The following is a 120,623-nucleotide window of genomic DNA, read 5'->3' on the forward strand; positions in this document are numbered from 1 at the left end:
GACATTATAATACAGTATAGTATGCGCGCGGACCGCACAAGCGACTAAAATTTTTGGGGGACCCCTTCTGTGGAGAATATTACAATAATTGGCCTTGGGGGTGCTTAAGCAAACTTGAGGGCAGAAATGGGTTTTTGCTATGATATAGTTATGCTTGCAGCATATTGTGATTATGGGGTCTTGGCAAACTATGGTGATATAGTTGGATATCGGGAGAGTAATTAATTTAGTGTAATTAATTTAGTCTTCTCTAAAAAGCGTTATAATTGTGTGCACAGGAGGACAAAAAGAAAAGAGAGCGTTATGGAATTTGTAAACAAAAGATAAGAATGCTGCTTCTGCAGCGAGCGTGAAGGTCACAGTCAGCGGCTAAGGGCGCGCTTCCGTTTAAACATTTTAGAATGAGAACAAAACATAGTCTGCAAGAGATGCAAGGTTCCGCGATTATCTTCGCATTTATTTTTGGGATTTAATCAGAAATGTCTTTCGAGGTGATAGAAAATCTGTTTGGCAAAGATTCATACTCAACAACACGTCACCCGGTGGGTCCCTCACCCAGGCCATTAGTGGCCTGCAGATCCTCAACCGCAATATGAAGAAGCATTCTGGAGTCGGAGAATTCCGCCTTGGAAAGCTGGTAGCATGTCCTTTTGATTTGGCCCAATTTGTTGCATTTTCCGTAGCCCTTTTTGCTACGATTTTGACATTATGTGGGTGTTGTATTATTCCCTGCTTAAGATCTTTGATAAGCCGACTTATGACCACTGCGATTGCCCCTACAAATTCTAAATTGCATGAATTATATCCCCTACTAATGAAACGTGCTGACAGCAGCAGTGAATTTCAGGCATGGTAATTCCGAGGATGATTTGGGCGAAAATGATTTTGTTTTCTGCTTTTCAGACCTGCCGAACGAGTGGGGCCTAAGCGGGTAAAATTAAAACAGCCAACGGAGATATCATTCTCTTCTTGGATTTGCCATAAAATGAATAACGAACATATAATAAAAGGGGGGAATGTTGGGTTCATTCTGGGATGTTACTATATGTTCATTTGGAATTAATGGAATAAAGCTGAAAGGAAGTTTTATTAAGGGGATCATGTGCAAATTTATAATATAGGGGGGAATGTTGGAGTAATCATTATTATAAATGTGTTTGCAATGAATATAAAGCCTTATAATATACATGCTTACTATATTAATCAATATATTTGCTTATTAGGAATAGTAATGCTCATCCTAAATGTGTAACTATATTAAACAATATATATATGTGTTGATCGCTTTTATGTTAGAGTTGAATTAATATGTGAAGACAAAAGCTTACGCCAAGGTCGCTCTCCAGGACAGCTGGGTCCAGCGAGAGATACAAGTTCGCAAAGACATAAAACAATACACTGAGTCCTTGCTCCGAGGACTGATTACTGGAAGATACACCTCAACCCTTTCCCCAGATGCAAGTTCGCAATGAAGATCTGTGAAGGACGCTTAAATTGTTGTTGGTTCAGAGGATGGGTATCAAGCATATTGTTTTAATTTGTGACGCTAGGTTGACGCTAGGTTTGCTTGATTATGGAATTGTTTTGTTTCTTGCTTACGCAATTGGATCGAGTCGATAACCTTGTAATTGTTTTGATTTGAGGCCTTAAATGGGCAGGACATAATGCCACTCGTTAGAATAATCTTGATCGGACGAGCGGCGGGATGTATTCTCTTCTTGCAAGAATTAAATGGTGATTGTGACTACAGATGCCTTTTTTATTGAAAGCTCAATTGGAAAAACCTAAGGATAAACCTACAATTGGATAAACCTAACAACGGCATAATCTGCCTCCAGGAAAGGAAATAAGGGGGGTTGATAGCTTAGGGAGCACTCGAAAGGGGACAGGTTGTAGGAGGAGTTAGGGTGGGAGTTGTAGGCATACTCGACCCAGGGCAGCTGGTTGCTCCAGGTGGTTGGGTCGGCATGGGTGGCGCAGCAAATCGCTGCTTCCGACTGCTGATTTGTGCGCTCACACTGACCGTTAGACTGCGTATGATATCCCGAGGAGAGGCTTGCTGTGATCTTAAGGGCCGAATAGACATGAGAAGTGAATTGTGGACACCGGTCAGAGACGATGTCGGCCGGGATTCCATGCAGGCGGAAAACATACTGCGTAAGGAGGGCGGCCGTTTCCTGGGCTGAAGGTAGTTTTCGGAGGGCGATGAAGTGGGCAGCCTTGGAAAACCCGTCGACAATGGTTAGTATGATGGTGTTACCCTGGGATTCAGGAAGGCCCGTGACAAAGTCGACCGCAATGTGTGACCAGGGACGGCCATGAATTGGGAGTGGAAGGAGTAGACCGGAGCTCGGCTTGGTGGAGGATTTGTTGCGTGCGCACACTTTGCAGGCAGATACGAAAGATCGTGTATCTGCCCTTAACGTCGGCCACCAAAAGCATTGGCACAACACCGCCAGTGTGCGGGCAACCCCCGGGTGGCAGGTCAGGTGGGAGGTGTGGGCCCATTCTAGCATCTTGGAATGCATTGGGGTTGGAACATAAAGGTCCTTATGGGTACCTCATCTTGGGTCCGGCTCCAAATCTTGGACCCTCAGTACTTTGGCCTCCAGCCCTGTCCTCATACTAGCCACAATGCAGGAGGGAGGGATGATAATTGGGGGCTCCTCCTCCGAGTTCCGGGAATGGAAAACGCGGGATAACGCATCCGACTTCTCGTTCCTGGAACCTCGGATATAGTTTAGCGTGAAATTAAACCTACTAAAAAACATGGTCCACCTGCCCTGGCAAGGGTTCAGCCTCCGGGCCGACCTGAGGTATTCAAGGTTCTTGTGGTCCGTTAAAACCGTGTAAGGCTGGCTAGCCCCTTCCAGAGCCCTCTTCACCACGAGCAGTTCCCGGTCCCCAATGCCGTAGTTGCGTTCTGCTGGAGACAGCCTACGGGAAAAGAAGGCGCATGGGTGCAACTTCCCATCCACCTGTTTGCGCTGGGAGAGGTGCATATGTTGGCGCCCCGCTCCCATTCGGTGCTCGCCCAGGCCAGTGCCTTATCTCGAAGACAGCCGATAAGGTAAGTGATCTTGGCTCGGTCCGTGCTGTAGGTAAGGCATTGTTGTTCAAATACCAGATGCCACTGAACAAGGAACTGCTGACATGCGCCGAGGTTCCCACTGTAGGGTGCGGGCGGCGGGACCATAGGTTTGCGGCGCGGCGATACCGGGGTTACCTCTGGCGAGGCTGGAGATTGCCGTGCCCTCTGTGATTGAGCCAAGGGTGTGACTTGTGCCTGTATGGATTTGAGGGTTTGAGTTGTCCTTTATACCTCAGTCAGAGGGAAGTGGATTGCTTGGCTGTGCTGGTCCATGAGCGCCGCTGGTTGATCAGTGGGGGCTTGGTTTGAGCCCGCGGGGTCAATGTTGGCTGCATCGTGCTGTTACGATCGGGGATGGAGGACCCCAAAGCAGGCAAGGGCTGCGAGTCTGGTTCTCGAATCTTTATTAGAATCGTCCAAGAGACGGGCAAAGGCACAAGAGGGGATAGCGTAGGCGAGTCGTAGAAGGAAGGTCGGCAGCCGTGAAGTCCGTCGTGAAGTGAGTGGAGGGTACAAAGGGCGAAGGCGAAGTCGTTGTCCATGGTCCGTGGTCGTGGGGCTAAGCGTGGTCGGAATCCTGGGAGCAAAACAAGAGCTCGTAGGACGTAGATCAATAAAGGCAGGCAAGGAGAAAATATGAGAGGGTAACTAACAGTGAACTGATAAGACGATCCAGCGGCGTGGTCATGTTCCTGGTGGCTTTAAGTACTCCTCACTGGCTAATTACTCACCTGGAAGCGCTTGAGTCATTAGTGGCTGGGCCTGTGATTGGATGGCAGGCACAACCAGCCACCAGTCTGGTCTGGGGCCTGACAGTTATGTTCTATTTGCCGGTTCATAACAAATAGCTTACTGTATGAATGTATGAAGTAAGGGAAAACCCCATCCCTGTTTGGTTTCAGTTCCAGCCGTCTTGAGAGAATAATGGTGAATGTAAGTCGTCTGTCTCGGTGCATTTGTGGACGACAGCCTTGTCTGTGGGTCACCTGTGCCCAGAATATTCTGTAATAAAAGCTTCGAAGTTACTGTTCATCGCCTCCAGCCTGTATTTGGACAACCAACATCTTACACATCCGAAATTAATCAGACCCGAGGAGGAAGATAGAGCGCTCTTCCTCAACAACACTAACACTAATATTCATTCATTTTTCATACCACTTATTCTTACAAGGGTCGCGGGGGACACACCTGAATCGTAGGGCACAAGGAGACAGACAACTATTCACGCTCTTACTCATACTTAGGGGCAGTTTAGAGTGCTCAACCCAGAGAAAGCCCATGCAAGCCCGGGAAGAACACGCAATCTCCCAACAGGAAGGTTCGGACCTGGGATCAAACTCTCAACCTCAGAGGTGTGGGGCCGACGCACTAGCCACACTCTCATCGGGCCGCCTGTTGCGATCGTGGGGGGAAGCAGGCAACACAGTGTCTTTATTGATTCAAGGCAAGCTTTGACGAAAGTGACAGAGCCATGGATTAAGCAGGTCGGTGAACGTGGCGTGGAAGTCAAGAGCCGTGAGGTCGGTGACAGAATCCAAGGCGAAGGTACAGTAGGGTTTGGAGAAGACATGGTCTGAAGGAAAAAAACAAGAAGTCAGAGATCAAGCAACAAGAAATAACACAAAAAAAGTGGCACTGATAGTATAGACACGATCCAGCGACGTGGACGAGCTCTGGCTGGTTTAATGTCAGCGACGATGATTGATGACACCTGTCGCTGCTCCACCTGTCTGGTGCTGGGACCGTGATTGGGTGACAGACCCAGAATGATTCATTAATTCATTAATTTTCTGAACCGCTTTATCCTCATTAGGGTTGTGGGGGGTGCTGGACCCTATCCCAGCTGACTTCAGGCCAGAGGCAGGGGACACCCTGAATTGGTGGCCAGCCAATCACAGGCCACAAGGTGACAAACAACAATTCACGCTCACACTCATACCTTGGGGGAATTTAGTGTCCAGTCAGCCTACCATGAATGTCTTTGGAATGTGGGAGGAAACCGGAGTACCCGGAGAAAACCCACACAGGCCCAGGTAGAACATGCAAACTCCACACAGGTGGACCGACCTGGATTTGAACCCAGGTCACCAACTGTTAGGCCGACTAATAATTACATTTTTAAAGCATTCTCAAGATTATTTTCTTTGATAATACTATTTTCTTTGATAATACTAATAAATAATTACCGTTTTAAAGCGTTCTCAAGATTATTTTCTTTGATAATACTATTTTCTTTGATATTACTAATAAATAATTATCGTTTTAAAGCGTTCTCAAGATTATTTTCTTTGACAATGTACTATTTTCTTTGGTAATACTAATAAATAAATACCGTTTTAAAGCATTCTCAAGATTATTTTCTTTGATAATACTACTAATAAATAATTACAGTTTTAAAGCGTTCTCAAGATTATTTACTTTGATAATGTACTTTTTTTGATAATACTAATAAATAATTACTTATTTTAAAGCGTTCTCAAGATTATTTTATTTGATTATGTACTTTTCTTTGATAATACTAATAAATAAATACCGTTTTAAAGCGTTCACAAGATTATTTTCTTTGATAATACTATTTTATTTGATAAATTAAAGCGTTCTCAAGATTATTTTCTTTGAAAATACTATTTTATTTGACAATAGTATTATCAAATAAAATAGTATTATCAAAGAAAATAATCTTGAGAACGCTTTAAAACGGTATTTATTTATTAGTATTATCATAATACTAATAAATAAATACCGTTTTAAAGCGTTCGGAGCATCTTGCTATCATGACGCTCTCGGTAGGTGAAAGGAGGCCGCGCCCACTAAGTAGACCGGAAGAAACTGGCCTTTCACATGCGCACGATGATGCACGCGCACCCTGGTCGTGTGCGTGCGGAACCTTCACGCGGTCGAGCCACATTCGGCGGGGGCTCTAATGTGTCTGCTTCCAGGGTTGCTCGTGAGGGTCTGTCTGCCACTGCTACAAACCCAGGTGGGCACAGTGCTCACGATGTAGCACCGCGAGGCCGGTTATCCCGTTTGAGGTGGGTAATCGGTTCAGCAGCCCATTGTTTCATTCCTGCTTTGTTTCACGACTCTGTGACCAGAATCGTGTCGGCTCCAATGTAATCCACCTCCCTTATCATCCTGCACTACAAGACTGCTCGCTGTCGTTTAGACGGGAGGAGATTCACACGTCGATGTTTGCAATTTATTTAGTGAGAAGGCAGACAGCAAATTGGTACTTGCCTTACTATGTTATCGTAATCTAAGTGGAATATAATAGACAAAAGTAACCACTGGGGACGATTAATGGTGTCATACTTAATGTAGTAGGCCTATTTTTAAACGTCCAGTTGGATCAGCTCAGTGCGCCAGATTTCACGAGCGTGTAGTTCAGTTGCTAACATCGTTATAGTAGCTCATGTTTGTGGGAACGCCGACGTGACTGCCAAATTACACTTGGATCCGTCAAAGGAACCATTGTTGGTATGGATTTATTACGACTGTAAAGCCTCTTATCTCAAATATGGATAGGCGTAATTGTCAATTAATATCCAGATTCCTCTAACGCAATTTCTGTCGTATTTTCGACCTTGTTTGTACATTTTGTTTTGAGCATTTACTGAAAGATGTCCACTCAGAGATGTTATACATGGACATATCATGGACAGCTCTTAAATTTCACTCTACATCTGTCATTTTCTGAACCGCTTTATCCTCATTAGGGTCGCGGGGGTGCTGGAGCCAATCCCAGCTGCCCGGCCAGAGGTGGGGGACAACCTGAATCAGTGACCAGTGATTGCAGGGCACAAGGAGACCGACAACCATGCACACTCACACCCATACCTAGGGGAAATTTAGAGTGTCCAATCAGCCTACAATGCATGTTTTTGGAATGTGGGAGGAAAACGGAGTACCTGGAGGAAACCCACGCATGGAGAGCATGCAAACTCCATACAGGTGGACTGACCTGGACTTGAACCCAGAACCCCAGATCTGTGAGGCCGACAAACTAACCACTCGCTCCACCGGGTCGCCCCACTCTACATCTGCCTAGTTAAATATAAAGTATATTTTCAGATTAAAAAAAACGTGCTTGTGCTTTTTCTATCAATGTTGGAAATGTGGAAATAAAGTGTTTAAACTAATCAATGTTATTAACAAAAAAAGCTACATTCAAGTCTAATTGATTTTTAATTTCACAGGACACAAAAGTTCCATGCTGACAGAGTAAGCAAAGCAAAAGAAGGATCTGTCCTTCATGTCAAGTGTCCAAGATGAGTACAGACAGACCGAAACGGAATATCATCAGGAAGAAATATGTAAGGAAAATGTATTCTTTACTACTGCAATGATTGTGCAGGCATATAAAGCAGTCTGTGTCAGTAAGAAAATGTATTTAAAAGATGGAAATTCATATTTCACAAAACCTTGTGATCCGTGATCTTAACTACTAAATTTACCAAAACACCTCTGTTACATTCACCCGCAACAACACTGGTCATTTATCAACATTGTCAGGATCTTTGACTAATTATAAATATCTTTGTTGCAGTGGGGTGTAAACAAACTACCCTATTGACAAACATTTATCATGTTTGCACAATTATTTTTAATTTGATGCTTAACTTAGTATGATATTTTGTGTGTAGACTATTGCAAATTAAAACCCCACTTGCAATGAAGTTGAGGTGTGGTAAATACAAATAATTGAATTGAATGCTTTTATTGTCATTATACAAGTACAGTGGTACCTCGAGATACGAGCTTAATCCGTTCCGGAACTGAGCTCGAATGACGAGATTCTCGTAACTCGAGCGGACGTTTTCCATTGAAATGAATGGAAAACAAATTAATTTGTTCCAGCGCTCTGAAAAAACACCAAAAACAGGATATTGGATTGGAATTTTTTTTTATTTCTTCTAATTCGCCATCTATTAACAAAGTAACACATAACTAGTGGTTTAATAGTAATAAAATGTGTTTAATCTAACTAAAATTGGGCAGATTTCGCCGACGGGAGACAGAGACGTTTGGGGGCGTGGGTGGGGGGTTCCTTTTTTTTCCCACGACAACGCACTCGTAAACGGAACAAACAAATTTAAATTAACTTGGATTAATATATACAGACACTCAAACATGCGTTAAATGTAACTTTACACAAAACTGAATTCTAATTTTGTTGTAATCTTTTGTTACCTTCGTTCTGGCCGGGTTGGCGGTTTGCCACGCCTCCACCCTCACTCACGTTCGCTATCGATGGACTGTTTGCTGTTGTATTGCCTTCAAAATATTCCCAAAATGATGCACACAAATGTCCTCACAACAGGATAACGCACGACCACTTGCCAACGAGAAATAGTCTTTAAGGAACGATCGCGGGACCTTTCCTAAGAAAGAATAACAGGAAATGACATAGCTGAGCTTCCCACGTAGGGATTGTGGGTAATGAAGTTTTATTCTGAGAAAGATTGCCATTGCCTATGGGTAATGTGTGCAGTAGTATACTTCATTACCCAGAAAGCCCTCTTTTTGCATGCGCGTTGTGCGTTTCCTGGTCGTATGAGAAACTCGTCTGAATTAATTAGTTCCGTGCTCGTAAATATTGTTATACACGAAAGATATGCAAAAAAGACCTGGCTTGGTCGCATCACGAAATTTTGACCACATAACGGGCGAATTATTCGATCGAAATTTCCCCCGTAAGACGAGCATTTTGTATGAGGAGCGGTCGTATGACAAGGTACCACTGTATAATGAGATTCAAAGCTTTCACCACACAGTGCACAAATAACAACAACAAATAGACATACATAATCAGTAAATAAGAAATGAATAAATATGTAGTCCAAGTGAGATAAGCACCACGGAGTGGTCTTGTTTGTTTACAGCCGTTAGCAGGAGGTTAAGTGCCGTGTTAACGTTAGCATTCGGAGGTATATAGATAGCCGTTACTATGACGACAGTTAGCTCTCTCGGTAGATAATAGGGCCTACACCGTATTGCCAATAACTCTAAATCCGGGGAACAGTGAGTGTCAATGATCCTACTGTCACAACACCATTCATTATGTATAAACATGCACAGTCCTCCTCCTTTGCTTTTGCCTGTTAATTCTTTTGAACGGTCGTTCCGAAAAAGCGTTCGGCTAGCTAGCGATACCGCAGCGTCGGGGATATGCGGGTGTAGCCACGTTTCTGTGATGATAATAATATTACAGTTTCTAACAAAGCTGTTGGTAGCAATACGAAGTTCCAACTCATCCATTTTGTGGGTGATGGATCGGGCGTTGGTCAAAAAGATACTAGGAAGCGGTGCTCGGTGTGGTTGTTGTTTCAGTTTAGCAGCAAGGCCCGCCCGGCATCCACGCTTCTGTTTTCTGTCCCTTCGCCGCCTTCGACGTGCTTTTGGTGGGCTGGCTAGCCACGGAGATCCCGGAGAGTTTGTTGAGAAATCGGATGTATCGCATACCCTCCGGATAGTGATTAAATCCTGGCGACTGTAAGATAACGAACGACACCGAACTGGAGAGCATAAAGCCGCTGCGTCAGTGCGCGCCGCCATCTTCTGTCTGAAGTCCAGGATGAGTTCCATAGTTTTAGAGATGTTCAGTGCCAAGTTGTTGGCTGTAAAAACGGAATCCAATGATTTGCAATTCATGTTCAACCCATATTGAATTTAAAGACCACAAAAATTTAATTTTAAAACTGATTATTATTTTGTTTTTGCCAAATATTCATTAACTTTGAATTTTATGACTACATCACTTTATAAAAAAGCAGGTAGAGTGCACAGCATTATATCACGTAACAACATACAAGAAACATCTAAGAAAAGAGCACATTTATTGCCGAAGCTTAATAGGTGGAATCCTTTTCCATTCTTACCTGATGGACAGTTTCAGCTGTTCTAAAGTCGGAGTGGCCTGTTGTATTTTGTAGTCAGTTTGAACTGTGATCTCATCACCCCATCACAACAATTTTTAATTTGTCATCTGTACATTTTAGATAAGCACGGTGTCAAGTTAGGGGGAAGGACCCAATTTGCGGTGAGGCAGGCAAAGACGGGGAGTAGAATGGACTAACAAAACTTTAAAACGTGGCAAGGGTCTCAAAAACTAAAAGACTTCAAAATGAAACCTGAGGGCTGGTCGAGGAGACGAGCATTACAAACACAGAAGAGCCGACCAGGACTGACAAACACACATGGTTTAAATAGACAGACATGGGCTGACGAGACAATCACATACCTGTCAACCTTGGCCAATTGCTCCCCTTATAAATGATTGCAATTCTCCTTCTTAAGGAATAATAAACCGTACAAACACAACGCAGCACATATTTACTCACATAGGGCGCACTTAAAAGTCTGAAATTTTCCCCAAAGTGGACGGGGTGGCCAAACAGCCTTTTGTATGCACTAAATTCAAGATTCTGTAGATGTTGCTGTATGTCGCCGACAGCTTGACTGTCTGGGTGCATTGCTTGCTGATGCGCTATATTTATATAGTGAGAAGGCGGAAGTGATTCATATCATGCTCAAAGCATGACAACATTAGCAATCGATGATGACGTTTTCGTCTGCTACCAGTGACCGAGACGATCCGGATTAGAGCCGAAATGGGGAAAATCGAGAAGGGTTTTACAAAAAAATGTACTTTTTAAAAACTTCTTTTGACCCCTGAACAAAAGTTGTTATACACTGGACACAATTTGAAATGATCAAAAAACATAAAATACTGGAAAAATGTATAAGTTGACAGATATGCAATCAGAAACACCTGAGTCACACGAGGCAGCAAGCAGGAGATAAACCATGTGCAGAAAAACGACAGGTGAACTCAATGGGTAATCACTGGGGGAAAAACATGGCAAAACCAATCCCTAACATCCAGTATCCAGTGGCATTTCTGGGTGAAAAAATGAGCAGCTGTGCGGTGTCCTGCACGTCTGTGCTCTCAGCCAATGCTAATGAAAAAAAAATCAAATTATTTCGTCTTCTGCTGCAGCTGGTCATAAACAGTAACACCCATTTCTTAAATGCTCCTGGTGATTGTACTCGCTGATATACTCACTGCATTAAAGACATCTTTCTTTTCGGGACACACTTCCTCCCCGACAGCGTTCATGCATTTCTTGACAAACTCTCCATTGGTGAAAGGTTTACCGCTGCTTGCTATCACTTGAGGAACCCGAAAGCTGGCTGGAACAGATAGATGACTGTTTAGGATTTGGGCAGGTTTAGGATGGGGGGGGGTTGCCAGATAGGGGCACAGGGTCACGTGATGTGCGTGTATAAAATAGTTACAAATAGTTAATAATGAAAATGGTTCATAGCTAATGAACATTTTATTGCAAAATCCAACCTTATTAGCAAATACAAATACACATAAAAAATCTAAATGCTCTTTGGTATTGTTCAAATGTGGATGTGGGCCGTATTTTGGGGACCCCTGCTTTATTGGTTCCCAAGTGGAAAATCAATTTATCCTGAAGCTATATTTGCCTCCTGGGCATGAGTTTTGTTGTGGGAGAACTTACACTGATCTATGCATTTGACTTCGTAGGACATCAGCGATGGGATGCCCTGGTGTGAAGAACGTCTGGTGCGCAAAGTTCTTTTCCTATCCCTCAGGGAATTCAGAGACACACATCGAGCCACACATGGACACTTGCCTACACATGGACACAAACGCAAGCCTGCATCAAAAACTAAACTTTCTCCTGAACCCCAAAATTCAAGTCAAAAGCCTCGGCAGCAAAGAGTCTCATGCAGACTGCAAAATAAGCAGAAGAAAACACATGATCTACAAAACGCTCAAGTTAAATCAAAACAGCCCAGGGACCACAGGAACAAGGTGCTAAAAAGAACCTCATCTCAGGATACATTTTCACAAAAACGAAAAAGTTCTCATACAAATCAACGCATTTACACAAAACCAAAAATGTGTCGCGAAAAAACTGTGCTACACAACAGCTTACAACAACATGCGCACAAAAGTTGTGTTTCAACCAGGACATTACGGTCATATAAAATGTCAAACTCCTCTCTAAAGTTAACATCTAAGAACAAAAACACTACAGAACAAACACAAATATCTCTGCATAAGCACTCAGTTAAAAATAAGAGGCACCCCAAGAATGGTCAGGCACTTGTGAAGACTCATGTACCGGCCAGGAATCAGAGGTCAAGCTCTCCCAAAGGCATCAGGGGTCAGTACCAGTACTACTACTTTAAAACATTGCTCAATCAATTACGCTATTACTAGGATCCAATATTAGTAATACAAAGTAAAGTCTGTGTCAGGCCATTTTTCAAAAGGTCTAAATTGTTAAGATAAATGTACTGTCGTATAATCTACATTCTACACAATGGTGATTTCATTTTGTGATATGACAGTATTCATTCATTCATTTTTCTGAAACATTTTATCCTCACTAGGGTCACGCCGGGGTGCTGGACCCTATCCCAGCTGACTTTGGGCACAAGGCGGGGATACACCCTGAATTGGTGGCCAGCCAATCTCAGGGTACGATGAGACAAACAACCATTCATGCTCACACTCCTGCCTAGGGGGCAATTTAGATTGTCCAACCAGCTACCAGGAATGTTTTTTGGGGGAATGTGGGCGGAAACCGGAGTACCCGGAGAAAATCCACACAGGCCATGGAGAACGATCAAACTCCACATAGGTGGACCGACCTGGATTTGAACCCTCAACCTCAGAATTGTGAGGCCGACACACTAACCACTCAACCGCCGGGCTCCCCGATGGGGTAGTGGTTCTTCTGCCTGATTTTGGCGCGGGCGGTCTGGGTTCGATTCCCACTCGGGATTGTGAGCGTGAGTTCTTGTCTGACTCTCTTTGTTCCCTAGGACTGACTGATGACCAGTCTAGGGTGTAGTCTGCCTTTCGCCCGAAGTTAGCTGGGACAGGCTCCAGCAACCTGTGTAACCCTTACGAGGATGCGCGGTACGGAAGATGAATGAATAATGTGACAATAGTCAACGGAAAATAAAGCCTTTTTTATTTAACTTTCGGGCCACTATTGTAATTTTCTCTCCTTTTTCTCATAAATATAATTTTAGGTTCCTTAGTCAATGGCACTAGTCCGTCCTCGCTTTCAGGAAGCTTGGGTTGGAGCTGGCCTTTGCAGACACGCCTTCACCGCCCCCATGTCAGCCTCATTTGTGACAAGGATGACCCACATAGCAGGAGGTTAGCTACCTTTGTGTGTGTTTTTTAAAATTGTTTCGCCCTTGTTTGGTTAGTTGTGTATCCCCCAAAAACTATTTTGGCAAGTTTATATGTTTGTTTAGGCCAAGGCTTCAAGCGCAAAGAAAGTTTGCCCAGTCTCCACCTAGTTCTCCTGGCCCTTTGCTGATGTCATCAACACAATGCAGGCACAGCCACAACCTTGCAGTAGTCACCAGTCTAACGAGACTTCGACCAAAAACTGAGGACTTTTTATCCTTTCTCTGCCTAAGAGGTACATCTTTGTTCGTGTTACACTATTCATTTTAATCTAGAAAAACACTTGAGAGAGGCATGATTGTCATTCCTCGCCACTTTACGGCTGCACAGGTCGCGACGATCATGGTATTTTTTTTATAGGTACCCAAAATCCAAAAATGTTCATAAAAATTAAAAAGTTCACGCTGAAAAGCCAAACGCGGCTTAGACGGATGAAGCTGTAGCCTCCTCTTGGAAAACGATGTGTGTGTGTGTGCGGGTGTGTGTGGAAAATATGTGCCGCATTGCATTTGTACGGTTATTATCGCTTAACAGCGACGGGCTGTAAATTTCAATCCGACGCCTTCAGTGAAAATTTTTTTTGGGGCTATAAAACCTTTACTGCAGCTACAGCTGCGACATAAAAAAGCATCAATAATAACCTCATACAATTGAAATATTATTTAGGAACATAGCCATATTTTACCCACCAAAAATCCTTTTTATCTGTACAAAATCCATCTTCCTCTTCTATCGCCATCGAAGCTAATGCTGAAAGTCGAGCCTGTCCTGTCGTATTTCTGGCATAAGTTTTTATTCGATTTAGTGCTGAAAATGTTCGTTCCCGGTTGTGACAGGCTTGCTTGCTTCGGAGTTGTCCGACATTTCTTAACTATGTCCATCTTTTCTTGAAATGTCCGCCTTGAAAATGGCTTTGACAGTAAATCTGCAAACAAATCAATTTCTTCTTCTCCTTCAGCCATTGTGGGTTGACAAAACCGCTATTAAATCAACACAACAATATATTTGCTTGTGCAGCTCGCTCTAGATACAGTTTGGTAGCTCTGGCTAGTCCACTCTATTACTACCCAATCATAGTTGGTGAAAGCGATGACGTATCCCTACGCCTGCGAGAAGGCATTGGTGTCTTCAACTCGAAATCTGATTGGTTAAAGCAACAGTTTTATCGACGCTTGTTTTATGCAGCAGTGCCTGCAGAACTGTTTGTGAAGGCCTCAAGGCAGATTTCTGACCCTGGCAACAAATAATGGCTGAAATGTGATTGGTTAGATGCTTAAATATGGAAGGGAAAAAGCAATGAAAGGAAGCTGACAGACAATTAGGAATTATTTAAGTATTCATGGACAAAACATAACTAACATCGGTCTGTGATTCAGATATTTTTTTAGGCCAGCAGGTCCACCAATGTCGGTTAATAAGGGGAATTGCAATCATTAATAAGGGGAGCATTTAGCCGAGGTGGACAGGGCATGACATGTGCATTCCCCTTTGACCCGTCCGCGTCAGAAAGCCATCAACTTTGTACTACATTTTAAGACTTTTATAGTGAGGATAAAGCGGTTCAGAAAATGAATGAATGAACGTGTTCCCTGTGTGTGTATGTGTAAATATGTACCACGTTGCATTTGTGCGTTTTTTTATCGCTTGATAAGGGGAATTGCAATCATTGATGAGGGGAACATTTAGACGAGATTGACAGGTATGTGAGAGAGAATCTTGAAACATGGATAGTGGTTGTTGTGAGACAGCTAATGAGAGCATAGTAGAGTGTAGCAAGGTTCTAAATTGAGAATCAATGCATCCGCGACAATATTTTCAAAAATAAAATAACGGATAAGAAAATACATACAGATCACCTTATCGTGGTGGTAGGGTTTGTGTCCCAGTGATCCTTGGAGTTATGTTGTCTGGGGCCTAGGGTCACCCATGGCAAACTGGTCTGAGGTGAGGGACCAGACAAAGCATGACTCAGAAGACCTCTTATGATGAGCAATATTATTGAACGACGTCTTCCCTTGCCCGGACGCGGGTCACCGGTGCCCCACTCTGAGCCAGGCCTGGAAGAGGGGCGCGATGGCGAGCGCCTGGTGGCCGGGCCTACACCCATGGGGCCCGGCCGGCCGGGCACAGCCCGAAGAGACGACATTGGTTCCCCCTCTCATGGGCTCACCACCTGTGAGAGGGGCCAAAGAGGTCGGGTGCGTCGACAGTTGGGCGGCAGCCAAAGGAGGGATCCTTGGCGGTCCAATCCCTGGCTCCAAGAACTGGCTCTTGGGATGTGGAATGTCACCTGTCTGGTTGGAAAAGAGCCTGAACTAATGTATGAGGTTGAGAAATTCCGGCTCGACATAATTGGGCTCACCTCTAGCCACAGCTTGGGCTCCAGTACAACTCCTCTCGAGGGCCATTGGACACTCTTCCACTCTGGAGTTGCTCACGGTGAGAGGCGCCGAGCGGGTGTGGGCATACTTGTTGCCCCCCAGCTCGGTCTAACCTAACTGTTGTTTGTGCGTATGCACCAAACAGCAGTTCCGAGTACACACACTTTTTGGAGTCCTTGGAAGAGGTGCTGGAGAGTGCTCCTTCAATGCTCACGTGGTCAATGACAGACCTGGAAGGGAGTGATTGGGAAGAATGCCCCCCCTGATGACCGAGTGGTGTTCTATTGTTAGATTTCTGCGTTGGTCATGGATTGACAATAATGAACACCATGTTCAAGCATAAGGGTATCCATATGTACACTTGACACCAGGACATCCTAGACCACAGTTCGATGATAGAGTTTGTGGTCGTGTAATCGCACCTGCGGCCGCATGTCTTGGACACTCGGGTAAAGAGAAGGGTGTAGCTGTCAACCGATCACCACCTGGTGGTAAGTTGGCTCTGATGGTGAGCTCAGATCCCCTTGCGGCCCGGGAGACCCAAACGTTTCTGAGGGTCTGCTGGGAACGCCTGGCAGAGTCCCCTGTCAGGAGTTTCAATTCCCACCTCCAACAGTTTCTCTTCTGTCTGGGAAGAGGCGGGGGACATTGAGTCCGTGTGGACCATGTTCCGCGCTTCTATTGCTGAGGCAGCAGATCGGAGCTGCGGCCGCAAGGTGGTTTATGCCTGTCGTGGCGGCAATCCCAGAACGCGCTGTTGGACACTGGCGGTAAGGGATGCCGTCAGTCTGAAAAAGGAGTCCTATCGGGCCCTTTTGGCCCATGGGACTCCGGAGGCAACTGACGGGTACCAGGTGGCCAAGCGGCACTTGACTCTGGTCGTTTCCGAGGCAAAAAACTGGGCCTGAAAGGAGTTCGGTGAGGCAATAGAGAATGGCATCCGGGTGGCTTCAAGGAAATTTTGGTCCACCATCAGGACTCTGAACTTGCGTTAGCACGACACACCATCCCTTCTGTGCAATAACTTCGGGGTGTGCAAAAACAATGTGCAATATCTTAGATTGTGCAATATTTTAGAATTTACCTAGCCGGGATGTGACTTTTTTTATACTTTTATATTAGTATTTGTTTTTTGTTTTTTTACTGGGAAAACGCACTTTGTGGAGTAGCACCACCAATTTCGTTATACGCAGCTGTGTATGATGACAATAAAGGCTTTTGGATTTGATTCTGTTCAACAGTTTCATGGAAAGAATATCTAGGTGCAGCCGTGGCATTGAGGTGGTTCGGTTTGGTGGCCTCAGTATTGTACCCTGCTTTTTTCCGGTGGCGGGGTTCTGATGGTTTCATCAAGCCGTGTTTTACAACCCTTACTGGAACGATTCACAACTGAGTGTGAAAGGGTCGGGATGAGAATCAGCACCTCCAAATCTGAGACCATGGTGCTCAGTCGCAAAAATTTGTCTTTCCCTCTCTTGGTCAGAGATCAGGTCCTTCCCCAGCTGGAGGAGTTTAAGTACCTTGGTGTCTTGCTCATGACTGAGGGAAGAATGGAGCGGGAGATCGACAGGCGGATCGGTGCAGCATCTGCAGTGATGCAGACTCTGCACCGGTCTGTCGTGGTGGAGAAGGACCTGAGCCAAAAGGCGAAGCTCTCTATTTACCCGTCGATCTACGTTCCTACCCTCATCTATGGTCACGAGCTGTGGGTCCTGACCGAAAGAACAAGATCTCTGATACAAGCGGCTGAAATGAGTTTCCTCCACAGGATGTCCAGACTCTCTCTTAGAGATAAGGTGAGAAGCTCGGTCAACCGGGATGGGCTCGGAGTAGAGCCGCTGCTCCTCTGGATCGAGAGGAGCCAGATGAGTTGGCTCTGGCGTCTGATCAGGATGCCCCCTGGACGCCTCTCTCGGGAGTTGTTCCGGGCACGTTCCACCGGGAGGAGGTCACGGGGCCGACCTCGGACATGCTGGGAGACTGTCTCCCGGCCCATCCGGCAACGCTTGGGATACTCCCAGAAGAGCTGGATGAAGTGGCTGGGGGAAGGGACGTCCCTGCTGAAGCTGCTGCCACGGTGACCTGACTTTGGATAAAGCGGGAGAGGAGATGAGATGAGGGACTAATTTGCATATGAAAACCTGTCGTAACCTGAAAATGTCATACCTAGAGACATTCTTTAATAGAGGTATGACTGTAGAGCCATACCTCTACTTACAAATTAACTTGTTCTTGAACTTTTTTTGTAAGTAGAGCAGTACTTTATATTTAAACTCTATAATTTGTTCCACAATCCTCAAAAAATACCAACTAAACCCTTTAATAATGATCAAATTGTCCCAGTTTTGCATGAAACGTGAGAAACAGACAAAAAAGAAACAAAATTCTGAGAAAAAAATTGTTTATTGATGTATTAATATGAATAATAAGCATGCAAAATGTGTTCTATTCATGGAGTAATACAGTAGTACAGTAAGGAAGAAGCTAACGTTAGCACATAAACACATCTAAACTTCAAATTATGAATTGTGAGTGTTCTTAATGTTGTTTCGAAGGATTTGGGGAAATTATAGACAGACACACAAACGGGACAGACAAATGCTTCTTGGTCAGTTCTCAAAACAACATTTATTTGCAAAGAGAAAAGATGACCTCTCCTCATCTGACTCCTTTTTATAAGCTATTTTTTCACTATACAGAAGTGGGCGTTAATTTGAATATTAGTGGGTGGGCTTCAGGGTTCAGTCCAATGTCCTTAGCTAGTTTGATCAGTTCGGTCCATCCTCTGGCTTGGGGGAAGGAGAGTTTTATGATACTGTGCCCCCTGGAAAACTGCCAGATTCAGGAATTGTTTGTTTATAAAACAAAGACCAGTGGGTTTTAACTTAAACATCTGTTAGGGCAGAGATATAACACTTCTCTGAACTATAAGAGCAGGATCTTTGGACAGGAACAGTTTTACAATGTTTGTTTCTCTCCTTGACCAGCTTTTACAACTGCCCGAACACAGGAACAGTTGTTTCTAAAGCAAACACTAAGGCCACATACTGTGGTCACACATTACCGTGACAAGGCTAAACAAACCAATGATCAAATAAAGGCAGACACTTTGATCATGGTGAGTTCATGGTGAGCGAATTCAAATATGCCTTAAACTTATAAGTTAATTTTTATAATAGATCATTCTTAACAGAATTCAAAACAACTTAGCATTAAATAGAACTCCAAAGGAGTAAAAGTCTCTCTATCTCGTCATTCAGTAAAAAGAGGCCATGCCAAGGAGTCGTTGCTTTTAATGTTTCCTTCTCCTTCATAGCGTAGCGATGCTAGTAGATGAGCTACGGTTGGCCATATTGTCTTGATAAATCAGTCAACCGCATACCACTTTCTTATCTTCAGTTTTTCGATTAATAACAGGGCCTGCTTATTCATTTCATTCGCACCAATAATTTTAAATAAAGAACTATGTGACAACAAACGGCGGTCAAGAGAAAGTTGTTGTGAGAGGCTCCAAGCGGAAGTAAAGCAGGCTGCAATAATGTTAACAGGACAATTTCAAAATAAAATAACGGATACAGGAAATCAATTGACGTTTTAAGGGATTTCGTACATTGGGATGGTCATTTGCACATCAAAGGGTTTCATAGCCTGAAAATTCCGTACCTAGAGGCATTCGTAAGTAGAGGTACCACTGTAACTGCGTATCGTGTACTCGGTATTGTATAGACATGATAACATGTAAGTATGGTATATATATATAATATATATATATATATATATATATATATATATATATATATATATATATGTAATAGGGGTGATCCTATTTCACTGTTTTTCGATTATCGTGGCGATGTCTGGTCTTCATTAACCGCGGAACTGGACGGAGGACAATGTCTTTTTTTAGATGTTTTTACTACTGACGTGGTAAAATGAGTTCTTAGACAAAGGCTCAAATTACAATATTTTATTAGGTCACATGTTAAAACAGGAATATTTGCATACAATAATCTACCCTATTTTCACGACTATAAGGCGCACTTAAAAATCTTAAATTTTCTCCAAAATAGACAGGGTGCCTTATAATCCAGTGTGCTTTATATATGGAAATTTTTTTTAAATGTGTCATTCATTGAGGGTGCGCCTTATAGTCGTGAAAATACGGTAATCCGCCAACGGATGTAACTCATGACAGCATGATTTTGATATTTTGTTAGACACTAACTTTAACAGTCTCCATTGAGAATTTCATTTTCACAACCCTTTTGAGTCCTTTCCCTGTGTGGAGTGGACCAGGACTTCCTTTTTATGACTCAGATCAGGATCTGGTCACCTGGCTTCACCACCTCTTGTAAGGGAGACAAAGGGGATCACTGCAGCTTATGTGTTCTTTGGACAAGTTTTTCTCCACCCTTAGTCTCTTGCCATGGTTCACCTTCCCATAGAGGAAGTTGGAATGGTCTTCCATGAACTACCTCAAAAGGTGTTAATCCCGAGCTAGTAGGTACTATCCTCATATATGTTTTGACCAGTGATAGGCATTCTGGCCGTGGCTTCTTTATCTCTTCCATGGTTTTCTTAAGCCTTAGTTTTAGTGTACCATATCACATATCAATTAAGACTTTTTGGGATTGACTCATTTTGTTGTTGTTGTGTATACTGTGCAGTGAGTGTTTGTGCTGCTTCTTTAGCTGCTGCATCTGCTCTGGCATTTCCTCTACTGATTCTGTCGTTGCCTTTAGTATGTGCTTTACATTTGCATACAGCAATGTGGCTGGGAAGTAGTACTGCGTCAAGTAATTGTTTCAGCAGTTTGGCGTGTTCTACTGATTTGCCTGTGGATGTTTTCATCCCTCTTCTATTCCATTGTTGTTTCTCTTTTTCTGGTCATTTATTTTAACCATTTGTAAGAAGGTTTAGTCTCAATTGAAACGCTTTGTGCAAAAGGCTGATCCACATCCTCCTCTCGGCTATTTTTATGTCTGCTGGATGGTCAGCAACACTTGGTATGTACGTTCCCACTTTGGGTCGTGCTAGTGCTTCTTTTTTATACTGTAGGTTGAGCACCCAGGCTCCTGGCACCACCGTTGGTCCAGTCCGTTTCCTGTTGAGAAGCACAGTCTCCTGCTAACCCAAATTCAATGCGTTTCTTTAAAGATTTTCTTTTTCATGTAGTCAACCAGATTAGCCTCATCATCCAGTTCCAATTGTGCAGTGAATAATGGCGATTTGTATGGTCTACCAAAGAGGATTTCGATATGTTGTTGTCCAGTTGAACTCGTTATGTACGCGCAGTGATTTCATGACGAAATATGGAACCTTTTGCCAATCCTGTCAATTATTTTGTTAACACAATTTGGATGCCATTGTCACTATAAATCAATGGTTCTTTGGAATTTCATATTGTGCACTGTCCTTGTTTTTGTTTTTTCTTCCTTCTCAGTGCTCCTAAATTCCCCATTTCGCAGAGCAGGTTATTTGGTCCTCCACGTCAAGTTTCACATTTGGAGTACTGCTGCTGCATTTTCATCATACATTTCATTTGAAATATTTTTTCCATAATTTGTCGTCACCATCCATGAAAAGGGCTTATTGGCGATTTCAGAAATCTACTTCAAATTTCTAAATCCTTTTCCACCTTGATATCTGATTGATTGATTATATCTTGGTGGCCAGCCAATCAAAAACATGAAAAGACAGACAACCATTCATGCTCACACTCATAATCAGACATCAGTGGTCTGCGAATTTTCATCACCAGTGGAGGCTGCCATCCCCAGTGGCAGCTCACCACTTTTTTTATCGATGAGTATGCCTAACCTGAAATATGTTAGCTTGCTGCTCTCTTGAGCTATTGAAGATATTAGGTGATAATAATAGTAATAAATTAATAATTAATAAATGGAATGTGTTATTGAAAAACTAAAAGGTGTTCGTTAAACACAAGGTAATAACCTATGTTTCTGTAAATTTGGTGTCAATACGTCCATCGGCTTGGGAGCTATTGAACAAAATAGGTGCTAATAACAGTAATAAATTAATAATGAATAAACGGAATGCGTTATTGAAAAACCAAAAGGTTTTCCTTAAACAGAAGGTAAATACCTATCTTCTGTAAATTTGATGCAAATACATTAAATTGCTTGGGAGCTACTGAAGATATTAGGTGCTAATAACAGTAATAAATTAATAATTAATAAATGGAGTGGATTGTTGAAAAACTAAAAGGTGTTGTTAAACAGAAGGCAATTACCTATCTTTCATATCAATCTGTCAATCTGTGTGTGTGTGTGTGTGTGTGTGTGTGTGTGTGTGTGTGTGTGTGTATGTTAAGATTCTTTAGCTACGTTTGTCCAAACCGTCCAACGTAGAGTTGAATTTTTTTTATGGTAGCCAGAAACGGCTGTCGGATCCTAATAGATGAGTGATTGAATTTCTTCACCTTCTCTAAGTGTGTAAACTCAATCTTTTATTTGTTAAACAACCATTTTTCAAAAGATAATTTTTAAATAGCGCAACAATTGTCTTTCGGTTCTAAATAAGCAGCTGCACCTGCTTATATCTTAATATCTGAACATTTAAATATGTAAACTAAAGTGCAATCACATTTGTAAATGAATGGCTTCTGCTTTTTTAAATGTAAATTAACCAACCTAACTGTGATAAAACAACTAAATTGCAATAACTGCATCACCTTGAGTTATGCACCAAGGCGGACCTTATCTAGACTAATTTATTATCTTGTACTTGCACTAAAATTCCATTGGCTGCTAACCACTTTAGTAACTTTTTGTGCCTGAGTACTTATTTGACCACTTATTCATGTTGACCACTTATCTAATTTGACCACTTATTTATGTCGACTACTTATTTATTTATTACTTATTTATTGAGTATTTATGTGTGTACTTCATGGGGAAGCTTTAAATCTAACTATACTTGTATAATGACAATAAAGGCATTCAATTCAGTTCAATTAACTATCAGTTTTCAACATTCGATTTAAAAGTTATCTGGTGCCAGTGAATGGGAACAATGTCTAGACCCCAATTTTAAGGCGAGTCTTTTCACTGCCAAAAACATCGTCTTATATTTGGGACAGGACAGTACTCTGGTAATAAGGACACTATCATGGACACAAATAAGTTGATTTTTCTCTTTACATCAGGTTCAGCAGCATTGCCAAGAAACATGGCCTTCTTCAGTCCACAAGAAAAAGAACTATTCACAAATCGACATTTCAATTCTTGTCTTTCCACCTGGCCCAGAACTGCCATTGACAGGAAAAACACAATCCCTCAAACAGGTGCTCAACTACTTTTCTATGATTGCCTTGGTTCCAATGATGTCACGTGATAAATGCTCAAATGTATAAATACCAAGGGAAAAAAATAAAGCAATGATAATAAGGCTACATAAAACTACAAGGTATAAAACGTTTTTCTTGTATATTTCTCTTTGCATTAAGAGATGAATATCAAGAATGGCTATTCATCTTATGAAACGGCAAGCCGTTAAGAATGGATCTAACACAAAACTCAGAAGCAGGAATACAACTGAACAAAATATATTATTAAACACAGAAGTGAGTATAACAAAATACAACAAAAGTAGCACGACCGGGTCACTGAGTAAACTAAGGAAAGAGCACAAACTGCAAGAAAAAGTCAAAATGAAGGTATCGCGAGATCGATGCGGGTAATAAAGTACAACCAAAAACAGCACAACCAAGTCGGCGTGTAAACTAAGAAGGCAAAATACCAAAATAAACAACAAAGAATACAACTGTACGAAGGCAGGACAACTCGGAAGGAATGCAGAGCACACACAGCAGTAAGCAAGGCAATAGTCTGACAACAGCTGACTGTGACAGTTGTCCTTAAATAATGAGTGCACCAAATGTGCGACATGTGCGCCCATTCACACAGCCCCGGCCCTTCGGCTCAATCAGATGCTGAAATGACAATAGAGAGACTACAGAAAACAGAATATGACAATTAAAATCAAGCCCTTTTTCATTCATTCATTATTTTCTGAACCACTTATGTGCTGGAGCCTATCCCAGCTGACTTCGGGCCGGGGGCGGGAGACGCCCTGAAACGGTGGCCAACTGATCGCAGGGCACGAGGAGACGGACAACAATTCACACTCAGTTAATCTCTCATCTCATTTTCTGAACCGCTTTATCCTCACTACGGTCGCGGGGGGTGCTGGAGCCTATCCCAGCTGACTTCGAGCCAGAGGCGGGGGACGCCCTAGATTGGTGGCTCCCAAGGAGACAAACAACCATTCACGCTCACACACCTACAGTGAGGCAAATAAGTATTTAGTCAACCACCAATTGTGGAAGTTCTCCTACTTGAAAAGATTAGAGAGGCCTATAATTGTCAACACGGGTAAACCTCAACCATGGGAGACAGAATGTGGAAAAAAACTGAAAATCACCGTTTGATTTTTAAAAAACTTATTTCCAAATTAGAGTGGAAAATAAGTATTTGGCCACCTACAAACAAGAAAGATTTCTGGCTGCCAAAGAGGTCTACCGAGGTCTCCACTCATTCCCTGTATTAATAGCATATGTTTTAACTCATTATCGGTATAAAAGACACCTGTCCATAACCTCAGTCTCTCACACTCCAAACTCCACTAGAGAGCTGACCAAAGAGCGGTCGAAGAACACCAGAGTCAAAATTGTAGACCTGCACCAGGCTGGGAAGACTGAATCTGCAATAGGTAAAACGCTTGGTGTAAAGAAACCAACTGTGGGAGCAATTATTAGAAAATGGAAGACATACAAGACCACTGGTAATCTCCCTCGATCTGGGGCTCCATGCAAGACCTCACCCCGTGGCGTCAAAATGATAACCAGAACGGTGAGCAAAAATCCCAGAACCACACGGGGGGACCTCGTGAATGACCTACAGAGAGCTGGGAGCACAGTAACAAAGACTACTATCAGTAACACAATGCGCCGCCAGGGATTCAAATCCTGCACTACCAGATGTGTCCCCCTGCTGAAGCCAGTCCACATCCAGGCCCATCTGCTGTCCGCTAGAGAGCATTTTGATGATCCAGAAGTGGACTGCGAGAATGTGTTATGTTCAGATGAAACCAAACTAGAACTTTTTTTGTTGAAACACAGGTTCACGTCTTTGGAGGAGAAAGAATACTGAATTGCATCCGAAGAACACCATACTCACTGTGAAGCATGGGGGTGGAAACATCAAGCCTTGGGGTGTTTTTCTGCAAAGGGACCAGGACGACTGATCTGTGTAAAGGAAAGGAAGAATGGGGCCCTGTATCGAGAGATTTTGAGTGAAAATTTCCTTCCCTCAGCAAGGACATTGAAGATGAGACGTGGTTGGGTCTTTCAGCATGACAATGATCCCAAACACACAGCCAGGGCAACAAAGGAGTGGCTTCGTAAGAAGCATTTCAAGGTTCTGGAGTGGCCTAGCCAATCTCAAGATCTCAACCCCATAGAAAATCTGTGGAGGGAGTTGAAAGTCTGTGTTGCCCAACGACAGCCCCAAAACATCACTGCTCTAGAGGAAATCTGCATGGGCCAATATACCAGCAACAGTTTGTGAAAAGATTGTGAAGAGTTACATAAAACGTTTGGCCTCCGTTATTGCCAACAAAGGGTACATAACTAAGTATTGAGATGAACTTTTGTATTGACCAAATACTTAATTTCCACCATGATTTGCAAATAAATTCTTTAAAAATCAAACAATCTGATTTTCTGGGTTTTTTCCCTTATCTGTCTCTCATAGTTGTGGTCTACCCATGTTGACAATTACAGGCCTCTCTAATCTTTTCAAGTAGGATAACTTGGACAATTGGTGGTTGACTAAAGACTTATTTGCCCTACTGTACCTAGGGCCAATTTAGAGTTTCCAACCAGCCTACCATGCATGTTTTTTTGGAATGTGGGAGGAAACCGGAGTACCTGGAGAAAGCCCACGCAGGCCCGGGGAGAACATGCAAACTCCACACAGGAGGACCGGGGACCGACCGGGATTCGAACCCAGGAACCCAGAACTGTGTGGCCGACACGCTAACCACTCAGCAGCCGGGACTATCAAACTTCTATTTGTTGTAAATATGTAATAGTATAGTAGTATATATTATATTTTGCCACATATATTATTTTTCTGAATCCTACTTACTCCTTCTACTCCCTCTAATCTCTTTCTGGTTTGGGTAAACAACAATATTGATAATGCTGCTTGTTGAATCAGTCAAACAATGGCAGGATACGTTTTATTTATACTTTTATGACACCTGACGATTTGCTTTAATCATGAAACATGAATCAGGATCATACAATTCAAATTTTCAGCGATTATCACATCTACACTGGACAACAATTAATGCGCAGGCGGCTCATGTGCGAGTAAATATGGTATTCACAAAAATATTCATATTCCTAGTTCCTTTCATTATGTGCAAAACATTTACAATGTCCAAATTAATTCTGTACTCAAGTTTCATTGGTTTGTATTCATGGTCTAACATCTACAATGATGTATTAAAACACATTTTTTTGTCTTAAGTAGGACCTGTCATAATTTCTCACTGTAAAGAAACGAGGGTCTTTACACCCGGTTCATAATTTCCTGTAGGTGTTCAGCGAACACCAAGCTGTAGATTGAGCAAGATTCATTGTTGTTCTGGTTCTAATTTGGCTCCAGTCAAAATGGATCGGAGGTATACTGCCGTCAATGGACCCCAATTACTAGTTAATACAGTCATACCTCTACTTACGAATGCCTCTAGGTACGAAATTTTCATGTTACGAAAGCTTTTTATATGCAAATGAGTGCCTCGAGATACGAAAAGAAAGGTCCAAGTTCCGAAATCCTCCATAAAGTCAATGCATTTCCTTATCCGTTAATTTATTTTGAAAATATTGTCGCGGATGAATTGATTTTCACTTCAGAACCTCGCCACACTCTACTTGGCTCTCATTGGCTGTCTCACAACATACCTCCATGTTTCTTTGACTCTCGTTGTCTGCTTAAACTTATACATGGAAGAAGCTGCGGCCGAGTGCCTTTGACAGACTCGCAGTCGACAACAACTCTTCATGTTTCTAGATTCTCTTATGTTTTTTTCGTTGTGGGCTTGAAGTTTTGCTTGGAAGAAGCCGTGGCTGCCGAGTGCCTTCGACAGACTCAGACGACGACAGTCGAGCCTCAACCTGAACCGCAGCCTGCGGTGGGAGAAATTATGTCGCGAGGCAGGCGATGGGGATTGTGGTCAGTCATGAGGACGTTGATGAGTTGGTCGAGGGGCACCAAAACAAACTCAACCGAGCAGGAGTTAATGCAATGCTCGGCAATACACGAGGAATTCAATGAGAAGGCGACTGAGGAGGAAGTTGCCACCATTCCAACACCACAAATCAGTAAAAATACGGGGAAGAAATGAACTTTCCGACTTTGTGGAAAAAACATCCTAAGAAAATGTTCACGAGTTATGCGATCGCCCACTTTGACGACGTTTGTCTTGTGCATTTTAGAAACATTATTAAAAGTCGTCAAAGGCAATTGTCTTTAAATCGATTTTTCTCAAAACGTCTTTGAATAAGCACAGCCAAAGTGGAATAGTTTGGAGACCACTGCACTACACCATCGGTTGGCAGATGCTGATATACTACAAACAAAAGCAATCCTATTGAACATTTTTGGTTCAACTATCTTGCTAGAATGAGCACATATTGTCTTTGTTGCGTTGCCTTACAGTGAGGTCAGGCTCCAGCTCACTGAACCTTGGGGGCTCTGAATGTGCCGAGGACAGCTCCATCTGCCATCTAACTGCTCGGGAACAACGGAGAAGGGAGAGAGAGAGGAAGGAGGAAGAGGAAAGGCAGAGGATAAAGAATGAATGTATGGAGACGAGCAGGAGTAAAGAAGTTAGAAAACACCACCTGAGACCTCGGCACCCCTCCATTCAGCTCAAGAGGAATAATAAGGTTTGTTAACTTCATGATTGTTACTTGAAGATGTCTAGTTACTGTCATGAAATGGGGTTGTTTGTGGGGTTGACAGACTCCAGACATAAACAGACTTAACCGTAACCGTTGACTAGTCATTACAGTGGCCACGCTGGGCTCGTCGTTAAAAATGCACAATATCACTCCTGCATAATTTGTGATTTGATCATAGTACACTGTACTAGAGGGTTATGCAACTTGACTCTATAAAAGTCCTCTATAAAATTCTAACCTAGCACTTCATAGTCTTTTTTTTTTTTTTTAGAAAATTCAGATTGTTTTGAGGAGTAGGTTATTAGTTACCATTCATGTCTGCCTCCATATATGATACAGGCCACTTATTGGGATGAAGCATTTTGAGCAAAAATTAAATACTTTTGTTGATCTATGGCAATAAAAATGGTAACAGTGACAATGAATATAAATTAGGTTCTTCCAAATTTGTCAGCGTAGTCCTAGTTTTTGAGACATTTGTTAAGTGGTGTGCCTTGGCGTTTTTCCCTTTTTTAAATGTGTAACATGGGCCAAGGCCTTAGAAGGTTAGAAAATAATGCTCTAAATAAAATAAGCAATAGCTAACTCCTGAAACCAATTGTGAGTATGGCTTTTGTTACCATTATCACGGGTGGCAGAGCTAGTATCTCTGCTTGTCTTTGGCTTTGCCACAATGATTAATCCCAATTTTTCGTTCCCGATGTTGGCCTGTACCAGTGACCTGAGCAGGCTGAAGGAATGTTGTTTACTTAGAACGTGTTTCCAATGCACTTTTGGCCATTCATATTTTAAATTTTGCATTTTATTCATTTTCTACCATAATGATAGTTAAATTCTTATGTAGGGATTTGCTCCAACAACTCCCGGAGTCGCTAGAAAACACTTTGGGACTGAAATTAATGTTTTCAAATAAGAAAGGATGTATGTTTCAATCATAATGTACTCATGATTTTAATGGCATAAAAAAACACAAATATTTTTACCGATTACCATCCTGTAGTGGTTTTAGCTCAATTAGCAGACTAATACTTCCTCTGTGATAGCTTAAAATAAGATCACTAGCCAGCTGGAATGGTAAAATTACTCCGGAATCATCTGACAGACTTGAATCATTTTCTGAATCGATACTTGACACGATAAAATACTACAGTGTTTTCTACACAAAGCCCCAATGTTTGCCATATGGATGTACACTGCATGTCTACTTTCATACTTATGCCTCACTCAGAAGGCACAATTTCAGCCCGATTCTAGCCCTACAGACACATTATGGAGAATGGTGTATTGTCATGGCTGACATTTTCAAGTGGGGTAGTCAGGACACCATGTGGTGTGACATATTCACCGACTACCAATCTGCAGTCTCGATCGCTTCACGACCGTTATGTAGGAAGTCTTGCATCTCAGAATTTCTGCTTGTTGTGTCACAGAGTTATTCCACGTCCTACATATTCCTACTATTTGTTGATGAATATTGACAGTGTAACTTCGTGACCAGCAAGTGTGTTTTCTCGCATACATATTTAGTTAGTTTTTTTTCCTGAGAGTGCAATGCCAGCAAAGTGTGACACCTACGCTTGTTCCTCCATCCCACACAGACAACATAATTTTCCTGTCTTTTCTATAAGGAATGTTTCGATCTGAGCAGAGCAGAAAAGTGGTCATGGTGTTATGGTGTGATGTGCAGGCAGACTCTGATCTTGTTTTTTTAAATTTAATCTAAAACACTGCGAAATCAGGCATAAATATAATATCATCACTGGTAGGGCAAACTGGTAAACAAATTGTTTTGTACATAATTTCAAGTTATGTATCTTTGTGAGTCTTTAACATTATGGGTAAATCTTCTAGAAAGTTCTGAACATTAACTTAGTGAAAATCATGGAAAAGCTCTTTCTATTTTTCAGGTCACTAGAGTTTCTGACCAAAGCACCTCCTTTGTCAGACCAGTTTCATCCATGAAGCCTAAGACAGGAGGTGGCAACCTGCAATCAGCAAGGGCCAACAATACCTGTAAATTAAGAGGACACCCCCAAAGCCAACCAGGAGAAGTCAAGAGCAATCAGCTCTCCCAGCACAGCAACCACCAGCTGCCTCACAATCAAAGCCTACCAGTTTGTAAGTTCTACAGAAACCCCACGACACTCAGAGGTTTTCAGAACTCAGGTAAAATTCCAAGCAGGGCACCAGCTCAAATGCCATTTGCTACTAATTTAGCCACAAGACAGCTCACCGAGACCACCAGGGGGGTTAGGTTGTCTAGAAGAAAGCGCGGGCTTCCACCAGATGCTAGTCCAATTTCTCTGAATCATTATTCTACCGACAATCCGTCAAAAAAGTGCAGGGCACAAAAGTCCAATGGGGACGACCGACTGAATCGTGACTACTATAACAGTGAGACAGAGACTAACTGTAAAGAAGATGTCCAAGTGGAACATACTGCCCATAAATTGAGAAACACTGTTGATGAGGAGATTAGACAAGATACACATAGTGGAGATCTGAAAATAATAAGGGACAATTTTGTTGCTGAGGACATACAAAATAAGGTTAATATTCGAAGCTTTGACTCAGCGGCAAGCATTACTACTCTTGAGGTCAAACATAAATCTCATCTAGGTTCAGTCAATAAGGCCATATGCAGAGGTATGAGAGAAAAACAACTACAGAGGAGCCTGACAATGGTGTCAGATCCAATCTCAAAAACAATTCCCAGGATTACTGTTTCTAGGACTGTTATCAGAGCTGCAGGACATACTCGAGTCAACTTAGTGACATCACCCTACGTACATGAAGAAACACCAGCAAATAATTCTGCCAAACACAGTCCAAAGGGAACTAAAAAAGGTGCTAGCAAAGATATTGTCACATTTATTTCACCACCCAGCATTGGCTCTGATAATGATGCTGCAATTGACCCTACCAAGGACTTGGCTGACTCTACAAAGGACGGTAGCTATTCTGCCACATCCAAGGGCTCTACGAAACGTCTTAGGCCGATCAAATCTACTACCTCAACAGTTAAAACTAGGAGCAGTCCTAGAATTCTTCTCAAGCGCTAACCAACACATGATCCGTTGCTCCATATGTTTACATATTCACTGTTTAATGTATTAAGACTTAACATAGGAAACTATATATATATATATATATATATATACATATATATATATATATATATATATATATATATATGTATATATATGTATATATGTATATATACATATATATATATATATATATATATATATATATATATATATATATATATATATATATATATATATATATATATATATATATATATATATATATATGTATATATACATATATATATATATATATATATATATATATATATATATATATATATATACAGTGGTACCTTGAGATACGAGCTTAATGCGTTCCGGGACTGAGCTCGTAGGTCGATTTACCCGTATCTCTAATCAACGTTAACCATAGAAATGAAGTCAATACAAATTTATTCTATCCAACCCTCTGAAAAAACACAAAAGAACAGGATATTTGAATGGAAAACATTTTATTTGTTCTAATTCGCCATCTACTAACAGTAACAAATAACTAGTGGTTATGATGTTTAATCCTACTAAAATTAGACGGATTTCGTGGAGGGGAGTCTGAGGGAGAGGGCGAGAGAGAGAGAGAGACAGAAACTTTTTGCACGGCAACACGCTCGTAACATAAAACAAATTTAAATGAACTTGGATTACGATACAGACACGCTCAAAATTTAATTTAAACTAACCTTACACTAAAATTAATTCTAATTTTGTTGTAATTTTCTTTACCTTTCTTCTCCCGGGTTGGCTCTATTTGCCCCGCCTCCACCCTGGCTTTCAACTGCAGTTTTTAAAAGGAACCTATCGAGGGTTGTTTGCCTTTGTCTTCCCTTCAAAATATTCCGAAAATGATGCATACCAATGTCCTCACAATAGGATAACGCACGACCACTTGCCAACTTGTAGTACTCCTCTCGTATTGGCGAGCAAGCTCCGCCATGCGTACACCATTGTTATTCCCTAAATTCTGCCCTGACTAACGGGGGAAAACATGGAAAAAAATGCAACGCTCCGCCCAGTGCTCGTAGAGACATTTACACGAGGGAGTTGGGGCGAGAAAGACAGTGCCTATGTTGTTCTCAAAAGCAGCCTCTCGCGTTGGCCACACCTGGCTGTATGCTCGTATATCGAAATTTGTCTCGTATTTTAAGATAAATATTTGCTCAAAATTTTACTCGTATCTCAAATTGCGTATGTCAGGGCACTCGTATGTCAAGGTATTACTATATGTATATATTTGTATATGCATATGTGTATATATATATATGCATATACAAATATATATATATATATTTGTATATGTATGTATGTGTGTGTATGTGTATATATATATATATATATATATATATATATATATATATATATATATATACATATATATATATATATATATATATATATATATATATATATATATATATATAGAGCATCTAATGAATTCCAATTAAGGAGCTGTCTCAAAAAATATTTTATTTAATTAAGCCAGCTATTTTCAATACTACTGGTTCATATTAGAGTGCATGTGAACTGCAGCCATCCAGCTGACGACAGGTAAGATACAATGTGCATTTTTCTTTACCTTAACAGTTGGAGTTGCAATTAAACAACTGAAAAATGACAACATCAGAATTATTTTGGAGGCACCATTCAAAATCTACCAAATTAATCAACACTAACCTACCATGCTGCTACTTTATGAATATATTGATTTGACAGTATGAGTAGAGTATTAATTGAATATTTTTATTATTAGATCATGGTCTATAATCATGCCTAGCATTAATATAGACTAGAAGATTTAAGAATGTTTAAAATAGTCATTTGTATTCAACAAGTTTACAGAAAAGCATTGTAAGAAATGCTTTATTTACAGTACATTTTGCTACTGTAGGCCCTACAGTGTAGGGGGGTAAAAAAAATTACTGCAAGTTTAATCTTTAAATATAAAAGTTAAATTATTTTTTTTAAATGAACTTCAAAAGGTTGTGACATTTAGTTTTAATATCTTTGTAGAGGTGACACCTTTGATACAGCTCCTGTACTGATTCACATTAGAATGTGCAAGTTTACAAAACCTTGTGACCAGTGAGTGTATTTAAAAGACAAACACTGGATAGTGCTATTACATAGTATGGTTTGTTCTTCTATACATCTATATGTTATGATGTGTTTTTAATGTAGATGTATAGACAAAATAATTTGAGCAATATTCATGTTTTGTCTATTTTTTGGACATAGTGACCAAACGCTATCGCAAACAATGATTTCAGGTGCTTCCCTGTAATATCTTGATTTTTGTACCTAGAAAACATACAAATTCAGAGCTCCTTCATTTTAAGGGCCATCTCCACTGGTATTGACATATCTGGGGTGTGTGGTTCAATGCACTCATTATTCAAAATCCAAACATATGGTGTGACTGTGGGATGCTCAGGGCATGGTGACTGGGCAGGTTGTCATCGTGAAGAAGCGACAAATTGTCTCCCACGTCTGTGGCTTCTTTTCACACACTGAAAAAACCAAAGGCAGTCAACGTTGGGAACTTCCCTTCCTTTCCTTTTTACTTCTGTGTGGTATTGCAAGTGATTACGAAAGTATCTGTTACATGTAAGGAAAAGATTTGGTAATGGTGAGCAACTATCTTTGCAAAGGGGCTGCACTCCAACCCTGTCTATACAGTAATCCCTCAAATATCACGGCTTCAACTTTCGTGGCTTCTCTACATCGCATTTTTTTCTGGCCGGGATTTTTTTTAAATTAAAACATTTTTTTAAGTTCATAAAAATGTGAAAATCCATGCTGAAACTCGCAAGCGGAAGCCACTCTCCTCTTTGCTTGCTACTAGGAAAATGGCTTAAGACAGAACTCGGCACCGAAACATTTTATTTTAAAGTTCATAAAAATGTGAAAATCCAAGCTGAAACTCGCAAGCAGAAGCCACTCACCTGTCTGCCGCTTGCTACTAGGAATCAGCACTTAAGATTTTTTTTTTTTTTTTAAAGTTCATAAAAATTTGAAAATCCACACTGAAGCTCGCAAGCAGAAGCCACTCCCCGGTCTTCCGCTTTCTACTAGGACTCAGCACTGAAGGAAAAAAAGGTAGTTAAAATAGGGGCAATCCTACTTGGCAGGTTTTTGTTTATCGGGCCATGTTTGGTCTACATTAACTGATATTCGAGGGATTACTATATAACAGGCTTTTTAATTGTCATACATCCGTTCAGTGGCAAACTTTTGTGACGTGTTCATGAATAAAACTGTTTTTGGTAATTTTGTCCTCACACTTATTCTAATATCTCATTTCTGAACCGTTTTATCCTCATTAGGGTAGCGGGGGGTGCTGCAGCCTATCCTAGCTGACAAAGGCGGGGGAACGCCCTGAATCAGGGGCCAGCCAATCGCAGGGCACAAGGAGATGGACAACCATGCACACTCACACCCATACCTAGGGGCAATTTAAAGTGTCCAATCAGCCTACCATGCATGTTTTTGGAACGTGGGAGGAAACAGGAGTACCTGGAGGAAACCCATGCAGGCCCAAGGAGAACATGCAAACTCCACACAGATGGACCAACCTGGGTTTGAACTAAGAGGCCAACGCGCTAACCACTCGCGCCGTCGGGCCGCTGGTGAAAAATCAATTTTTAAAATAGCAATAAGTAACAAAAAATGTAAATAAGAAAAATCTATTATTTAAATATTAATAAGTAAAAATATAAAATAAATGGTCAGCCGTGGCAGGGCACAGGGAGACGGAGAACTATTCACGCTCACACACATACCTAGGGGCAATTTATAGTAATCAACCACCCAGTCACATTAATCACGAAAACATGAAAAATAAGAATCGAACCCCGAAGTATGGATAAGAACAAAAAAGAAAGAAAAAGAGAAAGTCATATAACTTGAAATTTGACCTAGTACAGCCATACCTCTACTTACGAATGTCTCTAGGCCGGTGACGTAAAACCTGTCTTTGTGCGCCAGATGGGGCGCGAGAGCTCTTCTATTGGCCGGTGTGCACACTTCCAAAAAAGAACTCAAGAAGAATGGAATCAATTTTTGGGTGAATCTGATGATGATAAATCAGACTTTGAACATTTTTAAATATTATGATGATGAATTAGACTTTAAGGACTTAAAATTGTAAATTCCATATGAGAAATGTGTTCATGCTGGTAGTTTAATTCACCAGATTTCCGTAGCATATGTTGTGAATAAATGTTTTCTCGTGGCGACATGTTCAGGATTTGCCAGTTATTAGTACCGGTGCAATCCTTGGTGTGAGCTGAGAAAAAATGCAGAAAAATAAAATTATACTAATTTTTAGTCACAAATTAAGGGTACGCGTTATTCTCGAATAAATACGGTAATCATTTATATGCTGTGGTAAATTAGGGCATTTTTACTCCCTCAACCTGCTTGCTTCTTATTTTTGTAACAGAGAGCAGCCCAGTTCTAGACAACCTTAGGGGTTCAGATCAGGGTTAAGCATACTGGTTCTCAAGGGCTGCTGTGGGTGGAGGTTTTTGTTCCAACCGATCTAGCACAGACAGTTTAACCAATGAGGATTCCACGAAAACAAGAAGCGGCTGCAATCTACTGATTGCACTTATATCATACCAGATTGTTCAAAAGATGTCATGTGAAGGGTTGGAACGAAAACCTGCACCTATGAGGCCCCTTGTGGAATAGTTTGTCCACCCCTGGAAAACTGGTGTGGATGTAGACCAGGGGTGGGCAAAACGGGCCTCGAAGGCCTCTGTGGTTGCAGGTTTTTGTTCCAACCGATTCAGCACAGACATTTTAACCCAGTGTTTCCCAACCACTGTGCCGCGGCACACTGGTGTGCTGTGAGCAATGGTCAGGTGTTCCGTGGGAAATTGCAAGAAGCAATACAATGTAATATTCAGAGAGAAAAAATAATATAAATATAACGAGATTATAATTGAAATATTACATCGTTAAAATGAAAGAATGAACATTAAAATATAGATTATACTATTACAAGATTACATTTGTGAAACTGTAATTGTGTTGCTTATTTTTCTCTAACATTGAATTGAAATTAATGCTTTTACTGTCATTATACAAGTATAATGAGATTTAAAGCTTTCGCCACATGGTGCACAAATAACTACAGACAGACAAATAAATAATCAATAAATAAGTAGTCCAAGAGAGGTCAGCAGAGTGAAGCGGGCTTGTTCCGTCTGAAGTCCAGAATGTGTTCGATTGTTTTTTGGAGATGTTTAGCGCCAAGTCACAGCGCTTGCTAAGTCTATGGACGCAACAACAAGCAAGCAAACACAGAAAATCAATATATAGTAATGATACATAAATAATCACTAAATAGTAATGATAAATAAATAATCACTAAATAGTAATGATAAATAAATAATCACTAAATAGTAATGATAAATACATAATCACTAAATAGTAATGATAAATACATAATCACTAAATAGTAATGATAAATAAATAATCACGAGATGGTAATAGATGAATAAGTGGTCAACATAATAAATAAGTAGTATAAGTAGCAGTAATACGTCTAGATTAGGTCCTAGGTGCAGAACGCGAGTTGAGTATGGTGACAGCTCTTGGGAAGAAACTGTCCTTGAGTCTGTTTGTCTTGTCAGTTATAGGAAGTTGGAAGTCTGGTTTCGAGGGCATCAACTTTTGGCGACGTAAAGTCTGTGTGAGCACAATTTATTTTGCGTAATATTAAGAGATTTAAATAATATTTGGAGAAAAGTCATGAAATTATGCGATTAAAAACATTGCATTAATTATTTTTGCATCACTCGAACCGGAAGTTGTTCAGGGTCCGCAGACATCAATTTTTGGTGAGATTAGGTCAGTGTGAAAAATTAGATTTTGGAATAATTTTGTAGGTTTATGTGATTCCTGCTGATAAAACTTTGATGAGAATGACTATTGTTAATATAGGCGACATAGTTTTAAATTTAAAGACTTTGAGATGGTGGTGTCCTTTGAGATTTTTTCAATGCAAAATGTGTTCTGCAGATCAAAAAAGGTTGGGAAACACTGCTTTATCCACTGAGATTTCTGCAGGAAACAAGAAGCACCTGACTGCAATCCACTGGTTGTACTTGTAGGACACCAAATTGGTGAAAAGGTGTCCTCTTTATGGGTTGGAATGAGAACCTGCACCGACTGTGGCCTTTTGTGGCATTGTTTGCCCACCCCTGATCAAGATTCTAGATCAGTGTTTCCCGACTGTTTTGAGCTGCGGCACTCTTTTTGCATTGCAAAACTCTCATGGCACACCACCAGCTGAAAATGTTCTAATTTAAAATATTGAGTTGATTTGAAAAACGAAGAAGAAAAAGTAATAAAAAACAAACAAACCCAAAATTTAATTAATGTAATTAATTTGAAAAAAAAAGAAAAAACAAAACAAAAACAACCCCAAAAAAGAATTAATTTGAAAAACGGAGTTATGAAAAACAATTAATTCAAAAAACGACACCAAAAATTAATTCCTTTGAAAAACAAAGAAAAAAATAATTAATTTAAAAAAAAAAAACACCCCAGAAAATGTATTTGAAAACTGAGGTTTCAAAAAATTATTAATTCAAAAAACCAACCCCAAAAATAAACAAATTAATCAATTTGAAAAACGGCCAGGGCTTTTTTATTTTATTTTTATTTTTTTAAGGTGAATGCAATAAGCTTCCATATGGATATATATCAGTGGCGGTCCGTGCATTTCCTAGTGACGCCTTCAGCAAAAACTATTTTATGGCTATAAAACCTCTACTGCAGCTACAGCTGCGACACATAAAAAATAATCAATAAATCAATGCACAAAAATGGGCCCGGAGTATCATTTCCCTGGGAAAAAGGCAGCGATGAACGTCGATACGTCCATAGGCGAAACGGCAAAAAATGCACTAAAATTGGGTAAAATCCACTTCCTACCAGCATTTATTGATTAAATACAAATACTGGAGCTTTTCAGACATGACAACCGGGCCAGGGGGGATTTCCCCGGGAAAAGACAGCGATGGACGTCCATGGCAAACCGGCAAAAATTGCACTATAATGAGGTAAAATCCACTTCCTAGCAGCATTTATTGATTAAATACAAACACTGGAGCTTAAATACAAACACTGGAGCTTTTCAGATATCAGAACCGGGCCCAGAGGACTACTTTCCCGGGAATTTCATACAACTGAAATATTATTTAAAATCTCAAAAATATCAAAAATGCTTTTTAACTGTACACAATATCCATCGTCCTTTCTTTCTTCCTTCTTTTCTATCGCCATCGAAGCTAACTGTCGTATTTCTGGCATAGTCCGTCTTGAAAATGGCTTTAAATCAACACAATATATTTGCTTGTGCAGCTTGCTCCAGATACAGTTTGTTAGCTCTGGCTAGTCCACTCTATCACTAGCCAATCATAGTTGGTGAAAGCGATGACATATCCCTACGCCTGCGAGAAGGCAATGACGTAACCAGTTGCGGGCCGTCAGGGCCTTCAAGGCCTTCTCTGCTGGCCTAAGAAATATCAGAATCATATATTATATTTTGTCCATCAATACTTATTAAATAATTCCAAATTGTCTGTTAGCTTCCTTTCATTGCTTTTCCCCCTGGTTGCACTGCTTCCAGATGTGTTTTCATATTGAAGCATTTAACCAATCACAATACAGCTATTATTTGTTGCCAGGGTCAGAAATCTGCCTCAAGGCCTTCACAATCAGTTCTGCAGGCTCTGCTGCATTAAACAAGCGTCGATAAGACTGTTGCTTTAACCAATCAGATTTCGAGTTGGCAACACCACAATGCCTTGTCGCAGGCGTAGGGATACGTCATTGCCTTCTCGCAGGCGTAGGGATACGTCATCGCTTTCTCCAACAATGATTGGCTAGTGATTAGCCAGAGCTACCAAACTGTATCTGTAGTGAGCTGCACAGGCACATATATTGTTTTGTTGATTTAAAGCCATTTTCAAGACGGACTATGCCAGAAATACGACAGGACAGGCTCGACTTTCAGCATTAGCTTCGATGGCAATAGAAAAGAAGGAAGAAAGAAAGGAGGATAGATATTGAGTACAGTTAAAAATGATTTTTGGTGAGTAAAATATGGCTACATTCCTAAATAATATTTCAATTGTGGGCTGGGTTCTGATATCTGAAAAGCTCCAGTGTTTGTATTTAATCACTAAATGCTGCTATGAAGTGGATTTTACCCCATTTTAGTGCAATTTTTGCCGTTTCGCCATTGACGTCCATCGCTGTCTTTTCCCGGGGAAATCACCCCCTGGCCCAGTTGCATACCTGTCAACCTCTGCCGATAACTGCCCTTATAAATGATTATTGATTCCCCTTACAAACCCCCCAAAAAACTTACAAACACCGTACGACTCGTACGGTGTTTGTAAGTTTTTTGGGGGGTTTGTAAGGGGAATCAATAATCATTTATAAGGGCAGTTATCGGCAGAGGTTGACAGGTATGCAGTTGTAATGTCTGAAAAGCTCCAGTATTTGTATTTAATCAATAAATGCTGCTAGGAAGTGGATTTTACCCCTCTTTAGTACAATTCTTGCCGTTTCGTGTATGGACGTATATGGACGTATCAACGTTCATCACTGTCTTTTCCCGGGGAAATGATACTCCGGGCCCGGTTCTGATGTCTAAAAAGCTCCAGTATTTGTATTTAATCAATAAATGCTGTTTTCGGCTGGATTTTACCCCATTTTCGGGCAATGTTTGCTGGTACACCATTGACGTTCATTGCTGTCTTTTCCCGGGAAAATCACCCCCCTGGTCCAGTTTTAATGTCTGAAAATCTCCAGTATTTTTATTTAATCATTAAATGCTGCTAGGAAGTGGATTTTACCCCATTTTTATGCATTGATTTATTGATTATTTTTTGTGTCGCAGCTGTAGCTGCAGTAGAGGTTTTATAGCCATAAAATAGTTTTTGAGGGTTGGATTGATTCGTTGAAGGCGCTACGAGAAAATGCACGGACCGCCACTGCTATTAAACCACTAGTTGTGTGTTACTTTGTTAATAGATGGTGAAATAGAAGAAATAAAACATTTTTCCAATCCATAATCCTGTTTTTGGTGTTTTTTCAGAGGGTTGGAACGAATTAATTTCTTTTTAGTTCATTTCAATGGGAAACGTTCGCTCGAGTTACGAGAAGATCGACATACGAGCTCAGTCCCGGAACGAATTAAGATCGAATATAGGGGTACCACTCACTGTATATACACTCAAAAAGGTCATTTAGTGGTTAACCAGGGCGAAACTGTTATGCCAGGTGGGGGCAGTGTTCTATTCCCACTGCCGAAAAACGGCTCAAGAAGAAGAAGAACGGAAGACGTGATGCAGGCTCCACAACACGAACACGATTCTACTTTTAAGGGAACCGAATCGTTTCAGAGGACATCATCCTCACTGAAGACTAACTGCTTAGTGTCATTATGTTTGAAAACTTCAGAGAAAGACTTCACATGGTGCAACAGGATTTAACGACAGGGTCTGTCTATTTTATGTCACACTTCTATTTTCTTCTGTTAAAGTTCTCTTTAATTCAAGGATGTATGATTAGGTAAAGAGTACTAGTAATAATTTATTGGTTTCCTAATTCCTTTTTTTAATATATTAAAAGCTGAATAAAACTGAAACGAATGTACTTGGTAATTGGATTATCCACGACCAATAGTGTTTTACTATTAGGATGCAAGTTACAGTTTTTGTCCTTGTTGATGCACCATTGCTACTGATTGCTCTCAGCTGACAATCATGTGACATATAGCCAAGTTAAGTAGGTTAAATAAAGTGCAGCCTGACTAAACAGTTTTCAGGTGAACTCAAGCCATTTTTCAACTCGAAAATTTCAGTTGTCTCGAAGGTTATTTTAAGTATTAGTAAACGACATTAAACTTAGTGTTAAAAATATTAGCAGTTCAATATAACCAGATTAATCGACGTTTGCAGTTTGTTTGTTTTATTGCTACCTAAAACAAGTTTACCAGTAGGTGCAGTAGATTCTCAGAAAACCAACAAAACCCAGCATTCATTATATACCCACTCTAGAAGCTGTGCAATTGGGCAATTTGTTAAAAAATTAATAAAATAAAATAAATTGCAGCCTGGCATTCAATCAAACGGCCTCCTTTGATTTATAAGTTGATTGCAGAGGGGAACGCTTATAAAGATACTAAATATAGACTGTTCAGCTAAAATCATCTTAAATGCCTTAAAATAAAGCGCAAAAAACAGATACGTGGCAGAAAACAGAAAACCACCCTCCAAATGGATTGCAGAATAACCAGATGGTTTAGCCAATGACCTGGAAGTACTGTAACAGTGAAAAGATGTCTATGTGAAGTTCATCTCTCATCTCATTTTCTGAACCGCTTTATCCTCACTACGGTCGCGGGGGGTGAAGCCAGAGTACCTGGAGAAAACTCACACAGGCCGGGGGGAACATGCAAACTGTACACAGATAGAACGACCTGGATTTAGACCCAGGACCTGCACTGTGAGGCTGACACGCTAACCACTCATCCGCTGGGGCGCCCGCCTTAAGAGTGTGTGTACAGACGCTCCCCTACTTACGAACATTCAACTTAGGAACAACGGTACATACGAACATGTCTGCAAATTGCGTTTAAGTCGAAAAATGTTCGTAAGTCCAATTTTGTATTTTTGAATGATGGCGACCACACTAATTTGGTGCTGGCCGTCATTACGGCTGTATTTACAAAAGAAATCCTGCCGCTAAATGTTGGCGTCAACAGAGCATTCCAAGCTAGACTGTGAACTATGTATATATATTATATATAATAACTCGGAGCTTGCCGTCATTCCCGGAGGCTTAAGAACTACAACCGCAGGACCCAGCGTTTTGGAAGACTCATTTGGGCAATTGTTTAATTCGGACACAGAAAATGAGGACTTTGATGGATTTGTGGGTGATGATGACGTGAGTAAGTTGTAAAATGTCTAAATAAAGTACAACCGAACTCAGTTTTGCTTCCGTTGCCTTTTTAAAGCGTGTTTTTAGCGTGTGGGTGTTAGCGCAAGATCCCAGCAGTCACTGGGCACCGGAACCCGGAAATAAGCTGCTTCCGGTAGCCAGCGCTATTGCGTTTCGATGTTCATCCATATATAATATATATGCGTCTAATGAAATGGTGCGTGCTTTGTGTGTCTAAAATACAGAAATAGCACTCGTTACTGACACTGCGGCGTAAAATACGATGCGCCAAATAGGCGTGAAAATACGGTACTCTCTTGAATTTGGTGTGTTAAAAATAGACTCAAGCAAAAGCTTTGATCATACACTTTTTCTCCCAATAGCTTGAAAACGCTTGGCGAAAAATCGAAAGAATCCAAAAGCAGCAGAAGAAAGTCCAGGTGAGTTTAATTTACTAATTACAAATATAGTTCAGGGGTTAGGTCCATATGTCCATGTTATGGAATCCAGGAATTTCGGTGTCATTTTTGTTGTTTTATTTTTACTTTGAAGCCCCTTGATTTGTTCCATTTGTCTTCAAATTGTGCTTCTTTTATTCTTAACCTATAAGTAATTTACTCCTTTACAAATAACTCCACTACGCACATACATTGCTGCTCAGTAGGCTGATCAAATCAAAGGCCTTATCGTCATCATACACAGCTGCGTATAACGAAATTGGTGGTGCTACTCCACAAAGTGCGTTTTCCCACTAAAAAAAACATAAAAAGCAATATAAAATATGAAAACACATCCTGGCAAGGTAAATTCTTACAATATTGCACAATCTAAGATATTGCACATTGTTGATGATCTACTTTATACAACAGTCTCCATCACCTTTTTTCTTGCTATCAGCAGGACTTTACTAAGGTACACTCATCTTCCTTTTGTACTGTTTCTCGAGTTATGTTCCATAAATAAAGTACCTTTAAATATTTTTGGTATCCCATACCCTATTATTTTTTCTCATGTTCCAATATCTAATCTAAATTTATTTATAAATGCATCTGTGTGTGTGTGTGTGGGTGTTCGTTCCCTATGGACTCTAAAACGGCTAAGCCTGTTTATCTGAAAATTTACACAGTTGTGCTTTGAACGTCTGTGGATGTCATAGAGTAGGTTTCGTATCGAGATTTTTCCAACAACTATCAAAAATTGATCATTGAAAAAATCGGGTTTCCAAAAAAATGGTCCGATTCACACCAAATTCGACACGCGTTCGCAGTCTGCCGTCGGGGTTGTTAATCCAGAGTTTCAAGTACTTGGGTCTCTTAACAGCAAAGAAAACCGATAAAATATAAAACCAATATGCTCCGATTGTGATTAAACTATCTGCTGGATTTCAACAAAAATTGGCAGGGTTTTGAATCTGGCCGTTCAGAAGGTCCATGCCAAATTACATGTATTTTTTTTGACAGAGCCACAAGTCAACAATCAATAACACTTCAAACCGGTATTTCCTGAAAACGCTGTTTTCAGAAAAAATAAGGTCAGGGTACAGTGAAGCGGAGGGACGAATTGGGGCAAAACTCAGTGGTGTCTTTTACCCCACGCTCAAACCATTCATTGGGATAGCACGCATACAAAGTAAAAAACACAAGCAACAACAACCTCAGTTGGATCTCGACTTCCTCAAAAACTCACATCCCTGATTCACTCTAACCGATTGCCTCCAAATGTTTTCTTGAAGCAACCAAAAGTACCAAATTTCCAATTGAGATGCCTCGAAATTCGCATCATCGCTACAGCTTCCGTGTCTTACTTCCGCATCAACTGCAGTGTAAACCGGAAGAATTCGGTAACACGAGTGTATTGTAAATCATCCAAGTTACAAGTTCTGACAAATGACTCATCTCGTGTGACTTCAGCGTGGCAATCGATTCGGAATCAATTGCATAGATAGCCTCTATCGCTTGGTCAAGCCCTAGGTGGTTTAAGTAGATCCATGATGGAAATGAGTCCCACCTGCTGTTGAACCTGTAATTGGATGACCGGCTCATCCACCTACCAATTATTTGAAGGCAATGTAAACAAGTACTTTTTAAAAAATTGTCTAACTTGAAAAAGTCTTCCTCATATTTTCAAAATCAAAGCATCGTTTTGGATTTCTGCAGCCCACTTTCACACCATACACTTGTCCATGTTATTTTGGTGGCCCCAGAATGGCCTCAGAACTGCATATGTGCATTTTGCAGACATGGTTCTGTTGTTTTCATCATGTTTCACACAAGTGTAGTGCGGTTGAACTAAGAATCGGAACCTTGAAACCAGTACCGTTGACATGATATTTCTTGCCTAGGTATGAAGAAAATCTTTATCATTGCGGTGCTGGACTCGACATCCTCAGCAGGTACGGATGGATAAAGAGACAGTATTGTATGATTATGCTAATAGTATAAATGTACTTTTGTAGCTATGAAGAGAATTGGTTCCTGCTCCACAAAAAAACAAAAGACTGTGCCCAGGTGGCGGAGGTATGTTCTTTTCTTATACTCTTTTATTTTTTTTCCTTCTATTTCTTCCACATTCATGCCACTATATTGCTGTTCTAGGGGCCATCATGATATATGGTCACAAATCTCTTTTAAAAATGTTAGTCTAATCTTCATTTAAATTAATTCATTTTCCATACCATTTATCCTCAAGGGTTTGGGGCCTACTACACCAGCCAATTAGGCAATAGGTGGCGGTTACCCTAAATTGGTTCCGAGCCATATACAAGGCAAAATGACACAACAGCCACACTCACACTCTTCTAGGAAAAATTGGGAGCAGGGGTGGGCAAACTATTCCACGGGGAGTGAGGCGGATGTGCCAACTACTTGGTCACTGTGTTGCCTCATACATATAAAACAATGATTATCTACACTCTAGATAATCATTGTTTTATGTTATATGTAAGGGATTACTGTAGACTCTACAGTAATCCCTCGAATATCGCGGTTAATGTAGACCAGACATGGCCACGATAATCGAAACATCGCAAAGTAGGGTGTTGTAACTCCCTTTTTTTTCCTTCAGTGCTGAGTCCTAGTAGCAAGCGGAAGACAGGGGAGTGGCTTCTGCTTGCGAGTTTCAGTGTGGATTTTCACATTTTTATGAACTTAAAAAAAGAATACTATTTTTTTTTCTTCAGTGCTGAGTCCTAGTAGCAAGCGGAAGACAAGGGAGTGGCTTCCGCTTACAAGTTTCAGTGTAGATGTTCACATTTTTATGAACATTAAAAATATATATTTTTATTCAATAATTGAAAGCAGAAAAAAATCGCGAACAAGTGAATTCGCAAGAAGTTAAGTTGCGATAATTGAGGGAATTTTATTTTGTATCGGTCTAACAATTTGCGTACTTGTTAGTACAAAATCAATCATTATCAATAAATGTTTTATGTTATCTATCTACTATAACTAGCCATGGTCATTACATTCACACCGTACAGGTTGCTGCAATTCAAATACTGTTCCTTGTCTCATAAACTATTTTCTTATAGGTAACTAAAAAATAACATTTCTCGAAAAATCCTGTGGAAATATTTTCATGCTGTTGATGTAAGGTCAATTCCTGCTCACATTAGTACAATTCTGCTTTCTTTTATTAGATTTGGCATTTATGGGTTGCGTCAGCTTCATGAAAGATGAGTTGTGGGTTGCTTCCTATTAATTTTCGTCACCTACATTTGATAATCGGAGCAATTTTGCTTCATTTGTTGATTTGGAGTCATTTCTGGGTCCCTTCTAGGCGATTATTTCTATGGTGGTGATGGGATAAAAAAATCATTGACATCAAATAGAGATTTTTCTGTATCCGAGTTTTATGTCTGCAGGAGTTAGTGGAGAATTTCTCGTGGTTGTTAATCAATGACAATGATATTTTAATAGGTTGATTGTTCCATTGACTATGAACAAATGATTTTCAGTAGAAAGGTGTGAGATGTTTGGGAACCACCAACTAACTAATAAAAATACAAGCACGTGTTGTGTGAAATTTTGGAAGAATCATAGTGGTACGCTCTTGTTAAGGACAGCTCTATTTTTTTATTTTGACTTTGTCAGGCTGTTGACGGTGAGGTGGTGATGCTCTCTGCGCACTGGGAGAAGAGCCGATCAGCACTGACAAAACTACAGGAACAACTACAAAGCTTGCCGACTTTTATCAGTGAACTTGACACCATCACTGCTTCAATAGGTGTTATATTATTTGTCAGTATGAGAATCCCTTTGAGATTTTATGTCCATAATCAATTTTTTATAGTCCTACGCTCAAGTTGTCCTTGTATTGGGCAGTAATAGCACACAGTAGAACCCCCTTATGTAGGATTGTTGTAATATTAATGCTGTCAAAACCATCTATATATTTTTTTAAGGTGATAAATTATGTCCCTTCAATCAGTTTGGAATTAAAATACAGCACACTCATGGCCGCCAGCTCTTGGAGTGAGCCAGAATGAGTAAAATAATCTTAAAAGCGATGTGAACTCACTCACTCGGTCGTGTTTGGATGAAAATACAGCAGGGAGCCTCTTGGTGCTTTGTGGCCAAATGAGGTGCATTATATGCACACTAAAGGACAGGAATGATTGGGGTGATATCCCTATCTCACATTAAACTCCAATTTTATAGTCTGGAATATGTAATGTAATGTAGGCACATTGGTCAATTTCCTGTCTTTAAAGGTATATTTAAAACTTAAAATATATATAGTAATTGTTGCGTTAAAAAATAAAAAGTTTGTTCACAAGTTTACTAAAGACTGCATGCCTTTTAAACATTTTGAAAACACTACTTAATAGACAAAATATCACGAGACATTGAAGGTGTGTTCACAGAGGAAGTGTGCATGAAGGGAAATTATTGTTTTCCATGAATTCAGATCTCAAGCTAATTTTGTGTATAATTAATAGTACTTAAATAATTTGTGTTTGTCTTCATATTCAGCTCATCTGGAAGGTGACTTTGAGGAGTTGGAGAGCAGGCTGATCTACTTGGAGACATTATGCCATCAGTGTGAACAACAGACACTCAAGCAGCAACATTTCGACCAACTAGAAATATATAAGAAAAAAAAGAGGTGGGATCTCTGTAATTTATTCGCATATGTATTGCCTATTTCAATCAATGTCTTGATCTAAAGTAGCCCTACTGTACCAACCTCATTTGCTGCTATTGACAACAATAGACGTGTTTGAGTAACTCTCTAGGGCCAACTGTATTTTCCCGACTATAGAGTGCACTAACTTAAAGAAGGCTGTCTCAGTTGCAGGTGCAATTTCTGTATTTAGCCCATACACAAGGCGCTCCGGCTCAATGGACGCAACATATGGTAGTGCTAGCATGAAACATACGCTAGCATGCAGCAGGAGATAAATAGGTTTGATTGCTCTTTATTAATCTAATGTAATGTGTACTCGTGTTAATATAAGTCCAAGCATTCAAACATCTAAAAATCTGTCAAAGTCCTCATCTTAAGTATCCCACATAAAGAGTTCGGCCAAGTGCGCTAGTTCACCACCCAATGGGCTGAGTTCATCTCACTGTCAGAGTCAGAGTTGTCAGCGTGGGGTTCCGTAAAAGTGATGCTGGCTTTGGCAAAAGCTCCAACTACAGAGCTAGTTAACGCTTTAGCTCAGGCATCCACAATCGTTTAACAAATTGTCGCCTAACTCCCCTGACTCTGCCTGCCAGTCTTTGTATAACTGTTTGCCATCCATCGCTCCTATGCTATTTGCCTTACATCCCCAGAAATTTCCAGCTTCCTCCACTTGCGAATGATGGTCTTGTTTATGTTGAGGTACCTCGCTGCAGCCCGATTTCCATGTTCCCCCACATAGGTGTTTGCTTCCAGTTTGAACTGGGGATGAAACCGATATTGTTTTGCAAAATGCATACCAATGCTATATTTACGTTTCTGTTGGTACATCTTTTATTCCCCCGTCTGGTTCACCACTAGACATTCCCAAATTCACGCACAAATAGGGGAAGGAGAACGACCGTTGAGACAGTTTCTGTTGTTTTATTACATGGATGTTTCAACTCTAAATGGAGGAGTGGAAACACAAGTGGGAACGTCTGAGTGTGTTTATCTATATGCGTGCATGTGCATCGAGTTTAATACATGTGTACCAAAACACGTCCACAATAGTCAAAGCAGATGAGGACCGAAGCCTCAGGAACCCTTGTGGAGCGTCCGTGGTGGGGGACAGATACCTCAGGTGCAGTACCCAGCAGTCCAAGGTGTTCTGGCTCCTCTTTGTTTAGCCTAACCAAGGCTTCCAGGAGCAAAGGATTCTTTAATAGCAAGGCCAAGCTAATGTATAATATTATGAAATACAAACTCCAACCCAACCACTCCACCCTCGGACCTTTCACACTCACATCTTGTCGTCATTCATGCCACCCATTTCCTTTATGTACAAGTAGCGTGTCGGCAAGGAATGCACCCACCCAGTCAGTCAAGCGGTCAGAATCTGTAGAATTTTCAATTTGCTGCCTATACAAGGTGCAGCTACCATTTTGCAGAAATTTGAGACTTTTAAGCACGCCATATAGTTGTGAAAATACGCTACTTGCAAGTTTCATTAGCAATAAAAATGTTGAATGCTTCAACTTAGTAGTAAATGGTTTTTAAATCTGTTTTCAAAACCTTTTTTTACTTGATGCAAAATCTGTTTATTAATACATTGACCACTGGTTTGTCTTTACAGGAGAGAATTTGAAGCACTGGAAGGTAAGCATCATTATTGTTGTTAGGCGGTATACTTTTCATTCACTCATTAAGGGTTCATTTTGTTGTCTACCCTTTTATTTTAAAAGATCAATGTGTAGGACTGGTGGCTAAACTTAATATTGCACTCACGGTCCAAATATTGACCAGCACAACATCTAACCTTCGAGTTTCTAGTAAAGCTTTTTGCCATAAATCATGCTGTGTTATCATACCAATGTTGCACTTCAATCACAGGAAGACAGACGCTAACAAATTACAATTCAATTTTAGCAATGATCGTGTGAACATGCACAAAGTGTAGTCTACAAACTATGTATACATTACACATAAAAAAACTAATGAGTACATGACACAGTCTTTTACATAAGGGTATCAAATTAAATTACACTGGGGTTAAGTTGGCACAGAAATAAAAATCTTTTTAAGCGTGGTAAGAGACCGAAAAAATAAAACGTTAAGTGGTCCTTGTTTGTTTTGTGCACGTTGAGGGGAGAACTATTGTCCTTTTCTGAACAAATATCAGCACAATTGCAAATAGTATTTAATTTGTTAATGCATTGACACCATCCACGGAGGATTTTCGTCCTCCATCCATTTTCATTTCAATTACTGACCAAAATATGTATGTACATGCCTAAAGATCATATATTTGCCCCAGTCAATCGACCCCGTTAATAAAATACAGTAACACAAACATGACTGACAACTTTGGTTTATATTCCAAATGTCAATTACTCTCGCGGCAACTAAAGATTATTTACCTTAAAGACCAATCGGTCGATTTATTTTAACAAATAAATAATGGCATTTTTAAAATTTCTTCACAATTTAATCAGTACGTTGTTTTAGGCATGTTTTAAGTTAAAATGAAGCCAAAATGAAAGACTATTTCAAAAAACGTCTGTCATTACAACTGCACTGTTTTAGGTACATAAAACTCGTTCAAGTGTTTAGTTAAGTAAAGGTTCTGAGTACGAAACAAAATAAAATCTACAAAAATCAGGCAAAATCATGTTAATTCAAATTTTAAAGAGTGCTGCTTGTTGACATTTTACCCTGTGAGCAAAGAGCTGAATTGCCAATCACTGGTATATATTCTGTAAACAAAAATTGACCAGTTTTTCTTTAAATTAAGAATATAGCACAATTAATCCAGAATAAATAAAAAGTGCAATATGTGGAATACTGTGATCATCAACTTGACACATTGCAACAACTTCCTTGCAACTAGATGAGGTCATAAGATGTCATTAGGCAACATGACAAATTCAAAGTTCAGAGGAAAGTTAACATCTCCACATTTTGATTAATGGCAAATTGCAGCAATGTTGTAAAAGAATGTGTATCACCCATTCCTCTACCTGGATTTCTTCCATGAGCGCGAGTACACCAGCAAATATCGTATTTTCACACCTATAAAGCACACCATCTGATAGGGCGCAGTCTCGGTTGCGGGTATATTTTCTTTTTTTTTGTCAATATATAGGGCGCCTCGGCGGAAAAAGCGCTAGCATGACACTAGGCTAGCGTATGTTATGCTAGCCGCTAGCGTGTTTTTTAAAGACAGCACGAGCAAAACTAAGTTTGATAGTACTTTATTGAGGTAAAACCTACATAAGTTAATAGAATTTAAAGCAGTTAAACAAAATCTTCATCCCATATGCTTTGCTTTGTACTTTGTGCTTTTTGCTTTGTTGTTCTGCGGCCTTTGCGACTCGGCCCCACCCGTCGCGTGGCTTGGTTTCTTTCTATCTATATGTCTAAAATGCCTTTCCTGTATCTGCATTCTCACCCTCTTGCTACTGTAACAATGAAATTTTCACAATACGGGATGACTTAAGTTATCCAATCCAATCTTCTGTATCTGATATAATGAGTTCGGCGTTCAACATGTTGTGTATTCCGGGATCTTGATTCCGGCTTTGGCGAAAGCTTGGACAACAGTGCTGGCCGACAATCCATTGTAACTCGCAACATGCATAACTCCCAAGCCTTTGATTCTCCTCGCTGTTATATCGGCATCGACAATTCATTCCAAATCGTCACGTAACTCGTGCGACGCTGCCTGCCTGAACTACTATGTTGGCCATCCGGCATTCATCACTCCCAAGCCGTTAGCAAAGCTGTTTCTCCTCGCTGTTAAATTGTGTTCGATCCATGGCTTCAGTCCATTTTCTAAGCGTTCACACCCGCATTCTGTTGTCATTCACGTCAGGCATTTCCTCTGTATAGCTCTAATGTGCTGTTTCTTTGAGTTTTGAGTGTTTTTGAGGGTTAAAAGTGCTGCGAGCACACGGAAGTGAAATGCCTTGCCCTGTGATGTTTTGAATGGATTTACCAATTTACCTATTTTTAGCGTGAACGTCCGCTGGGTTGATTGCAATAAGTAGCGTGCCGGCAAGAAATAAAACCAGTCACTCAAGCAGTCAGGGCCATACAAAAATTTAATTTACTGCACAGACGAATCGCACCGACCGATTCGGCGCAACGACCATTTTAGAGAAATTTTTAGACTTAAGTGCGCCCTATAGGTGTGAAAATACAGTAGTTGCCAACAATAGTCGATAATTAAATTCGTTGCAACACATTTGATTTTGATTAGTTGTTGCAGCCTTAGAATTTACCAAATAGGAAAGTAATAAAAGAAAAGTAAAAACAAATACATTACGTTTCAAGGAGAACAACAAATTTGACATCTGTGGACAATTTTCCGCTCTTATCACTTGTCTCCATCGTTCAAAGGCATATTGGTCAGAACTCATTTGACATTCAGAATGAAATTTGCTCTACTGGTCCACAAAATAGTTCATTCTCACCATGAACGTGGTAGCAACCTTAGCTTAGCTACAGTGCTGTGCAAACCCGGACAAAGAATTGATCTCATAATTTGCTCATAGTGTGGGGTGTGGATCCATTGCAAACACAGAATCAGAACATTAACAATTTTTCATGGTTGCAAAATTGTCTTTTAAAATGGGAAAATCACATCCTAACCATTGAGAACGGTGTTAGAGGTACTTCCAAAAAATGGTTTTGTCTGTTCAAATATTAGGGCCATTTAAGAAATAATGGAAGTTCATTCATTCATCTTCCATACTGCCCATTCTCGAAAGAGTTGCGGGGGTTGCTGGAGCCTAACCCAGCTGTCTTCGAGCGAAAGGCAGACAACACCCTAGACTGGTCGCTAGTCAGTCGTAGGCCACACAGAGAGACAGACGACCACTCAGTCTCACAATCACACTCTCACTGAGTAGGAAATGAACCCAGACTACCCGCAGCAAAGTCAGGCGGATAAACCACTGCACCATCGGGTGGATGAAATAATGGTGGAAGTCGAAAGTGGAAATCTTAATCAATGCTCATTTAAATTTATGTAAGACATGAAGTCTTAAACAAACCAAAAAACTATTTCAAATAAATTATGTACATTGGATTCTGTTTATAAAATAGTGTGTTTCCCTGTTTGTAGTGGAGCTAAATGGCAAACATGCTCAGAAAGTTGCAAAGCTTGAGCAGGCCAGGCAACAGAAACTGAAGGAACGCCAAAAAGTCTTTGAAGAAGCCTTTAACAAAGACCTGGAAATATACCGGTCAACTGGATATCTTCACCACAAAGGTGAACAGTCTACTTTTTTTTGTGCCACAGATTTAAGCAACATAATTTTCCATTCAGTGTAGTGATATCTTATTTTGCAGATTCAGAAATGTATGGGGGGAATTGACTCTCTACTGTTTTATGTGAATTGTCTCTTTGTATGCATGACTGAAGAAGCAACAGACACAGATGGGGTGGTTCTGGATCAGGTGACAATAACCAACCTCTCAGACCAGGAGGCTTTGGATGACTTCCTGAATTCTACTGATGATTTAACTTCTGGTTCATCACTCACCTCAGGTAAGTCTTTTACTCAGAACAATTAATAACGGTAACAGACAATTTCTCAAATATCGTCTTTGAAATGACCCATATTTTTTTTTTTTATAACTTGGCTGTGCCTGTGACTTTTTTTTTCTCCCTTTTGACGACCTGTTGTTTAGGTTTTCTGGATTGCTATAGGCTAATATGTTATGCAAGCAGATTAGCCTATTTAGTGTTCTGTTCTCCATTTTACTATTATTACTCTGTGTACTTGTTCAGCAGAGACTTGTCTTTAACAACCAAGCGCACCAAGTTTAAGCTCTGCTTTTTCAAAGAAAATACTTAACAAGCAGCTGTGATCGGTCGAAAATGTTGTCGGAGGGTGTCGGCACCTTACTTGGATCCTGTTGAGACCTTAACGATTGTCTGAGTCAGATGTGTATGTTCAAAGATAGTGTGAGTATTGCAGTTGCACATTGCAACATCGCGGTTCAAACGAGACATTCATTGTTCAGGCCCAAAGGAAACTAACAGACCGGACCAAATCTTACTCAGGCTATCTACCACTATTACATTGGCATTCCACGTAATGAGCACCCCTCCTCTACACACACAGTACAGTTATAACTAGTGATGTCCCGATCAGATACTCTGTACTGTGATCTTTCTTGACTTTGCGGCTTCAACTTTTGCAGCTTCACTACATCGCTGATTTTTTTTTTTCTGGTAAAGAAAAAAAATATCCACGCTAAAACTCACAAGCGGAAGCCACTCCGCTGTCTTCCGCTTGCCACTAGGAAAATGGCAGAAGACAGAAGGTCAAAGTCACTCAACTGAAGAAAAAAAAATGGCGTGGAGCGGGCAGCGGCCGTCATTTTTATCCGAAAATAGAGCTTTCTGAGCGTCCGGGAGCCCGTGTGAGGGTGGATTGTCATCAGGATTGCGAGCCCTATGCCGTGGCACTTATTTGAAAATAAAACTTGCTTAGCGAATTGGATGGCAGAGCATTAGCAAAGGGGAATTTTTTTTTTTTTTTTGAGAAATGCGGGCCCTGGGCAACGTTACGGCGAATGGAATCAGCCTTGTCCGAAAACAGAGCACTTGGGCTGGCAAGGACGGTGGGACACCGCAGTGGAAGTTGAGCCCCGCTTTGCATGCCGACGGTGTGCAAGGTCTGCCCCGCGACACGTCCCCGGCCGGAACAAGCAGCATCATGTTTTTTGGAAGGATGCCTTCTCGGACATTTTTATTCAAAGATTAACTGAATGTGCGGATCATCATGTGTGGGAATGCTGCTGCCTGGCTTAGTGGTAAGCCCGCTTTAATAAAAAAGTTCGACTGTCCTTGTGCTTAAAAAAACAAGAATGAAGACTATGTTTTCACTGATTCGTTCAGAACAGATAATGGTGTTTTTTAGGTTGTTTTGTTACCTGACATGTTTCCATCCCATGCTTAGTCGGGCGAGTACAGTAAGCCCTCAAATATCACGGACAATGCACCCATGGCCACAAGAGGACTAGGACCCAAACTCTCATTAACCTGTTTTTTGGCATTTATATCAAGCGGAGAGGAACTGAGTACAATATTTAAAGTATTTACATTTTTATATATAAACACATTACATTTAGATATTAATACACTACAGTTTTTTGATATTCTTATAGCTGTAATATTTAATAAATATACACTTGATAATTGTACTTGTGTACTCTTATTTCTGTTTAGGCACAAAAAATGTATTGTGGAAGTAATAAAGGGGGTGATCCTAACTCGCGGTTTTTCATTTATCACGGCCATGTCTGGTCTATATTAACCGCAATATTGGGGGGATTACTGTATCGAGTGAGTATCAGGCAGTATCAATTTGGTCACAGGACTGGATCGAATCCAGTTGTCACGTCGGTTTTCAGTACCATTTGTGCTTTTCGGCTGCTGTAAATCTAACCACGAGGCAAACATGTGGGATTACTTCTCTTGAGAAAACTAATCATAAATCAGAATATTGTTTAATATGTTTAAACTGGAGGTATCAGGAGGGTTGAATTTATTTCAAAAAATGCAATTTGTCCTCTACTGGTACATGACTTTTTTTGCATTATTTTTATTGGTCCAAAATATGGGCATTGACAAAACATATTTGGGGAAAAAAACAAATTGGATTGGAAAAAAAGATGTGCACCGGGACATGCCTAGTTTCAACCAACCCATCTGTTAGTCTTATGAAGAACTGTACTTGTCATATCAAACAGGTCCTGATCTCAAGTCAGGCTCTCGAGAATCCTTAAGCAGTCCACTGAGCCGACTCCCAGATCTGGAAAACCACTCGTCAGACGAGGATTCTGAACGTGTCCAAGATGAAGAGGGCTTAAGTGAGGACAGTGATGAGCCTGTAGTGCAATTAGACGAGGAAGAGGTTCAGCTGGACATGACTTTGGTTGGCCTGCGGGATCTTGACCGAGTCAATGCTTCTGACGACAGTGACTCACCAGAGAACATACCACGTGGGTAACTGAACAGCTGTGCCCTTTTATATAACTCAAGGGGTTAAATGCAATAACCTTTACTGCCCCAACCCAACTTGAACTTCAGAGAACCTGCTTAGCCCACACAAGTTGTATTTCTATCTTAAGAACAATGCAATAGACAAATCAAAAATGCATTGAATGAGTGCATGTCATTTATCTACAGATGTTCTTTGGTTTCCCTCCAAAATAGCTTTCCGTCATAGTTTCTTCTTAAAGAAAAGGAGATGAGGAAGGATACACTTTAAGCCCAGGGGTCCCCAAACTTTTTCCTGTGAGGGCCACATAACCTTTCCCTTCTCTGATGGGGGGCCGGTGTCAGTTTGTAACAGAAAAAGTATGACGATCGTAGGGGAGCTTAAAAAAAAAAATGTTTTCCAGAAAGCCACACATAACCAAATAACCCTTTCCAGGTTCTTTACAGAAAAAAAGTCAGGAAACAAATGATAACACTTAATGAAATAAATAATGACTAAATAACCCTCTGAGTTCTTCACAGAAAAAACAGGAAATAAATAACACTTTATGAAATAAATAATAACTAAATAACCCTCTCTGGGTTCTTCATAGAAAAAAAAGCCATGGAAGATTAACTTTCTGTTGTGCCATGCACAATCTTAACACACAAAAGTTCAGCTCAGTTGTCAGAGCAGAATCTCTCTCACGTCAACACTTTGCAGCACAGTGCTTGCTGGTGAATTAGGCAGTGGACTCGTAGCGGGGCGGTGAGACCCCTTTTTTCCAACTCCCGGTTCATGCGTCCCATTAGACCGCGAGTTTCGCCCACCATGCTAGGAGCCCCGTCAGTCGTGATGCTAGCTAGCTTTGACCAGTCCAGGTCCAACTGCTCCATGGTTTGGCATACTTTGTCAAAAATATCCTCTCCCGTTGTAGTCCCTTTGAGACTTTGGAGGGCTGCCAGATCCTCTCATATCTCAAAGTTTGCGCTAACTCCACGAATAAAAATGAGCAGTCGCGCTGTGTCTTGCACGTCCGTGCTTTCATCCAGTGCTAATGAAAAAAAGTCAAATTATTTCGTCTTCTGCTGCAGCTGGGCATATACATTACTCCCGATTTCTTCAACGCGTTTGGTCATTGTATTCGTCGACAGACTTACGGCATTAAATGCATCTTTCTTCTCGGGACACACCTCCTCCGCGACAGCACCCATACATTTCTTAACAAACTCTCCGTCAGTGAAAGGCTTACCGCTGCTTGCTATCAGTTTAGCAATCCGAAAGCTGGCCCGAACGGATGCCTGGTTCAGCTGAGCTTGGCGTACAAATATATTTTGCTGAGATAGTAGTCCACTTTTTCGCTTTGAGAGTTTGTCTGCTCGTATTTGGCCTTGCAAGCTATCGTACTTGTCTTTGTGATGGGATTCATAGTGTCGGCGAAGATTGTATTCTTTGAATACCGCAACCGTCTCTTGACAGATGAGACAAACAGCCTTTTCTTTGCATTGAATAAAAAAATAATCGTTTGTCCACTCCAGGTTAAATACCCTGCATTCTGAATCAATTTGTCTCTTACCTAACTTTTTCGCCATTATTCCGTTCTCAAACAGGTTGCACAGTTTTTATATGCTTGAATAGTCCGCGATGGTCCCAGGGCTCCGCCCTCACCTGCGATCGTCCAAATGTCTCGGTATCACTGTGCTCGCGCATCCAACGGTGGACGTGCCCGCGTGCATCAAAGGGAAACACTCTCCCCGCGCGTGTCACCAAAGAAGCAATGCGAAGCCCTGCTTAACTGGGATGATTTGTGGGCTCAGCAGGGGTGCAATGAACCAAACACAAGATTAAAACGTCCCAGTCTTCAAGGCCAAATAGGAAAAAGGGCCGGTCCAAAATGTGCCGGTGGGCCGTATCCGGCCCGCGGGCCGTAGTTTGGTGACCACTGCTTTAAGCCCTTTTGTGCTTTAAGGATGTGCAAACTGCATCAGACCACCACTTTCAAACTTAGATATCCCCACGAAGAGAACAAACAGGTTGTTATGGGGCCTCTACGTCCTCAATATCTTGTCTTATCTTTTTTAAAAATGTGGTTATTCGTTAAATACATTTGTGATGTCAGTTTCACCCGTTTTATTCTTTTTTTTGCGCACATTTGAATTCCATTGACTTAATCTATACAATTAGGTTTGCTCTAACGGTTAGGAGTTGGCTGACAATTTACAAAGACAATCCTTGTAATCATGTGTAATATAAAACTATTTTCTATTTGTTACAAAGCAGTATGTATTATGAATGTCTGAATTATTCTCTAATGCAAATCTTTGACTTTTTAAAAAATGAATCCTCTACATGTTAAAAATTGCATTTAAAAAGGTTTTTGAACAATATTCTATTCCATACAGCATGTGAACATGTTTAAACTCAGCCAATTACAGTAGTTGTTTCAGGAGAAAAATGTCATTTTTGTCAGTTTTGAAGCTCTTTATAAGTTACTTACTGCATTCATAGTATTTTGGAAATAATCTCTTCATATTTTCAAATTTGCTTTGGCTTGGTGTTTTTTTCAGCATGTAGACTACATTAGCAACAAAAACAATATTTTCCTCAAAGTATAGTGAGAAGTTGAAGCAACTTGTTAAATAAAAAACAATAATGATATTGGTCACAATATTAAGACCATTTTAAATAACATCAATATATGTATAACAATTTACGCATATCCAATAAATTCTATGTCATTGTCACGTGCCCTTGGGTCTATATAAATTTTAAGTAGATAACAAATCTTATGAAATTAGAGTGTACAGTCGGTATTGACATTGATTCTTCCAGCTATTTAATTTTTTACACGTTCACTCATAACCGACACTTGTGAATTTTCACGTGAGTCGTGGGTGGGCTGGAACCTATACAATTTGACTTTGAACTTCAGGCAGTGTGCTCCCTGTTTTAGTCGGCAGCCAATTGGAGAGTTGATAAAGATAACTATTTATAGTTGCAGACAATTTAGAGTCTTCATGTGAGCTAGAGTTGGTAAATATGGGAGAAAGCTAGAGTACTTGAAGAAATCCCCCTCAAGCACAACAGAGAAAATGCACATGTTCCTCTCCTCAGATGGTTGGCCTGGACTCAAACACCCAACATCGGAATTGCAAGGCAACTGTGAATTATTGTCCTCATGACATTGAATCAATTACCGTAATTACTCGAATATAACGCGCACTCGAAAATAACACGCAGGTAATTTTGGGCCAAAAAAATCTGGAAAAACGCAGTACTCGAATATAGTGCGCACCTAAAATTTCCCGCTGACGAAAATCAGAAATCTTACCTTTTTTTCTTCGTTTCACGATTGTTTTGTTCAAAACCGGATAGAGAAATCTTCAGGTACGAGCGTGTCGAGTGTCGTGCAGTTGTTGGAGTTATGCGTTTGAATTTTAGGGCAATAGATGATACACAGAGTGGACAAACATATCATGTAGACATGTTATGTTGCAATACCTTTTAGACTTCCTTGAACATTGACTACATTTCAATTGACAATACCATGTTTTAATTCAAATATCTATTGTCATTCTCAAACAAGAAAAGGAACATACAAATTGAATAAATAAATGATTTGAAGATATGCACAATGGAAAAGACTATCACATGTAACAAGGGAATGTACTGCCCCCCGCTGGACATATTTCTAAATACAAGTACGTACTACACTACAATGTAGTATTCTACTTTCCAGCTTATTAATGCAGGATTGTGATGTTTGTGAGGCTTGACGATCTTTAATATACGTGTATTTTGAATTCAAAGTTGGAAATTGCACAATGTCCGTGCGTCAAAGTGAGTTTGACAATGCTTTTTTCGATCGAAAATTTTTAATTTATTTTAGTTATTGATTATAACACGCACCCCCAACTATTGGAATTAATTATATAGCAAAAATATGTGTGTTATATTCGAGTAATTACGGTATTTATCAAATGAAAAGAACATATTCAATTCAATTTACCAAAGAATATAAGCAAATTTGATCCTGGGTGCTTGTATATTAAGATGGATAAAAATGTCTTGCAAACATATAAGCACGTCTTTCTTCATATCTTGCATGTGTGACTAAGGTTTATTTGAGCACTGTGATCAAATTCTGGATGTTAGACTTTATTGAAGATTGCCCTGACTGTTTCTACTTGACCTTATGCTGTTTTATGGAATTGTGACATTTTTTTCCAAGCACACTTTGTATGCCAACTGCTGGTAAGCCAGTATTTAAATAAACTAATCACAAATATTGAGCTGAAAGTGGTTTGACTTTGACTGCCGGCGACAAGAGGTCTGTGTGACCACAGTAATGCATTTGGTCATGAGCGAAGCATTTTTGCACTATGGTTTAATTTTAGTCTGAGCGCAGCTTATTTATACCGATATGTGTCAGTATCTCCCTCCTTTCTCCACTCTTTTTCCTGATAAGTTTTCATGTACAGTCGTACCTCTACTTTTCTCACCGCGCACCGGTAAAGGTCTTTCTACTTTCTCGCGGACCGGCTAATGGGGAGGGTGACAACTTAAGACAAAATTGTGTGGAGCTGGGGGGCGGTGCATGAACCACACCCATGATGGCAAAAAAATTAAAAAGTCCCAAGCAGTCATTATTATTATCATTATAACAACTTTTTTTCATTTCAAGTAGGAGGGTGAGATTGAAAACGTTAATATTTTTTACTCTGAAGGAGTGGACCGGTGGTTGGGGAACACTGACCTAGTGCACGAAGAGACAGATCCGAATATATTGAAAACCGACAATCACAAAATGGTTCCTCTTCACAACTTCTCTAGAGGGGCTGACTTTGAGTTCCACTGAGATTCCATTAAGATTTAGGGGCCGCTTGGTGGTGTGGTCATTAAGACCCTGGTAAAATGGTTAAAATATGGGGAACCAAAGCAAGGTACAGGTCAATGCATGCCCCATTTAGCTTTAGTTTTGCACAATCCAGCAATTTATTCAATTTGATTTGACTTTACAGGACCTGTAAGCACCTAAAAATTCTGTTTTATGACTACATGAACACAAAACTTAAGGGAGATTCCTTTCTCATCTTTTATCATTCAAAAAAAGTTTCTTTCTACTCTTTTTCATTCGTTAGTCATGAGCAGTTGAACATCATAATCAACATTGGAATATGTATTTGGTAGTGAATAAATTCCCCCTGTGGTGCTCGAAGTCAGCTGGGATGGGATTCAGGACCCCCGGTGACCCTAGCGAGGATAAAGCGGTTCAGAAAATGAATGAATGAATGAATGAATGAATAAATTAATTAATCGGGTCCGAAATAATCTACGACCAACAACATCAATGCTGTAGAAATTCATTTATTAGTTATAAAAGATTAGGATTAGGATGGTGCAAAATCAGCCTAAACTGACTAGTTTTCAAAATACCATCCGCAACAGAAAAAAACAGATTGATCACACGGGGTTTATAATCCAATAGTTAATAAGCAACAAATTCCCAAGATTATTCATGCGAAACAATCAAAATATCTGAGATTTTATTAATATAGATTCAAGAATAATTAGAATTGAGATTGAAATGTCTTAATTTACCAAGCAAAAAGTGGCCTTACTGCTGATCTTGGAAGAAGTTTGGAATATTGCCCTCATTATGGTTGATTGAAAATTGTTTCAACTCATAGCAGCCCAAGGTCCCATTAATGAAACCACATTTATGAGGCTTTCTGCATAGGACTCTCTCACAGAAGACCACCCCTCCATTACATTCACATTTCTGATGGCAGTCGGGGTAGTATGCATCGCCTGACTCAATGTATTGACCTCTCAAGAGACACCCGCACTCGTTCAGCGGCACGCAGCGGTCCTATTGGAAAAGTCACAAACATTAAGTCACAAGCACTGAATATGAGCATCCTAAACAGTGATTAACACTAATGGTAATCACACATTTGACTTACCTGGCTCAAAAAGTATCCAGGGTTACAAACACAACCCTCACTGGGGGGAGTTTTACACTCAACAGGCACTGATAGAGAGTTGCAGCTAAGTGGGCAACCAGGAGCGGTGATGCTGTACATACTGTAGGCTGGACAATGCATCCCTGAAAAGATGTCATCATTGGAATAAATTGCATGTTCAAACAACAAGCAGCAAAAACACAACCTTCTTGTAAAAAAAATGCCCTAACATTTTTTGAAATATAATAGATTTTCATTTTCAATTTTCTAATGTTTTTAACTGTGACAGTAGGGATCAGAAAAAAATAATTTTCTCGCATATACGCCATATTTGTCGCAAAAAAAAGACTAAATCGAGGGAATGGCTTATGTGCGCATAAAAAGATGACATGCACGAAACTGCAAGGTTACAAAGACGAAACGCCAGAACACAAGACAATGCGGCCGATACGGTCATTTATTTCAAAATAGAGAAAAGATAAACAGATAAAAAGCTACACAAAATGTATTTTGATGTCTATGAATGAAATTCAAGAAAAAATAAACCGTATCTTGCATAAAACGTGAAAAAACTTACTTAATTTGATATTTTGCATTTACAAAGACAGGCATATTAACTTCCCTATGATATTGATCCAAATAATGTGCAATCCAGCAGACGATCCTTTCGATTCATAAAGTATCTTAGAAATACCACATTTTTCTTAAGATTTTCCCTTCAAAGTAGCACATTTGTGCTCCCTATTAAAAGCATGAATATGAAGGTGAAAATTGTGAATCAGAAATGATAAAATTCAACGATTTTAAGGCAATTTAAGGGCACGGCTTATACGCGGAGGCGGCTAATATGCAAGAAAATAAGGTACCCACTTTAAGAAAGATAAAATATAGTGCAGTATTGACCTGTAGTTCATTATTTTGTACAGCTGCATTCTTAACAATTCTGAAAATGTTGATAATCCATCTAAACCACTTTTTGAGTTCAGAGGTAACTGATAATGGAAATGGGAATCTGCCTATTACTGGCTTTAAATTACTGGTAACTATTCAGACAACTAGTGGCCCGGTAAGCGAGTGGTTAGCGTGTCGGTCTCACAGTTCTGGAGTCAAGGGTTTGATCATAGGTCGGTCCTCACTGTGTGGAGTTTGCATGTTTTTCCTGGGTTTCCTCCCACATCACAAAAACATACATGGTCGGGTGGTTAAGACCCTAAAATGCCTCTAGGTATGCATGTGAGCGTGAATGGTTGTCTGTCTCCTGGTGCCCTGCGATTGTTTGGCCACCGATTCATGGGATCCCCTGTCTGGTGAGCATAATTGGCTGGCATAGGCTCCAGAACCCCCGCTGTTTGTATACTAAGCGGTTCAGAAAATGAATGAATATTCAGTCAACTAGTATGCATAGATCCAAATGAAAATCACTACTCTGATTTATAAAATGTTGGGAGGTGGGAGGAAATTGGAGGACCCAGAGAAAACCTGTGGAGGACATGCAAACTCCACATAAGTGGACCAATCTGGATACAAACCCAGGACCCCAAAACTGTGAGGCCGACACGCTAAGCACTCATCCGCCGGGCTGCCCCATTTATTTTCAATTATACTTAAAAGTAAACCCTTTTTGATGAACTATGTTACACTTACAGCAGCGTTGCCTGTTTCGCCATGCCTTCACACAGCCTCCCTTGGCCTGACAATCTTCAACATAAGCACTGATGATTTCACAGGCAGCATCTTGTTTGCCATTCGTAAGTATCATGTCATAGATACAGTCTTCACGATACTGCTTGGAATCCACTCGATCTATACAGTCGGCCAGAGGCCCATCCTCTGCTGTTATAATGTCACAGACTGACGTGAAGCTTGGGGGTTTTATGCCAGGAGGGAGGGGCTGGGCACAGTCCCTACCTGCACACAGAAGCACATTAGCATCATTTCATTTTGATTTTAAAATGTAAAGAAATAAACACACACACAAATGTATGTACATATTTATTTGTAAATGAGCAGTGGGTGTTTTGGTCATTACAACTAAACACCCTAACTTGAGAAAGGCCCACTAGGGTTAACTAACTAATACACTACATGCATGCATGCATGTATGTATATGTATGTGTGTATGTGTGTATGTGTGTGTGTATGTGTATGTGTATGTGCGTGTGTGTATGTGTGTGTATGTGTGTGTATGTGTGCATGTGTGTGTGTGTATGTGTGCATGTGTGTGTGTGTGTGTATGTGTGTGTGTATGCATGTAGTATGTGTTTGTGTGTGTGCATGTGTGTGTGTATGTGTGTATATATATGTATGTATGTATGTATATATATATATATATATATATATATATACATATATATATATATATATATATATGTACATGTATATATATGTATATGTATATATGTATATATATATGTTTTTTTTTTTAAGTCAGCCATGAAGTACCTATAAACTGTGTCCCAATATAACTTTGTGGGGGGACAGATATTTGACCTTTCCTCTTGGTAGTGGTAGATTTGCCGAACTTGACTAAATTTGGCATCCGCTCGACTAAGGTTACAGGCTCACCAGGGTTTGACATGGAAAATGAGAAGTTTCCAAGCCAGCTTTATGTATTTTGAGAAGACATGTGCCCCAGTGCTTCCTGTAGTAAATTTTCAGAACTTTATTTAATTCAGCACCCACTTTCTTATTGTGTTTTGTGTCAAAAGTGTCAATCACAGCTTGGCTGGTATCACCAGAAGACAAATCTAGCATTAAGGAAGGAAGTAATAGCACACTTTTTTTTTTCATCCCAAACAAGGACGTAAGTGCCACCATATTTAAAATCTAGCAGTCGGCACCAATTTACATATTGGCCACATTTGGTGTAAACAAACAAAACATTTGATGGAGAAATTTTCGGAAGTGACACAGATGCCAAATATAAAATATGACAATACAGCAAAAAAGAGTGTAAAAATCTGTAGATTTCTTACAGTCTTTGGAGCAACCTGGCCGCTCAGCCACCCATTGGTTCACCCCAAACTCATTGGCATTTGAAGTTGGTGTCCCATTTGGCAAGGTCAAGTCATCAGAAGGATTGCCATTAAAGTTTCCACAAAGACCACATACGGTACCTTGATAACTAGTCGCCAGTTCCACTGTGACTGCACTCACAAAGTCAAAAGAAACCTAAGCATGAAGCAAGAAAAGGTTTTAAAATGAAATATTTATGCCCATATACAGTCATACATTCTACTTACGAATGCCTTTAGGGACGAAATTTTCAGGTTTTTTAGATGCAAATGACTGACTCGAGATACGAGAAAGATCCAAGTTACGGAATCCCCCAAAAAGTAAATGCATTTCCTTATCTGTTATTTTATTTTTAGAATATTGTCGCGGATGCATTGATTCTCACTTTAGAACCTTGCTACCCTCTACTGGGCTCTCATTGGCTGTCTCACAAGACAGACAATGGAGCCCCAGATGCTTTTGTGTCGGGCATTCTTGCTCTCTTTTTCTCCCACCCATCTGGGCTATGTTATTACGATTCTGCCCCTGTTTGAATTTGTATGGTGAAATCATCCCAGAACTAGGCAAACCATTAAATATTTTTATTGTACAATTTCAATATTTATGGATCTGTGTGAGTCTTCATAATTTATTTTTAAATAATCATTAACAATATTCTGTCATTTAATTTGTGTGTTAAAACCTGTGATAGTGAGATTTTAAAAGAAAAGTTACTTTGCACATGCAGTATGTCTTTGATATGATCAATTTTGATTATAGGTCAAATGAACTGGCTCTGCAAACACTGAACTGTTTTATATGGTTTTTCATACCTTTAAAAAGGTGGTTTCAAGGACAGCCAGCCTGTACCTGCGATAAACCTTAACCAATGATTGCTTGGATGTGAAGGGTAGAAGTTTTTTCACATTGTCCACCTGCAACAAATTATGCATGAGTAACTTTAATTGATATTATGTGTGTTTGTGTGGTGTTTCTTACCAGTACTTTATGTGGGTAGTCCACTGAGTATGTGTATGTGTTTCCAAAGACTTTTACAGTTACCACTTTGGCATAGGAAACTTTTTTGTTCCCACGGTTATTATTTTCCAGGTTGATCTACAATTGACCAAACATACCGAAAAAGAAGGGATGACACCAAAAATACTTGTAATAAATCCTTTTGCCTAACCAATTGATAAACAGTACCTCAAAGTGTTGAAGACCTTCAGCGTTTTTACATACAGTGGCCATTTGGTAGACACAGTTGCCCTGGAAATCAAACTTGAATCCATCCAAGGTGAGGAAGTGAGGATCTCCCCGGGCAGAGCAAGTTTTAAAGCTGATAGGATAACAGTCTTGGACTCCATCTACAACTTTGCACTGTTCTCCAGTTCGACACCCCATTGGCTTACACTGTACAGTTTGTGTCCCAGCATTGCATACACATTGTTCTTTACACTTGGAGTCCGCCCAGAACACCTCACCCGGCAGATAATAATGGCCATCATGGTTACAGCCACAGCCTTTTTCCTTTTCAACACACCTGACAAAAAAGGGGAATGGATATCAGAATATTTAATACATTTCATAGTGCCTATGTTTTAGTACAGCAGATTGGGTCCCATTCCTATGCACAATATTTTAAGCTTACCAATGTCAACCAAAAAAAAAACATTGAGTCGGATTTCAGAATACACTTTGTTTTTATTAATTGAGTCACTTTTATGGATTCATATTCTTACAAATATTAACTATATAATATGAGCATGTAGTGTTAGCATTGGTGCATTGGATAGAATTGAATTCGAGTGACGGTGAAGCATGGGGGAACTTTGTTGTTAAGCTAGCGCTTCTTAATGATTTTCTGGAGGTAAAATGTGCTGGATTTGGTCTTGGTTTAGCAGGTAACATAGTGTTAAGGTTTGAGTGGGTTGAGTGTTTCGTGGTTCATTCGTGTTGTCTACTACTCCTATGTCGTCCATTCAGCTTGCCTCTTGTGTCACACACATGTTCATTGTTGTCTTGTTTTGTCGCGTGTCTGTAAAAACTATGACTTGTGTCTAGTCCAGGGGTGGCCAAGTCTGGTCCTCAAGAACCCCTATCCAGTCTGTTTTCCATATCTCCCTCCTTTACCACACTGACCAATTTTAAAGGGTTTAATTGGCACTAGTGTGAGGACCGTGGAACGAATTAGAGAATTTACATATAAAGTACTGCTTTACTTACGAAATTTTCAAGTTACGAAAAAAGTTCTGTAACCAATTAATTTTGTAAGTAGAGGTGCAACTGTATTATATAATCTGAAGCTTGACCAAACACAGGTTAAACATCTATGTTTCTCAATCAGGTTGTTCTACAGTTAAATTTTTAAGGGAATTCACTGTTATTACTCTTCACCTCAGGACAGGGTCAGCTAGAGTAAACTCAGGGACATCTGAAAATCAAATCTTTGCTGAAAATCAGCAGGGGAGAAGGGAATTTAGTTGGGTTGATTGTTGGTATGTATTTTATGTACCCTGCAGTATAGTATAAACTGAAGGGGCCCAACATTTGTGTTTTCAATGATAAGAATGATTTAGAATCATTTTTTATCAAGAAGCTGTGGTTTTATCTAAGTCTTTAAATAAAAGAATGATTCCTTAGGATTTTGTCCTACTTCCACTTTCTTGATTTGAGGGCAACTCCTGAGGATTTGCTGTTGCTTTTGGGTCATTTCCTGCTGATTTTCGGTCACTGTGGAATCCTGTGCAATTTCTGGGTCTAACCCTTCCTGTTGATTTTTGTCTTGTTGAGTATAGAGCATTTCCAGGGCACATCCTATTGATTTGCGGTCACTTTGTGCATATTATGAGGCAATTCCAGGTAATTTCCTGTTGCTTTTGGATTACCTACTTTTTGTCAAGTGAATACAATGACCAATGTAACTGTGTTAGGTTGAACATGTCATTGTTTTTTGGGCGAAAATATAGGTTCTGGTAGGACAGGATATGTCCAAAGTCCTAATTAAAATTAGGGCAAATATTTTCAATTATGCAATATTGATGAAATTCATTTTATGAAAAAACATTTTCATATATATTATCATTCACCCATTTCGGCTGAGGACATATCCTTGGTCACAGAAACAGCCCTCGGTGCAGGCTTTGTGGCACTCATCAGGCAGACCACCACAGCTGGCTGAACAGGCTGGCCCACACACCTCATAATGACTGTTGGCTGGACATTCAATAGCTAGGGTAGGAAATATGTGCAAACATTCCCATTAATCAATTTCTGTGATTCTATGATGTAGTAGTATTGCATAGTAAGTATTATTAGTGTGTCTTTTTTTAAATACAAAAAACATTTAATTCAATTATTAGTGTTTGTTTTAAAAATACTGACTCCCTTCAGTACAAAAGTATTTACTGGGATAGGACATCAATGCCAGATGAACACAAGATAATTCCAAGATCTAAGGTTAAGGAAGAATTCCAGACATATTTCTATTGTTTTGCCACTAATCTGGACACCCAAAACATGTGACTTGAAAAAGTGTAACATGTATATATTTACATATAAAAATTCATAAAGATTAATTTACTGTGATATTTACAACAACATCAATTTATGATGTATTTTTCGTGACCCTAAATCAATATCATATTTTTTCATATTCATTCCTTATCGCATTTTGCGTACCACTTATCCTCACAAGGGTGTGGTATGGGTACTGGAGTCAATCCCAGTCAACTATGTGCACCAGGCAGGGGACACACTGGAATTGGTGGCCAGCAAATTGCAAGGCACAAGAAGACAGACATCCATTCACGCTTTGACTCATACATAGGGGCAATTTAGAATGTTCAACCAGCCTACCCTGCATGTTTTTGGAATGTAGCAGGAAACCAAAGTACTGGGAGAAAACCCACGCAAGCCGGGAAGAACATGCAAACGCCATACAGGAAGGTTGGGACCCAGGATCGAACCCTCGATCTCAGAACTGAGACCGACGCGCTAACAACTTTGCCACCAGGCCGCCTATTTTTTCATATTGAAATCAATTCAAATTTGTCAATCGAATTTAGAATTTGGCATCACAATCTATTTCTAAATTCAGTCGTTTGCTCCCTTTTGTCTCATTCTTCGTGTATAAGTACTAGAAGAATACATAAGTTAAAAAAATCTTACTGCAATTGGCCAGTTGTCTCCATGGTAAAACAGCAGCACCAGCTTCCTGGCATTCAACAAGGTAATTGCTCAAAGACTCGCACAATACTTCATGTCGTCCTTCATTGACACAAACATCGTACAAGCAGTCTGACTCAGCCACCTTGATTGGGACACTCCCATGGCAGTGAGAGAAAGGTCCCTTTTTATCACTCAGGATCCCACAATATTCCGGACCAGTGTATCTGTATTATGAATAAAGGAACATAAACCCACAGTTGTTATTTAAAACACCACAACAATCTATTCACATTTATTCAAACCATCATTCATCAAATTGCCAATATCGGCACTTGTTAGATTTATATTACCGTATGCGGTCCTCCTGAGAACATTGTGGACACACTTCATCACAGTAATGGTAACAGAACACGTCTCCATCAGGAATACTCCACGTTCCTGCCCACTCTGTTACATTGACTTCTGTCTTGCCTCCAGGAGTTGTCATCTCATCGCTCTTGTCACCATTGTAGTTTCCACAGAGCCCAGCCACATTGCCATAATAGCTGCTGCTAAGGGAAACCATGAGAAGTGTAACCCAATCAAAGGTGACAGTGAGTCCGATATCACTCTGGAGGATTCCTCTTATTCCCGACTCTCTTATTGAAATGCTGTCGCCTTCTAGGAAGACAGGAAGACCAGTCTTAATGCCATCCACCTGAAGAGGGAAATGGGACATCACTTGATTTGTGACAATGAGGGAAATCTGATACTATGGGATCTACTACACACGTGAAAATGTGAAGATATCCACTTTCAATTATATTTGTACTCAACAACTCAACTCAAACATATACTCCTATTATTTCAGTATCTGTACTATGATCTGCAAACTATGGAGTACTACATGTAAAACACTTGGACCATTTGAGTGATAGGGAGACAACCCAATATTTACTCAGTCAATCAATGATGGTGAAGTCAAACAGAGAATACAGAAGACATAAACTTGGGATATTTGTTTGTTGCAAGGCCTGAAAAGTGAATGCTTATTCCCCAAAGGATCCTCAGCAGATCTAATTCAATTATAGAAATTTCAAAGTTACTTGTCTGAGTCTATCAAAATGTAAAATAATTGTAGTTTCGATATGCAGTTTTTTTTTTTTTTAAGAATTAGCAAAAAATTTGGTCTTCATCAACAAAATTTTCAGAGAAATCCAAACTGATTTGTACTTTTTATTGCATTTGCTAAACTGGAGCTGGTTGGGTTAAATGTGTTCATAATTTTCGATTAAATTGAATAACCCTTGAATTGAATCGTTACAGAATATTGCTCATGTATTGTTCATTCATCTTCCATACAGCTTTCCCTCACAAGTGTGCTGGAGTTTATCCCAGCCAACCACGAGTAGCAGGCGAGGGACACCCCGAATCGGTTGGCAGCAAATCGCAGGACATAATGAAACGGACAAGCATTACAATCACACCGCCAATGAGTGGGAATCGTACCCATGCTGCCCACACCAAAGCCAGACGGAAGAACCGCTGCACCATCGGTGGCCATAATGTATCATACCATTGTAAAATATTTTCCAACCCTCAAAAAGTTCCTGCCCCCCTCTTGGCATCCACCCCGTAAATATTTTTCTAGATCAGCATGGGCCTACAGAAGTTCTCAAACATTTTACACCAAATACCCCCTCATTGAGAACAACTATCATGGCAAAAATTGTAGTCGTATAAGCCCAAATGTTTTTCCTCCCAAAAAAGGTTTTACAGTAATCTCTCGAATATAGCGGCTAATGTAGACCAGACATTGCCGCGATAATCGAACAATTGCGGAGTAGGTCACCCCTATTATAACTTTTTTTCAGCTCTGAGTCCTAGTAGCAAGAGTGGCTTCCGCTTACGAGTTTCAGCGTGGATTTTCACATTTTTATGAACTTAAAAAAACATCGGGAAAAAAATCGCGAAGTAGGGAATTTGCGATAAGTGAAGACGCGATAATCGAGGGATTACTGTATACATCTTTTTTTAAGGCACAAATTGAACAACAATTAAGTCTGTGCTTAGATTTCATGTGGGAAATGGTAATGTAGTTAAGGATTGAGTTGATTGTTATTAGTAGTCTTAGGATGGCTTCACACGGTCAACTCGGTGGCAGTTGTCAGGCATGTTTCTTGTCGAGTGTCAGCGGTCTAAAGAAATTGGGGGTACTCAGAGCCCCTCCAATTGCATTCAGAAATTTGACTTATTTTTCCAGAATGAGCGACCTCTGGAGCAGTTAAATGGTCAGTAAAGGTTTGATCCAAGAGTAATTTTGACATTGTGGTAGAATATTGTTTTGATGCTGCTTATCTTATTAAAGGCCACCCAATGGTGCAGCGGTTCTTCCGCTTGACTTTGGTGCGGGCAGTTAGATTTTGATTCTCACTCGGTGGTGGTGTGATTGTGATCTTGAGTGGTTGTCTGTCTCTCTGTGTGCCCTACGGCTGAGTGGCGACCAGTCTAGAGTGTAGTCTGCCTTCCGCCTGAAGTCAGCTGGGACAGGCTGCAGCAACCCTGACGAAGACGTGCGGTACGGTCGATGAATGAATGACTATCTTATTTAAACTAAATTAGAATTAAATATACTTGCACTGTAGTGGATTTGAACTTTTATTTCGTTTGTAGGTCTTTTGCATACCACTACAGGGAGCTTGTGCACGACAGAATAGTAATCTTTGAGAATCTTACAGTAAAGTATATGATACCCACCAATACAAACCCTTGATTATCTCTTGGAATGGAAATGGTGTGACCTAGCATTTCCACAGTGGCTGAACGCACAAAAGAGCCTTCAGAGTTCCCACGGAGCTCATTTTTGGTTGTTACAGTTATGTCTGGCAAGGAGGAATCCTCACCTGGGTAGGTTAAAATAGCTTCAATATTAAAATGCATCGCATAGAACAATTATCTTAAAAGATTTGTGATTAGTTTGGAAAGGGCAGAATCAAGGCAAGGTTTTTTACAGTAATATGCCGCAATCTTCAAAGGAACAGAAACATCTTGTTTGAAAAATTGAAAAAACACAGAACCTCATTTTGTTATTTATAAGCATTGGTGTAACTAATGTCACAAAATGTCTGTGCTTCAAAGCGGTCTTACTCTTTTGTGTTTAAGTGTTATTTTCATTATTATTAGAAGTCTAAGAAATTGACTATTTACATAATTACACCCCCACCCCCTCGTAAGGATAAGTGGTTAGAGAATGACTGAACCATTTTTACATCAAGGTCATTTAATGTATACCAGGTGTCGTGTTTATAAAAAAAATAGCATATCATTCATTTTCTCCACCGCTTATCCTCACATTGGTCGCAGGAGAGCTGGACCCTAACTCAGCCAATTGTGGGCAGCAGACGGGGTCCTCCCAGAATTGGTTGCCAGCCATTCACTGACATAAAGATGAAACCAACAAATTTTATTGAGCTTTTACTCACAAACTGATAAATCTCCAGCAGTCCCTTGTAAATTTTCAGATTAAAGTTTTCATCCTAGTAAAACCACAAACTCAGAAAATTAAGAATACTGAAAAAACCTTCAGTTTTGTACACAGTTCGCACAGAAATCATTCAGCCTGAGCCATTAAGAAGTCTTGGTGTGGCTCAGAGGAGGTCAGAAGTGGAAAACACTAGTATTAAGTAAATTATTCATTATCATAATAAATTAATACTGTATAATGTTAATAATAACAAAATTAAGGAATGTAAAATGAATAAAAGCAGCAACAGCCCAAGTACAGTAATCCCTCGATTATCGCGGTTAATGTAGACCAGACATGGGCACGATAATTTTTTTTATTATGATTTTTTTTTACTTCAGTGCTGAGTTCTGGTAGCAAACAGAGGACAGGGCAGTAGCTTCCGCTTGCGAGTTCCAGCATGAATTTTCACATTTTTATGAACTTACAACAAAAATGTAATTTAAAAAAAATCCACGATGTCATGAAACCGCGAAATTTGAAGCCGCGATTTTCAAGGGATTACTGTAACATTGTTACAAAGTTGTATTTTTTTCTCATTATATGCCATTGACGGCTATGAATGCTTTCAGTTCCACTAACGGCACTAATGTTCATTAACCCCTCCCGGTCAAAAATGGATTGGCGGTCGAGTGCCCTGTAAGGGTTATTATTGTTATTTTTCTAAATCATACTTTATGCATGAAATGTCAATGTTCAGTTTGAACAGTAAAGGACAGAGATTTATCGCAATGTGGTGTTGTATACTGAAAATTAAACATTTATTGTTGGGAGCTCTGTCCTACTAATTGATAAAATGACAAACCTGTGGTATTCACAAGAACATAAGTGCAGGTTCCTTGGAAAGAGTAACTCCAGCCATCAAATGTGGTGTAGTGTGGGTCGCCAAAAGCCCAGCAGAGAACACTGGTATCAGGCACGCACACTCCTTCTCCTTCTGATACTTCACAGTGTTCTTTTGTCCTGCACTTAACATCAGCGCATGGGTCTGGAAATAAGCAAATTCGAAACTCAGTGAAGGTCAACAAAGCAGTGTTTAGTATTATTTTAGGACATTTTCAGAAGAACCAACTGATTTACAGCACTAGCGGGTTTTTAGATATTGTATGTCAATGGTTCACCATTTTTTACTGTGTGAAAATGTTTCCAAGTAGTCATACCTCTACTTATGAAATTAATTGATTTCAAGACTTTTTTCGTAACTCGAAAATTTCGTAAGTAGAGGTGTACTTTATATGTAAATTCTCTAATTCGTTCCACGGTCCTCACACAACTACCAACTAAACCCTTTAAAATTGGTCAGTGTCCTAATTTTGTATGAAAGATGTAAGGAAAGACACAAGAATGAGAGAAATTTATAAGGAAATTATTTATTAATGTCTTAAAACAAATAAAACGTGAAAATGTGCCGTGCGTCGCCGAAATATCTCCTTCCGCGGCCGTTATATATGTAATACCCATGTTTGTCCACCAGATGGCGGCAAGAGCCCGTTCTACCAGGGCCGAAAGCCGTCCACTTTGTACTACATTTTAGACTTTTACGTGTCCCCTATGTGTGTGTGTGTGTGTGTGTGTGTGTGTGTGTGTGTGTGTGTGTGTGTGTGTGTGTGTGTGTGAAAATATGTGACATGTTGAATTTGTATAGTTTTTAATCACTTAATAAGGGGAATTCAAAATAAAATAACGGATAAGGAAATAAATACATTTACTTTTTGGGGTATTTCATAACTTGGATCTTTTTCGTATCTTGTGTCACTCATTTGCATATAAAAAAATGGTAACCTGAAAGTTTCGTACCTAGATGCATTCGTAAGTAGAGGTATGACTGTATTGGGTAGAAAGTGTCATTTCGTGACCACTGACCTGTAGAGAAACAGCCCATTATTCCATCCTTGGTGGCGCACTCTTCCCCGTCCTTGCAACTTGTGGACTTACAGATAAACTGTCCAGAGTGGCACACACAATGCTCAGAACAGTCTTCTTTTAACACTGATGTACTTGACTGCAAATAGACAGAAAGTAGGAAACATGGTCAATGGCCATTGTGAAAAATAAGGTAGAAAAAATAACACATGACTAGGATGTTGAATATTGGGAAATTGGTCTATGCAGGATTTTATCTCGGTGTGTGCATTTATGCGTGTCTGTTAGTCTTTCACATGTAAAGTAATTCTGGGAGAATCTTTAAGAGAAACAATGCACTCTTCTTTTTTTTTTAAATATTATTGGTTTATTTTCTAACCTAGGTCTATATTAGTGGAGGCGATTTAAAGAAATGAACATTTACCTGTGAAAATGGAACTATTTGTTAAAGATTTTGACTTTAAAGGAGCATAATGTAAGATTTGTAATTCAATTATTCATGAAATAGGCCTACAATTTTCTTTTTGGGGGGGATTACTTCTAATACGGATCTCAATGGTTAAGCCGATATTTTCTCATTTTAAAAGACGGTTTGCGACCAGAAAAGTTCTTTTGTTCACGCTTCATTCAATGAAAAATTGTTATTGTTTTGAATCTGTTTACACAATGAATGGTGTTAACAACACTTTAAAACGCGCATGTTCGAAGACTGTATTGTCATGTACTTATTTAATGTTTGGGAAAGTTTGTACATGCTGTATTGTCACATCATCATTAACATTGATGTGTAGTTTGTTAGGCTCTGTCTTTTCTGATTGAAACATTGGTATGATAACGCAGCATTATTTTAAATATAAAAGCCCTATCTGGCAACCCAAATGGGAAGGGATGCTGTGCGTTTCCATAGTTTGATCTTGGTTGCAGTACCGGTTTTAGCCACCAGTCTTACATAGTATTGCTCCTTTAATCCAAATGGCTTCTTAACTTCTACACCCTTAGTGTCAAACTCAAGGCCAGATCTAGCCTGCTATATCATGTTGTGTGGCCTGTGAAAGCAAATCATGTGCATCGATTACATGTTTTGTGCACAATGCCAACCCTTGTTCGAACAGCTTTCACCCCGTGAATTTAAGACTCAAAGAGATTTTCAATTCCAGTTAGAAAATAATTTAAGGCACCCTTCAAAATCTGTACCTGCTAGAACATTGGAACATTTATGACACGTTTACAGTTAAATCTCGTTACTACGCCACCTCGTTACTATGCCACTCTCGCTATTATGCCACTTTTGCTCGGTCCCGACAAAATTCAATACAAAATAAATTTACTATGCCACCCCCTAATCACGCTACCATGTCACTATTTTGTGTTTGTTGTACTTTCGAATTCATTTTTTTCAAATTTAGCCCACAATGTCAGCTCAGAAACGCAAGAGAATCGACTTTACACTGCAGGAGAAGAAGGAGATCATCGATGCTTCGAAGAAGGAGTCGAATCAGTCCAAGCTAGCCAGGGAGATAAGCAAGAAATGGGGCGTCAAAGTTAAGAGAACCAATCAAAGCTGGAGTTCCATCAAGCTCGATGAGGGGGTGCTCATGTGGCTCAATTAAGTAAGAGGACAGAGTTTGCCTGTCAGCGGCGATCTCATCAAGGTGAAATTGAAAGGAGCCGAGCTGATGCACATCCCGGACTTCAGTTAGACAATGAGATGCTCAAGAGCCGCCGAAAGAAGATGCGCCAGTGACAATTTTTGAGAGCTTTGGATGAGCTGATGGATAACATGAGAAAATATTTTTTTATAATAAAACCGTTTTTAAAAACCCTCGTTACTATGCCACTCTCGTTCGGTCCCGACGGATGGCATAGTAATGAGATTTGACTGTATATTCAAGTGAAGCCATTTAAGACTGACCAGATGAAATGAAATTCATTTTAAAGACAATTTATCATGATTAAAAGTTTTAGATTCCAGAGAAACCCTGAATATTGCAGATTGTTTATTAAAAAGTTGTGGTACTTGAAAGATTTTTTTGCTATCATTATTTTGATTTCAATAAATTTGGTATGTATATAGTAATCCACATTTCTAAGTGTTTGCAGTTACGATGCCCTCATTTCAAAAACCATATTGTAATTAAAATGTGGCCCATGACAAATATATTAGTTTGACACCTCTGTGTGACATGTTAGGGAAAAATGTGTGCCTGCAGGTATTAAATGATTTTAAAATAGTAAGATTATATTGAGAAAACCCTCAGTTTCTCATCATGAGGGACCACAAAATTCTGCCTTTATTTCTATCTTTTGTTTGGATGGCCGCAGTAAGAAATGGGTCTAGGCCGGTGGTGGGCAAAGCGGTCCTCAAGGGCCGCTGTAAGTGCAGGTTTTTGTTCCAACCGATCTAGCACAGACAGTTTAACCAATGGGGTTTCTGCTGAAACAAGAAGCACCTGACTGCAATACACTGATTGCAGTTCTAAGATACTTGATTTTTGGAAAGGTTTCCTCTTTAGAGATTGGAACCAAAGCCTGCACCCACTGCGGCCCTTAGTGGAATAGTTTGCCCACCCCAGGTCTAGGCTCTAGGGGTAAGGGAGATGTGATAGTTTAGTGTTGACAATGACCTTATAATAATACCCATCCACTACACAGCCACATTTCTCCAAAGGCACACAACGGTCACCATCTGACATGAGTCCATCGTCACACTGGCAGCCTTCTTGGCACATAGGGCAAGGATCTGACCTCTCCAGAGAGGCACAGGTGGATGAACAGGAGGATGAGCACAACTCATAGTGACTTCCAGATGGGCATGTCAGAGCTACAAAGGTAGGAGATAATATATTGTTATTATCCATGTATTGCAATTTTTCTAATTTTAATGTGTCAGGGGCGGCCCGGCAGATGAGTGGGTAGTGCATAGGCCTCACAGTTCGGGTTCGATCCCAGTTGAGCCGACTGTGTGGGGTTTGCATGTTGTCCCCAGGCTTGTATGTTTTTTTCCGGGTACTCCGGTTTCCTCCCACATTACAAAAACATCCACAGTAGGCTGGTTGAACACTATATTGACCCTAGGTATGAGTATGAGCAAGAATGGTTGTCTGTCTCCCCAGGCTTGTGTGTCTTTTTTCCAGTTACTCCGGTTTTCTCTCACATTACAAATACATGCACAGTAGGCTGGTTGAACACTATATCGACCATAGGTATGAGTATGAGCAAGAATGGTTAACTGTCTCCTTGCCTTGCCATTTGCTGGCCACCAATTCAGGGTGTCCTCCGCCTGGTGCCCGAAGTCAGCTGGGATAGGCTCCAGCACCCCCCGCGACCCTTGTGAGGATAAGCGGTTCAGAAAATGAAAGAATGAATAATTTGTGTAGGAATAATCAAGATTATTGGTATAAGTTAGATCATGCCAGAAATGATCAAATGTTTTAGAAGATGGAGGAACATTTTTATAACATGCATTTTTAGGAAGCTCATACAATAAAAAAAAATGAAATCCTATGTTATGACTATGGTGCTGACTAAAATACATTTTTTTTTAAATCCTAAAACAAAACCCTGAACTGAAATTAAACATCCACATGTAATACCAGTAATATTCAATAGTTCATATGAGACTCACGGCAGAAGTTGTCACTTCTCCATTCCCTAATCTTGATGCCAGCTAGTTGGCAGGTGAGGACAAAATTTTGAATGTGGCGGCACAGAACCTCCTGGTCTTTTTCTCCAGAGGACATCTCCCTTGAAATTAATAGGTGATTTTGTTGTTTAGTGACAATCATGGGAGAAATGTATGAATGATCAAATGTTTTAGAAGATGGAGGAACATTAGCCCCGAATAAATATAGCTGATAAGCATTGATGGGGGTATTCAAACCTTTCACTCGAGATGGTTTATATCACAAGTGTAAAACACAGACCGCAATCCACTCCACCACATCAATTTGGCTACCTCATAGAAGTAACAATGAGCAGTGAATTTCTTGTTAAATTACATTCAAATTGAATTTCTGGAGGCTTCAATTAACGCTTGAGAACTACTGAAATCAGGAATTATTCACTGAACTAATTTCACGAGAAAAAATGATAACATTACATGAAAATCTATAAAAACAAATATAAAATAAAGAACATGTACTATTTTGTTCTTGTTTTTTTTAATTTAAAAACAATTGTATAAAAGGAATTTCTTTACTCTTTTTGATTTATGTTTTTCCCCCTTTGTATCAATCTATCTAGATCACTGTCTGTCAAGATCAGGAGTTCTCAATACGTTGATCGTGAGCTACCAGTCGATCGCTAAGGTATTATTGGTAGATCGCATGACAGTAAGATTTGATCAAAGGATTGGATTTGTAGTAAAATTTTATATGGGACTTGAGTTGGGAAATAGCGTCATCACGAGTCCAAGCTCTATTACTACCTGCCTACACTATGTCAGGTCGTGCTGGCATCAGGTATACAGAGCTACCAACTACTCTGGAATTTCAGGAGTTTACCCGGAAATGCCACGCAAACTCCAGGACTCCGGACAACCTCTCTAAACTCCGGAAATCCCTTCAAAATTGTCACTTTAAAAAATTTCCAAAGTCGTAGCGTAAGAAGCCTGGCGCTGCCTGCCACTTTTCGTGAAGCTGTGGTCACCAGCGATCATCCACTGCTCCCACGCCGCTCGTAACTTTGATTTGAAAGCCCGATTGATGCCGATGTCCAGTGGCTGTAATTCTTTGGTCAAGCCTCCGGGAATGACGGCAAGCTCTGAGTTCATTTTCATGATCTGGTTTTTAACCGTTGCTGTGAGATGAGCACGCATGGAGTCGCAAATCAAAACAGACAGCGAGCCGTGAAAAAATCCATCTGGTCGCTTGACGTATACGTCACGAGCGCCGCCGAGACTGGTTACGTGACGTATACTCAGAGCTTGCCGTCATTCCCGGAGGCTTGACCAAAGAATTACAGCCGCTGGACATCGGCATCAACCGGGCTTTCAAATCAAAGTTACGAGCGGCGTGGGAGCAGTGGATGATCGCTGGCGAACACAGCTTCACGAAAAGTGGCAGGCAGCGCCGGGCTTCTTACACTACGATTTGTCAATGGATCGTTGCCGCCTGGGCGAACGTGTCTGCTTGCACGGTTGTTCGAGCTTTTGCCAAAGCCGGCATAATTTCTAAGGAGCCACATGGAACTTACAGTGACTCTGAGAAGGAAGAAGGGGGGCGGCCGGCTATTTGGAAGGCTCGTTTGGGTAATTGTTTAATTCTGACACAGAAGATGAGGAGTTTGAGGGATTTGAAGGTGATGACTTCAGTAAATTGTAAAATGTCTAAATAAAGTACAACCAGACTCAGTTTTGCTTCCGTTGCCTTTTTAAAACATGTTTTAGCGTGTGGGTGTAGCGAGGAAGAACTATATTTCCCAGCAGTCACTGCGCACCGGAACCCGAAAATAAGCTGCTTCCGGTAGCCGCTCGGCGCCCCCCCGAGCGCTCCCGCTCGGCGCCGCTTGGCGGCGCTCTGCATTATAAGGCACGCTGTCTATTTTGGAGAAATTTTTGGACTTTTATGCGCGCCTTATAGGCGTGAAAATACGGTACTCCTGAAATGGGGTTGACAGAGGTTGGCAGCTCTGGGCATACATACATACACACTCTCAGCATACAAAACTGCTGAGCTTTGTCAGAGGCCCGGGTAAAAAGGGTAGATCGCGCAAAGTTAGCTTCTTGAAAAGTAGATTTTTGAGCTAATTTTTTTTAGCATCCCTTGTCTAGATCAATCTGGATCCATTTATGTAGTATAAAATATTAATAAAGTTAATGTAAAAAATAAAAATAAAATACTTTCTTAAAAGTGGGTAAATGTAAAATCAAAGGATTAATCTGATTTCCTGACCTGACACAAGCATTAAAGTTGGGTTTTGGAGACACGGTGGCATGGCATCCTGCAAATGGCCCGTGTGGATCTCTAATGATGTCACAAGCCTTTTCACTTTCAGGGGTCATTTGTCCATCTGGGTCATGACAGGAAGAGTTTCCACATCCAGTTTCACAGGTGACGTCGTCCTTTTCTACTACCAAAGCCAAGAGGTTTGCTAGCTTTCCTCCCTGTGATGCTGGGTCATCCAACAAGTTGCCATTGTAGTTGCCACATAGACCATATGGTAAGCCTTGATAGGTAGAGGGGATATACAATGTGATGCCAGCTATGGTGTCATAGGTCAGCCTGAGACCAAAGTCAGTTTCCATAATGATGTTGATGCCATTTTGATACGCTAGAATCTGTCCATCTGCCAGTGATGCAGGTAGGGAGACTCTGACTCCATCAATCTGATTCACAGAAACACACAGGGTCAAATGTGTGAAATGTGTTCACAAAAAAAAAAGAAATCGACCGTTGATTTTATTTAGCATGTTTTGTGAAATCATACCTTGATCTCCCCAAAAATTCCTGTTTCCATAGTGATCTCCACGTCGTACACTTGTATTTCCACAGTACGAGTGACATGGCCATCTTTACTGGCCTGCTCAACCAACACAGAATAAGATGCCAAGTGGTCCCCTTCTTCCACCTCTGACAACAGGAACAAACAATTTCCCCACATGGGATATGCCTAAAAAAACAAAATTTAGACAATCCTTGTTTAGAAAGGTGTGTAGCAACTTTGCAAGACAGAGAGATCTTTACCTTCCCATCAAATGAATGGACTGATCTGGCTCCATTAACAGAACAAGAAGCCACACTTTTGGGAGAACAAGAGGCCACACCGTCGGCCAAAACACACTTTTCATGATGCGAACAGTGAAATTCAGGATTGCATTGCACTTGTCCGCTGTCTCCACAAACACATTGAGTGTTACACCTCTCTCCAAGATAGAAAACCTAAAAACAGCAGTTGGGGAAACACTAGCAACAAACCAATGTTGTTACAGCTACTAATTAAAAGTGGTTACAGTTGCATTACCTCTCCATGTTTATAATATTGTCCTTCATGTTGGCAGCCACATTCTGTTAGAGGAACACACTTGTCATGGCTGAGCATGAATCCATCGTCACACACACAACCCTCAGTGCAAGGTGCGCTCTCATCACATCCTTCAGGAGGTGTAAGACCACTGCAAGTAGGCTGGCAACTCGGGGCACACACTTCATAGTGACTGTTCAGGCCACATGCTGGTGCTAGCAGAGAGACAGTAACAGCATAGCAATTACACAATGATTCTACTCAGCAACATCCTTATAGGACTGATAGGTAATAGAAAAAATAATAATAATTCAATAAAATCACAAAACAAATGGCTGAATGTTAAGACCAACCGTATGTATACATGTACATCTATGTGTATGTATATGTATAGATGTATATATAGGTATATATATATATATATCAGTGGCGGGCCGTCAGGGCCTTCAAGGCCTTCTCTGCTGGCCTAAGAAATATCTGAATCATATTATATTTTGTCCATCAATACTCATTTAATAATTCCAAATTGTCTGTTAGCTTCCTTTCATTGCTTTTCCCCCTGGTTGCACTGCTTCCAGATGTGTGTTTTCATATTGAAGCATTTAACCAATCACATTTCAGCCATTATTTGTTGCCAGATCAGATCTGCCTCAAAGCCTTCACAATCAGTTCTTGCGGGCTCTGCTGCATTAAACTAGGCTGTTGCTTTTAACCAATCAGATTTCGAGTTGGCAACCCCACAATGATTTTTCATAGGCGTTAGCATTTTGCTGGCTGGGACATGTCATTGCTTTCACAAACTATGATTGGCTAGTAGGCGAGCCAAAGCAGTACCCGAGGCAGCCGAGATCGCAAACTCCACCCACAATGGCCGACAGAAGCAAAAACAAATGGATTCTGTTTGCTCACAAAGCTATTTTCCAGACGGACTTTTCCAGAAAAAAAATGGACATCATTAAGAAAGGGCGGTCAACTCCGAAGCTAGCAAGCCTGTTACAGCCGGGAAAATGGTGATTGATTTAAAGCCATTTTCAAAACGGACTATGCCAGAAATATGACAGGACAGGCTCGACTTTCATCATTAGCTTCGATGGCGATAGGAAAGAAGGAAGAAAGAAAGGAGGATGGATAATATCTAAAAAGAATTTTTGGTGAGTAAAATATGGCTATATTCCCAAATAATATTTCAATTGTGGGCCACGTTCTGATATCTAAAAAGCTCCAGTGTTTGTATTTAAGCTCCAGTGTTTGTATTTAATCACAAAATGCTGCTAGGAAGTGGATTTTACCCCAGTTTAATTTTTGGCATTTCACCATTCACGTCCATCGCTGTCTTTTCCCGGGAAAAATCACCCCCCCCCCTGGCCTGGTTGTAATGTCTCAAAAGCTCCAGTATTTGTATTCAATCAATAAATGATGCTAGGAAGTGGATTTTACCTAATTTTAGTGCATTTTTTGTCATTTCACGTATGGACGTATCGACGTTCATCGCTGTCTTTTTACTGGGGAAATGATACTCCGGGCCCGGTTCTGATGTCTAAAAAGCTCCAGTATTTGTATTTAATCAATAAATGCTGTTTTCGGCTGGATTTTACCCCATTTTCGGGCAATGTTTGCCCGTACGCCATTGACGTTCATCGCTGTCTTTTCCCGGGAAAATCACCCCCTGGCCTGGTTTTAATGTCTGAAAAGCTCCAGTATTTGTATTTAATCATGAAATGCTGCTAGGAAGTGGATTTTACCCCATTTTTGTGCATTAATTTATTGATTATTTTTTATGTGTCGCAGCTGTAGCTGCAGTAGAGGTTTTATAGCCATGAAATAGTTTTTGAGGGTTGGATTGATACGTTGAAGGCGCTACCAGAAAATGCACCGCCCGCCACTGATATATATATATATATATATATATATATATATATATATATATATATATATATATATATAAATAAAAAAATAAAAAAATATATATAGGTATATATACATATATATATATCAGCAACATGGTTGTTTATTTATTTATTACCTATGTATTTATGTCTAAAATATCTGCATCTGCATTCTCACCGTCTTGCTACTGTGACAATGACATTTCCCGAATACAAGGATGAATAAAGTTATCCAATCCAAATAGGAGACATATACACTTACAATTCTTAAAATGTACATACTTTACATTACAGGACTCCATTTTAGATAGTTCTGGCATACTTATCAAGGTATGTTTGGCTTGTGAAACAAATGTTTAGAATACAATTGTTCACCCCATAATTGATTCTTTAATTTTTCGATTTTGAATGAGCGGGCCGATGGACTGAGTGGTTAGCTCATCGGCCTCACAACTCTGGGGTCCTGGGTTCAAATCCAGGTCACGTCCACCTGTGTGGAGTTTGCATGTTCTCCCCGGGCCTGCGTGGGTTTCCTCCGGGTACTCCGGCTTTCTCCCACATTCCAAAGACATGTATGGTAGTCTGATTGGACACTCTAAATTGCCCGTAGGTATGAGTGTGAGCGTGAATGGATGTTTGTCCTTTTGTGCCCTGCGATTGGCTGGCCACCAATTCAGGGTGTCCCCCGCCTCTGGCCCGGAGACAGCTGGGATTGGCTCCAGCACCCCCCGCGACCCTAATGAGGATAAAGCGGTTCGGAAAATGAGATGAGATGAGACTTTGAATGAAAAAAATAATAATTTGGGGGCAGTCCAGAAACCACAACACTAGGTATAGAAGCACATGTACATGCAACCTTATTCATTACATTACTGTCTTTTATTTATTTGTTTATTTATATATTAACTTTTTTTGAAGAAGTTGATTGATTTCATGGACTAAACTGCTGGTGATATAAGGTCTGTGTGAACACAAAACAGCTTTTTCCGACAAAGGAGTTCTCGCGATGGTTTAATATTGGTCTGAACGCAGCATATTTTACTTTACTCATGTTTGTCGGTGTCTCTCCTTTCTCTGATTCTTTTATGACGGTAAGCGTTTCCATGATAAATGCTTTTCTTTTGGCTGTACCAGAATCCTTAGAAAATTCAGCTTTTTTTATTTTGTGCCAAAATGTGAAAAAAGGGCAAAAGATGCAAAGATTACTTATGGCGTTCAAACACACAAACATTATGTACTTAACTGGGGACTAAATGGTAGATGACGCACGGGCGTCGCAAGTGTGTAACCGTGTTTAATGCTTCATCATATGACAGAGCCACCCAGTGATCACAGCCATTAACAATTTCTGTTGAACATAATAGTCATATCTCTACTTATGAATGCCTCTATATACGAAATTTTCAGGTTACGAAATTTTTTCAATGAAATGGGTGACTCGAGATACGAAAAAGATCCATGTTCCAAAAAGAAAATGCTTTTCCTTATCCCTTATTTTATTTTGAAAATAGTGTCGCGGATGCATTGATTCTCACTTTAGAACCTCCATACCCTCTACTGGGCTCTCATTGGCTGTCTCACAACAACCACTATCCATGTTTCAAGATTCTCTCTTACGTACCTGTCCACCTCGGCTAAATGCTCCTCTTATTAATGATTGCAATTTCCCTTATTAAGCAATTAAAAACCGTACAAATGCAACGAGGCACATGTTTACACACACACACATACATAGGGCACACGTAAAAGTCTAAAATGTACTACAAAGTGGACGGCTTTTGGCCCTGGTGGAACAGGCTCTCGCCGTTATCTGGATGACAAACACGAGTATTACCTCTCCCATTATAACTATTTTATGTTTGTCATTCATTTGAAGACATAAATAAATCATTTTCTAATAATTTTCTATCATGTTTGTGTTTTTCACATCTTTCATACAAAATTGGGACACTTTGACCAATTTTAAAGGATTTAGTTGGCAGTTGTGTGAGGACTGTGGAACGAATTATAGAATTTACATATAAAGTATTGCTCTACTTACGAAATTTTCAAGTTACGAAAAAAGTTCTGGAACCAACTAATTTTGTGAGTCGAGGTACGACTGTACTCCAAAACTATGGCCAAGATTACAAGTTGACTACGACCGAGCCAGTCACTAAGATGCCAGATTGGCCTTAATAACTCCCGAACCACAGTGAGGCTAAAATAAAGGACTATCAAAACCTGTTCTGGCAGGTTTCAGCACAAATTAAGCCCTGGAAGCCTTACTTGCCCCAGTCGAAATTTGCTGCTTGATCCTGACATTATTATTATTAAGCAAATCTGATTGAAATTGAGTCGTCAAACACAAAAGAACTGAGCCTTTCTTTGTGTGAGTGCAGGCCTTACAACAAAAGTCCTCTGTTCTCCAAGTCTCAACAGAAGCTCCTGCTTCCTGGCAAGAGGTGGTGAAAGTTGAAATGCTGTTACATAGGGCTGAGGCGTGGCCTTTGTACATGCACAAATCAAACAAACAGTCTTTGAGGAAGTCAGAATGATCAAGTTTCTTGTGACACCCGCTGTAAAGACAAGATAAAAAAAAACAGCTTGCAAATTGTACTAAATAAATTAAGAATTGTACTCATTTTTAAGATGCTTTTACCTGAAAGGACCAGATTTGTCAGAGATTATACCACAGTATTGCCTCTGCTGAAAACGTTGCAGAAGTGCTGGCTCGCATTCAAGACATTTATTACCAGGACAGTCACTCGTGCAGCCAAAGTCTCCATCCACCTTAATGATGCACACATGTATAAGACAGCAATTATTATTAGAAAAATACTAACAAAATATTTGCAGAAAAAATGGTGACAGTTTGAACACTTAATGTTTTCTTTGTAGGGCTTTCAATTAAAAATAGATTGAAAATATGTTTTAAATTGTTCTATTCGCTTTCATTATACAAAGTGCAGAGCTCTGCTTGCTTGGTCTATTTAAGTGAGAAGGTGGAGAACAGCAAACAAATGGTTTGAGGGTTGTGCTTTGCGTGAATGGCAGATAAAATTGCCTTCAAGTGTGTGACAATGATTACTGGACAATCCAAAGGAAAGTACTTTTAGTAATTTAAAAAAGGGTGAATATTCATTTTTATTCATAATTTCTCTCAACTCTAATATCTAATTCACATTCACAAGACCGATGTGCCTTATATAGAATGTAATTTATATGTTGTATGTGTTTTTTTTCCTTTAATTTGTGCTGGATGTTTTTTTCCTTTTTCTTTTAAAATGAAACATCAATTTCTAACTGCAACTCCAATACTCAAAGAAAATTGATTTTTGATAAAATGTCTAATGACCTACAAATGAATACACACCTTCCAGCTATGGCCAAATTCATTTATGTGTTTAGTTTGCGTGCCATCACGTTGCAGCAAATCATCACCAGGTTTTCCATTGTAATTTCCACATAATCCTGTTGGAGAAAAGATAAATCACTAATCGGCCATCACAATTCATAAAAGTATGGCTTTGTTCTTAATGATTGTTTTATTGTAGAGGAAAAGATTAATAGGAAAGAATATTTTATTGTCATTGTACACGGTGCAACAAAATTGAGTTGCAGCTTGGGTTCAAGAGTGTAGTAGTAATAAATAGAATATAGACCTATACAGACTGTAAAACCTGATCTACAATTCTCCCCCAGATTAAAATCCCATCATACATTACCAAGACACTATCTGAGACAGACAGTTGGTGCAAATAACAAGATTTTGGTGCAAATGAGCAGTAACTGAAATTGCGAAAGCAGCAGAAATTGTGGTTAGCAAGGCAGCTCAGCATCACAGACTGTGACCTTATCAATTTAAGACTCACTTGAACTGTTTGTTATGGAGGCGAGGGAATGTAAAATGAGGGACCCAACTGCATCGAAACAGAAGGCCAATGGCGGCCACATTTTTTTAAAGGTGGGTGGTCAGATAGGGCCACTTAATATTTAGTGGTAGCCAATGAGTGGTGGTTGGTGGGGTTAGGGTGCTATCAGAATTTTGCTCCCACAAAAGGAACAGCCAAGTGTGTGCGTGTGTGTTGAGGTTGCTACTATTTAAAACTGTGCCTGGCTTTTCATTCGAAATTTAATGCATGAGTGATGCGACAAGAATCTAGTAGTGTTATAAGGGCGATTGAGGGTCTTCAGTGGGGATTTGAAAAAATGCATCCACACCCACTGGGCGCCCTTGCAAAAGGCAAAAAATGAGAACTTGGGTGAACGAGTGACGGGCAAATAAAGCTGAAGTTCCAAAGCTTGTGGCACTCACTTTGCTTATCTCTACATTCATGGCATAAAAAGTAATGCATGTATATCGAAATAAATTCTACAGATAGCCAAATTATGTCATTCATCTCACGTGCTGGTGTATCTATTTGGTGAACTAATAAGTGTCATTATGGCAATTCAATTTTTCCACGGTGAAGGATCAAATCCAGTCATTAACCTCTATGTTTCACAAAGCTTCATACGGCCACCACCAGTGTGAACTTAAAGTATTTAATTCATTCATCTTCCATACCCCATATCCTCGTAAGAGTTGCAGGGGTTTTCCGGAGCCTATCCTAGCTGACTTCGGGCGAAATGCAGAGTAGTACACCCTAGACTGGTCGCCAGTCCGTCGTAGGGCACACAGAGAGACAAACGACAATCCACACTCCCAATCATAGCGCCACCAGTTGGAATCGAGCCACGCATGCCCGCACCGAAGTCAGGCGAGTGAACATGTACACTACGAGGCAGCACTAAAAGTATTTTTTCAACATAACCTTGTTACCTTCAAACGGACAATTAGCTAAACAAAGTGGTCAATAAAAAGCACGAACTAAAGAAACTTACTCGGGAAGGGAAATACGGATGGTATTGTGAAGCAACCTGGATGACAATCTGACAAGGCCTACACAAAACCTCAGAGTTTATGTTCACAGACAGAATAAAGGCACAAGAAGGAACAGGTGGATGACTGAAAGCCAGCCGATTCGTTGACACAGGTAAAAGGTCCACAACAGGTGAAATGAATGGGCAGTCACAGGGAAAAGAGACAAAAAGACCAAATCCATAAAGAATCAAACATGAATAATATCAAGCCTTAATACCAATGATAGAGCATGTTAGAGCGCTATTATAAAAATCATTAAAAACATGGGCTACGACAAGATTGTCTTTAAAAAAAAAACATTTGACTAGAATATCTATTTAAAAGTACTACATGTTGCTGGATAAAGTAATTAAACATACATAAAACAAATAATAAAAATCAGTCATTGCATCATGGTTAAAAAATGAAATCAGCACATCTGAGTAAAATATAAATTCAAAGTGGATGTTTAGGTTTCTTACCAGTTGTAGTAGAGGAGTATGAACTGGGTAGAGTCAAGGTAACATGGCTATTCCAGTTGAACTTGAGAGTCAAACCAAAATTTGTTTTCACAATGCCAAAATAACCTTGACGGAAGATGGAAAGCTGGCCATCCTCTGTGGTGTATGGTAAATTAATGGACCGGCTGTTAACCTGCAGGCCAAAAGATCATAACAATTCTGTAATGTTTTTTTTAAAATATAGCAATGGCTGTTGTATAATACATTATGTGACATCAGTGGTGGTCTGTGCATTTTCTCGTAGCGCCTTCAACGAATCAATCCAACCCTCAAAAACTATTTTATGGCTATAAAACCTCTACTGCAGCTACAGCTGCGACACATAAAAAAATAATCAATAAATCAATGCACAAAAACGGGGTAAAATCCACTTACTAGCAGCATTTAATGATTAAATACTGGAGCTTTTCAGACATTACAACCGGGCCAGGGGGTGATTTTCCCGGGAAAAGACAGCGATGAACGTCAATGGCGTACCGGCAAACATTGCCCGAAAATGGGGTAAAATCCAGCCGAAAACAGCATTTATTGATTAAATGCAAAGACTGGAGCTTTTTAGACATCAGAACCGGGCCCGGAGTATCATTTCCCCGGGAAAACGACAGCGATGAAGGTCGATATGTCCATACGCGAAACGGCAAAAATTGCACTAAAATGGGGTAAAATCCACTTCCTAGCAACATTTATTGATTAAATACAAATACTGGAGCTTTTCAGACATTACAACCGGGCCAGGGGGTTATTTCCCCGGGAAAAGACAGTGATGGACGTCAATGGCGAAATGGCAAAAATTCCACTAAAATTGAGTAAAATCCACTTCCTAGCAGCATTTAGTGATTAAATACAAACACTGGAGCTTAAATACAAACACTGGAGCTTTTCAGATATCAGAACCGGGCCCACAGTTGAAATATTATTTAGGAATATAGCCATATTTTACTCACCAAAAATCCTTTTTAACTGTACACAATATCCATCCTCCTTTCTTTCTTCCTTCTTTTCTATCGCCATCGAAGCTAATGCTGAAAGTCGAGCCTGTCCGTCTTGAAAATGGCTTTAAATCAACAGAACAATATATTTGCTCGTGCAGCTCGCTACAGATACAGTTTGGTAGCTCTGGCTAATCACTAGCCAATCATAGTTGGTGAAAGCGATGACGTATCCCTACGCCTGCGAGAAGGCAATGACGTATCCCTACGCCTGCGAGAAGGCCTTGGTGTCACCAAATCGAATTCTGATTGGTTAAAGCAACAGTTTTATCGACGCTTGTTTAATGCAGCAGAGCCTGCAGAACTGATTGTGAGGGCCTTGAAGCAGATTTCTGACCCTGGCAACAAATAATGGCTGAAATGTGATTGGTTAAATGCTTCAATATGAAAGCACACATCTGGAAGCAGTGCAACCAGGGGGAAAAGCAATGAAAGGATGCTAACAGACAATTTGGAATTATTAAATGAGTATTGATGGACAAAATATAATATATGATTCAGATATTTCTTAGGGCAGCAGAGAAGGCCTTAAAGGCCCTGACGGCCCGCCACTGTGCGACATACTATACGTTGACAAGCTACTAGATTGACCAAGCTAACTTGGCAGGGGACATAACATGCAAATAGTGCATCATCACCTATTAGTTAAATTCATGTACTTCAGGGGTGGCCAAATCCGATCCTCGAGAGCCACTATCCGGTCTGTTTTCCATATCTGCCTCTTCTACCGCACCTGAATCAGTGATCAACTCATCAGCAAGCTCTCCAGAAGCTTGATACCGATTCCGATAACTTGATTCAGGTGTATTGGTGGAGGGAGATATTGAAAACTATCGAGGACCGGATTTGGCTACCCCTGATCTACTTATAAGTGTCAAGCTAAAGGCCCGGGCAGATTTGACCTGCAATAACTGTTTGTGTGCAGCCGGGAGACAGGGTGGCCTCCCCCCTGTGAGTCTTGCTCTGAACACCTCACCAGGCGTCATCCTAATCAGATGCCCAACTTATCTGGCTCCTCTTGATGCGTAGTAGCTGTTAGGCTCGAGAGCGGGGGCCCCCGAAACAGGCAAACTAACACAAGCTTGACGTGGCGTCTTTCTGTTTAATGGGCTCGTCTTGGCCGGCTTGACCTGGGAAACATGGAAGGTGGGATCGGTGCGGAGGCCTCTCAAGGGGGTTTGAGGCGCACAGCACATGGGTTTATCACCTGTTCAATTTCGTATGCACCAATGAAGCGAGAGGACAGCTTATGGGATTCAGTCTTAAGGGAGAGGTCTCGGGAGGACAAACAGACAGACATTCTGGCCGACGACATAGGTTGGTGCCGGGGTGCGGTGGCGATGTGCCTGTCTCTGAGTGCGTGTGGGGCGTAGAGAACCGTCCTTCTTCCTGACGTAGAAGAATCCTTCCCCAACTGGGCAGGAGGAGGGCTAGATGAGGCCTGCGGCTAGAGCGTCAGAGATCTAAACCTCAAGGGTAGCCTGCTCAACCTTGGAGATATTGTAGAGGTAACCATTGGTGAGAGGTCAATGGCACAATCATAGGGGTGATGTGGAGGGAGGTCCTTTGCATGGTCCTTGCTAAAAACCTGTGCTAGGTCGAGATAACAGTCCGATACCATGACGAGGTCTGGGGGATTTTGCCTTGGAGGAGATCTTGTGGGCACACGGGCTGACTGGAGACACCTAGTGTGGCAGGCTGAGCTCCCGGCTGTCACCTTGGGACCTGACCAGTCAGCGACCGGATTGTGTTCTCCTAACCAAGGAAGACCTAGAACTATGGGAGTCTCTGGGCAGTCCAAAACATAAAAGCACGTCATCACCTAGTGGTTGCCGAATAAATGGAGGAGAACTGGTTCGGTCCGTGTTATACCTGAGACTCTGTTGCTCAAACGCCAGGCTGCACTGAACAAGGAAAGCCCGACATGCGCAGAGGTCGACATCATACGGGGCGGGCGACGGGACTACGGGTTCGCGGAGCGGCGGTGCCGGGGTTACTGCAGGAGCTGACGTGGCTGTTGTAGGTTGTGTCCTCTGTGTATGAGGCAACGGCATACACTGTGCCTGCAACGAACGTAGTGACTGGGAAATTTGACAGACCTCTGTCAAGAGGAAATGAATTGCCTGAGTGTGCTGATCCATGAGTGGTTGGTGGGAGCTCGGTCGGAGCCAGCGGGGTCCATATTTGGGTGGATCGTGCTGTTACACTCGACGACGCAGGGCCCCAAAACAGGGAAACCAACACAAGCTTGACGTGGCGTATTTCTGTTTATTGAGGGGCGGGCGAAGGTTCAAAGGGAGCAGTGTAGACGAGTTGTTTGATATACCATGCAGGTCGATAGCCGAGAGGTCTTTAGATATGTTCAAAGCAAGGCTGCAGGGCAAGGGGTCGTAATCGTGGTCATGGTAGTGTCTGTGGTCGTTGGTCCTAAGGCAAACAACTGAACCACATCAGCTGCAAAAAGCAGGGATCCAATACCAATGCCACCAAATCTTACCCCTCAATGCCACGGCTACGTCTAAATATTCTGTCCATAAAAGTTATGAACAGAATCGTTGACATAGGGCAGCCTTGGTGGACTCCAAAACCCACTGGAAATGGATCCGACTTACTGCCAGCCTCACAGACCAGACTCTGTCATACAGTGACTGGAGCCCACGCATCAGGGATTATGGTACTGCATACTCCTGGAGCACCCCCGACAAGACTCCCCTGTGAAAGACGGTTGAACAAAGGCCACAAAGCACATGTAGACTGGTTGGGCGAAATAATTTGGACACATTCTCCCGTCCCCTTTTTTAAAAAGGAAACCCACCAGCCCGGTCTACCAATCCAGAGGCACCGTCCACGATGTCCACACGATGTTGCAGAGGTTTGTCAACCAAGACCACACAACCTCTTCGCGGACGTTACAGAAGGTCTGCCAAAAGTGGAAGTTGAAACTCTTTCTGATGTGAGGCTCCGCCAGGCATTTCCGGCAGACCCTCACAAAACGTTTGGGACTGGTGGGCTGGACCAGCATCTTCCCCCACAATTGGAGCCAACTCACCAACAAGTGGTGAGCAGTTGACAGCTCCACTTCTCTCTTCACCCGAGTTTCCAAGACTTGTGGCCACAAGTGCACATATGGACACCCCTGTGCTTGAACATGGTGTCCATCTTTGACAATCCATAGGGAGGGCAGAAGTCCAACAATAGAACGCCGCTTTTCTTCCAAATCCCACCCCATCAGATCTCACTGTCATCGCCAATGTGAGCATTGAAGTACTCCAGCAGAACGACGGAGTCCCCAGAAGGAGCATTCTCCCGCACCCATTCCAAGGACTCAAAAAAGGGTGGGTACTCTGAGCTGCCATTTGTTGTATACGCGCAAGCAACAGTCAGGTCCTGTCCCCCCCCACCCGAAGGCGGAGGGATGCTACCCTCTCGTTTACCAGGCTGAACCCAAATGTACAGGCACCGGGGGGGGGGGGGGGGGGGGCAATAAGTATGCCCACACCTGCTCGGCTCCGTTCACCGTGAGCGACTCCAGAGTGGAAGTGTCCCAACCCCTTGAGAGGAATGGTACCAGAACCCAAGTTGTGTGTAGAGGTGAGCCCGACTACATAGAGCCAGAACTTCTCCACCTCACGCATTAGATCAGGGTTCTCCCCAACTAGAGAGGTGACAGAGGAATGGATGCATGGGTATGACTTCTTTTTTAGAGTTCCTAAAAAGTGAGGCAACACTTTTGGATATACGAATTTGCAATGTGCCGCCTCGTGGTGTGTAGAGGTTCATTCGCCTGACTTCGGTGCAGGCAGGTATGGGCTCGATTCTCGCTGGTGCCGGGTGGTATGATTGTGAGTGCAAATGGTTGTTTGTCTCTCAGTGTGCCCTACGGCTGACTGGCGACCATTCTAGAGTGTAGTCTGCCTTTTACCCGAAGACAGCTGGGTTAGGCTGCAGCAACCCCCGCAACCCTTTTGAGGATACGCGGTATGGAAGATGAATGAATGAATGATAGGACCTATATTTTCAACTCTTTTAGACATTGGACACACATTTATTAATTTTATTGAAAATATAAACTACGTATCTACTGTATTTCTAGCACACAATTATACTACTCTTTCATGGAGAATTAACAATGAAAAACACGTCATCAGACTCACCAGTATTTTTCCTTGTTTGACACGGCTCATGCTGACCGTGTAGCCAAGTACCATAAGAGAGACAGACTTGGTATAGGACACTCGTGTATTACGTCCCCTGTTCTCGTTTTGGACGAGCACCTGGAAGGGTAGTAGGTCCTGTTTTGAATCCTCTTTGTGTTGAGCCAGAACATAAGTACAAGTGCCCTGGAAATCGAACCGCCGATTGTCAAAGCTTCTGTAGTGGGGGTCTCCTGTAGCCTGGCATGTGGCATAAGAAACTGGGTAGCAGTCTCTTATGCCCCCTTTCAAGGCACAGTGTTCACTCTTCTTGCAAGAAACTGATTTGCACTTCAGCAGCAGAAAACAAAACAGAACAAGAAAATCGTGAAAAAATAGATTTACAATAACAATCATCAATCATCAATTTCACATTTTAACATCTTTTGAATCATAAAGTCCTTACTTTCCCTATATTTCAACATTCAGTACCAAATACATTAGTACCTTAGTTTTGCTGTTATGGCATTGACACTTGGTAGTACAAGTCTTATCTGCCCAGAAAGTGATGTCTGCTGGATAATATTTTCCCTGATGCTGGCATCCACAGCGAGACAGAGGAATACACCTGAAGGAATCAATTGTTAATCCCATTTTTGTTTCACATTGTTCCCTTGCCTTACAACTTCAAGTTGTTTCATGACAAAGAAAATTACAAACACTGGCATACCAAATGATTTAGAAGTCAAGATACCAATGTACTGAATGGGATTGAAAATGTGAAGGCTTTTGATGCCTTCTAATCTGTACAACATTCTACCTCTCTCCACTGAGCACAAGTCCTTTATCACATTGGCATCCCTCCACACAAGATTCAGCACACTGCTTTTCACTGACTGTGGCTCCACAGGAAGCAGGGCATGCTGAACCGCATGCCTCATAGTGGCTGCCAGCAGCACAGGGAAGAGCTGCAAAGGAAGGAATGTATATCATGAACACATTGAAAAGAAAAGTTATTAGTCTTTTTTTCTTAAGAATAATTTTAAAAAATGTTGGTCAGGGAAAGAAATCCTTAACAAGACCATCTGTTTCAAAACAGATTGTATTCAACATTAATGTTCAACTTTACTCAGTGACTTACGGCATTTAGTGACCATTCTCCATTTGGGATTAACTTTCACCCCCTCTGATAGACAAGCATCGTTGTAACTCTTCAGGTTATCACAGAGAATCTGTCTTGCACCTGTAAGGCCACAAAGGGCATTTTTTTATTCTAAAGCAGGGATAACTAAAATGTTCCAAACTGTATTAAAAAAAATACTAATTTTTCTATCCCCAGCAGTTTTTTTGCCTACCCTTATTGATGCAGACATCGTAGACACAGTTATCAAGATACAAAGAGGGGTCGACTACTTCGTGGCAGGATGCAAACGGTCCATCTGCCTGTGTTATAACTCCACATTGTTTGGGGTGGCGGAAATGGACCTGGTTATCTGGTGAACATGTGGGACAGCGTCCCCCACAATTATCATGGCAGAACATATCTGGATCTTTTATTTTCCACTGCTGGATCATCTTCAGTACAGCCGAAAGGCGAGACCCTAAAAAATTGAAAACACAGACAGTTATTTTGATTGAAAGACTAGGTGATTTTATGTAATATTATCTAAGATTAATATAAGATTGATCATTTTTTCTCTTTAACGTATTTTCAGATTGATCATGTTTTTCTCTTTCATTTTCATCCCCAAAAAAATATTAATTTCTATTTTTTAATATGCGTTACATTTGTGTTTTTTTTAGGTTTCAAAGAAAAGTAAGAGACAATTGAAGTGGATATAACTTAATATCCATTTCAAATAGGGAAATTCTGGTACCTCGTCAGGTAGTTCTCATCATTGAATGAAAGTTTGTGACCACATAAGTATTACATAATGTCTGTATTTAATGAGTTTAATTCATAGATTTGTTTTCCGCAATCAAGAGAGCCTATCCCAGCCAACTGTGGGCAGTAGGTGGGGGACACCCTGAATTGGTTACCAGCCTTATTGGGTTTAATGAGGCTCAATATTTGTCTAACGGTGATAACTTTCCAAGTCATCAATCCAATTAGGTGATCATTCAAGGCAATAAAATAACTACCACAGCTATTTAACATGACACAATTGTAAATCACCCCACTCTTACACTAGGCATGAGTTGAAACTAATCATCCAAAGGTGAATATCATTCATTTATATCAGGGGTGGCCAAGTCCGGTCCTCAAGACCCCCTATCCAGTCAGTTTTCCAGTCTGTTTTCCATGTCTCCCTCCTCTACCACACCTGAATCAAATGGTCAACTCATCAGCAAGCTGAGCCAGAAGCTTCATACCGATCCCGATTAATTGATTCAGGTGTGTTTGTGGAGGGAGACATGGAAAACAGACTGGATAGGGGCTCTCGAGGAACGGACTTTGCCACCCCTGATTTATACTGTGTATGAGCTAAGACAGAATGAACCCTTAGTTCAATTGAAATCGAATTTGTTAACACAAGTATGGCCAACATGGCTCACATTCATTTACTCTAGTTATGACTCACTGTTACAAATGAGGTCGTGAGCCTTTTCTGATAGTGTCTACTGTTCAGACCTGTTCAGGGATTTCCTTTCTGCTTGAAAAAAGGTGACTGAACGTCAGCTCCTCTGATTGGTGACCAAAGACACCAAACACCCAGACAAAAACCCACAAAAAATCCCATGTGGGCTAACATAGGTGCGCCACTACTGGTACAGATGAGTAAAACCAGATGGAATCCCAAATGTGCCAACACTAATACTGAATGACCAACATGGGTCTCATATAGTTCATTCAGATAGGACTAACAGGTGGCCCTTCATATCACAGTTCAAGTACCGTATTTTCTCGCATATTAGCCGCATCTGCGTATAAGCCGTACCCTTAAAATTACCTTGCTGACTTGGTAAACACTACGAACACACGTATTAAGGCTGCTCGCGTCTGCCCAGCCAGAGCACGTTTAACTACGGTAAGATGGTGGCGCCCTGTGCGAGCAATGGCAGGCACAAGTACGTGAGTTTTTTCACTTTTTATGAAGATACGTTTTTTTTTTTTTTCTTGAATTTCATTCATAGATGTTAAAATAAATTTTGTTTAGCGTTTTATCTGTTTATCTTTTCTCTATTTTTAAATAAATGACCGTATCAGCCGAATTGTCTTACGTTATGGCGTTTCGTTTTTGTCACCTTGCAGTTTCCAAGTCTAATTTGTGCGCATATAAGCCGTACCCTTAATTCAGTCATCATTTTTCTTTTGCTACAAATACAGGTATATGCGAGAAAATACGGTATATATGTATACTGTATGTAAATTTATGTAGGATTAGATTCATATACAAGTGGTATTCATATGGGGACCACAAGATTGCCCATTTAGAACTTGGCAGTCCAAGTCAAAAAACCCAAATAAGATCCTGATAGTACCCAGGAGCAAAACCAGATTGAACCGGTGGCAATATACCATGTTAAAATCTACATAGGGCGTAGATGTTGGTCAGGTGCAGTGCCATTTTCATACTTAACTCAGCTAAGTGAATTTGGTTGTATTTTAAGAGCAACTGTATCTCTAATAAAATGCTGTTCATACTCACAAATCTAACGTAAAACAATGTGACATGTAGCAATCTAACATAACAACATAAAGTATTATATGGAAAACACTTCCTTACATATGCAAAGACTAAGAATAGGATAACTAACGCATTCTCTCATTTTTTGGTGTGCATTCTAATGCCTTATTTACATTCGTTTACCATTTGGCTCAGGCAGATCATCTGTTTTGTCTCCATTGTAGTTTCCACAGAGGCCTCCTAAGTTTTTATAATATGAGGATGGTACCGTGATGTAAAGCTTCGTGTTCCAGTCATATTTCACAATCAAACCAAAGTCAGTTCTGAGGACAGCATACGCCCCACTACGGCTCACGGTGATCTGCCCATCTAAATGGTTGACTGGTAGGTTTTGAAGTTCCCCGTTTACCTGAAAATAAAGTAAAAAATATGAATCACAATAACTGATTGTGATGGGAAAATTGTGAACCTTTAAAGGACAAGAGACAAGACCAGCCCTTTGATAGACACAATAATATAATGAAGTACCTTGACTTGTCACGCTTTGTCCAATATATGATACCTAACGTTAGAGGCGGCTAAAATAACACTGGAATTTTCAAATGACTGGATATGGCATTAAAAAAACGGATAGTAAGACAACCTATTCTTTTGGTTGGACATGAAAAAGTTCTCCAGCGCTGACATCAGTTTTATTTGGGAGAGATAGTTTTATAATTTATTGTTATTATTAATGCAATGAGGCGGCCCGGCCTCCAAGAGGTTAGCACGTTGGCCTCACAGTTCTGTGGTCGAGGTTTCGATCCCAGGTGTGTCCACACTGTTTGGAGTTCGGCTGTTGTCCCTGGGCTCGCGTGGGTTTTCTCCGGGTACTCCGATTTCCTCCCACATCCCAAAATCTTGCAGGGTAGGCTGGTTGAACACCGTAAATTCACCCTTCATGTAAGTGTGAGTGTCAATAGTTGTCCGTCATTATGTGCCCTGCGATTGGCTGGCCACCAATTCTGAGTATCCCCTGCCTGGTGCCCGTAGTTAGCCAGGATAGGCTACAGCACCCCGCACAGCCCATGTGAATAAAAGCGGTTCAGAAAATTAATGAATATTAATGCAATGTACTCAGGGCAGCCCGGAGGATGAGTGGTTAGCGCGTCGGCCTCACAGTGGGAGTCCTGGGTTCAAATCCAGGTCGGTCCATCTGTGTGGAGTTTGCATGTTCCCTCTGGGCCTGCTTGGGTATTTCCCGGGTACTCCAGTTTCCTCCCACATTCCAAAGACATGCATGGTAGGCTGAGTGGACACTCTAAATTGTCCCTATGTATGAAGCGAGAACGGTTGTTTGTCTCCTTGTCCCCCTGCGATTGGCTGACCACCAATTCAGGGTGCCCCCTGCCTCTGGTCCAGAGTCAGCTGGGATAGGCTCCAGCAGCCCCCGCGACCCTAATGAGGAAAAAGCGGTTCAGAAAATGAGATGAGATGAGATGTATTACCTCAACTTGGTTTCTGTGTCTGTCAATGATAATTGTCTGCTCGTGAACGGTGATGGTTACTGTCCTCACAAAGGAGACCCGGCGGTTACCACGGTGGTTATTCTTGGTGGTCACAGTAAAAGGCAAAAGGCCAGGCACCTTTTTTGCTAAAGTTGCCAAAATGTAAGTGCAGGAACCCTAGTAGAAAAAATATCAACCGCACTTGAATCAACTCCACCAAAGCCATTAGAATCACAGACCAAGAGTTTTTTTCATTTTGACAGACATATACCTAATATATTCAGCTCTCAGTCAACAGTTGAGTGTCCTGAGCTTACCTGGAAATCAAAACGTCGGCCATCAAATGTCAAGTAGTGGGGATCACCGAGAGCATGACATGTGGCAGTGGACGTGTGCACACATCTTCCAGCCACACAGCGTTCCATTTCTTGGCATTTGACAGAATTACAGGGATCTTTTGGTGGTGTAGTGTTAGTGGTTCCTACAAGACACACATATGATATAATGGCATTACATATTTAGGGATTTTATCTATTTTGTGTTGGCCTTTGCGTGAATCTGTTTTTGTTTGTAACTGGGAAATGTGAATCAGCTTGCGTATCTACCTGCAGCGCAAACACCAGCAGTTCCATAAGCATGCCGATTTTTACCCCCGTAGACGTAGACAGCCATACGAGCGTCACCTTCCACTGTCACATGACTCTGCTGTGACCCCACGGCAACATTAGACCACACCCACTGTTTGTCTGAAAGGAAGCTATTCCAATGAGGAGACAAGCACCGTCCTTTCAGACACACTTTGACACTGGATGAGCCTTCCCTCTCAGCCAAAATAGCTACAGTGCTTTTGAGCCCATCCACTGTCTCAGCGGTCCAATCAGTGGATAGCTTGCAGGTGGGGGTGACTGTCATTAAAAATGGGTCATGTGGTTTATTGTTGCTAAGGAGGAGCACCATGACTTTTTTGTTGCTTTTGACAACTAGAGGATGTTTGTTGATCAGTTTCTGGTGGATGACAAATCCAGCTTTCTTCAGTACCCTGTAGATGTACAAGATGCATACACATGATAGGTTATGTTTGCCACCAAAGATGACTATTGTTATATAAATGACAAACACATTAATTTAGCTAATAACAATGTTCATTATCGCCAGGTGACTCTTTTAGATTACAAGGTGCCACACTGTGGAACCATTGTGGCAAATTGATTAGTTTGAGTTATTAAATATTTTTTGATAATATCATTTTAATATAATATATATTTGGTATAAACAGAATTCATAGAAGTAGGTGCTTTCTAGGTTCTCCAGCGGTTTCTATTCTCTTCTAGTTTTCGTTCATGGTACGGTCTAAGACAGCAAAGCTGCACAGAGGGCAAGCAGCAAGTAGCTATGCTTTGAGTTTACGCGGGTTTATTATTTTTTTTTTTACAGAACCTCAAGAAAAATCTAAGTGAAATATTATCTGAAAATCATGTCAGAGGTCAGGAAAAGACAACTGGCTCAGAGAAATAATATACAAATGGTTAGGCAAACTCCCCATAATTTCTCGTTTTTTTTTAATTTATAGGACTGGTGGCCATTTCGCTTGCTGACATTTCAATTCAACAAAAAACCTTCTCAAATTGTATAAAAAATTATGGGAGAGTGGTTTAGTTTTTGAGTATGACAATGGTTGTGTTAGATTTTTTTGCTTGAAAAATGTAAGTCATGATGTACGGTAGGGCATTTGAATGCCCTGAAATGTGTTGGTTTAGAATCTTGCACATGCGGCAAAGGAAAACAGGACACTATCTTTCATTAGTAAAATTCCACCGGACACACCAGACATGGCACTTTCATGATCACTGGTAACTTCAACCTCACAGAGCTTTGTCTAAACAGTTTCTCTAAACAGAACTCTTTGAAAAAGCAGGGTTTGCCTGATAAAATTTAAATTTTTGCATGTGATTGATTTTTTGGGAACAGACCATGCTCTAGTATGCCTAGCATAATTGAAGTGTCCTAAAGTATTTGGCAATATGTAACTCAACTGTTTGTTTGTCGAACGATGGCCATTGTGCAGTGTCAACTCAGTGTTGTCTTCAGCCGCTACAATCACTGCCCAGTTTGTGGCCTTGCAGCTCCCAGTCCTGGGCACCATGTAGCTCTTACCCAGATTGGTCACAGTAGGAAGCTGTTCGTAGACATGTTCACATCCCGAACCCATTGCCAAACACTGGTGACCTGCTACAACAGCCACATGCAGTTTGGATCGAATGAGACCTGTCCAAGACTTCCTACTACGCACTAGATAGGATGCATAGGGTGCCAAGGTAAAGGTCACTGGCTTCCCACTTTTCCAACGCCTTTGACCTCGTAGCAACACATCAGTATTAGGTAAAATGGTCACTTGGTTTGAGCTGTTGCCATTAACAATCGCCAGGAGCTTGTCCATAGACTTTTGCCCTCCCCGTGGTGTGAATACAACATAATCTGTCCCGAGTGCTGCCACTGGAGGCACCACGGTTCCGTCTCCTGTCCTTTGCCGCCGGTTGAAAGAGACCACTGAAATTTCCGCACTCGATGTAATGCGAACTGCTGACTTTTCAGAAACACAGGGGTTCTGCAGTTCTGCTCCGACAGGCAGGCTAACCCAGCGGCTTTCACCAGCTGAGAGGGTCAGCCTAATGAAGAAGTCCACAGAAGCCACCTGAAGTGTAACATATATTTTTGAACTTTGTGAGACTTGACACTATCAGTGAGTATCAAATAATATCTACGCATTTAAGCAACAGAACAAATATATATTGGTCAACATAGATTAAAACAAAATCATGTCAATTACATTCATTTAAAGAAGTACTGTAACCTCAAATAGCCTAAATTTGAACAAAAAAATCCCCAATGTTTATATGATAGGACTCATCAAATTAAAGTTAAGAAACATCAAACTAAACCACTACTAAAGCGCTTTATATTATAAACAACATTCTTTCATTAATTTTTCGGAACACTTATCCTCACAAGGGTTGCGTAGTGTGCCGGAGCCAATCCTAGCCAATTGTGGACACTTGGCGGGCACACCCTCCACTAGGCCAGCACGCTCACACTCATACCTAGGGGTACTTCAGAGTACCAGCCTACCATACAGGTTTTTGGTATCTGGATGGAAACTGGATAAATCAGAGAAAACCCCTGGACACCCGGGAAGAATACGCAAACTCCACGCAGGAAGGTCGGAACCTGGGATCAAACCCTCGACACCAAAACTGAGAGGTTGACGCGCTAACCACTCGACCAACGGGCCGGGCCACCTTTATAAAAAAAAACAATAGAAATTTGATCATTCCAAATATAAAAAATGAATACCTTTGGCTTCTCTTTTACCTGTTTTGGGGTCCAAATTAAATTAAGAAGTATAATTATGAGTTAATGTAGTTGTGTTCTTAGTCCAAAATGACTAGCTAAGGCCTTGGGTTGAGCCATTTGCTAACCTGTGTTAGGGTTGCTTGGTTTTATGCTTTTTTCCCCCTGGTGTCCTGTCTGAGTGATTGCTCATTGTGTTCAGCTGTCGTTTCTCCGCCCCCGGTGTTTTCCCTGCTTGCTCCTTTGTGTGTTTCCCAAGTGTTCCTAATTCTCTCGTCAACCCATGTCAGTCTATTTAAACCCCAGTGATTGTTATGTCATTCGTCGGATCGTCTGATTTTCTTTGTCCATGCAATGTTTCCACGTTACCTCGATCCCTGTTCCATATGCCTTGTTCCTCGCTTTCCCGTGTCTCCCCTGGTCAGGTTTGGTTATTTGATTTGATTTCTAAGTCTTTGTTATTTTGTAAGATCCTGCTTAAGTTATTAAAGTTTTTGTTTGAACACAACCTCCCTCGTCCTCGCCTGCTTCACTGCGATTGGGTCCTAATTCCTCCATACATCGGCATGGCATCTTGCCTAAGACGTAACAACCTGACATGAATAAACTGTGACTAGTGGCTTGTGGGTTGATTACTGAATACCCATCATTAGTACTTCAAACTTAGGTTATGTTCCAGTATTGTACTACGATTCGGGGCTAATCAGTAGTTTGCCGCTATGTGAAACTTGAGGCCATTTGGATTCCTGCTGCTGAATAAGCCTGAAAGCCTAATCATATTATTTACATTGGGGTACACCCTCATTAAGCGTAGTCACCGACATTACGTATTGGAGCACATGTAAATGCAGGGACTCCCATCTAGACTGTGCGCTTCGCAAAGGATAGATGAGCCAATGAATTCCTTTTCTCATCTGTATTTTACACTTTCACCAATCTTTTAGATAAAACAACAAGAACAACTTGGCTTCCAAGCAGTTTGTCCCCTTATTGAATACAGACGCTCCCCTACTTACTTAGTTAGGTTCGAAGCGATTGTTCATAAGTTGAATTTGTTTGTAAGTTGATTCAGTGCTATATTTTGTATTATAATTTATGTTTAATGCCTATATAAGTATATTGAAGGTTTATATAAGTGCATTTGTATGTTTAAGGCTTGTATAAGTAACACGCATTGGTTTGTACTGAAAAAAACATTTAATAAAATGGAGAGAATATGTACAGTACTGTATAGAGATAGAGAGATTTATGTATTAGAAACTGGCCGAAAGAAGCGATCTAACGACAATTGCACAGTTTTCTTCTTTTTTTCATCATAAATGATGCGGTAGCACTGTATGTCATCATTCAATTGATTTGCAAACTTTGTGCAATGTTCAATATTTGGGTCCTGCTGCTCGATCTTTCTGTTTATAAATGGTACTGACGGTCGAACGATTCAAGTTGTATGACCGTGCAACGCTCACCCCTCTCACGCGCATCAAGCTTCATTATTATTGCCACTCGTTTCAAATGAAATGGCTTGCCTCTTCCTTGCAACTCCCTCGCTTTTCACCAACCATATTGAATAATGGCTGCACGAGATATTTCATGATAAAAATGAAAAAGGTTCTTTGCGCACTGGAGATACGTCACGCACTTACGCAATACAAAATCGAACTTACGAACATTTTTCGACATAAACGCAATTTGCAGACATGTTCGTATGTACCGTTGTTCGTAAGTCGTATGTTCGTAAGTAGGGGAGCGTCTGTACATCCTTCACCCAGCATCAAAGAACCAGTAGCCCATTTAGCTTCTCCCGACTGGCTGCTTACTTTTATCACATGGAGCTTTAACAAAATGGAATAAATCAAAGGGTGGCCCAGAGGCTGAGGGGTTAGTGCGTCGGCCTCAGATTTCTGGGGTTTGGGTTCCAATTCAGGTCCGTCCACCTGAATGGAGTTTGCATATTCTTACAGGGCCAGCGTGGATTTTCTCCAGGTACCCCAGTTTCCTCCCACATTCCAAAAACTTGCATAGTAGCCTGCGTGAACACTCTAAATTGCCCTGAAGTATATCTGCGAGCGTAAATGGATGTCTGCCTCCATGTGCCCTAGGATTGGCTGGCAACCAAATCAGGGTGTCCCCCAAAGTCAGCTGGGATAGGTTCCAGCACCCCCTACAACCCTTGTTAAGATAAGTGGTTCAGTAAGTGAATGAATGAATCAAACAATAAGATATAATGCCAGACAGAACTGCAAGGCATTTCTGACCTGTATTTCAACATTGGCAGAAGAGTCTATAGCTGTGAGTACCACTTCCAGTTTATGATCACTCGCAGAGAAGATTTTCTGCCAGAAACCAGCCTTCTTGTAGTTAGGAAGAAAAGTCGTGATGAACTCCTTACCTGTCGAACAACCGTGACATACTGGAAAGGCAAATGAGCGTTATTATCATGAATTACTTATGCCGCCCATTGATTTCACTGCCCACCCCTTATCAATACCTGACATCAGTGTAGCCACAGCCAAAGACAAGAGCAAATTAAATTCCATGGCTGAGAAAAGAAAAATGGAAATGGGCAAGACATGTAAGTACAGAAATAGAATTTGCTGTCTAGTAATTGGGTGAAAAATACAATTTCAAATATTAAATGAAAATATCCATTCATTTTCCGTAACACATCCTCACAAGGGGGAAATTTACCTAGGGGAAATTTACACTGTTGAAAGTCCAATCCTGAATTAAACTGTGATATATATGGCGGTCCGGAGGGTGAGTGGTTAGCGCGTCGGGTCTTGGGTTCGAATACAGCTCGGTCCACCTGTGTGGAGTTTGCATGTTCTCCCCGGGCCTGCATGGGTTTTCTCCGGGTGCTCCAGTTTCCTCCCACATTCCATAAACATGCATAGTAGGCTGATTTGACACTCTAAATTGCCCCTAGGTATGAGTGTGTGTGAATGGTTGTCTGTCTCCTTGATCCCTGCGATTGGCTGGCCACCGATTCAGGGTGTCCCCCGCTTCTGGCACAAAGTCAGCTGGGATGGGCTCCAGCACCCCAATACCCTTGTGAGGATAAAGCGCTTCAGAAAATGAATGAATGATGGAATGAATATATACTATATATACTGTATATATATTTACAGTGGGGCAAATATGTATTTAGTCTACCACCAATTGTGCAAGTTCTCCTACTTGAAAAGATTAGAGAGGCCTGTAATTGCCAACATGGGTAAACCTCAACCATGAGAGACAGAACGTGGAAAAAAAAACAGAAAATCACATTGTTTGATTTTTAAAGAATTTGTTTCCAAATTAGAGTGGAGAATAAATATGTGTTCACCTACAAACAAGCAAGATTTCTGGCTGTCAAAGAGGTCTAACTTCTTCTAACGAGGTCTAACGAGGTCTCGACTCTTTACCTGTATTAATACCATCTGTTTTAACTCATTATCGGTAAAAAGACACCTGTCCATAACCTTGGTCCAGAAGGAGCTGAAGAGAGAGATAAGGAAGGGAAAGACCATCTACAGGAGGAAGCTAGAGAACCAACTCCAGAGAGGCAACACCAAAGAGATCTGGAGGAGCTTGAGGACCATTTCGGGCCATGAAGGCAACAGTGAGAGAGACCCGGAGTCCGGAGACAGGGAGTGGGCCAATGAAGTGAATCAGTATAAAAAATATATATATATATATATATATATATATATATATATATATATATATATATATATATATATATATGTATATATGTATATGTATATGTATATATAAGACCCAATCTTCGGGCTGATAACTTTAGGTTATCTTGAAGAATTTGAAGGTAATCCTCCTTCTTCATTATCCCATTTACATATATATACATATATATATATATACATATATATATATATATATATATACATATATATATATACATATATATATATATATATATATATGTATATATACATATATATATACATATATATATATATATATATACATATATATATACATATATATATATATATATATACACATATATACATATATATATATACATATATATACATATATATCAGTGGCGGGCGGTGCATTTTCTGGTAGCGCCTTCAACGCATCAATCCAACCCTCAAAAACTATTTTATGGCTATAAAACCTCTACTGCAGCTACAGCTGCAACACATAAAAAATAATCAATAAATTAAAGCACAAAAATGGGGTAAAATCCACTTCCTAGCAGCATTTCATGATTAAATACAAATACTGGAGCTTTTCAGACATTAAAACCAGGCCAGGGGGTGATTTTCCCGGGAAAAGACAGCGATGAACGTCAATGGCTTACGGGCAAACATTGCCCGAAAATGGGGTAAAATCCAGCCGAAAACAGCATTTATTGATTAAATACAAATACTGGAGCTTTTTAGACATCAGAACCGGGCCCGGAGTATCATTTCCCCGGTAAAAAGACAGCGATGAACGTCGATACGTCCATACGTGAAATGACAAAAAATGCACTAAAAGACTAAAATTAGGTAAAATCCACTTCCTAGCATCATTTATTGATTGAATACAAATACTGGAGCTTTTGAGACATTACAACCAGTTCAGGGGGGTGATTTTTCCCGGGAAAAGACAGCGATGGACGTCAATGGTGAAACGCCAAAAATTAAACTGGGGTAAAATCCACTTCCTAGCAGTATTTTGTGATTAAATACAAACACTGGAGCTTAAATACAAACACTGGAGCTTTTCAGATATCAGAACTTGGCCCACAATTGAAATATTATTTAGGAATATAGCCATATTTTACTCACCAAAAATCATTTTCAACTGTACACAATATCCATCCTCCTTTCTTTCTTCCTTTTTTCCTATCGCCATCGAAGCTAATGATGAAAGTTGAGCCTGTCCTGTCATATTTCCGGCATAGTCCGTTTTGAAAATGGCTTTAAATCAACACAACAATATATTTGATGGTGCAGCTAAGTTAGCACACTGAAAGTGGCGTGCACACACCATTTTCCCGGCTGTAAAAAGCTTGCTAGCTTCGGAGTTGCCGCCCTTTCTTAATGATGTCCATTTTTTTCTGGAAAAGTCTGTCTGGAAAATAGCTTTGTGAGAGAAATCAGAAACAGAATCCATTTGTTTTTGCCACTGTCGGCCATTGTGGGTGGAGTTTGCGATCTCTGGCTGCGGCCCGCCTACTAGCCAATCATAGTTGGTGAAAGCAATGACGTATCCCAGCCAGCAAAATGCTAATGCGTATGAAAAAGCATTGTGGGGTTGCCAACTCGAAATCTGATTGGTTAAAAGGAACAGTCTTGTTTAATGCAGCAGACCCCGCAGAACTGATTGTGAAGGCTTTGAGGCAGATCTGATCTGGCAACAAATAACGGCTGAAATGTGATTGGTTAAATGCTTCAATATCAAAACACACATCTGGAAGCAGTGCAACCAGGGGGAAAAGCAATGAAAGGAAGCTAACACACCATTTGGAATAATAAGTATTGATGGACAAAATATAATATGATTCTGTGTCTGAGTTTCTTGTTAGAAGTTTCATCCAAATATGCCATCCATTTTGCGCTTATCCCGAGCAGGCATATTGATAAGACTTACCAGTGCTGTGCAATGTTCCCTCTAATTTTTCGTTGGTCTGAGCAGAAAGTCAACCTCCCTGAGCGCACCGAGTACCAGTGTGAGCGACATCATCGGTACTCGGATGATTCGCCTAAAGACGTTTCGCCAACGGACGTTTGACAGACGGGCAGGTCGCCGAATGAATGTTCGGCGGAACGTCCATTCGGCGACCTGTCCGTCTGTCAAACGTCCGTCGGCGAAACGTCTTTAGGCGAATCATCCGGTCACGACATCATCATTGCTCGCTATGGGCACACCAGTATCACACCTGCCACAAGCAGGTGCATGTCAATGTTCCCTCTAATTTTTCATGTAAAACATGCTGTAAAACACGAAAAACATAAGTGGACAGAGCTACTGCCACTGGCCGCCGCTTAAACGGCGCCATCATGGGGAAAGGGGTAAAAAAAAAAAAAAAAAAAAAAAAAAAAAAAAATCCGATTTTTTTTTTTTTTACTGCGCGCCATATGATTGCTGCTGCGCAGAGAAAACGAGAGTAGTGCGCAATTGCGCACGCGCGCAGCTTAGAGGGAACACTGGTGCTGTGTACTCGTACTTCCTTTAGAACAACCCCGCGAATGATAGGTTTTGTTTCAAAACAAAAGACTGGTGGTTTAGTCAGCCTCAATAATACTTATGTCCCTTGTGGAAAAAAACAAAAATGAAAATGTCAAAGTGATAGTCCACCTATGCAATCGATTCCGAATCGATTGCTACGCTGAAGTTGCACAAGATGAATCATTTGTCAGAACTTGTAATTTAGATGATTAACAATGCACTCGTTTTACCAAATTCATCCAGTTTACAGTGCAGTTGCATCATATGCGTAAGTAAGATGACGGTGTGAATTTCGAGGCATTTAAATTGGAAATTTTGTAATTTTTCAAAATGGTTGCTTCCCCAAAAATGTGTGACAATTTTTTGGATTTCCGAAGTTTAAGGAGGTTGTCAGGAGACCCGGAGTTTGCGCTACTTTTCCGGAGTAAACTCCGGAAATTCCGGAGAAGTTGGCAGCTCTGTACCCAAGACCCTTGTGAGGATAAGTGGTATGGGAAATGTATGGATTAAAAACTAGTATTAATCAAAGGGAGCCACAATTCACAGACCTCACGTGTCTATCCCCAACCTCAGTTGCTTATGTGAACCTTTTTCAAATTCACCAGCATCTGCACAAATTTAAAGGTCACACAGATTATCACGCTCAAGTAGAATGATGTCCTGTATGAAAGTAGAGCCCTGAATGCTTGTACAAAATGTCAATACTTTAATTAACAGGGTCTATTAATTCTTATATCCTGGATATTACCTGTAATTTCTTGCCAAATGTGAGGTATTTTTTCATACCTGTTACTGACTGAAGTAAAAATAATGAAAATTAAAAAAAAAAAAAAACAATTTATCTCTAGGAATACTCAGAAGTTTCTCTGACTTCCAAACAGCTTCTATTGAATGATGTGTTGCACTGTAGACGCTGGCATCTTGTTTATCACAAATTTTCCACAAGATGTATATGTATTTCATATTGCTATATAGCTGAGGAACTTTAATTGGTAAATGACCAACAATCTTATCTCAAAACCATTTTACAACTGCTTTTGTTATAAATTATAAAAGGCATTTGTGTGTAAGCTTTACCAGTGTATAAAAAATGGGCAAATCACCTAATTTGTTGTGTTTGTTTTTATCAGGCAAATACATATCACAATTCACACCAACTTTTAGTTAAAAAAAGACCAGACATAGCAAGGTGTGAAACCTTTAATTATGGAAAATACCTCTTCCTCAGTAAGTTTGGATATAGCATATCATGCATAAAAGAGAAATACAGTAGTATATTTAGAAATCTAATTGTTAAGGTTCATTCTCAGCATAAGTAGGAGAAGATGCAAAATTACTATACCTTTTGCTGTCCATGGATTGTGTATCAGGAGAAGTGGAGGGGACACTTATACGAGAGACATTGCAAAGAAAAAAAATAGATATGTAAACATAAATCAATATGCTGTCATGGCTAGATGAAAAGTACATAGAATAATGCTATGTTATTTTTGCACTGTTGTAAGAAGGCTGCTGAGAAAAAGTAACGTGGTCACGCTAAACTTCACCACCGCAAGCTGTTATTTTAATGGAACGGTAGACATATCTCAGGCAGTATTGACTTTCCATCAATTCATTTGAACCAGAGTTAGAGCTAACCCTGTTAAACACTGGAATGGTCACAAATTTTAAAGATGAATATGCAACTAAAATATTTTGTAACTATACATAGATTGATGTCCATTCTTACATCACATGTAAGATAAACAATTACAAAATAAACAACTGGCACTATCAGGACAAAATTATGATGTGTTGGGAGTTCACATCCTGTAAGTAAGGTAAGCATACTGACAAAGCCTTAAACCTTCACATTCTGATATATACTTAGTTTATTTAACTACTATTTAATCAGTCAAGTTTGGCTGACAGTATCACCTTTCCATATCATCCAAATGGCCCTCACTTGAACCACGAATACATGCAAATGTTAACTCGAGACATACATTTTAGAGAACTACAATACTGTACTCCAGGTGCAGTATTAGGTAAATTCAAAATTTATACGTCAAACTTCACAAATTTAAGATAGTGATAGGTTTGAAGTTCCTGCATGCAACAATCATATAAAGTATGACAACACAGGACCTTTCAATGAGAAATATTTTGTCGAAAACAGGTTTAACTGAACAAAAAGGTGGATCTTTTTCTCCGCAATTTGCAGTGAAAGGAAGTAAACTGACTTTTATTGTGACACAACGTAACTTAAAAGGTCCTAAACCGAATCGCTTGACACTAGGCTCCAACTAATCCAGAAAGAGTTGAAGATTGTGTGTTGGTAAAGCCAGGAGAAATTAATCTGAAAAAAAGGAAGAGGAATAGTGAGGTAACCAAGTTGGAGTAACTCAACATCTCGTCAAAGATTCTTTAGGGGCACCTAAAGGTTATGAGGAGTCTGGTCTAAAGGTATTAAAAAATATCTGCAATAAATTGCGATATTACATTGCACGATTCTCATATCGATTAAAAATCGATATCATGATGCGTGTGTTTAAGGCGGAAATAAACAGTAGGTGTCAGCACTACCACCCGTGTCCACTAGACAGCAGCAGTCGACAAAAAAACTAAACTAAAGCTAAACTTGGCTCGTTAGATGACCAAACCAATACCCCCCCGGACGCAGCCACAAGACGTGCCATCATCCAACGTGAAGATCGCTCCCCCCCCCTCTCCCACCCCCGCCTTTTGCAGACCTACACTACAAAAGTCACAGAGGAAGAACTTGCCCTATCGAAAGGAGACCGCACAGACCTGATTCGTTTCCGCAGTGGACACCACCCCCTGCTCCGCCGTTGGCTCCACCTTGTGGGGAAATCCGACTCGGATCGCTGCCGCCTGTGCGACGAGGAAACAGAGTCGTCTGAACACTTATGGCTCCGCTGCCCGGCCTTAATGACCGAACGCTACCATCGCGGCTTGGGCAACTCCCTGGATGAACTTATCCGTGTTCCAGTGGCAGCTCTAGCGCTGCTGAGGGTAATCCTCAGGCGCCTGAGGTGAAAAAAGAAGAAGAAGAAGAAGAACAGCAGCAGTCAGCTGCTGTGCGCTGAGATGTACTCCCTATTTAAACCATGAATGGGGAGGTGAAAATTGTGAATCAGGGGGCGTCTTATATGAGAGAAATTGTAAAATTCAACAATTTTAAGGCAGTTTTAAGGGTGCGGCTTATATGGGAAAAAATACGGTATACATTTGCTTACAAAGAAGTATACATAAGCTTGGCCTTTCTATTAAAGAATGCTTTGCTCAGACTTAGTTCATTATTATTATTATCACATTTGCTTGCAATGAAAAACTATAAGCTTTGCTGCTGGATCCCTTCTTTAGTCTCAATAAACAGGAGCCAAAACGTCTCGGAGTACTGGGAACTTGCTCTGAGAACTGCACCTGCGTCATCTGGCCTCCACCATGGACGCTCCACAAGGCTTCCTGATGCTTCGATCCTCCTCTGTTTTTGTGACAGTAGTTGAGATGTCCCTGTAATCAAAGCCCCCGAATGTAATAAAACAACAGAAAAGACGTGTCAGTTCAGAGCGGAGCTGGGAAGCTGTCTCAGCGGTCGTTCTTGCAAGTGAACCTTCCAGAAGACTGTCTTTTCCCTTCTGTTTAGCATGAATTTGGGAATGTCTAATGGCGAACTTGACATTCTATTTGTCCTTCAGAGCTGGAAGTCAATATACCAAAGGAAGACATCCAGGGAAGTTCGTGGCCACGGCAATTCAGACCCTTTTAACGCGCGGGACTTGGGCTCCACACCTGGGTACCGAAGCGTGACGACTTATCCAAAACAGGGGAACACATCTCTGGCGAGTAAATTGTTCATATGAATGCCCATTCGTGAATGGATTGGTAAGTTCGTGTCTGGGGGACGGTGATGAAAATCCTGGGAATACTAGTCACTACCAGATGTACAGACAGAATATTAGTCTATAAAACTGATAAGAGGATGTCGGTGACTTCTATCGGTACATAAACTCCGAACGTGTGATTGTGTTGCATGCGTGGTGGAAGCCTGGGAAAAACCATGGACGGGAAGATTGCTAGCCTGTTCCAAAAAAAAAAAAGTCAGTATCATCACTATAAGTGAAACATATTGACTGCAAATTGGGTAAATCCAACAGTAAAGACGCTAATGATAATGACCCTGAACGTCTCGTGTATAAGGGTTGAAAATTTGTTGACAACCAGTTCGCTTCGAGAATTGAACACCTAAATTTATGGATGAATAACTATGACTCCACTGGCCAGCTTAATAAAAAAATAAAAACCTGCAGGGGTGGCCCGGCGGTTAAGTGGTTAGCGCGTTGAGATAACAGTTCTGGCGTCCTGGGTTCGAATCCGTCGTCCACCTGGATAGGAAATGCATGAGGGATGCAACGAGCATCTAACATCGTACTAGTGATGGGGGGGCTAACAAATTTATAATTTACCACCCTCCTGAGATTCTTTTGAAGTGGTCCATTAATCATGTTCCATAGCCAAAGCTAATCTTCTTACCAGTGGCGGGTGGTGCATTTTCTGGTAGCGCCTTCAACGTATCAATCCAACCCTCAAAAACTATTTTATGGCTATAAAACCTCTACTGCAGCTACAGCTGCGACACATAAAAAATAATCAATAAATTAGTGCACAAAAATGGGGTAAAATCCACTTCCTAGCAGCATTTCATGATTAAATACAAATACTGGAGCTTTTTAGACATCAGAACCGGGCCCGGAGTTTCATTTCCCCGGTAAAAAGACAGCAATGAATGTCGATACGTCCATACGTGAAATGACAAAAAATGCACTAAAATTAGGTAAAATCCACTTCCTGGCATTATTTATTGATTGAATACAAATACTGGAGCTTTTGAGACATTACAACCAGGCCAGGGGGGTGATTTTTCCCGGGAAAAGACAGCGATGGACGTCAATGGTGAAACGCCCAAAATTAAACTGGGGTAAAATCCACTTCCTAGCAGCATTTTGTGATTAAATACACACACTGGAGCTTAAATACAAACACTGGAGCTTTTCAGATATGAGAACTTGGCCCACAATTGAAATATTATTTAGGAATATAGCCATATTTGTAATTTTACTCACCAAAAATCCTTTTTACACAATATCCATCCTCCTTTCTTCCTTCTTTCCTATCGCCATCGAAGCTAATGATGAAAATCGAGCCTGTCCTGTCATATTTCTGGCATAGTCCGTTTTGAAAATGGCTTTAAATCAAAACAACAATATACTATTTGTTTGTGGAGCTAAGTTAGCGCGCTGAAAGTGCGCCACACACCATTTTCCCGGCTGTAACAGGCTTGCTAGCTTCGGAGTTGACTGCCCTTTCTTAATGATGTCCATTTTTTTCTGAAAAAGTCCGTCTGGAAAATAGCTTTGTGAGCAAACAGAATCTATTTGTTTTTGCTTCTGTCGGCCATAGTGGGTGGAGTTTGCGATCTCTGGCTGCCTCACTATGGCTTTGGCCCGCCTACTAGCCAATCATAGTTTGTGAAAGCAATGACATGTCCCAGCCAGCAAAATGCTAACACCTATGAAAAATCATTGTGGGGTTGCCAACTCGAAATCTGATTGGTTAAAAGCAACAGTCTAGTTTAATGCAGCAGAGCCCGCAAGAACTGATTGTGAATGCTTTGAGGCAGATCTGATCTGGCAACAAATAATGGCTGAAATGTGATTGGTTAAATGCTTCAATATGAAAACACACATCTGGAAGCAGTGCAACCAGGGGGAAAAGCAATGAAAGGAAGGAAGCTAACAGACCATTTGGAATAATAAGTATTGATGGACAAAATATAATATGATTCAGATATTTCTTAGGCCAGCAGAGAAGGCCTTGAAGGCCCTGACGGCCCGCCACTGCTTCTTACACGTTTGAGGGTTTGCTTTAGCAACCATCAAAGTTGCATTCCACTAGGCCAGCCTTTTTTCAGAGAAGAACACCTGAGTTGACAGAGATATCACATATACAGAGAAAGCTAGCTTTCTAATGTCGGAGTCGGTGACGTAAGGAACCGGCGACCATCTTGCGGTAAGAAATTTTTCTGGCGGGCTCAATGTAGCAGATCCAAGATGTGATTTTTTTTCAACTAAAAATCGTAATGTATTGTATTAATGGGCTATGATTAATGCATGATGTTGGAAAAAAATATTTTTAGATATCTTGTGGAATTATTGTATTTCAGACAATTATGAAAACGCCTTGTGAAAATAGGTTAAACATTGCAATTTACAGCTAATTCAAAGTACACGCTATATTGACTATAATCTAAAATCCTTATAAAGTGTGAGTTATGGATGTGTGTATGTTAAGATTCTCTCGCTACGTATGTCCAAACCGTGCATCGCAGAGTTGAATTTTTTTATGGTGGCCAGAAACGGCTGTCGGATGATTGAATTTCTTCACTTTCTCTAAGTGTGTAAACTCAATCTTTTATTTGTTAAAGTTGAAAGCAGAGTTCAAAATCAAAAGTCAAAAGCCTTTATTGTCATCATACACAGCTGCGAATAACGAAATTGAGGGTGCTACTCCACAAAGTGCGTCTTCCCGGTAAAACCCCCCAAATAAAAGTACCGTATTTTCACGACTATATGGCGCACCGCATTTAAAGGCGCAGTGTCAGTAACGAGTACTATTTCTGTATTTGACACACAAGACGCACCGCAGCAAAACATGCAGCCAGGCATGGCAAACATACACCATCTTAAACATACACCAGCTTAAACATACGGAGACATGCTAAAAACATGTTTTTAAAGAGGCAACGGAAGCAAAATTGAGTTCGGTTGTACTTTATTTAGCCATTTTACAATGTACTCACGTTTTTTGATCAATCATTACCCACAAATCCATCAAAGTCCTCATTTTCTGTGTTAGAATTGAACAATTGTCCAAATGATTCATCAAAAACGCCGGGTTCCCTCTCTTCGTTGTCAGAGTCACCCACATTGCCATGTGACTCGACAGAAATGATCCCGGCTTTGGCAAAAGCTCGAACAACACTGCAAGCAGACACGTTAGTCCAAGCGGCCACAATCCATTCGCAAATAGTGCCGTAACTAGCCCGGCGGTGCCTGCCACCCTTCGTAAAGCTGTGTTCACCACCTATCATCCATTGTTCCCATGCCGCTCGCAACTTTGCTTTGAACGCCCAGTTGATGCCGATGTCCAGCGGTTGGAGTTCTTTAGTTAAGCCTCCTGGAATGCTGGCAAGCTCAGAGTTCATTTTCGTGACTTGGTTTTTCACAGCTGCTGTGAGATGGGCACGCTTGGAGTCGCAAATCAACTCAGCTTCTTCTTCTTGACTTGGCGAAGCTAGTTCTCCTGCTTCCTCCATTTGCTAACCATGGATTTGTTGATCTAAAATTCCCTCGCGGCTGCTCTATTCCCATGTTTCCCTGCATAATTGATGGATTGAAGTTTGAACGGACCTTCGTAAGCGTGTCTATTTGTATTATTCATTTTCGGGGGGCCTTAGAAACCAAACCGAAATTGTTTTGCAATAAACACATGCCCACACTATATACGGCAAGGGTCACCAGACTACAGCCCGCGGGCCGGATACGGCCCGCCGGCACATTTGGACCGGCCCTCTGAACAATACCAGAGACGCTATCGGATTTTTTCCTATTTGGCCTTGAAGACTGGGACGTTTTAATCTTGTGTTTGGTTCATTGCACCCCTGCTGAGCCCACAAATCATCCCAGTGAAGCGGGGCTTCGCATTGCTTCTTTGGTGACACGCACGGGGAGAGTGTTTCCCTTTGATGCACGCGGGCACGTCCACCGTTGCATGCGCGAGCAGTGTTACCGAGACATCTGGACGATTGCAGGGGAGGGCGGAGCCCTGGGAGCATCGCGGACTATTCAAGCATATAAAAACTGTGCAACCTGTTTGAGAACAGAATAATGGCGAAAAAGTTAGGTAAGAGAACAATTGATTCAGAATGCAGGGTATTTAACCTCTCCGTATCTGCGGAGACTATAAGGTCACAGTAAATCAAAGTGTGGAAGAGGAGACCTATCCACTACCAAACGTTGAAGACCTTTTTGCCACCCTAGCTGGAGGCACTCTTTTCAGCAAGTTAGACTTGTCACATGCTTACCAACAGCTGGAGTTAGAAAAAGACTCAGAAAAGTATTTGACAATAAATACTTACAAAGGACTGTATGTGTATCATAGACTTTCATACGGCGTGTCCAGTGCTCCTTCTATGTTTCAGAATGTGATGGACCAGATCCTCCAAGGCTTGGAGCACGTGATCTGTTTTTTAGACGACATTTTGGTCACAGGAAAAACAAGAGCTGAACACCTGAGGAATCTGGAGGAGGTACTGAGCCGCCTGGAGAGCTACGGGGTAAGAGTGAAAAGAGCAAAATGTGACTTCATGCAGGAGAAAGTAGAATACCTGGGGCATCTGATAGATAAGGAGGGACTGCACCCCACCGAGACAAAAGTTGCAGCCATCGTTAATGCACCCCAGCCTACAAACGTCACAGAGCTACGGTCTTTTCTAGGACTATTAAACTATTATGGTCGGTTCATGAAAGACCTGTCGACGGTGCTGCAGCCGCTACATCAACTACTGAAGAAGGAAGTTGATTGAAAATTGACTACTAAATGTGCAGCAGCATTCAAAGATGCAAAAGAACAGTTAGTAAAAATCTCAGTAGTAGTGCACTATGACACCAAGAAACCCCTGAGATTAGCTTCAGATGCATCCCCTTATGTAATCGGGGCTGTCATGTCTCACATAATGGAAAATGGAGATGAGAAACCGATCGTATTTGCATCGCATACATTGACAGAGGCAGAAAGCAAATGCAGTCAGATAAAGAAAGAGGCTTTGACCATAATTTTTGGCGTGACCAAATTTCATAAATATTTATATGGCCGCAAGTTCAGTTTAATAACTGACCACAAGCCCCTTCTTTCTATTTTGGGACCCAAGTCTGAAATTCCCACTTTAGCTGCTCTGCGAATGCAGCGCTGGGCGCTGAGACTGATGGCTTATGACTACAGTATAGAGTACAGAACGTCAGCAGAAAATGCCAACGCAGATGCGTTATCTAGACTGCCGGGGAAGGAAAAGGATAACACAGCGGAGGAAAACAGCATCTTCTATTTCTCAGTAGTGGATGAGCTTCCCGTGCAAGCTACAGAGATCGCACAGAGCACTCTCAAGGACCCAGTCCTATGCAAAGTACTGGAGCTGACTCGGTCTGGATGGCCAAGTCAAAACAAGGACGAGAGACTGAAACCATACTTTTTCAGGAAAAATGAACTGTCTGTGGAACAAGGTTGCATATTGTGGGGAATTCGAGTTATCATTCCACCAGCACACCGAGAGCGACTACTGCATGATCTTCACCAAGGACACCCTGGAGGATGCAGGATGAAGGCCTTGGCCAGGAGCTACTTGTGGTGGCCGCAGTTGGACAGTGAAATAGAACATACAGTACAACAATGTGAAGCCTGTCAGAGTGTGAGGAAACTACCTGCAGCCGCACCTCTACACTTCTGGAAATGGCCGACTAGAGTTTGGCAGCAAATACATATTGACTTTGCAGAGAAAGACCAACACCATTTTTTAGTACTAGTGGACAGTCATTCAAAATGGCTTGAGGTCATCGCCATGGCAACAACCACATCAGCCAAAATGATTGAGGTGTTGTGGAACATTTTTTCTTCCTACGGGCTTCCTGAGGAGATTGTTTCTGACAACGGACCTCAATTCACGTCGTAGGAGTACAAGACATTCCTGCTGAGCAACGGAATAAAACAAACTTTGGTACCAGCTTACCATCCCGCTTCCAATGGAGCTGCAGAGAGAGCAGTTCAGACAGTGAAAGCATCACTGCTGAAACAAGTACTCGGGGAGAAGAAACAAAAGGTCACAATAACTATGCAGCACAGGTTAGCTAACTTCCTGATGGCATACAGGAGTACACCGCACACTGTTACGGGATGTACACCAGCTGAACTGTTTCTAAAACGTCAAATCAGGACCAGGTTCAGCTTACTGAAACCAGATCTCGCTCGAGTGGTGGAAGCAAAACAACGGAAGCAGAAACACTATCATGATAAAACCGCCTCCAAGCTGAGACATCTGTCTGAGGGTGACTCAGTCCTGATCCAGAATTTCCGTGGAGGAAAGGAGAGGTGGACAAAAGGAACAGTGGAAAAGAGACTCGGACCAGTCACCTACCTGGTGTGGAATGGTGTGAGCCGACGCTCGATCCACATTGATCATCTGCTGTACAACCAACCGTCCAGACCAGAGACATTGGAGTTCCCGGATGAGCAGCTGGACATCACAAACAACTACCCTGTGGTGGTTCACGCAGATGTGGGGGGGAAAGGCACACCTGGAGCAGTAGGTGGTAGCCCGTACTCACCTGAAGAGACACATGTAACATCTTCACCAGGCTCAGTGGCCTGTGACAAGGCAGTTACACCTTACAACCGAAGTCAGTTCCCCAGAGGTGTTTGGGCGCAGGTACCCAGTGAGAGATAGAGCACCTCCGAAGCGACTGAATTTGTGATCGGTCAGTTGTGAGGAACGCCGTTCCTAAAATAAAATTTTAAATTCATACAAAAATGTTAAAAAGAGTTCCTGAGATTGGAATGTCAAAGACTGAAATATTGAGTCTAATGGTTGTGTTAGCAGTAATAATTTAGTTACAAATTGAGAAGTAAAGTTATAAAAAGTTAATGAGCCAAAGATAATTTTTGAAGTTGAGTGTTAAGTCTTAATAGGAACTTCATAGTTAAAGGGGGAGGAGTATAATATATTGATACTAGAAATGTTAATTGCCTCAGGTTATACAAGTGTGTTTAACCACGCCACCTAGTGACCATTGTGTAATACAGCGTGACCCGGATGGAGTGGTGTTGTGTTTCCGTTCTGAGTGTTGCAATAAAGAGCTACACATGTGTGAACCCTGGCTCCGCCGTCTATTGCTGTTATGGTTATATTAACAGTTATATAAAGTGCAAAGTTATCACATGCCTGACCCCACCTACGTCCGCCTTCTCTCTATATAAGAAGCGTGTCGGCAAGAAGTGCTCTCAGTCAGGCTTTGGAGCATACATACGGCGCTCCGCATTATAAGGCGCCCTGTCTATTTTGGAGAAAATGGAAGACTTTTTAGTGTGCCTTATGGTCGTGAAAATACGGTAATATAAAAATATAAAGAGTCACATCCTGGCAAGGTAAATTCTAAAATATTGCACAATCTAAGATATTGCACATTGTTATTGCACACCCCGAAGTTATTGCACAGAAGGGATTGTGTGTCGTGCTAACGCAAGTTCAGAGTACTGATGGCTGTGGGAAAAAACACTGTCTTTAAGTCTATTTGTCCGTGCTTTGCGAGACCTGTAGCGTCTGCCAGAGGGCAGCAGCTGGAACAGATTGTGACCAGTGTGGTATGGGTCCCTAACAATGTTCCCAAGGTAGCGAGGGCTGGCAATGTCATCCAGTGAGGGCAGAGAGCAGCCGATGATCTTCTGGGCGGTGTTGATCACTCTCATGGCCTTTCTGTCTGCTGCCGTGCTTCCAGCATACCACACTCTAAGGCAGTATGCCAGGATGCTCTCCACAGTGGCTCTATAGAAGGTTACCAGAAGCTTAGTGTCCAAGTTGTTCCTCCTGAGTACCTTCAGGAAATGGAGTTGTTTCTGGGCCTTCTTCACCACTGCCGTGGTGTTGGTAGACCAGGAGAGCTTCTCTGTGACGTGGACCCCCTGGAATTTGAAGGACTGGACCCTGTCTATGCATACTCCAATTATGAGGAGTAGTGCCAGATCTGTGCTGCGTTTGCAAAAGTCCGGGATTATTTCTTTCGTTTTCGTGGTGTTTAGAGTGAGATTGTTCACCAAACACCACAAAGACAGTTTGTTGACCTCATCTTTGTAGGCAGACTCATCCCCCGAGATGAGTCCGACCAAAGTGGTGTCATCGACAAATTTGATGGAGTTAGACTGGTGGGTCGGTGTACAGTCGTATGTGTACAGGGAGTACAGAAGAGGACTCAGTACACAGCCTTGAGGGGAGCCAGTGCTCAGTGTAATGGAGGAAGAGAGGTGGGGACTTTGCGTGTAAAGACGCTCCCCTACTTACGAACGAGTTACGTTCCGAGCAATTGTTCGTAAGGTTAATTTGTTCGTAAGTTGCTTCAGTGCTATATTTTGTTTTATAATTTATGTTTAAGGCCTATATAAGTATATTAAAGGTTTATTTAAGTAAGTTTAAGGCTTGTATAAGTAACACACAGTATCTACAGGTACGTAATAAGATAAATAAAATGAAGTTTAACTTACTTTTGGAAGATGTACTCGATGCTTAAGGAGATGATGGAGGAGGAGGAAGAGGAGGATTTTATATCATGAGAGGGTCTTCGTCGTCGCTGGAATGGGCTTCAAAAGTTACTTGCTCCTCCGTAACTTCAATGTAGGAAGAAGTTGAGGGTCGGGGAGAAGAAGATGAGGGTTGATGAGTATCTTCCTTGGAGGATTTACTAGAAACTGGCCGAAAGAAGCGATTTAACGACGATTGCAGTTTTCTTCTTTTTTCCATCATAAATGATGAGGTAGCATGTATGGCACCATTCAAGTGATTTGCAACCTTTGTGCAACGTTCAATATTTGGGTCTTGCTGCTCGAATAGTGCGATGAGTTTCGTCTCAAATTTCTTCATGAGGACAGGCGTTTCTTCCTCCTCCTCGTCCTCGACATGTTGCGGAGCCTCCTCCCTCTCACAGCGCCAAGCGTCGGTATTAGCGGCGGAAAGAAGCACGACTCGGAAAAAGGCGCGCAATACAAAATCTAGCTTACGAACTTACAGCATCTCTTTCCGAACATTTTTTGACATATGCCATATTCGCAGACATGTTCGTATGTACAGTTGTTCGCAACTCGAATGTTCGTAAGTAGGGGAGCATCTGTACATACACAACGACTGGTGCTGCAACAGTAGGATCATTAACACTCAGTTCCCGATTTAGAGCTCTTCGCAGTACGGTGCAGGCCCTCCTATCTACCTAGAGAGCTAACAATTGTCATTGTAATGGCTGTTTACATCCCACCGGATGCTAACGTTAGATTCATGTATGAATCGTTGTTTTTACATGATGTGCCTACACGCCGATTGGTCGTAAGGTTGGACGCCTTTCTACGTTATTTACAAACGTCATTTTCAGAAGAATTTCCGCCA

General features: G+C 40.9%; 3 protein-coding genes and 1 pseudogene across 12 annotated transcripts; 3 read left to right on the forward strand and 1 right to left on the reverse strand.

The window, feature by feature from the left end:
• Nucleotides 1-5,901: 5,901 nt before the first annotated feature.
• Nucleotides 5,902-34,859, forward strand: LOC144073509 (uncharacterized). 6 transcript variants are annotated; one of them, XM_077599418.1, is made up of 9 exons: nucleotides 5,903-6,123; nucleotides 7,288-7,404; nucleotides 11,649-12,294; nucleotides 13,172-13,301; nucleotides 13,403-13,572; nucleotides 22,887-23,024; nucleotides 27,469-27,698; nucleotides 29,621-29,831; nucleotides 34,123-34,859. In XM_077599418.1, the coding sequence occupies exons 2-9, from the start codon at nucleotides 7,360-7,362 to the stop codon at nucleotides 34,125-34,127; spliced, it is 1,575 nt and encodes a 524-aa protein (XP_077455544.1). In that variant the 5' UTR covers nucleotides 5,903-6,123; nucleotides 7,288-7,359; the 3' UTR covers nucleotides 34,128-34,859. The 6 variants fall into 6 exon arrangements, with proteins under 6 accessions (XP_077455541.1, XP_077455544.1, XP_077455539.1 ...); XM_077599413.1 differs by lacking the exon at nucleotides 34,123-34,859 and having other exon boundaries at nucleotides 29,621-30,861; XM_077599416.1 differs by lacking the exon at nucleotides 34,123-34,859 and having other exon boundaries at nucleotides 5,904-6,123; nucleotides 11,649-11,939; nucleotides 29,621-30,861.
• Nucleotides 24,193-26,546, forward strand: LOC144073486 (uncharacterized; annotated as a pseudogene).
• A 5,253-nt stretch (nucleotides 34,860-40,112) lies between the features above and the next one.
• Nucleotides 40,113-57,611, forward strand: LOC144073344 (dysbindin-A-like). 4 transcript variants are annotated; one of them, XM_077599088.1, is made up of 10 exons: nucleotides 40,113-40,321; nucleotides 42,151-42,207; nucleotides 44,109-44,159; nucleotides 44,223-44,283; nucleotides 45,859-45,991; nucleotides 46,741-46,873; nucleotides 48,507-48,529; nucleotides 51,999-52,145; nucleotides 52,299-52,424; nucleotides 54,638-57,611. In XM_077599088.1, exons 1-10 carry the CDS (start codon nucleotides 40,266-40,268, stop codon nucleotides 54,895-54,897), a joined length of 1,047 nt encoding a protein of 348 aa, XP_077455214.1. In that variant the 5' UTR covers nucleotides 40,113-40,265; the 3' UTR covers nucleotides 54,898-57,611. The 4 variants fall into 4 exon arrangements, with proteins under 4 accessions (XP_077455214.1, XP_077455215.1, XP_077455216.1 ...); XM_077599089.1 differs by having other exon boundaries at nucleotides 52,302-52,424; XM_077599090.1 differs by lacking the exon at nucleotides 54,638-57,611 and adding an exon at nucleotides 53,429-54,602.
• A 2,607-nt stretch (nucleotides 57,612-60,218) lies between these two features.
• LOC144073375 (IgGFc-binding protein-like) lies at nucleotides 60,219-108,938 on the reverse strand. 2 transcript variants are annotated; one of them, XM_077599137.1, is made up of 36 exons: nucleotides 107,914-108,938; nucleotides 103,689-103,739; nucleotides 103,456-103,610; nucleotides 99,886-100,544; nucleotides 98,458-98,891; nucleotides 98,170-98,333; nucleotides 97,853-98,029; nucleotides 96,549-96,774; nucleotides 94,092-94,337; nucleotides 93,878-93,979; nucleotides 93,557-93,704; nucleotides 93,244-93,364; nucleotides 92,758-93,087; nucleotides 87,576-87,747; nucleotides 85,564-85,661; nucleotides 84,850-84,980; nucleotides 84,597-84,766; nucleotides 80,323-80,537; nucleotides 80,046-80,240; nucleotides 79,789-79,971; nucleotides 79,254-79,687; nucleotides 76,988-77,106; nucleotides 75,987-76,183; nucleotides 73,363-73,501; nucleotides 72,305-72,487; nucleotides 70,734-70,879; nucleotides 68,348-68,694; nucleotides 67,998-68,221; nucleotides 66,917-67,058; nucleotides 65,034-65,370; nucleotides 64,827-64,943; nucleotides 64,661-64,762; nucleotides 63,809-64,004; nucleotides 62,478-62,741; nucleotides 60,834-60,976; nucleotides 60,219-60,739 (listed from the first exon to the last, which is right to left on the reverse strand). In XM_077599137.1, exons 2-36 carry the CDS (start codon nucleotides 103,735-103,737, stop codon nucleotides 60,485-60,487), a joined length of 7,320 nt encoding a protein of 2,439 aa, XP_077455263.1. In that variant the 5' UTR covers nucleotides 103,738-103,739; nucleotides 107,914-108,938; the 3' UTR covers nucleotides 60,219-60,484. The 2 variants fall into 2 exon arrangements, with proteins under 2 accessions (XP_077455263.1, XP_077455262.1); XM_077599136.1 differs by lacking the exon at nucleotides 107,914-108,938 and having other exon boundaries at nucleotides 103,689-104,786.
• Between the last annotated feature and the right edge of the window lie 11,685 nt (nucleotides 108,939-120,623).

The sequence above is a fragment of the Stigmatopora argus genome, chromosome 4 (genome assembly GCF_051989625.1).
Source record: "Stigmatopora argus isolate UIUO_Sarg chromosome 4, RoL_Sarg_1.0, whole genome shotgun sequence".
Lineage (NCBI taxonomy): Eukaryota > Metazoa > Chordata > Actinopteri > Syngnathiformes > Syngnathidae > Stigmatopora > Stigmatopora argus.

Bases quoted from the DNA above. Each gene is read 5' to 3' on its own strand.
- LOC144073509 (XM_077599413.1), top strand. From the start codon at position 7,360: ATGAGTACAGACAGACCGAAACGGAATATCATCAGGAAGAAATAT. The intron at 7,405-11,648 runs GTAAGGAAAATG...TTGACTTCGTAG, and splicing joins ATATCATCAGGAAGAAATAT to GACATCAGCGATGGGATGCC. The intron at 13,573-22,886 runs GTACATCTTTGT...TCTTTACATCAG, and splicing joins ATCCTTTCTCTGCCTAAGAG to GTTCAGCAGCATTGCCAAGA.
- LOC144073344 (XM_077599088.1), top strand. From the start codon at position 40,266: ATGTTTGAAAACTTCAGAGAAAGACTTCACATGGTGCAACAGGATTTA. The intron at 46,874-48,506 runs GTGGGATCTCTG...TTGTCTTTACAG, and splicing joins ATATATAAGAAAAAAAAGAG to GAGAGAATTTGAAGCACTGG. The intron at 52,425-54,637 runs GTAAGTCTTTTA...CATATCAAACAG, and splicing joins TGGTTCATCACTCACCTCAG to GTCCTGATCTCAAGTCAGGC.
- LOC144073375 (XM_077599137.1), bottom strand. From the start codon at position 103,737: ATGGAATTTAATTTGCTCTTGTCTTTGGCTGTGGCTACACTGATGTCA. The intron at 100,545-103,455 runs GTCAGAAATGCC...GTTACACTTCAG, and splicing joins CTGCCAATGTTGAAATACAG to GTGGCTTCTGTGGACTTCTT. The intron at 67,059-67,997 runs GTAAGATTTTTT...TTCCTACCCTAG, and splicing joins GAGACAACTGGCCAATTGCA to CTATTGAATGTCCAGCCAAC.